Source organism: Salvelinus fontinalis, chromosome 7 (genome assembly GCF_029448725.1).
Source record: "Salvelinus fontinalis isolate EN_2023a chromosome 7, ASM2944872v1, whole genome shotgun sequence".
NCBI lineage: Eukaryota > Metazoa > Chordata > Actinopteri > Salmoniformes > Salmonidae > Salvelinus > Salvelinus fontinalis.
The window spans coordinates 48,202,458-48,324,353 of NC_074671.1; the positions used below are offsets into that span (position 1 = coordinate 48,202,458).

The window sequence follows — 121,896 nt, forward strand, 5'->3', positions numbered from 1 at the left end:
AGGGAGGTGGCGTTCCTGGGGCATCAGCTGGGTGGTGAGGGCATCAGCACGATGCCAGACAAAGTAGAGGCTGTGAGGGGGTGGCCAGTTCCAGGGGGGAAAAAAGAGGTTAAGAGCTTCCTGGGGCTGGCATCCTACTATCGTAGGTTTGTGAAGGGGTTTGCGGGGGTAGCGGCTCCTTTGAACCAGCTACTCAAGGAGGACACTGTTTTTCAGTGGACCGAAGAGCACCAGCGGGCGTTTGAGGCCCTCAAACGGGCCCTGATGGAGGCCCCTGTCCTGGCCTCACCAGACCCGAACCGTCTGTTCATCCTGGACACCGACGCAAGCAATGAGGGTTTGGGGGCTGTGCTGGCTCAGCGTGGTCCTGATGGGGAACACGTAGTAGCTTATTACAGCAGAACTTTTGATAAGGCTGAAAAACGCTACTGCGTTACAAGGAGAGAGCTTTTGGCTGTCGTGGCAGCAGTACGCCATTTCAAGTACTACCTGGGGGGCCTGCCGTTTGTGGTCCGGACGGATCACTCCGCCCTGCAGTGGCTTCTCTCCTTCAAGGAGCCAGAGGGTCAGATTGCCTGCTGGCTGGAGGAGCTACAACCCTACGACTTCCAGGTGGAGCACAGAGCCGGCCTTCGCCACAGCAATGCAGACGCCTTGTCCCGCCGCCCGTGTGCTGAGGATGGCTGTGGGTACTGCGCCAAACGGGTGGAGAGAGAGAGAGAACTGTGCAGGGAGGAGGGAGTCACCGCCACGGTGAGTCAGCTGAGTGTGACAGAGTGCCGGGAGCTTGAGGCTGTGGACGTTGGGGAGTGGAGGCGTCGCCAGGAGGAGGACGCAGAGCTGCGTCCTGTGCTGCGGTGGGTGGAAGAGAGAAGACGACCGCCGTGGGGGGACGTAGCACCTCTATCACCAGTCACCAAAGGACTGTGGGCTAAATTCACAGTCCTTAGAGTGGCCGAGGGAGTGCTCCAGAGGGGGTGGAAAAAGCCAGCGACTGGAGAAATTATGTGGCAGGTAGTGGTGCCCAAAAGGCTGCAGGGGAGCATGTTACAGCAGCTTCATGGGGGAGTAGGCGCAGGGCATTTTGGGGTCTCCAAAACGTTAAAGCGCATGCGTAAAGGCTTCTATTGGGCCAGGCACAGGAGGGATGTTGAGGACTTTTGTAGGCAGTGCGACTAGTGTGCTGCTAAAAAAGGACCTCCAGGTCAGTCACACGCCCTCCTACAACAATTCCCAGTAGGGGAGCCCATGGAGAGACTGGGGGTAGACATAGTAGGGCCGTTTCCAACCACAGACAGCGGTAACAGGTGGATTCTAACCGCTATGGACTACTTCACCAAGTGGTCGGAGGCTTACGCTCTCCCAGACCAGGAGGCGGGGACAGTAGCTGATGCGTTGGTGGGGGGAATAATCAGTCGGTTTGGGGTGCCACAGTCTATTCACAGCGACCAGGGGAGAAACTTCGAGTCACGGGTGTTCACAGAGTTGTGTAGACGGTTAGGCGCGGAGAAGACGCGCACTACTCCGCTTCACCCCCAGAGTGATGGGCTGGTGGAAAGATTCAACAGAACATTAGCACAGCAGCTGGCCATCGTTACCTCAAAACACCAGAGAGATTGGGACACCCACTTACCGTTTATTCTTATGGCGTGTAGGTCGGCTGTTCAAGAATCGACTGCGTGCTCCCCAGCACTACTAATGTTAGGTCGTGAGTTGCGCACCCCAGCCGAACTGACGTTTGGCCACCCTCCTGATAGTGACGACCGGGTTTTGCCTGGCCCGAACTATGTGTGTCGTCTGCAGAACCGGTTAGAAGCGGCTCACACCTTCGCAAGAGAGCAACTCGAGAATGCAGGGGTGCGCCAAAAGCGCCACTACGACTCGCGCGCTAGGGGGAGGCACTTTGGAGCGGGAGAATGTGTGTGGCTTCACAACCCCACGCGCAAGAAGGGGCGGTGCCCAAAGCTGGACAGTGCATGGGTGGGGCCGTGTCTGGTGATAGAGAGAGTGGGGGAGGTGACGTACCGGGTGGAGGTCCCTCCACGGAGCAGGAAGGTGGTGGTCCACCGGGATCGATTGGCACCCTACAGAGGGAGGAAAACGGTAGGGAATGGGAGTGAGGTCTCTGATGTGAGCCCACGGGAACAGTCTAACGAGGAGACTCTAGCGCAACCTGAGCCTGGGGAGGGGGCTGCTTCTTCGGAGGACGCTGGGAATGACATTGGGGCAGAGGAGTGTTCTGGGGGTTCACCGGTGAGAGTCACGGGGAGGCCCAAGAGACTGATGCGACCTCCGGGTCGTTTTAAGGATTTTGTTGTGTAACCCTAGGGGCAGTACTTCTTTTTTCTCCTACTGTTGATGAAGGCTTACTCCAAGTCTCACGGCACCCATGCGAGAAAGGCTGCGACTGTCGCGAGGAACCGAAGCTCACCGCTTGCACTAACGCCCTCTTTGCCCAACCACATCCCTCCTTACACGCAACACCTGGACCTATCTATGAACCTTTATTCCGAAGAGTTCCTTCCAAATGGAACGCAAACTGAGGGTTCTGCTTATGAAGGACAACAACATCAACGCTGTGGCTGACGGGGCCTTCACCCAGCTAGAGTTCCTTCAGAAGTTGGACCGGAGCTGTAACAGGTGGTGGAGAGTTTTTCCTGGCCACCGGGCTCTTGTTTCTGATTTGCTCTTTGAGGTCTTGGTCGGGTTATTGTAAAGCACTTTGTGGCAACTGTTCATGTCAAAGGGGCTTTATCAATTAAATGTGATGGTTGGATGGATAGATTCATTGATGTATTGATTGATTAAACAGGATGTCGTCCCTGAGCGAGAGCTTCTCCCTGGGCCTGAACGCTCTTGAGAGAGCTGCAGCTGAGCCACAACCACCTGCATACCCTGGACAGCAGGAGCTTCATGCACCTGGATGGCCTACAGAGGCTCAACCTTACTGGCAATGCTATCCATAACATCCAGGTAAGGTTGTTTTTACTTTTGTTGAACAACATCAAATAAGGTGATACAGGACTTATACAATTCTGTTCTGTTCTATTTTACTATATTATATTGTGTTTTATTCTGTTCTATTGTGTTTTATTTTGTTTTATTTTATTGTGTTCTATTCTATTCCATCCAGGTGAGGTCCTTTGGCTCCATGCCCACCTTGCGGCAGCTCTACCTGGAGGACAACCATCTCGTCTCCCTAAACAATGGGGTGTTCTCCATGTTGAAGTCCCTGGAGGTCCTCAACCTGCAGGGGAACCAGATCAACAAGACCCAAGAGGGTGTCTTCACCGCCATGATCTCCCTGGCTCTGCTCAACCTGGCCCACAACCAGATGAGCACCATCTACTTCAAGACCTTCCTAAGCATCCACGCGTATAGTACCCATATCCTGTTGGAAGGAAACCCCTGGAACTGCAATCGTGACCTACAGAAAGTGACCTACAACGAACCGCCCTTGCTGTCTCTGCCTGGCCGGTTCCCCTCTCTCCACTGGGATTCTCTGCCTCTAACCCTGTTACAGGGGCTGAGTCACTGGCTTACTGGTGCTCTTTCATGCCGTCCCTGGGAGGGGTGCGTCACTTGAGTGGGTTGAGTTACTGACGTGATCTTCCTGTCTGGGTTGGCGCCCCCCCTTGGTTTGTGCTGTGGTGGAGATCTTTGTTGGCTATACTCGGCCTTGTCTCAGGATTATAAGTTGGTGGTTGAAGATATCCCTCCAGTGGTGCGGGGGCTGTGCTTTGGCAAAGTGGGTGGGGTTATATCCTTCCTATTTGGCCCTGTCCGGGGGTATCTTCGGATGGGGCCACAGTGTCTCCTGACCGCTCCTGTCTCAACCTCCAGTATTTATGCTGCAGTAGTTTGTGTCGGGGGGCTAGGGTCAGTTGGTTATACCTGGAGTACTTCTCCTGTCTTATCCAGTGTCCTGTGTGAATTTAAGTATGCTTTCTCTAATTCTCTCGTTCTCTCTTTCAGTCTCTCTCTGAGAACCTGAGCCCTAGGACCATACGTCAGGACTACCGGGCATGACGACTCCCTGCTGCCCCCAGTCCGCCTGGCCTTGCTGCTATTCCAGTTTCAACGGTTCTGCCTGCGGTTACGGAACCCCTACCTGTCCCAGACCTGCTGTTTTCAACTCTTAATGATCGGCTATGAAAAGCCAACAGATTTATTCCTGATTATTATTTGACCATGCTTGTCATTTATGAACATTTTGAAAATCTTGGCTCTCTCTAATTTTCTTCTTCTCTCTTTCTTTCTCTCGGAGGACCTGAGCCCTGGGACCATACGTCGGGACTGCCGGGCGTGGTGGCTCCTTGCTGTCCCCAGTCCGCCTGGCCTTGCTGCTGTTCTGCCTGCGGTTATGGAACCGCCACCTGTCCCAGACCTGTTGTTTTTCAACTCTTAATGATCGGCTATGAAAAGCCAACTGAATATTATTCATGATTATTATTTGACCATGCTTGTCACTTATGAACATTTTTGAACATCTTGGCATAGTTCTGTTATAATCTCCACCCAGCACAGCCAGAAGAGGACTGGCCACCCCTCATAGCCTGGTTCCTCTCTAGGTTTCTTCCTAGGTTTTGGCCTTTCTAGGGAGTTTTTCCTAGCCACCGTGCTTCTACACCTGCATTCTAGCTGTTTGGGGTTTTAGGCTGGGTCTCTGTACAGCACTTCGAGACATTAGCTGATGTACGAAGGGCTATATAAAATAAACTTGATTGATTGATTGTTCTTGGACGATTACTATAATCTTAGCTGTAATGCTCCGACAGAACTAGCGAACTACAGGTTGATGGACGTGGATACGGAGCTGTGTATCCCCGAGATGGTTATTGTGCTGATTATCACGATCACCGTGGTGATAACAGTGTTGGGGGCCATGGTCATGGCGGAGAGGAAGAGAAAGAAGAAGAAGCGGGGGAGGCATTGGACGGAGCAGGGCAACTTGTCAGACTCATATCACTAGGGATTGACTTCTTCTCGGCAACACAATCCTTTTAATGCACTTGTACAGTAACATGAAGAAAATATCTCTCAGAGACAGTTAGAAACATTGTCATATTTTAAAGGACATTTAGTAGGTTATTGTACAATTTCACCAAATATTTATTGTACACAAATGTATTCATCAATTACTCAATATGTACACTTTCTGCATTTGTAATAATACCATAATTTGTAGTGTTTTATTAGATACTTTGATTTACAATATTGTAATGAAACAGGCAGGGAGAACCCTCGACCCCGAAATCCAGCGCGCTATTAACTGTGCCGCAAAAGCATGCTCAAGCGGCAGAGTCGATATCCGCGCTTATAAACCCAGGGTCGTTACAATATGAACAATATTACAGGTGTGAAAAGTATTAAATTAAACGAAATTGAAAGGTGCACAAGCTGCATTGTATTCTATCTATTTCCTTTATTATGTAGGAAATATACATTTTATAGATTTTAGAAACAATAACAATTGCACATATTGCCTTTACAGTTCGTTATAAACATGCTCTTATGCATTTACAGTAGTTGGTGTATGTTGAGGGGCAGCGGGACAATATTTGTGAGGTTGGGTTCACTTTAACAGATAGCACAGACGTCACACGAAACCCATCCTCTGGGCGTATCGAGTTCGGAGTTCCCATCTGAGCGAAATGGTCTAAACGAAGGTGTGGTTATAGGTCGGAGTATTTGCATGAGTCTTAATTACGGTGTATCATTCATCTGTATCATGCATGCATAGGAAAACGACGAAATAAACTGTATTGTAGGCAATGCAGGAAGCGTTCGATTTACGACTGGGAGACACAACTGCCACCGCCGAACCTGCGTAGTCATAGTTGAAAGAATAGGAATACGGACCGGTGACTTTGGCAGGTAAGCTTGATGAGAACACGGGTGTCCAAGCCCATGTTAAAGAGAAACTGCGCTAATTTGTAATTGTATTGCGAATCTACAATATGTTGATGTAAGTGCTCTGTTTAGCACTGCTTAAAGTAAACATTGTACTTTTTATGTCTTCAATTTGGTGTGAAGTGTTCATTATTTGACAGTGAAACATGCATTTCGTTCATACTACCGCATTGGACGGTGAAATGTATTTTTCTCACCGATTTCACCGGTTCTTCTGATATGACATACCCACTCACGAACAACATGAGTTTTTAGGTTGTAACAATGTTACTATATTTCTTACACCCCTTGTACAACTTGTGGGTAGCCTACTCTTTATTGTAGCCAATTCTAGCCATGCTAAACATATTTACTGTATAACATAGTGTTTCAATATGCTTTGTGTTGTAGTCACGACAGATATATAGTTAAGCAAACTTTAGTATGTTTGTTGTAAACCAGCACATGAAGTACACGAATTCGGTAAGTAAAAGGTGGTTTCCGTTTCCTGTGTAACATCAATATTGCTACACGTTCTCTTATTTTTTTTCTACAACAAAGGCAGACTCCACCTAAATTTGGTATGTCATTTTGAATGTGAACTGAATGTTTGTTTGTCTCTCACTGTCTATTCACACACACACACACACACACACACACACACACACACACACACACACACACACACACACACACACACACACACACACACACACACACACAGTACCAGTCAAAAGTTTGGATATACCTACTCATTCAAGGTTTTTCTTTATTATTACTGTGTTTTACATTGTAGAATAATAGTGAAGACATCAAAACTATGAAATAACACATGGAATCATGTCGTAACCAAAAAAGTGTTCAACAAATCAAAAAAGAAATTATATTGGACATTTTTCAAAGTAGCCACTCTTTCTCTTGATGACAGCATTGCACACGCTTGGCATTCTCTCAACCAGCTTCACCTGGAATGCTTTTTCAACAGTCTTGAAAGAGTTCCCACATATGCTGAGGACTTGTTGGCTGCTTTTCCTTCACTCCGCGATCCAACACATCCCAAGCCATCTCATTTGGCTTGAGGTTGGGTGATTGTGGAGGCCAGGTCATCTGATTAGGTCAGCACTCCATCACTCTGCCATCTTGGTCAAATAGCCCTTACACAGCCTGGAGGTGTGTTGGGTCATTGTCCTGTTGAAAAACAAATTATAGTCCCACTAAGCGCAAACCAGATGGGATGGCATATTGCTGCATAATGCTGTGGTAGCTATGCTGGTTAAGTGTGCCTTGAATTCTAAATAAATAACAACAGTGTCACCAGCAAAGCACCATCACACCACCTCCTTCATGCTTCAGGGTGGGTACCACACATGCGGAGATCATCCGTTCACCTACTCTGCGTCTCACTACTCTGCGTCTCACAAAGACACGCCGGTTGGAACCAAACATCTCAAATTTGGACTCACCAGACCAAAGGACAGATGTCCACCGGTCAAATGTCCATTGATCATCTTTCTTGGCCCAAGCAAGTCTCTTCTTTTTATTGGTGTTCTTTAATAGTGGTTTCTTTGCAGAAATTCGACCATGAAGGCCTGATTTCACGCAGTCTCCTCTGAACAGTTGATGTTGAGATGTCTGTTACTTGAACTCTGTGAAGCATTAATTTGGGCTACAATCTGAGGTGCAGTTAACTCTGCTGCAGAGGATAAGTTCATTAGAGGTAACTCTGGGTCTTCCTTTCCTATGGCGGTCCTCATGAGAGACAGCTTCATCATAGCGCTTGATGGTTTTTGTGACTGCACTTGAAGAAATGTTCAAAGTTCTTGAAAATATTGACTGACCTTCATGTCTTAAAGTAATGATGGACTGTCGTTTCTCTTTGCTTATTTTAGCTGTTCTTGCCATAATATGAACTTGGTCTTTTACCAAATAGGACTATCTTCTCTATACCACACCTACCTTGTCACAACACAACCGATTGGCTCAAACGCATTAAGAAGGAAAGAAATTCCACAAATTAACATTTAACAAGGCACAGCTGTAAATTGAAATGCATTCCAGGTGACTACCTCGTGAAGCTGGTTGAGAGAATGCCAAGAGTGTGCAAAGCTGTCATCAAGGCAAACGATGGCTACTTTGAAGAATCTCAAATATATAAAACATATTTTTTGGTTACTACATGATTCCATATGTGTTATTTCATAGTTTTGATGTCTTATTCTACAATGTAGAAAATAGTACAAAATAAAGAAAAACCGTGGAATGAGTAGGTGTGTCAACTTTTTTGACTGGTACTATATATTTTTTTTACTTTCTTTGATTTACATTCAGTCTTTCAGTTGTATACAGTAGGTCTTCGGATCACCCTACCTGTGAGCGACTCAACTCTCACGCTGTCATCTCATTGCAACTCTGTGAGATCCTTAGCAGGGGGGTTGTAGTACTTTGCCTGTCTCTGCTGACTTTCTTTCAACTTCTCTGCTGACCATTTATTTTGTCATTCCTGGTCTCAACAGATTTTCAATCATTAGCACTATTGTCTTTGTACGTCTTTCCATCAGTGCCATTGCAGGGCTGCTGTCTGTTGCTTGTGACGGGGTATTTCTGTGATCCAGCATGACTAGGTATGGGTCAGCACCTGCTCTCTTTGCTTTTGCTATCAATCTATCGGCTGTTTTCGCTGCCAATTCCACTTTCCCATTATTTTGCGAGTATACTGGAGACAATGTTTCGTGTTTAAAGTCCCAGGCCTTGCTGACATTTCGGAACTCGTCTGAAGAGTACTGGGGGCTGTTGTCTGATTATAGGATGTCAGGTATGCCGTAGCGTGCAAAGTGTCTTCAGTTTTCGACTGTGTGTTCCCCAAAATGGTCCTCTTCCCAGAAGTTAGAGAGTTTTCAATCCAACTGTGACCATGGAGTCTCTGTTGTTGAACTCGAACAGGTCCCTATTTTTCTCCCAGGGAAGCTTTGGTGCTTTGTGTTGTCTCAGCGTCTCTTTCTGCTACTTCACAACCCATGCAATGCAGCTGCTACATTGTTCCATGTATGTTCTCAGCTGTGCATTCATGCCCGGTCAGTAGACACTCGCGAGCTCTTCTCAGACATCCCTCAATTCCTATGTGTGAGGAATGGATTCTTTGAGGGCAGCAAGGACAACGACTCGCTCACCTCTGAAGATAACTCCACTTTGCACACTCGACTCATCTTTGTTGTGAAAATACATTGCTACTTTCAAGGGTACATGGTTTTTCACTCCTGCAGTGTCTGGAGTTTCAGTGGCTCTCTGGATGGCCTTTAGTCTCTCGCTTGACACAGGCAGGTAGTGTATCATGTTGATTGATTCCACAGGGCCTCTGTTCTCTTGTTCTGTGAGGCACACCCTGCTTAGGGTGTTGCCAGCACCACTTTTTCCAGGAACCTATCTGAGACAGACCACAGGGGTCTGTGCAATGGTGTCAGCTGATTTTTCTTGAAAGCCAGCTCGAGTCTTTCTGACCACTCCCACAGCTAGTCCTTGTGTGGTAGGTGTCACAGCGGCTTGCGGTGCTCCGTGGCGTGGCTGCAGAACTTGGCTAGGTCGTTTACCATGCCCAGGAGGCGCTGCACCCCCTGCACATCTGTAGGCCTAGGCATCTGTCTGACGGCTGTCGCTTTTCCCGGGTCCACTTTCAAACCCCTCTGATGTTAGCAGGGGACCAATGTATGGCACATCCTTCAGCCTGAGCTGCAGCTTCTCTGGATTCAGTTTGATATTGAGCTTCCTGCATCTGTCCAGGAGCATTCACAGGTTCTTGTCATCGTCCCGAATTGCTGCTTCATCGTTGTCTCCTTTCTCCCACAATCAGGATGCCATCTGCAGTGATTTATTTTTTGTGGGGGACTCCTCGGCAGACCTTCCATTCCCTGTTTCAACTTCCTCTGAAAGGTCTCTGGGGCTGAACTGATTCCGATTTGTCATGCGCAGCCACCTGTAGCGTCCCATGGCAGTAGAGAACGTGGTGAGATAGCTGGATTCCTCATCCAGTTCCACGTGTCAATTGTTTTTTTTGTCATCACAGAGAACACACGTGCTCTGTTCATGTCTGGCACCACGTCTTCAATAGTGGGTAATGGCTCCACTTGAGCGCCTTGAGAGGTTTTGGATCAATACATTGGTTTATGCAATGCGATCAGGCTGCCAATCCAATCTGTGCTCTTTTTTTTTTCTTTCCCCCAACTGCTTTTATCATCCTTTTCTCTAGACTACCAAGCTCCTCTCTGAGTGGTTTATATAGTGCTACTGGACAGGCTCCACTCGCTCGTCCATGCCCAGCTTCAGTTTGCCGGGTAAGCATCAATCTCCATGGAATACATCAGCGTACTCCTGTTTTATTTACTATTTAGTCCAGGACCTTGTTTTCTTGACGGCCAGGATGCTGTGATGCTCCACAGTAAGCAACTCCATTGCCTGGATAGCCTTGCTGCCTACAATGGGCCTGTGCACGTTCTTGTTGACTACGATGAACTCGCCTCTGTAGGTTTTCTTATTGCGTGGATTGATCACTTTTTTTAATGTGTGCACTTCCCCAGTGGTGTCAGACTACTCTTGTTATACATCACCAATACCTGACTGCAGGGCTCTAGGTGTCTGTCTTTTTGTGAGGTTTGCAGGGATAACATTACAACTAGCACCACAATCTAACTGAAATCTATCTAAAATCATTTTGTTGACCAGCATGGTTGCAAAGAGAGCTGCATTGCGGTCAGTTATTTATTTTCTTCCTGTACCACGTTGATGCTCTCTGACTTTGGCCTGTGTGATGCAGAGAATATCCTCACTTCTCTCAGATTCAGCTAACGCATTTCACATTGCCAGGACTGTTTCTCTTGCTGGTCCCTGCACTTTTTCAAACCGTCGTAGATAAGGGATTGTTTTTTTTTTCTCCACAGGATTTACATTTTTGTCCATATGCAGGGCATTTTTTTTTTCATTTTTTTTCCCTCGTGTGTCCGTCCACAGTATCTGCATTGTAACAGTGCTCTGTTCCTCTAGTCTCCTCTCGGTCTCTCTTCCTGTGTTACTACATGTACTGCACACAGGCAATCTTGCAGGCAATCTTGATTTACAATCTGTATGCACATAATCCAGTCCCTGATAAATCTGTGATTACTACAAAGTTGCAGGTGGCCACGAGTCCTCAATTCAGTAAGATATTTGTCTAAACTCTCATCTTGGCCCTGACTCCGCATGACAAAAATGTATATCTCTCAATTGTTACATTTTTCTTGGGATCACAAAATGCATCTAGTGCTGCAATTACTTCCTCAACAAAGAGATTGTCTCTTGTACTGCCCACACCAAGGGTCTCACAAATCTCTCTGCCTTTTTCCCCAATTAGATACTACAGTAGCTTCACTTTGTAGTCATCAGGTTTTTCTCCCATTGTAAGAGCTATGTACAAATTGAATTCCTCTTTCCATCTTTTCCAGGTAAGTGCTAAATTACAATCGTCAAAGTAAAAAAAAAAATCTGTGGATTTTCCATGGCGATTTATTTTTAGAATGGAATGTTAGCTACTCACATCTGCTCATGTCCAATAGCCAGTTAGCTTTTAGTATAGTCATTCTATAACCAGCTAGCATTGATGTTCGGCACGATGTCTAGCTTGTAAAAGCAGAACTTTTACAAACTGGCACCTGGGACGTATTCCTTTTTTCATTTTTTTTTCACTGCCACCATGTTTCAATATGCTTTGTGGTATAGTCACAACAAAGATAATTCGTAAAAATTCTAATAGCTTCACAGATCTTCATTGTAAAGGGTTTAAACACTGTTTCCCATGCTTGTTCAATGAACCATAAGCAATTAATGAACATGCACCTGTGGAATGGTCGTTAAGACCCTAACAGCTTACAGACAGTAGGCAATTAAGGTCACAGTTATGAAAACCTAGGACACTAAAGAGGCCTTTCTACTGACTCTGAAAAACACCAAAAGAAAGATGCCTAGGGTCCTTGCTCATCAGCGTGAACGTGCGTTAGGCATGCTGCAAGGTGGTGTGAGGACTGCAGATGTGGCCAGGGCAATAAATTGCCATGTCTGTACTGAGACGCCTAAGACAGCGCTACAGGGAGACAGGACGGACAGCTGATCGTCCTCGCAGTGGCAGACCACGTGTAACAACACCTGCACAGGATGGGTACATCCGAACATCACACCTGCGGGACAGGTACAGGATGGCAACAACAACTGTCCGAGTTACACCAGGAACGCACAATCCCTCCATCAGTGCTCAGACTGTCCCCAATAGGCTGAGAGAGGTAGGACTGAGGGCTTGTAGGCCTGTTGTAAGGCAGGTCCTCACCAGACATCACTAGCAACAACGTCACTTAAGGGCACAAACCCACCATTGCTGGACCAGACAGGACTGGCAAAAGTGCTCTTCACTGACGAGTCGCGGTTTTGTCTCACCGGGGTGATGGTCGGATTCGCGTTTATCGTCGAATGAATGAGTGTTACACCGAGGCCTGTACTCTGGAGCAGGATCGATTTGGAGGTGGAGGGTCCGTCTGGGGCGGTGTGTCACAGCATCATCGGACTGAGCTTGTTGTCATTGCCGGCAATCTTGACGCTATGCGTTACAGGGAAGACATCCTCCTCCCTCATGTGGTACCCTTCCTGCAGGCTCATCCTGACATGACCCTCCAGCATGACAATGCCACCAGCCATACTGCTTGTTCTGTGCAAGATTTCCTGCAAGACAGGAATGTCAGTGTTCTGCCATGGCCAGCAAAGAGCCCGGGTCTCAATCCCATTGAGCACGTTCTTGGACATGTTGGATCGGAGGGTGAGGGCTAGGGCCATTTCCCCCCAGAAATGTCTGGGAACTTGCAGGTGCCTTGGTGGAAGAGTGGGGTAACATCTCACAGCAAGAACGGGCAAATCTGGTGCAGTCCGTGAGGAGGAGATGCACTGCAGTACTTAATGCAGCTGGTGGCCACACCAGATACTACATTCCTTTTGATTTTGAACCCCCCCCCCCCCCCGTTGTTCAGGGACACATTATTCCATTTCTGTTAGTCACATGTCTGTGGAACTTGTTCAGTTTATGTCTCAGTTGTTGAATCTTGTTATGTTCATACAAATATTTACACATGTTAAGTTTGCTGAAAATAAACGCAGTTGACAGTGAGAGGACGTTTCTTTTTTTACTGACTTTAGTTAAGCAAACTTTTCTATGCATATTGGTAACCAGCACATCAAATACATGAAGTTGGTAAGTAACAAGTGGTTTCTGTTTCCTGTGTAACATCAATATGAGTAACATCAATAATGCTACACATGGTCTGTATGGTTATGATAATCAATGTAGCCTACTATTTAGGTTACAGTAAACATGAATCTAACTTCCTGTCTTCCAGAGATGGCCGCAGACGACAAAGTGGTCATCCTATCGGATGATGAAGAAGATCAAAAGAGGAAGTACGTCCTGGACGAACCCTTCAACACTCTTTTCCTGGAGCTTCAGACCGACCGAGAGCCAGGCTCCACTCCAGTGTCCGCTGCAGCATCAGACACACAGTCTGCTCCAGAGACACCCATGGCCTCACCACTGAAAGACCTAGGCTGCTTTGAGAGGATGTGCCTTAGAGTCAACTCCCAGCTCCTCATCTCCAAGATCTTCTACTTCTTCTTCTATGCAGCATACGGTTCCCTGCACCCACTCCTAGCCGTCTACTACAAACAGCTAGGGATGTCACCAAGTCGTAGTGGACTGTTGGTTGGGATCCGGTACTTTATAGAGTTTTGCAGTGCGCCATTCTGGGGAGTGGTGGCCGATCGTTTTAAGAAAGGGAAGCCATTGTTGCTGTTCTCTGTGCTTTGTTGGTTGGTATTCAACTGTGGCATCGGCTTTGTCAAACCAGCTGCCATGATCTGTAAGGAGAAGGTGGACATCCCCACTGTGGCCCCACCAATACTGCCCTTGACGACTATGACACCAATTAACAGCTCGCTACCCGACGCTTCCACCAATCACACGAGGAGAAGTCGTCGGGATTTGTTTCAAAGTTACTTTCCTAGCTTCCCTTTTGTTTTGGATGGCCTTGATTCTGGCTATAGCGTGCGCCGCAGGCATAGGAGAGGTGCTGATAGCAATACCACTCAATCCACTGGGGTGCCTTACGAGCAGAATAATGATACAACCACAGCTACGACAACAGCAACTCAAACGCCAACCGGTGGCCAACCTAGAGTGGTGCCTAATGAGCAAGCCAATACCACTCAGCTCTTACCGAATACCACAACTATGCCACTGACCACTAAAACCCCTACCCATACACCTACCCATGCCCCCACCACCACCAATTCCACATTGATGCCTCACAAGCAGGGCAATACCACTCAAGCTACTCCAAATACAACAACAACTATGGCAACCCCTACCACCACCCCTGCCCCCACCCAACCTAAAGAGTACATCATTGAGTACAACGAAGATCAGGTCGAGAGCATTTTTCTCCTGATCCTCTTGGTCATCATCGTGGGGGAGTTTTTCAGCGCGCCGGCGGTCACCATTGTGGACACAGTGACGTTACAGTACCTGGGGAAGCACCGGGACCGTTACGGCCTGCAGAGAATGTGGGGGTCCCTTGGCTGGGGTGTGACGATGCTGCTAGTGGGTATTTGGATAGACCACACCCACATTAAGCTGCTCATCGACGGCGTGGTCGGCTGTATCCTGCCCGAGTACAAGAACTACCAGGTAATGTATGACATTGAAAAGGTGACAAATAATAAGCAATGGGTCGCTAAGGGCAACATAGTTGATACCTAAATAAAAAAATGTAGTTACTTTGTTCATTTCTTCACTCGTTCCTTCCCCAGGTGGCCTTCATAGTGTTTGGAGTGATGATGGGTCTGGCCCTGGTGGTAGCAACACAATTCTACTTCGACAGGTAATAGGAGCAGACCCAATTTAAACTGTTTGAAACCCCACCTTTTTTTAGCTTTTCCTTAAATCAATGATTTTATTGTTATTTTATACTTTTTGTTTTAGGTTCTTTTATTAATCTATTTTATAGAATTGCTGTTTTGTTTTTAATATCTTCTATTTGATTTATTTTACTGTAAAGTGTGTGGTGATTTTAAATTGTCTTTAAATTAAGTTTGATTTGATTTGACAGTGGGGACTACAGACAGGAGATGCCCCAGGAAGTAGAGATACCACAGGTAAATCAACTGGAAAATTAAAACTCACACTAAGTGGAAATAGTCTTTCTAATTGCTTTAGCCGAAGTAAATACTGCTTTAAATAGAAAATTGTTAATTATTTTATTTGTTTTACAAAATTTCTTTCACACAGGTAGATGGGAACGTGGCATCTCCAGAGGAGAGCTCCACCTCGGACCAGACCCCCATCACCCCAGAGTCCACCACCACCGAACAGCCTTTCTATTACAGTGACCTCCTCAGGCTGCTGTGTAGTGTTCAGTACAGCACGGTGCTGTTCGTCGCCTGGTTCATGGGCTTCGGTTACGGCTTTGTGTTCACCTTCCTGTATTGGCATCTAGAGGACCTGAAGGGAACCACCACGCTGTTCGGTGTGTGTTCGGTTCTGAGTCATGTGTCGGAGCTGGCTGCTTACTTCACCAGTCATAAGTTTATCGAGCTGGTGGGACACATCAGGTAAGAATGGGGTTGTTGGTGTTCTTGTTTTTGGAAGGGTGGTGGAGGAAGGGATATCACATTATCCATCTCTTTTAACCAAATCTTTTACCAAAAACAGCAGCAGCAACAACAACAATAACAACCAAAGCACACAGTATTTTCTGAAACTGAGGATTTCCACGTTTGCTATCCCGTTTCACCTCAACTAGACATGCTGCATGTAAACAATCGTGTTCGTTTAGAGTGCCTCTTGCTTGAACGTCACACAGGCCTTGTGCGTATACTATAGTCAGACAGACAGACAAACCTAGCACAGAGCAGGGACATTTGACAGTGTGGTGTTATGTTTAAGGAGAGAGGCCCATCCATCTGGCAGCTCTGTGCGATCAATGTCATTTTGACGCACCATTTTAAAGCATTCTTCTCTAACATCATGGGTGGTTATAACCCTGCAAGTAATACAGTGCAAAGGTCTCAAGAAGAATTTTTGTGCTTTTTGCCTCACCAGTTCAATGGGCACTGTGCACAAAGAGTAATACTAACTATACCTAGTAAGGCATCTCTTTAAACCAGTGGTGGGCAACTCCAGTCCTCGAGGGACTGATTTGGTGTCACACTTTTTCTCCATCCCTAGTAAACACAGCTGATTAATCCAATTGCATTCTAAACTGAAGATCATGATTAGGTGATTATTGGAGTCAGGTGTGTTAGCTGGGGCAAAACTGTGACGCCAATCAGGCCCTCGAGGACTGGAATTGCCCACCCCTGCTTTAAACCTTGGATGAGTATTCTGCGATGGAATCCTAATTAACGCAACAAAAGACGCTCTAAGCCTGAAAAGCCTACACATTCCATACATCACCCTATTTGATCTGTTTTGCTTCTTCTTAATAACTTTTGCTCGGAGTACCTAACCTCTGAAAATCTCCTCACTAATTTCTTTCTTTCCTCCCTGTTTTCCTAACTTAGGGTCTTGTACATTGGCTTGGCATGTAACACAGCACGCTACCTGTACATTTCTTACTTGGAGAATGCATGGATAGTTCTGCCTATGGAGGTCTTACAAGGTAAGAGAGAGCAGGTCCGACGTTGACATCACTTCCTGTTGACATCTGACTGAGGAAAGGTTCAAATTTGAGTCCGTAGTTAAGGGCTGTATTATTGAGCCTCAGTAAAGTACATCTTAGGACAGGAATCTCTGTTATTTCAAGCAATGGCTGCTTTATAAAACACCTTTTCCTGTGTCGACTAAACACTAACACGATAAGATATAATTTAAAAGAATGTTAATATTGATTTTATATTGAAACGTTTTTACAGTATCACATCAAAATCAGTATCACATCAAACTGTCAAATTAAAAGTCAGTGTCAACAAAAGGAAATTCAATAAGGATATCCTGGTAATGTCATATGACACCACCATATGGCACCATGTTACCCCTGTTTGTCTATCTGTGGTTACAGATGAGAGATTATTTATGAGCAGGTTGGATGGGTCTTGTCACACTGGACAGGAGAATATATCGTTCCACTCCCTCTTTCAGACAGCTTGGGTACACAATAACAAATAGGACAGAGGTAGGCAACTAGATCCAGAGTGGGACGAATATTGTTGAAGAGAATGGTCAGGACCCAGAAAATAATTATAATCAATTGTACACTGCAAATTGAGCACAACTAAGCCCAAAAATAGATTGTATTTTGAGACACAATCATGTATTCGATTTGTTGGGATGTGGGAACACTTGGGAACAGACTTCCTAAATTAAACAAATTTTTTGTTGAATTCCTGGTGATTTTACACTTTTTGTTTACCATAAACTATGCATAGTACCAACTGTAAAGTTTGGTGGAGGAGGAATAATGGTCTGGAGTTGTTTTTCATGGTTCGAGATAGGCCCCATAGTTCCAGTGAAGGGAATTCTTAACGCTACAGCATACAATGACATTCTAAATGATTCTGTGCTTCCAACTTTGTGGCAACAGTTTGGGCACTGTTTCAGACAATGCCCCTCGCACAAAGCGATGTCCATACAGAAATGGTTTGACTGGCCTGCACAGAGCCCTGACCTCAACCCCATTGAACACCCCTGGGATGAATTGGAACGCCGACTGCAAGCCAGGCCTAATCATCCAACATTAGTGCCTGACCTCAGTAATGCTCTTGTTGCTGAATGGAAGCAAGTATCCGCAGCAATATTCCAACATCCTAGTGGAAAGCCTTCCCAGAAGAGTGGCAGCTGTTATAACAGCAAAGGGGAACCAACTCCATATTAATGCCCATGATTTTGGAATGAGATGTTTGACGAGCAGGTGTCCACATACTTTTGGTCAGGTAGTGTATATAATGATTTTTTTTATATATTTTTATCAAAAGCGTTGGGGGGGGGGGGGGGGGGAAATAGCCTGTTGCTGACCCCTGCTCTCGGACAGAGGCCCCGACTTATGAAGTGAATGTACTCATCCATGATTCTTGCAAGGAATTTAACTATGGCGTTTTGTTATGAATGGTGGCGGATAAAATGTCTTATAGGCCTACGCCTCATGACAATTTTTCTAGTAATAACTGATAATGCGCTCAATAAATACGTAAGAATAAGCTCGTTATTACTGGTCATAAGTGATAGGCACTGTTTGCTTTGGTGCTATAGCTTGTGTCTTAGAGAAGTGTTTTGCAACCCCAGCCCACAAAGCAAAGTACGATGACCGTCCCGTTACTTCAGCATAAGGGTGTGTGTGTATATACAGTCGGAAGTTTACATACACCTTAGCCAAATACATTTAAACTCAGTTTTTCGCAATTCCTGACATTCAATCCTCGTAAACATTACCTGTCTTAGGTCAGTTAGGATCACCACTTTATTTTAAGAATGTGAAATTTCAGAATAATAGTAAAGAATTATTTCTTTCAGCTTGTATTTCTTTCATCACATTCCCAGTGGGTCAGAAGTTTATATGCACTCAATTAGTATTTGGTAGCATTGCCTTTAAATTGTTTAACTTGGGTCAAATGTTTTGGGTAGCCTTCCACAAGCTTCCCACAATAAGTTGGTTGAATTTTGGCCCATTCCTCCTGATATAGCTGGTGTAACTGAGTCAGGTTTGTAGGCCTCCTTGCTCGCACACGCTTTTTCAGTTCTGCCCACAAATTTTCTATAGGGATTGAGGTCAGGGCTTTGTGATGGCCTCTCCAATACATTGACTTTGTTGTCCTTAAGCCATTGTGCCACAACTTTGGAAGTATGCTTGGGGTCATTGTCCATTTGGAAGACTCATTTCCTACCAAGCTTTAACTTCCTGACTGATGTCTTGAAATGTTACTTCAATATATCCACATAATTGTTCCTCATGAAGCCATCTATTTTGTGAAGTGCACCAGTCCCTCCTGCAGCAAAGCACCTCCACAACATGATGCTGCCACCCCCGTGCTTCACGGTTGGGATGGTGTTCTTCAGCTTGCAAGACTCCTCCCCCTTTTTCCTCCAAACATAATGATGGTCATTATGGCCAAACAGTTCTATTTATGTTTCATCAGACCAGAGGATATTTCTCCAAAAAGTGCGATCTTTGTCCCCAGTGCAGTTGCAAACCGTAGTCTGGCTTATATGTGACGGTTTTTGAGCAGTGACTTTTTCCTTGTGGAGCGGCCTTTCAGGTTATGTTGATATAGGACTCGTTTTACTTTGGATATAGACACTTTTGTACCTGTTTCCTCCAGCATCTTCACAAGGTCCTTTGCTGTTGTTCTGGGATTGATTTGCACTTTTCGCATCAAAGCACGTTCATCTCTAGGAAACGGAGCGCTTCTCCTTCCTGATCGGTTTTATGGCTGCGTGGTCCCATGGTGTTTATACTTGCGTACTATTGTTTGTACAGATGAATGTGGTAGCTTCAGGCATTTGGGAATTGCTCCCAAGGATGAACCAGACTTGTGAAGGTCTAAAAAAAAAAGTCTGAGGTCTTGGCTGATTTCTTTGGATTTCCCCATGATGTCAAGCAAAGAGGCACTGAGTTTGAAGGTAGGCCTTGAAATACATCCACAGGTACACCTCCAATTGACTCAAATTATGTCAATTAGCCTATCAGAAGCTTCTAAACCATGACATCATTTTCTGGAATTTTCCAAGCTGTTTAAAGGTACAGTCAACTTAGTGTATGTAAACTTCTGACCCACTGGAATTGTGATACAGTGAAATAATCTGTCTGTAAGCAATTGTTGGAAAAATTACTTGTGTCATGCACACAGTAGATGTCCCAACCGACTTGACACAACCTATAGTTTGTTAACAAGAAATTTGCGGAGTGGTTGAAAAACGAGTTTTATTGACTCCAACCTAAGTGTATGTAAACCTCCGATTTCAACTATCCCTCTGATGATTTGAATCTGTGGTCACGGAATGAGAAGTCAGTCTGCCTGACTGATGACGAATGGATGTGTAAGTGTCAACACTTCCTAATCCATAGGACTTAAATAAAGTAGAGGAGAGGTTTCCTGTTCGATTGTTTTTCCAATTTTTGCTAATACTACAAGACGGACTGCTTTTTTCTTCTGTATGATATTATTTCAATACTAATGTATAACATTTTATATTTAGCAGACACTCTTATCGAGAACGACTTACAGGAGCAATTAGGGTGGAGTGCCTTGCTCAAGGGCACATGAACAGATTTTTCACCTCGTCGGCTCGGGGATTCAAACCAGCGACCTTTCGGTTCCTGGCCCAACACTCTTAACCGCTTGGCTACCTGCCGCCCCTTCTTTAAAGAAGCATTTTTATCCTATAGGGCTGTGTAATGTTTAACACCTCCATCAATGTTTGTTGTCTGGCATCATTTACATTTTAGTCATTTAGCAGACGCTCTTATCCAGAGCGACTTAGTCGTGAGTGCATAGATTTTTGTACTGTTCCCCGTGGGAATCAAACCTACAACCCTGGCTTTGCAAGCGCCATGCTCTACCTTTGAGCCACACACAGTATTTCACTTTTCTAACCTTTTGTTTTGTCTGTCTTTCTGTCTGTCTCTTTGTACTGTAGGTGTGACCCATGCGTCGGTTTGGGCAGCCTGTATCTCCTACCTGAGTGCCGCGGTGCCCCCAGCTCTGAGGACCTCTGCCCAGGGTATCCTCCAGGGTCTACACCTGGGGCTGGGACGGGGCTGTGGGGCCATGGTGGGGGGCGTCTTCGTCAACTATTTTGGTACGGATGCGACAACAACGGGCCCTTTTGACAGTCCCATTTGAGTAGTGAAATTTAGCAACTCCTGCCATACAGCCATGTTTTTATTTTTTAACATGATTTTGAGAACCAATGAGTTATGGTTTATTACATATTTATAAACTACATATCCACTAATAATCAACTGTCTATAAACTATGTATAAACCATTCATAACCCTATTAAATGACACCTTAATATAAAGTGTTACCATTATGTTTTGTCTGTGTCTGTAAATTGCATCTTTCTTTTTCCAGGAGCTGCAGAGACGTTCAGGGGGATTGGAATGGCTTCCCTGGTTATACTCCTCATCTTCTCCTTCATTCAATGTCTGACCGGACAGAACGAGGAAAAGGGTGAGGGAGGGGAGAGCACCTCAGTTCATATTTTTTACAGACCCTGCATCAGTGCACTGTTAGAGGAATTTGTTCTGTATAGAATGGTTTAATGGATTGCTTCATATATTGCACTAAAAACAAAATATTTATACAACTGCTAACCACCCTTATTTTTAACAGTGTACCATACAATAATAAGCTAAATTTGTATTCCCCTCAATAGAGGACAGGATGCTAGCAGAGAACATTCCGGTTCCTTCCAGTCCAGTTCCCATCGCTACCATAGACTTGATGCAGAGCCAGGTCAGAACTCTCCAAATTGTTGTACTCGTCCTGCTTCTTTCAGCAAACCAATTTCCCATTGTGGGACAATGATGTGTACTACTACTAATTACTACTACAACTACCAGGTTGGTGTGATGGTGCCCCGTCCTGACCCTAGACCCCCGGCTAAGAAGACTAAGCACCAGGAGGAGCAGGAGGATGTTAACAAACCGGCCTGGGTGCTGAGTGGATCCCCCTGGGTCACCATAGCCTTCGCTGTCTGCCAGATCCGAGAGATGTACTGCATGGCCAAGAGTAGTCTACCCTCGGAGACACAGCCACTGCAGGTAGGATGATGAACGATAGTCCTTTTTTAAAAGATGTGTCAAATCTCAATGAGAACTCTTGTCCTCGGAGGTGCGACTCTAACGTTTTTAAGAATTTCAAGCCAATTCATGTTATTTTTTTATAACCTTTTTAAATATTTGATTTCAATGGGATTTATTTTTATATTGTATGATTAACAGTGACTGTGTGAACGATTTCTCCCCACGCCTTCATGTGAACTAAAGAAAGGTGAGACCGTGTGTGCACTGTAGAGGTGAATTCGTCACTGTCTTTGTGACGTGCTGTGGTGAATGTGGTCAAATGTCCTACGTGCCTGTGTTTGGTTTAGTGCATGGTTTGGTTATATCTTTAATGTATCCAAAACATTTTGTCACGATGGATCAGCCAATGATGTTATATTATCTTGTCTGTTGCCAGGAGCAAAATGATCAGACCTCTTCTGAATACCAGGCGGTGGAGACTGAACACAGCACAGAGCAACAGGAGTCGCCACACCACCATAACGGTTCCTTAAGCAGCGTATCGAGCAAGGCACACCCCGCAGAGCACCCCGAATCCCAGCACTCTCCCCTACCAGACCAGGGGAACTCTGTGGCGCACCCTGCTTTTTTACCTGGTAATTTTGAGGCTTCACATCAACTGTCTAGTACCAACCCTTTCCGGCAGTAGATTAAAGGCTTAAGTTGAGTTTAGAGACGGAGCAGGTACTTACATTGTCGCGGGTCTCCTTTGGTTCCTGCGACATGTACAGTAGGGAGGGGGTAAGGAGCATTGAGCACTACTCCACATCGAGGACTGTGCTGTAAAAAGTACCGAATGATTGCTTTCTGTGTGTGTGTCATCTGACATGGTGTAAATAGAATTTGATCTAGAAAGGGTCAAAAGGGATTGTTGCCTTCTAGAATGTAATGTATTTATTTCCTCTGTGTCTTCCTGCGCGAGCTTCTGACAATCATGTTATTATTTTGACTCTTGGGATGAAATGATATGTATATACAATAAAAAAAAATGTATTTGTAGATAAATCATTTACTTTCACTGCTTTTCTGGTGTCTCAGTTATATTACAGCTGTCTATTCCGGCATGTTTTTACAAGCCCAAGAGTAGACACTTGGTGGCAGTAGTGTACCGTGTTGAAGTACTAACCCTAAGCGTGCGTGTTGTGTGAAGGTTGAGGTCAGGGTGTGCTTGCTGCTGATGGGAGTGTGTGGGAGGACAGTAATGGTGTTCTCTTCAGAAACTACACCACAATGCCATCTGCAACATCCCTTGTCTCGGCAGGGAATATAAGCTAATATTGATGTTGAAGATGTGGGGGGGGGGGGGGGGGTGTACTCTAAATAGTGATTACACTACAACAGTCTCAAGAGACAACACTGACCGTGGCAGCTGTCTTATCCAATATTGTCAAGCATGTTGTCTACATCTAAGGAATTAATCATTTGTAAATTTTACCTTAAGATTTCTCCATCAGCTGCACTATGAATCAGTTAATTTGAAGGTACTCCATGAATCAGTTAATTTGAAAGTGCTCTATGAATCAGTTCATTTGAAAGTCTAATAAAAAATTATGATATTCCCATGTTCCTCAACGATCTTATTGAGGCAAACACCAGTATAATATTTGTTTACTCTTGACCACACGGACTCGCAAATACATTAGTTTCGCTGCAATGCGTTGTGGGTACGTATGGCTTTGCTGAAAGTGTTGAGTCATGGACTGTAGTGTGGACACTCCAACATGCTAGGACATGATAGGACCAAACAGCTGCCATGTTCAGTAGGGCATCATGGGACTGTTGCGGTACTGTGGCAGCATCTTTTATTTACACACTACACTGATCATGCTGCACTGATGAAATAGCTACACAATGGTCATGCTGATCATTGGAATGATAGGTGTGATCTGGTGTAGGCCTAAGTGATCTTTTAAAAACACTCCAGGATAGTACAACGTGTGCTGTAGCGGAGAGGCAGTGAATTGATTATTGGAATGTTCCGACTGTGTTGGTTTCTCTCTGGCTGTACCATCGATGTCCCCTCCCTCCGCTGAAGCTACACTGCCTTTCCAATCCAAACTGCCTCAACTCCTAGCTGTTCATCCCAAGCCAAATAGAGAGATTCAATATCCATCTGTACATTCAATTTTAAATGTGGTGTTTGTTTCTTTTGCTTTTTATGCGTTTTGAGATTAGTTTATTTAATGAAAAGCGCTGTGCAAGTAAAAATTGTATTTGTATTATGTGTTTTGTGTATGTTGTAGGCCTAGGACCTTTTGACAACATCTAGTAAATAAAAATGCCGGATTTGTTTTCCAACGCAACTGATGCATTTCTACACATTAGAGCTCATACAGTCACCAGGGTTAAGATGGTGGAAAACGTTTTTTAAACAGAGTGAAAGTGGTAGCCTAGGCCTACTAGCTGAATGTGTCAAATTAGAGCACGGATTGTCACTTTCCGTTGCAAACAGTTATGCTACGGTGTCTGTGTGCCGTACTAAGTATGACCAAGGATGTCCTGCAGTGTGAGGAAAAAGTGCCCTGTGTGACACAGTGCGAGGCTTTGTCTCTACCGTCATCAATACAACCATACATAACGCCCACAGGGCCAGCCTCTCCGTGAGCTGATCAGTACAGCCCACAGCCCACAGCAGCCCCAGCCTTAGCCTGCAGGAGACACAGCAGGGGAGCTCAGAGCCATGGTTACTCCCACCAATACCCTGTTGGGCAGCAAAGCCAGAGGATCCAAGGAGAAAGAGCAGTGTGGAAGAGTAGAATGACTTCACAGCCGTTTAGGCCTAAGTACTGTAGTGGTTCATTGAGGTCGAAGTAGTTGATCTTTGACTTAACATTTCAGCACTTACAGTGGGGCAAAAAAAGTATTTAGTCAGCCACCAATTGTGCAAGTTCTCCCACTTAAAAAGATGAGAGAGGCCTGTTTTTTCATCATAGGTACACTTCAACTATGACAGACAAAATGAGAAGAAAAAAAATCCAGAAAATCGCATTGTAGGATTTTTAATGAATTTATTTGCAAATTATGGTGGAAAATAAGTATTTGGTCAATAACAAAAGTTTATCTCAATACTTTGTTATATACCCTTTGTTGGCAATGACAGAGGTCAAACGTTTTCTGTAAGTCTTCACAAGGTTCACACACTGTTGCTGGTATTTTGGCCCATTCCTCCATGCAGATCTCCTCTAGAGCAGTGATGTTTTGGGGCTGTTGCTGGGCAACACGGACTTTCAATTCCCTCCAAAGATTTTCTATGGGGTTGAGATCTGGAGACTGGCTAGGCCACTCCAGGACCTTGAAATGCTTCTTACGAAGCCACTCCTTCGTTGCCCGGGCGGTGTGTTTGGTATCATTGTCATGCTGAAAGACCCAGGCACGTTTCATTTTCAATGCCCTTGCTGATGGAAGGAGGTTTTCACTCAAAATCTCACGATACATGGCCCAATTCATTCTTTCCATTACACAGATCAGTCGTCCTGGTTCCTTTGCAGAAAAACAGCCCCAAAGCATGATGTTTCCACCCCCATGCTTCACAGTAGGTATGGTGTTCTTTGGATGCAACTCAGCATTCTTTGTCCTCCAAACACGACGAGTTGAGTTTTTACCAAAAAAGTTCTATTTTGGTTTCATCTGACCATATGACATTCTCCCAATCTTCTTCTGGATCATCCAAATGCTCTCTAGCAAACTTCAGACGGGCCTGGACATGTACTGGCTTAAGCAGGGGGACACGTCTGGCACTGCAGGATTTGAGTCCCTGGCGGCGTAGTGTGTTACTGATGGTAGGCTTTGTTACTTTGGTCCCAGTTCTCTGCAGGTCATTCACTAGGTCCCCCTGTGTGGTTCTGGGATTTTTGCTCACCGTTCTTGTGATCATGTTGACCCCACGGGGTGAGATCTTGCGTGGAGCCCCAGATCGAGGGAGATTATCAGTGGTCTTGTATGTCTTCCATTTCCTAATAATTGCTCCCACAGTTGATTTCTTCAAACCAAGCTGCTTACCTATTGCAGATTCAGTCTTCCCAGCCTGGTGCAGGTCTACAATTTTGTTTCTGGTGTCCTTTGACAGCTCTTTGGTCTTGGCCATAGTGGAGTTTGGAGTGTGACTGTTTGAGGTTGTGGACAGGTGTCTTTTATACTGATAACAAGTTCAAACAGGTGCCATTAATACAGGTAACGACTGGAGGACAGAGGAGCCTCTTAAAGAAGAAGTTACAGGTCTGTGAGAGCCAGAAATCTTGCTTGTTTGTAGGTGACCAAATACTTATTTTCCACCATAATTTGCAAATAAATTCATAAAAAATCCTACAATGTGATTTTCTGGATTTTTTTTCTTCTCATTTTGTCTGTCATAGTTGAAGTGTACCTATGATGAAAATTACAGGCCTCTCTCATCTTTTTAAGTGGGAGAACTTGCACAATTGGTGGCTGACTAAATACTTTTTTGCCCCACTGTATATAATTAGTACGTGAGTTTCTTATTAAGTGCAGAGAAAGAGAGCGAGAAACAGACCCATCCTTTTGGTTAAGTACATGTGATAAGTACTGTAAAGTACATGTGAGGCAAACTAAGTTGCTGAGGTTTTGTGATTGAGTCAGGGACTTGTTTTGCGGGTGGGCGTGTGAGTAGGGGGGATCCTAATCCCTAGCGTCTGCTGTTGTTTTTCATGCCTGTTGGGTTGAGATCAAAAACTCAACGGCAGTAATCATGCAAAATTGTCTGGCTTTCGCTTCAAAGAGAACACCAACATTAGTTTTACTCACTTTCTTGTTTGTATAGTTTGTTTCATCACTTCTACTCGTTTTTATAAAAGGGAACTGGGTTATCTTTGATGGACTGAGGATACAACACAATGTCTCTGAAATAAATGAGACATTTAAACTGTCACTTAAGAGCACATGAGTCTAGACTTGGCATCTGCATGAGGCGATAGTTAGAAATATCCCTCTGCGTTAGCAGATTGAGCTCCAACACCATCGGAGCTGGTGTACAGTGGGGAAGATGTCTGAAGACCGGCAGAAGTGGAGAGCCTTTGTTGCTGCCCTATGAGCCAGCCCAGTCGTGATATGAGTGAGTGAGTGAGTACATTGGAAGATAATCTGACACACATTAGCTGGGCTAGGCAGTGGGCAGTAAGGGGGGTCTCTGGAACCTGCGTGATCGTAGGCCCACCCACATGGGTAAAACCCCCGGGGTTTAGAAATGTAATCTCGTTTCATTATGACTCTGAGAAGCCCACTACGGACCCTGAGTGTGGGTCGACCATTCCTAGCCTGCCTCTCTATTCGTCATTAGGTACTAGTTTGGCGTATCTGTTTCGTATAGACAGATTGCTATTTACTGGGAAAATTCCCTTAATTTTCAGCTGCTGCATTTATGAACATATAGATGCACATTCAACATGGTAACATTGATCTAAAAATGGCCTGAAGATTTTTGTAGTAATACTACCACATCATTTCTAAGATTGTAGTACTTATTATTATTTTTTTCAGACAATCCCCACCCACACAAAAACACCCACACACACACTTCCGCCCACACACACAGCACACTCTACCGCCCACATACACACTTCCACCCACACTTAGCTCGCAGACACATGTTGACAAAGACATAAGATGCTCATGGCATCGAACACAAAAACACACACAAAGAAAGGGGTTATACATTACATACAAATATTATTTTTCACTTAATAACAAAATATTGAAAGTAAGCTGTTCACTTTTCTAATGTAATAGTGTGCAATGCATAACACCTACATACGTGTTCATGTCTGTCGATATTGAATTGATCTTATTCGAATTGATGTGTTATTCATGTCCTGCATCTTAACCATTTTGAGACCAGGAAGCTTCCTCTAGTGTGTGTGGGGGTGTTATCACAGGGTAAGGCGAGGGGATGACAAGCGCACACGTGCGTGGGTGTCGGTGAAATGTGTTTGTAATTGATACAACAGTGAAAATGTACAGAACACTTTTAAAAAGAACACGTATATAAATCTGAAATACAGTACCGATAAAACAATTAGAGGCAAATGGAAAATATATATGTTATCTCATCTCTAAAAGTGGACATATTCAATGGAAAATATATATGTTATCTCATCTCTAAAAGTGGACATATTCAATGGAAAATATATAGCCTATATGTAGCCCTGTAATAGGGTGCATGGCAGAAATGCCGGGTGTATTCGGAGAGTGTGTGTGTGGCCCTGTGGCCTCTGATGTAAGACCCCCAATCGTGTGTGTGTGTGTGTGTGTGTGTGTGTGTGTGTGTGTGTGTGTGTGTGTGTGTGTGTGTGTGTGTGTGTGTGTGTGTGTGTGTGGGCTCTGACAGGCCAGGGCCGTCCACAGACAGGATTAAAGGAGTGGGTGTGCTGCTGGAAACTATCTGGGCTGAACTTACCTGTTCCCTGTTACCCTGGCCCTGCCTGGCTGTATGGAAAACACATCATTAAAACCACACAACAGCTGCTCCTATACTCTGTCTGTGTCCCGAATGGCTACCTATTCCCTATTCCCCATAGGGTTCTGGTCAAAAGTAGTGCGCTATATGGGGAATAGGGTGCCATTTGGGACGCATACCCTGACTCAATTACCTATCCTCATCATTAATCTTCTTCATAAAATATAACGTTGTAAACTACTGTAAATAGTAGCTAGTCGGATCTTTTCTCTGTTCTCTGGTCTCATAGCTTCACAAGGATGGGAAATACAGTATATACTCCTCTACTTCAATTATCCTGATAATTCATCTTCTTGGTAAAAAAAAACTTAGCAGCTAAGTTAGTAGCCTAGCTCTGTAAATAGATACCCATAATTATACATTTTCATGAAAAAAATTAGCAGCTGAAAAAAGTAGCTCTGCAAATATAGATAGTGTAGTTAGTAGGTGTATCATGCTTCTGAGTCTCTTTTCTCATGAGTACAAGAAATGTGCACTGAGAGTTTGTTCAGTAGCAGTGTGTGTAGATTCTAGATATTCTAGATCTATTTTTCAGGATAAAAACAAAGCCTAATCATCTCCCTAAGGCTGTACTGTGTGCTGTGGCTGCATGGCCTACTTGCCAGAAATAGCTCATTGATACAGAAGCAGATTGAGTTAATATAACAGTAAGCAGGAAGCTTTCTGTTGTGTCTCTAGAGAGAGCAATCCTTCCTCCTTTCTATAATTTGTGATAATAATGTGAAAATAAGAGTTCATATTCACATGACAGTGAAGGACACAGAATGAACATCTCATTCTATGAGTTGATTATGTGTATTGTAGACGGTCCACGCCCAAAGTGAAATGGGCAATGCACAAGTCTGAGAGTATATTTGGAAAGGGAGGAAAAGGGGCTGGTGCCAGCCAAAGATTTGTGTGGGTGTGTGTAAGTTCTTAGAGAAATGTTTGTGGTTCCCATGCACACATAGGACAAAGTCCCCCTTCTCTCTCTGCATATATTTCCACGTACTGCCTCAATACTGAGAGTAATCTGATGGGTAAAACACAAGGAGACACTAAAGTGTCATGGCAAGAAATTCAAAATAAATGTTTGCATAGAAACATCAATTTGCATATACTAATGTGTTTTATCCAAAGAGTGAAGGAGTAAAAAAAAATGTAAATCAAGAAATTAAATGATCAAAGAACCTAATTACATCATTGATGATATGAGCCAATCGTTATTAGTCCATCTGAAATGTCAACAGTTTCACTTCTGTACAGTCATTTAGCCTATAGGGCGTTTTAGGGTCTACTCTACTCTCAACTCACACGGTCCCAGTTGACCGGCGCTGCCTGCCTCTGCCACTGCTGAGATGTGGTGCTTGGTATTCCATGCAGAAGCCTCCCACGCCCCTGTCCGCCCACTCCAGGATTTGCGTCACGCAGGCGCGTGGGAGTGAGCACTGTAGCAACCGCGGAATATCCCAATTTCAATAGCCGAGGAGGAGGGGGTAGGGTAGCAAACAGGCAGCTCACACTCATCTAGTCTAGAGACGTTCAACACAATCTTATTTCTATTCAAGGAGGCGAATGAGGGAAGGTTAACGTTGTCAAAGAACGCGAGGACTTTTTAGGCCAGAGAGCGCGCTTATTAGGAAATTAGAGAGCGTCTTTTGGATCTACCGATTTTTGTACAGTTTCTTCAGTTACAGTTTATGGCAGTTCAGGCTATACTGTAGCTGATACATTGAAACAACTAGATAAAGGAAACGAACGGGGCCCAACGTTCACCAGGTATGTAGCAATTAGAATACATAGTTGGAAGATGTTATTGGACTATGACAATAATGTTACAAGTTGTAGCCTTGATACAATGTTGCAGCATTGTTCTATTATTGCCGACAATGGTATTTTTACTCATCTTCCTGATGTGGATTTACTTGCAAGACCGGTTTTGAGTGACATTTAGTCTGGTGCTGTGTTACTGCATTTTGCATTGACCTTTTCACGTTGTGTGTTTTTGAAACGAATTTATTTTATTTTCTATTGAGCTAGATTGATTTGTGCAAGTATTCCATGATCGTATTGTCTTGATTCGCCTGTGTGACTGTGGTGTCTTGTGTGCCTCTTGATTTGCTCTGTTCTGTGGAAGGTTGAGTTTTATCAGGTTGCTTTGCGTTTTGCCCAGAGGTTCTGACGGCAAGTAGTTGAAGGACTGCAAGTGCAGACCTGTCATGAACTGAGGAATAGTGGATTAGAAGGTGGTGTTTGTGCAGTTGTTTGCGAACACTCTCTGAATTCACATCGAATATAAACAATCAAAATATTTTATTCACCTAACTAAAGGTCATTCAGCAATATCTAATTATTTGTGACATAGTCCTCTAACTTGCAAGAAATGGGTAGCTAACAATCCCTTGGCTAAAGCGAGTGGGGCCTATGTGTGTGAGAGAGATAGAGGCCACCTACGCATGCTGCAAAGGAGGATTGTGGCATGTGGTCCCATCAGCAACTAACAGGACTCTAACTGCTAACCGCCCCTCTTCCTTCTGCAGCCCTAGTACTGCAGAACTTACAAAGGAAACTCAGTCAGAGTGGAGGGAGTGCCTCTTCCTCTCTCAGTCAGTCAGCCAGCCAGTCAGTCACACACAAACACAAACACAAAGACACACACACCCCACTCCCCAAAACACACGCATGCACCATCACTCTCTCGTCAGGCAGAACCTCTTGCCCATCCCGTCTCGTGTTCCCTCTCCCAGGCATGGCGGCGGCGTTGCCCAGAACCCTGGGGGAGCTGCAGCTCTACCGAATCCTCCAGAGGGCCAACCTGCTGTACTACTACGAGGCCTTCATCCAGCAGGGAGGAGATGACGTGCAGCAGCTCTGTGAGGCCGGGGAGGAGGAGTTCCTAGAGATTATGGCTCTGGTGGGCATGGCCAGCAAGCCCCTGCACGTCCGGAGGCTCCAGAAATCCCTGCGAGACTGGGTCACCAATCCAACGTTATTTAATCAGCCCCTGACATCTGTACCGGTGTGTAGTATACCAGTCTATAAGTTACCCGAGGGGTCACCCACGCCAGTCAGCGCGGAGCGAGGGAGTAGCAACAACGCCCGTGGCGAGACCCATGTCAAGGTGCCGAAAATCATGGCTGCGACATGTCTGGATCCAGGAAAGCTGGAAGTGGCCAGGGACAGAGTGTCAGGGGGGTCTCCACTGCAGAGCGGCAGCGAGGGCCGCTTCTGGTCGGGTCACAGCAACGACAGCGAACAGAGCCTCTCTCCGTCCGACCGGGGGTCTCCGTCATCCCCTCGAGAGGGTCTGGAGGCACTTGACGCTGCAGCTTTGCAGTCTGTCCTGGAGTGTGTGGACCGGATGACCCCGGCCCTGGCCAAGAGCGACCCCGCGGAGGTCAAAGACCAGCTGAAGACCAATAAGAAACTTGCCAAGATGATTAGCCACATCTTTGATATGAGTGATGATGATCCAAGGAGAGAGGAGGAGATCAGGAAGTATAGCGCCATCTACGGACGCTTCGACTCGAAGAGGAGGGACGGCAAACAACTGACGCTACACGAGGTAGGGATAAGAGATGGGATCCTTTTGCAGTACTAGGCTAGTCTGCTCAGTGGCAGGGCAATACAATATAAAGTGACAAACCTCAGTTCCACAAAAAAGGGTAGAAAACTACAAACGGTAAATCACCTGAAGAAAATGTGTGCACTTGCTTCAGTCGTCTAAAAGTAGGTCGGTAGTAGTAGAAGTTACAACTGAAGAGTTCACTGACAGAATTGTGTATCTACAGTTATAGTTGACAACGTGACTTATCATCTATGTTCTGTCTTTCAGCTGACAGTGAACGAAGCAGCAGCCCAGCTGTGTATGAGAGACATGGTACTACTGACCCGTAGAGACGAGCTGTTTGGTCTAGCCAGGCAGATCTCCAGAGAGGTCACCTACAAATACACCTACAGGACCAGCAAGTAAGAGCCACTCTCCTCCACTGCACCTCACGCAACCTTGCTTGTTAGAGTTAACAATGCTAAGTGAAGTTGGGAAGCATGGGTGACTTATTTACTTGATAAATACATTTTCTCCTCATGGTTATTACTATGTAACTAATTACTGTAATGTGTTAAATTAAATTTTTTAATTTTAATGTTTAATTTTTATTTGTAATTTTTCATGTAAAATTTTAATTTTAATGATGTAAAAGATCGTATGTTATGATTAATGTCATGTTCAGACTAAGCTTTCCATATCTTTCAATGTTTCTCTGCATACAAACTGAATTTATTTTCTTCTCCACACTAGGTCTCGCTGCGGCGACAGAGATGAGCCGTCTCCTAAAAGGATAAAAACAGAGGAGAACCTCTTTGACATCCAGGAGGCTCTGCAGGCCATCCACATGAGACAGGGCATACTGAGGGAACAGCTAGCCTGCGCCAAGTCCAAAGGAGAGGAGATAGTTGGGAGAAACCTTCAGGTAACATGCCTGAAAAGTGGATTATAAAATGTGAACATGGGCCTCCCGATTGGTGCAGCCGTCTAAGGCGCTGCATCACAGTGCTAGAGGCGTCATTACAGACCTGGGTTCGATCCCGGGCTAGATCACAACAAGCCATGATCGGGAGTCCCATAGGGCGGCGCACAATTGGCCCAGTGTCATCCGGGTTAGGGGAGGGCTTTACTTGGCTCATCACGCTCTAGCGACTCCTTGCGGTGGGCCGGGTGCCTGCAGGCTGATCTCGGTCGTCAGGTGAACAGTGTTTCCTCCGACACATTGGTGCGGCTGGCTTTCATTGGGGAGAAAAAGGGGTTATATGTTTTTTAAAATAAAGTAAACATTACAGGAGACACGTTTATTTTACACTGTCATTTCTGAAGGCATGTTTTTGACAAGAGTAGGAGCAGTTGCTAACGAACTGTAAATGTATTGTGTTTTAACAGGTGCAGTTGGACCGTCTGTTAGCCAGACAGATGGAGATTCTTCATGATGCGGCGGTACAGGAGAGGTTACACGCTCTGGACTGGAGGATACCTGCAGGGGCTTTGAAGTACCACAGTGAGGCTCCAGGCACCAACGGCACGTCGGTAGACAAAAGCACAGAGCATCAAGGTAATGGTACTGTCTGTCTTCTGCATGTCTCTATCCTCATGCTCCAAATTCACAGCTCTGAATCACCATTTCCAGCCTTCAAATCTTATTTTATAAGTCAAGGGATCATTTTGTGTCTGTTTTTTTCACACGTGTCAAAGTCAGGAGGAATCATAACTGTGTTAAGCCGTTAGCCAACCCTCAGGGACTCATCCCATCTTCATCCTTTTCTCTCTCGCACGGCCCATACTCCTGACAGCTCATTATATTCATGTTACCCATAATTATCCTCTCTCTGCACCTGTCATTAACTCTCCCACGACTGTTTACTTCCCCCGCCATGTTGCTGCCCAGGGGCGTCTCTCTCTCTTTCTCTCTCGGTCTCGCTCTCTCGCTCTTCCTCTCTCTCGCTCTTCCTCTCTCTCTTTGTCTCTCTCCCTCCCTCTCTGTCTCTCTCTCTTTCATCCTGTCTCTCCTTCATAAGCTATTAAAAGCACCTTATTCAAGTTGAATGAGAAGAAGAGTATAAAATATTTTTGGGCACCGAGTGGCTTATAAACACAGCAAAGATTTTGAGAGACAGAATGTTAATGTAATTGTTTATATCGTCTAAGCAGCTGTAACAGCAGTGCCATTGGAATTGATTGTGTACTATGGAAGCGTGTATCTCAATGGTTTATCCATGCCCTAATGTTTGTCTGTGTGTTTATGTGTATTTTCAGACGAGCGACCAATGAACTTGCGGGTGGCAAGTAAGAGTGTGGCGGAGGGGGAGCTTCCCCTGGGGAAGCAGCTAGCCAATGAGCTCAAACGTTACCATAACAACCATAACACAGATGAGGCCAAAGCACCAGCAACAGGTACAGCCCCTCTCAGGCAAATTTATGTTCACTCTTGAGTCACGTATGTATTAACTTACATACACGGTACAAACAGTATTAGTAATGGTCTGTTGCATGTACACACCTGCCTACATTCAAGCTACAGTATGAATGAAAAGGTATATGAGCAGAAAACACATTGCATGTTTTATTCTGATGATATTTCCTTTGTGTTTTACATTAGAAAATGGATCCTCGCATCAAGCGGCCAACCGCACTGACAGGAAGACCATTAAATCAGAACCAGAGGATTCCACATAGTGCCTCCCATCCTTCGTCTGTTTCCCCATCCGGTTTTAGTCATCAGTTACACTTTTTACAGTAAGCGTCTATCTCAGTCGAATCAATGGATACTAAAGCAAGCACAGCCACAGTAGAGCCTTAACAAACCAACGTTGCCTCAAAAAAAGCATTTATTTTCTTTCATTTTGTCTAAGGTTTTTGCCAAAGCGTCAAGACTAGAGCATAGATTCAGTTACGGGGAAAACTGAACAGGGATGTCCTTTCACAGGATAACTTTCATGCTGTATAGGTCTTTATGTATTTATTGATGTACATGATGTTATTTAAGAATGGTGGGTAGGGAAAGTAGCCTTGTACCACCATCCTGACCTCCTGAGCTTACATTCTGTTTCGCCACATGAATTTGAATGAAGTTAAGTGAAACTAGAGTGCAGCGGGTCAGAATGGTGGATCAGGCTATATGAAAAAGAACAATGGGGGAGAAAATTGTATTCTTTTTACCACCAAAGCTATTTTTGGCTTGTCGTGTTCGATCGGTGGGTGACTGATGTACTGTAAAGAGGATTCTGTTTTAATCAGAGGTGAAAAGAGAGAGCTATCTGTAGAGGAGAAATTATAGTTTTGCTTCCTGCTAATGTATGTAATGTATGTATTTATGAGTGGTACTGTAAATTAATCAGAGGCTGCGGAATTTTTTTGTGTATAGAACTCCAGTTAGAGTTCAGATCAGTGTTAAGGGATAGGTTGGTCCGGGGACGGACTGGGACCAAAAATCAGCCCTGGCATTTTTTTTACTTTGAGGCCCCCACACCGGCCCATTTCTATCAAGGCCCCCATACCGGCCCATTTCTTTCTCCCTTGAGGCCCCCATTATTAGCCAGATCATGATAATTGTGCACAAAAAAAAACTGTTTAGAAGGCCCACTAGCCCATCTGGCATTTGCCCGAAATGACAGATGGCCAGTCTGCCCCTGGATTGGCCTAGACATGGAATGGGGCCTACAGTATGTCAATCAAATCGAGTTTCCTTGATAACTCTATCAAACACATGATCTTGTACTGTAAGAATGCACATTTGAACCTCAACACAACATTAATTGAGTTACCCATTTTATTGAGTAGGGCCCCTGGTCTGTTATTAGGGCTGGGAATTGCCAGGGACCTCATACGATATCACGATACTTAGGTGCCGATTCGATATGTATTGTGATTTGATACTGCAATTTTATTGCGATTCAATGTTCCAAACATATTGCTCGCCATGTCTGCTGCATGGGGGTCGAGAGAGTCGTGAAAAAAAGGTGCTTTGATCAGTCATGTGAATAAAAATCCCAAAAGGATGATGGCTCACCATTTTAAAAGAAGATGGATAACAAGCTATAGAAGGAAAAACACTGGAGTTTTTGCGCATGTACAGCTAACAAGCATAAAAATGATATTGCGTTATTGTCCAAAATAATATTGCGATATGTAACTGTATCGATTTCTTCCCCATCACTATCTGTTATATTGTTGCACTCCAGAAAGTTGTGTTTTAATACATATGTCAGTGTAGGACCGACAGGGCCAATTCGGGCCTGTAGTATTACAATAATATTTGCCTAATCCCAAAAGCAGGGTTTTGTCAGTGTAGTGTTGGTGTCAATCTCTATACAGTGTTTATGTGTGTAGAGCAAAAACCGGATAACTGTTGTTAGAGAGAACAAGTGAACGTGTCTGGTATCATAAGATGTTAATGTTACTTAGCCTAGTAGTCTTAGATCCTACCAGTGTTTCACCTGTGACCACCAATGTATAAATCAAGATGTTCGTATGTTAGAATTAGCTCTCAGATGGTTGTTTAATGTTGTGTTTCCAATCTGTAAATCTGTCTTGCTCTAGAGTCCGCGGGTCTTTTTCGGGGTCACCGCAGTCACAACCGTTTTGTAATAATAGTCTCTCTAGCTCAATAAGACTGCAACAAATGCAATACTTTTGTAAGTGCTGTTTAAGTACTAAGTACATACTTTCTGGGCCCACTGTCTGTTCTGTTCTGTGCTAGGTGACTTCTCCTGTCTTCTGTACTGGTTTGGTTTAATCAGTGTCATGTAATGTTCACAGATCAACGCATGTCCCGCAGTGTGATAGATGGTCGAGATGTTAATGGTACATTGATTCATGTTCTTATCCCTGTTGTCGTAAGGCATCGAGTTAGTCTAGGCTTGCCTACACAGTAGATATGCACCTGTTTTTTAAACACTAATATATTTTATTTGTTATACAGCACATAAACATGATTAAACTTTATTTTTTATGGCGGTTGTTATTCTCATTCATGATATAATATATGTCTGATACAGAAAGAAGGGAAATTATATTTTCTATGTTATCAGATTTTTACAAATATTTTATATTCATCTATTATTATGTCCTGCGATAAAATAACAATTACATTTTTTTTGTTATTATGTATTTTTTTTACAGCTAGACAGCTAAAATGTTCCATGGCAGAGAGCCTACACTGGTATTTCTAAGGTATGAGTGCTGACAGACAGACTGAATGTGGTCCAACCACAACACTTTCTCTTCTTTAAAAGAGAATGGAATGATGAACCGCTGTCTGGGGTAAAGCATTTGCATCAGCGTCATATTTAAACATTCTGAAACTGCCCGATGACTCACTCTGCTCACACTGACGCAGGTCATTTTCATACTTCACATCTCTCTCTCTCTCTCTCTCCATCTCTCTCACACACACACACTCCCTCGCTCTCTCTCCTCCCTCTCCGCTTCTCTCATCTCTTTCTCACACACACACACAGATTCTCTCCTGAGATCAGGTCAACTCATCACTGAACACCCACACATGTAGCTTCCTCCCATCCTCTCAGTCTCAGCCCTATGTGATGGCCTCCCTGCCAATGCAAGTCACTGATGTGTTGCCATGGCAATAGTGATTGTAGGCGGCGGCACTACAGGCAGTGGGAGGGAGCTCAGCCCTGCTGCTAAACTGTGTGGGTGTGATCTGGTGAACGCGCCATCACCCCTGTTTAACAAAGCATGAAACTAACTATGCTTGAACAGAGGTGGGTATCAAGTGAATTATCCCCTCATCTTCTCCAATAGTGCAACTAATAAAGGATTGATTAGTTAATTCTTTGTTTGTTTTTATTTGAACCGTTTTCATCAGAGTGTAAAGTCCAGGAGGTTGCTTTGTTTAAAGGGATAGTTCACCCAAATTACAGAATGACACATTTGTTTCCTTACCCTGTAATCAGTCAATGGACAAGGTGTGCTTTGGTTTTGTTTCAGCAGTGTTTCCCAAACTAGGGGTTGTGGTTCATAGAACCGGAGTTACGCTAGAAGGGATTGTAATAAACAGAGAGGTTTCTGTTTTCTTCATACAAATGTGTCTCTATCTTTTGAACCGTTTATGCTACAAAATACAATTCTGTTTCCCTCTACAATGCCCACAAACCATGCAGGACTCATTAGAACAGAGTGGACAAGACCAGGCACTAAATCAGACTGGGGGGGGGGGGGATTATCTGACGACCTGATGATCTTCTGAACTTCCCAATACCGTTCTGATGCATTTCAGTCACTTCAAGCCATACTTCCTTCAGATTGAAATACTGTCAAAAGTACTGTCAGAATGATTTGTCAGGTGGAAAACTGTCAAAAGTACTGCCAGACTGACTAATAGACTGTCATAGCACAAATGAAAAAAGTAAATATTGGCTGTTGATTACATCACTTTTTTCACATGGTGGAGCTGCAATTTTTATAAATATCAATATTGAGTCGCGGTCCAAATTTTTGGAAACCCCTGGCTTACAGGGTAAGGAAACCAATATGTAATTTTGTAATTTGGGTAAACTATCCCATGGCCTATTGGATTTTTTATTTTCTACATGTATTCAATTGTCAGTGCTGACCTGTGCTCGTCCTACTCAGGACCACCATCACAGTTTTTTGTGTATTTTTGTTGATTTTTATGTTTCTATGAGAGCTTTGAGTTTGTATATAGGCTGGAATTTATGCCATTTCACTCATTGGCAGCAATATACATGTTGACCAGAAGGTGTCAGAATAAAATCAAAAATGCTTTCATGAGCGAGATGGAAATTACAGTAAATAGAAAATAATTTCAAAGGATGGGTTTTAAACTTTTAGAAGGGTACATTATTCCTCTCTGAGCAATAGGCGGGAGTAGTGCTTTGGGATGGTAGGCCTACAGCTGTCTGCACTATCAACGACGGGAAAAGTTTGAGAAAGATTGGCCCATTTTATGCTCAGATTCAGTTAACTTCAGTGAAAAGCAGCTTGACTTTCTCTACGAACAAATGGAACAATGAACTGGGCCTGCGTTGTTTATTCTGGTCATTGTACAAATGTGTTATACGGTGAACACGATACAAATAATTCCGACTGAATTGTTCTTAACTGCAGTATAGTATTACTATTCATGTAAGCATTGTTATTAGGGATATTAGTATTGACCGTGACCTTCACCCTCCTGTGATGTCATCGCCCAGGGCAGTAAAACGGGACACTTTCTCATGTTAAGTTGGCTATATCGCTCTCTGTATTCTACCGTTTGTACATGGCTGCTGTACACCTTTATTTTGTAGTTGCAGGTAAATGCAATTAAAATTGAAACGTGTGTGGACATTCCTTGTCAAGTTACCACAAAATGCCACTTTAGTTTAATGTCACATGGGCAGACAGACATTACGGCAGAGAACTGACTACAGTTGACAGTAAAACAAGTTAAGTTGGTAATGCAGAATTTTCTTTTATTATTATGCATGTGGATCACACTTTGGCATGGCATCTAAGTAATCTATTTCATTGTAAATAATATGCTAATAGCATTTATTTAGACGGCTACCCATTTGAGTGGTGTTATTTATTTGAGTGTGTATGGCTATTTATCACTGCACACGTCAATAAAACATCACAGGAATTTCTTGGGGGAAATGCAATTACCGGTAGCCTACAATTCAATAATAAAAAAATGCTGGTGTGTGTAGGCTACACGCCAACTGCCTACAAATAACCTAACGTAGCCAATCATGAAATAAACTCCTGAACCCTTAAAATCCCCCACATTCTGGTCTTGACGAACAATCTCGTCAAGATGTTGGAGGAGTTGTCGGGGAGTTTCTCTTCTGCACTGTTCTACCAATCCAGTAAATGTGGAGGAGGAGTTAAGATACAGTGTTCCTTTATTAATATTCCGGATGGAAACAACTTCAGAGCGCAACCTAGCAAATAGTTCGGCACTGTAGTCGCGTCATAATACCCATAAAATCTAGCGGTAAAACCCGGTAATGGTCTCAATCGTTTTTTCCCCATTCATTTTTGGGTCTGGGATTTTAGAATTACTTCACATAAGGTCTGTGTTTCGTGTAGGTTTACACAGGCGTGACGTTTTGATGTCCATGTAATTCTCTCTCTCGGTGAGTTTTGTCAATATGGTCACCTCAATTTACTATAAAAAATTAAAAATGCTAATTACCAACAGAGAAGACATCAGCAAGACTACAAATTCCTGCAGGAATCTTCTGCACACCATCTCTAGCTATGAATGTATGTCCCCTTTCTCTCTCTTTGCTAGCCACTGACTACAGTTTAGTTAGCAGAGCAGTATATCAAAACAATAATTTTGTTTTACTTAGCCAAGATAATTGTTTGTACAGTATGTCGACTTTGGTGTCTATTTCAGAGAGCATCAAAATGTGGAGAAGATCACTAGAAGTCTGGCCATGTGGAGAAGTGCAGCCATAGTGAGGGGCAATTTACCAATTTGGTCAGGGCCAGCATGAGGGATAAACGTTTATCCTGAGTCGGTGAGTGTAGCTATTAAGTTAAGTTTGAGCATCTTAGCAATACAATGTGTCTTATACAGCTGTCAACATTCTATAAGGAAAAAGCCACTTAATCAATTATATAATCATTAACCAGATTATCCTGAATACCAGACTTCGATGATAACTCCGTTGCAGAATGTTGTCATTGATGAGAATGAATCTAAAAATCTATTGACATTCAGAATTGACTTTGTCTAGACGTCCAGCCTGTATTTTAGTTTCATGACCAGAGACACATCTTTTAAAGGCAAAGTATTTAATTGGGAGTGGTACATGCATTCAGTATTTTTATAGGATTGTTTCCACTATTTAATTGATATGTCAAGTGATACAGTCCCAAGGTAACAATTAAAAGATTATGGAAAAACTGCACTTAAAGGTAAGATCTGTTCTGAGCGTGATACCGGATATACGTGATCCGATGCGTCATCAGAGAACGCAACAGAACATTGTACTGTCTACACTCGGTTTGTTGTTTATATTAAAACATTTTCATTAAATCGATTTTAATCCAAACGAAAGTGTTGTTGCTAAGGATTCCACGACGCAGTTAGCCTTTACGGCTGGGACTGCATGTTTGTGTTCCTTTTTTTGCGTGGATTCCGCGAGTGCTAGCTGGCTGTACTACAGACACCTGTCGTCGTCGTGGGAAAGACTTATTAGCTTTTCGTAAAACAACTGGTTGCAGTAAAGAGACAACCTGGATACTAAGGAGATCTTGTGGGAAATTGACGAGTACCAACAGCTTTATGCTATGGAGGAACAACATACTCCATCATGGGAAGATCCGACCAACTCACAAAGTAACTTTAACCTGACAAAAAAAAGAAAAACGGATTAATCTATAGACACGGATGATTTACTTACCATTGAGGTAGAGGTTAGTGCTCTGGCTGGAATCCATGCAACACTGGAAACGTTGTGTGAGGAGGTAGCAGGGCTGAGAGGGAGTTTGGAGTTAAGCCAGAGTGAAATTCTCACTCTCCAAAGAGAAAACAAAACACTCACAGCCAAGGTAAAAATCCACGATTCCAACATGGATTATCTACTCAGGGAAAACAGGGTGATGGAGTCGCTACTAGACATACAAAGTCGTAGCATGTGTGAAAATAAAAACAAATCTGGGATTCCTGAGGACGCATCCAATAAATCAGAGGGCGCGATCAGAGAATTCATGCAATCCGCCTTGAAACTTCCAATAGAGACTGTAAACAAGGTGGCTTTCCACTGAGTACACAGACTTGGAGCGATAAGACCAAGGGTCCCCGACCCGATCATCGCAAAATTTGAACACTACCAACAAAAGGGGCTGATCAAAAGCAGGGGAAGGGAGCTTAAAGGGACCAAATTTGGTCTCGATGACCAATTTCCAAGGGAGATAAACGAACGTCGTAAGAGACTGTATCCGGTACAAAGAAAACAAAGGGAGAATGGTAAGCGTGCCTTTATCATTGTGGACAAACTCTTTATAGATGGACAGCTATTCCGAGACAGCTCCATAACACCGTGGCTGTACTAAATTCTACAGGGACTTCAGGTTACGAAAAAAAAGAAGCTATGGGAACTGTTTAAAATATCTGAACATTATGAGGTGGATATGAACACACACGTACTCAACTACATGCTCTCTTACACATACGGACTTATGCATACACACCTGATCTCTCTCTCTCTTTCTCTCTGTTCTCTTCTCTCCCTCTCTATTGTCGAGAACTGTTTTATAATGTGTTTATTGTTTGTCTATCTTTATGTATTTGTCTACAAGTGTATGTTTACAACAAGCAAGGGGAAGATATCGGAATAGGGGCATTGGGGAATAATAACATATTGTACGGAATACATTTGTACTGTAGTGAAGCCGTCTCTAGAGTAATGCAAGGTCTTTTTCATGATCATGTGAACCGTCAATTGCTATGGAAATGCTATGATGTATTTTTCAATTATGTTAAAGGTAATTATGATGCAACTATGATGGTGATACGATATGGATTACAATTATCATAAATTTCCATGAATATTAAGGCTATACACACTACATGTTACACACATAGACACTCAACCATGCAAATTGGCAGAGTTATTATTTATTTTGACATCACACATTATAGTCTTACTCTTATACAGACATCATACACACTCTCACTATATCACATCCAATCTCATACACATCAACCTGCTCAGATTTGCTACATACATAATATCTTGTCTCAATTTTCTAACAAAAAGGGTATTAGGTGAACAATTGGTAAGTAAAGAAATAAAAACAACAGTAAAAAGACGGTGAAAAGAACAGTAGCGAGGCTATAACAGTAGCGAGACTACATACAGACACCGGTTAGTCGGGCTGATTGAGGTAGTATGTACATGAATGTATAGTTAGTGACTATGCAAATATGATAAACAGAGTAGCAGCAGCGTAAAAAAGGGGTTGCGGGGGGGGCACACAATGCAGATAGTCCAGGTAGCCATTTGATTACCTGTTCAGGAGTCTTATTTCTTGGGGGTAAAAACTGTTGAGAAGCCTTTTTGTCCTAGACTTGGCACTCCGGTACCGCTTGCCATGCCGTAGTAGAGAGAACAGTCTATGACTGGGGTGGCTGGTGTCTTTGACAACTTTTAGGGTCTTCCTCTGACACCGCCTGATGTAGAGGTCCTGGATGGCAGGCAGCTTAGCCCCAGTGATGTACTAGGCCGTACACACTACCCTCTGTAGTGCCTTGCGGTTGGAGGCTGAGCAATTGTCGTACCAGGCAGTGATGCAACCAGTCAGGATCCTCTCGATGTTGCAGCTGTAGAACCTTTTGAGGATCTCAGGACCCATGCCAAAGCTTTTTAGTTTCCTGAGGGGGAATAGGTTTTGTCGTGCCCGCTTCACGACTGTCCTGGTGTGTTTGGACCATTCTAGTTTGTTGGTGATGTGGACACCAAGGAACTTGAAGCTCTCTTGAACCTGCTCCACTACAGCCCCGTCAATGAGAACGGGCGCGTGCTCGGTCCTCCTTTTCCTGAAGTCCACAATCATCATCATCTCCTTAGTCTTGGTTACGTTGAGGTATAGGTTGTTATTCTGGCACCACCCGGCCAGGTCTCTGACGTCCCTATAGGCTGTCTCGTCATTGTCTGTGATCAGGCCTGCCACTGTTGTGTCGTCTGCAAACTTAATGATAGTGTTGGAGTCGTGCCTGGCCATGCAGTCATGGGTGAACAGGGAGTACACAAGGGGACTGAGCACGCACCCCCGGGGGGTTCCAGTGTTGAGGATCATCATGGCAGATGTGTTGCTACCTATCCTCACCACCTGGGGGCGGCCCGTCAGGAAGTTCAGGATCCAGTTGCAGAGGGAGGTGTTTAGTCCCAGGGTCTTTAGCTTATTGATGAGCTTTGAGGGTACTATGGTGTTGAACTCAGAGCTGTAGTCAATGAATAGTATTCTCACATAGGTGTTCCTTTTGTCCAAGTGGGAAAGGGCAGTGTGGAGTGCAATAGAGATTGCATCACCTGTGGATCTGTTTGGGCGGTATGCAAATTGGAGTGGGTGTAGGGTTTCTGGGATAATGGTGTTGGATGTGAGCCATTACCAGCCTTTCAAAGCACTTCTTGGCTACGGACGTGAGTGCTAGGGGTTGTAGTCATTTAGGCAGGTTGCCTTGGTGTTCTTGAGCACAGAGACAATGGTGGTCTGCTTGAAACAAGTTGGTATTACAGACTCAATCAGGGACATGTTGAAAAAGTCAGTGAAGACACCTGCCAGTTGGTCAGCACATGCCCGGAGCACACGTCCTGGTAATCCGTCTGGCCCCGCAACCTTGTTAATGTTGATCTGTTGAAAGATCTTACTCACGTCGGCTACGGAGAGAGTGATCACACAGTCATCCAGAACAGCTGATGCTCTCATGCATGCCTCATTGTTGCTTGCCTCGACGTGAGCATAGAAGTGATTTAGCTCGTCTGGTAGGCTCCTGTCACTGGGCAGCTCGCGGCTGTGCTTCCCTTTTATAGTCTGTAATAGTTTACAAGCCCTGCCACATAAGACGAGCGTCGGAGCCGGTGTAGTAGGATTCAATCTTAGCCCTGTATTAACGCTTTGCCTGTTTGTTGGTTCATCGCAGGGTATAGCAGGATTTCCTATAAGCTTCCGGGTTTGAGTCCCGCACTTTGAAAGCGGCAGCTCTACCCTTTAGCTCAGTGCAAATGCTGCCTTTAATCCATGGCTTCTGGTTGGGTGGGGACGACGTCCTTGATGCACTTATTGATAAAGCCAGTGTGGTGTGGTGTACTCCTCAATGCTATCGGAAGAATCCCGGAACATGTTCCAGTCTGTGAAAGCAAAACAGTCGTGTAGTTTAGCATCTGCTTCATCTGACCACTTTTTTATAGACCGAGTCACTGGTGCTTCCTCCTTTAATTTTTGCTTTTTGCTTGTAATCAGGAGGATAGAGTTGTGGTCGGATTTACCAAATGGGGGGCGAGGGAGAGATTTGTACATGAGAACGATCTAATGTAATCTATTGCAAAAATAAAGAAAGCTGGATGGAATATGGAGAAAAAAAATCATAATTCTTCCTGAATCTCCAATACAGGAACGCTAACAAAAATCATTTGCAGAAACTCATTACTGAAGACGGGAGTCTTTTTTTTAAAGAGGAAGCTAATTATTTTAGGCAGATGTTCTCTTTTCAGTCTCATCCTTTCCCGCTGAATGAAGATTATGGTAAGGAATTCTTTCCAAATAATACAAAAAATGGAAAATTAACAAATCTACAGAAAGATCAGTGCGAAGGCCGAATAACTTTTTGAGGCTATTAAATCCTTTCAGTCTGGGAAAAACCCCAGGGCTTTATGGCATACCGGTAAGGGTATATCAAGCATTTTTTGATATACTAAAAGCTCCATTGTTAAATTTGTTTTAACTACTCCTATAGAAATGGTAGTCTGTCAGGTACTCAGCAGGAAGGTCTGATTTCTCTATTATTAAAACAAGACCCAGATGGCAAATATAAAGACCCAGGCTATCTAAAAAAAAAATTACAAAAATTGAATTGTACGTTAAACGGTGAGATGATGGGGGAAAAAATGTACACCTGAGCTTGGCATAACAAAAATGTGAGAATACATTTGATTTAATGCATCGTTCTTCTATAATGATTGGTGCATGAAGAGATAATACAATTCCAAAAGGGTGTTTAGCATCCTCAGTGCACTTATTGGAGAGTGTTCTCCACTGCTGGCCTGCCCTACAGGCACCATCGCATGAGCCTGAAGCCACAGACTGGCCAAAGTTGTTTCTAAAAAGGAATTCTGAAAATGAATTCAAAGGCATTAAGTCATTTTTCGTTGAATTTGTATATAACTCTAAGTCCGTCAGTCTATATACGCAATTTATAGACTATAATGATTTAATACAACCAGCCTATTGTCTCGCAATGTATTTATTTGTAGGCTATAGCCTTGAAATAATAGAAATAATATAGCCTCAATAATACATTTTTGTTCCTTTCTGGCTCCTGACCTAGTTAGTGTTTTATATGCTATTTAATATGACATGTAGCCTATTTGAAATTATGCTCGCTTGTTACATTCACCCTTTCATGGTATTTCAAATACTTTCATTCAAGCCCATATGGTTTGATTTCAATACTTAAAAAACAATTGGTAGGTCCAGGTAGTCACAAAATAGATCGGGGTTGGTTAAATTGTGTTTTTAATGAATGGAGCAAATTTGGAGCAGCAGTTTATAGCGGAGCGAACCGCTCTCTTTGCGATGAGCGCGATTTCCAACCATTCAACTCGCTCAGAAACTTTGGTTGGAGACCATTTAAGACTTGCTCACCTTTTCTTGTATAATTATCAGTAGTAATAATCTTGTTATGGTTAGGGCTGACGGCTCGTAAATGACTATTTTATATCTTTACAGGTTTATATCAGTATGTCCTCTTAGTATGAATAGATGTTTTTTATATAACCTTGGAGATTGAAAGTAGTGTTCAGTTTAAGCTCTTTGTGTAGTGGAATTGGAATTATTTAGTGGACTGCAGTGAACTGTAGGAATGCGTAGTCTGAACAACTCAAGGCCTCTCTCCACTGCTAAGAAGTCCTGTAATATCCACGGAGGAGCACGACTGCTAGGTTCTAGATTTCTGGTACAAAATCCAGGCAGGCGGCAACAAAGCTCAAACTAGATTTGTTACTCCCAACTGGGTGCTTCAGCCAAGAACATGCATTCAATGCAGTGCCCATTGTATACCCTTAGTTCTCACCCCTTTCCTTCCACAAAGATGTGTTTCAGTACTTCTCCATCATCCAGTATTTCTCTGCTCCTCCTTGCATATCACAGGACTTGTTATCAGTCAAGCCAGGGCTTGAGTTATTGGGAGTTCCCATTCCTGCAGTCCACAAACATTTCACTTCTCATACAAAGAGCTTAAACCTAACACTACTTTAAATCCCAAAGGATATATAAAAAAACATATATTCATACTAAGATAATATAGTGATATAAACCAGGAAAGATATAACATAGATAGTCATATAAAACAGTACATTTCAATCAGCCCTTACCCATAATTATTACTACGGCTAATTATGCAAGAAAATGTGTGCCGGTCTTCATGGTCTCCAACAGCATAAACATTTTGTTACACTTTGCACTGTTTGCAGTAAGCTTACTGTGGAAATGCATATTGGTTTATCTTGTCATGAAGCCTACTGTATTGGACTCCTTCCTGCCTTACCTCCAGATTGGTACAGACGTGCCATGACTCTCCAGGAAGATCTCTGTAAGATGTACTACGAAGTCCTCAAGGTCAACAATCCTTCTCGTACCCCAAGCTAAGGTAACCTGTAGTTGACAACTGGGGTTGGGGACAATTCCATTTCAATTCAGCCATACAGGAAGTAAGTGCAGTTTGGTCTAGTGGTAATGCTCTAGGTACATAAACTACTCCCTACCGGAGACCAGGGATCAAACCCCAACTCCAACCCTTATGCCTCCCATCTCTCTATATCCGTCTGTAATTCTACCTGTCCAAATAAAGTAAACAATGCGTGAATCCTTCCTGCATTGACTGCACTGAAATGGAATTGCCTGCAACCCTGTTGATGACCAATACCCTGTGTAACATTTAGCCTATTTCCAATAGGACGCAGTGTGACAGTGTATTATATCTGTCTCTGAAGGCAATCACTATGACCATCACCAACTTCTTCACGGAAACTCAGAAGCACTTTGGCCAGAGGATCAGCGAGCCCTTAAGGACCTACTGGTCACATGGCAGGTCCCTGTGCTTCTCATCGTACTTTCCATCCTGGTGCGCACACACACATTTGAAACGCTGTCACAAGGGCTGGGGTAAATTTAAATTAAAACAATTCAGAAAGAGAATTGGTGTTGAAAAATCTTTAAGAAAATACATGGCCCTGTTCAATGCTTGAATTAGAATTTCAATGTACTTTTGTGTTGAAATGGAATTGTACCCATACCTGACTATCACACAGCAGTCATAGTAACTGTTTCCAGTTTTAGCCAGTTTCCTGCATATCACTGAAGCTGTATATTCCTCAGGTGTTTATGTACTGTAGCTGGCACGGCATTAGGGGCTGCTGCGCATCGGCAGGCCCATCTGAGAGGTATAAACCACAACCCACTGGCAGGGGGGGAAGGCCCTCAATGCTCCCCTCCCAGATACGTGGAGACACTGAGGAACGACGACTGGCCGTTTAGCAACGTCCAGGAAGAGATACAACAAGAACCAGTTGTAGCTGGCGCCACAACTGAAGGCAAGAAGCTAAACCCTCACAAGCTAAAGTCAAACCCAATGAGTCGGACGTGATGTCTGAATCTAAGGTGGCTACTGACGGGGAGTCTAACCAGCTGGCCGAGAGTCAACTACACAAGGGAATAATGTGAGTGGTTTGTGTTGATCTCGGCTGAGTTACGGATGCAAAGGTGTTCCCCTATGAACCTGGGGGCTTATCAAAAGTAGCCGGTCATTCTAGGTTTTTAGCCGTTACACTGGAAGTGTATACCAGAGGTAAGGCCAGCAGAGAGCAATCCACTCCAGCAAGTGGTCTCGGCCGCGAGCTGTACAACAAATCCTTAAAACTAGAACCAAACATAATTTCTGTAGCAGTGGAGGAAAAGGTTGCGTGGGGTTTTGGGTCCCCCCCCCCCCCCCCCCCTAATGAGAAATTGTATGTAGAAGGACTGAAGTTCAGCTGGTGACTTTTTAAAAGGACATTCTACTCCAAAATATATTAAAATAATCTAAAATGTAATTTCAACATCCAGAAATGAGCCCAATTCCATATTGGTCAAATTATTTTGGACCAAGCATATATCCTATGCATGGTCCATCTTATCAGGTATGCTATAAGCATTATCACCTGTAGCCCAGCTGATGCAGCATAGTGGCTATAAATAAATAGGCAACCCAATGCATCAGCCGATCTGCATCTACCATGGGCATAATCATTAGCTAGATCCGAAATGTGATCTTTTAACTAGTTAACATTAATCAATACATGCTATGTCCTAGAAAAAAATTGCATAAACACAGTGAATATAATGTAGGCCTACCTGTTAGGATAACTTGAGGTAAAACGCCACACGGGGTAACACACCCCCTCCTGTTCTTCTCACAGAAACCACTTCATGTCACCATGCTCCTCGGAGCCAAATGCTGATGACGGGTAGCACTTTGCTGGGCAGGTGGCATTGAAACCCCCTTGCTAGGCGAAAAGAGTTCCAATGATGGGCCTTAAGGTTATTATAGCTGGTAGTGGATGGTTGTCAAACTGAAAAACGGTCATTCGGACCAGCCTTCCTGATTTCAACTGATTTCAACTACATTATGGATATTGGAAAATGACCTATGTTTATGAAAATACAGTCATTGTTTTTAAATGCCAACTACAGCACCTTACATGCATTAAAGGGGTGATTCAGATTCTACATCAATTGGTTAATTGCTGATCCTGTGTTTTTTTTTTTTTTTTTTTTTACGGCACTGTCCTCTTGTGCATTTGTTTGCCTGCCTGGTCATGGTCAATGTGCATGTACCCTCAACACATGATTATGTATCTTGTGCGCAGTGATCCGGTCCGGAGTGACAATGTTTTGAGATAATGTGAATGATCTGTGTGGTATTACAATATACATATCCATACTAATTTACACTGAGTGTACAAAATATTATGAACACCTGCTCTTTCCATGACAGACTGACCAGGTGAATCCAGGTGAAAGCTATGACCCTTTATTGATGTCACTTGTTAAATCCACTTCAATCAGTGTAGACGAAGGGGAGGAGACAGGTTAAAAGGGTTGCGCAACTCAATATTAGGAAGGTTTTCTTAATGTTTTGAATGCAGTGCATTCGAAAAGTATTCAGACCCCTTCCCTTTTTCCACATTTTGTTACGTTACAGCTTTATTCTAAAATTGATTAAATTATTTCCCCCCCTCATTGATCTACACACAATACCCCAAAATGACAAAGTGAAAACAGGTTTTTAGAAATGTGTCCTAATTTTATGTTTCCTTATTTGCATAAGTATTCAGACCCTTTGCTATGAGACTCGAAATTGAGCTCAGGTGTTGGGTTTAGATTGAGGAAAATAGTCTATTTTAGAATAAGGCTGCAACGTAAATAATATTGGAAAAAGTCAAGGGGTCTGAATACTTTTCGAATGCACTGTAGCTGTGGCTTCTCATAAAATGGAATGATTTGTTTTTAAATATTGCTCTTTGCTTACTGTTTGCAGATGCTGGAGAAGTCATCAGAAGAGATTTCATCCATCTCAGGGCAGCATGGTGAAACTGATGGTGTCTGTACAAGAGACTGAACCAACGTCGCAAGCACTATAGATGATGTTCTTGTCATTGACAGCAGTGCGAAATCTCAAATCTGTGAGTTGGATGCCTTAAGCCATTTTTGAAGATGCAATTTATCAAGAGAATAAAGAATACTTCTATTTTTTGAAAATGTTTATCAGTTTACAATGTAGGCCGTAGTGATTTTTATCTGTAAAAAAAAAAAAAAGAAGCAGTTTGTTTACCTGTCTCACATTTTTTTGGGCGGGGGAGACCAGCTTTAATATTGCGTGTAGATGGTAGCTTCCATCAATGTAATCGTCTACATTATTTCCAATCCCCCGTGTATGTGTGTATGTGTATATATATATATATATATATACACTGCTCAAAAAAATAAAGGGAACACTTAAACAACACAATGTAACTCCAAGTCAATCACACTTCTGTGAAATCAAACTGTCCACTTAGGAAGCAACACTGATTGACAATAAATTTCACATGCTGTTGTGCAAATGGAATAGACAAAAGGTGGAAATTATAGGCAATTAGCAAGACACCCCCAATAAAGGACTGATTCTGCAGGTGGTGACCACAGACCACTTCTCAGTTCCTATGCTTCCTGGCTGATGTTTTGGTCACTTTTGAATGCTGGCGGTGCTCTCACTCTAGTGGTAGCATGAGACGGAGTCTACAACCCACACAAGTGGCTCAGGTAATGCAGCTCATCCAGGATGGCACATCAATGCGAGCTGTGGCAAGAAGGTTTGCTGTGTCTGTCAGCGTAGTGTCCAGAGCATGGAGGCGCTACCAGGAGACAGGCCAGTACATCAGGATATGTGGAGGAGGCCGTAGGAGGGCAACAACCCAGCAGCAGGACCGCTACCTCCGCCTTTGAGCAGGAGGAGCAATGCCAGAGCCCTGCAAAATGACCTCCAGCAGGCCACAAATGTGCATGTGCCTGCCCCATCGGTCAGAAACAGACTCCATGAGGGTGGTATGAGGGCCCGACGTCCACAGGTGGGGGTTGTGCTTACAGCCTAACACCGTGCAGGACGTTTGGCATTTGCCAAAGAACACCAAGATTGGCAAATTCGCCACTGGCGCCCTGTGCTCTTCACAGATGAAAGCAGGTTCACACTGAGCACATGAGCACATGTGACAGACGTGACATAGTCTGGAGACGCCGTGGAGAACGTTCTGCTGCCTGCAACATCCTTCAGCATGACCGGTTTGGCGGTGGGTCAGTCATGGTGTGGGGTGGCATTTCTTTGTGGGGCCGCACAGCCCTCCATGTGCTCGCCAGAGGTAGCCTGACTGCCATTAGGTACCGAGATGAGATCCTCAGAGCCCTTGTGAGACCATATGCTGACACATGCACATTTGTGGCCTGCTGGAGATCATTTTGCAGGCCTCAGGCAGTGCTCCACCTTGCACAAAGGCGGAGGTAGCGGTCCTGCTGCTGGGTTGTTGCCCTCCTACGGCCTCCTCCACGTCTCCTGATGTACTGGCCTGTCTCCTGGTAGCGCCTCCATGCTCTGGACACTACGCTGACAGACACAGCAAACCTTCTTGCCACAGCTCGCATTGATGTGCCATCCTGGATGAGCTGCACTACCTGAGCCACTTGTGTGGGTTGTAGACTCCGGCTCATGCTACCACTAGAGTGAGAGCACCGCCAGCATTCAAAAGTGACCAAAACATCAGCCAGGAAGCATAGGAACTGAGAAGTGGTCTGTGGTCACCACCTGTAGAATCAGTCCTTTATTGGGGGTGTCTTGCTAATTTCCTATAATTTCCACCTTTTGTCTATTCCATTTGCACAACAGCATGTGAAATTTATTGTCAATCAGTGTTGCTTCCTAAGTGGACAGTTTGATTTTACAGAAGTGTGATTGACTTGGAGTTACATTGTGTTGTTTAAGTGTTCCCTTTATTTTTTTGAGCAGTGTATATATATATATATATATATACACACACACACACACACACCAGTACCAATCAAAAGTCTGGACACCTACTCATTCCATTTATTTTTTTATTTTTTTGTAGCATAATAGTGAAGACAAACTATGAAATACCTCATATGGAATCATGTAGTAACCAAAAAAAGTGTTAAACAAATCAAAATACACTTGAGATTCTTTAATGTAGCCAGGTTTTTCCTTGATGACAGATTTGCACAAATTCCTAACTTTTTTTATTTTTTTCAATCAGTGTATTTGAGTTTAACCACTATTTATTGTATTATTTGTTCGGTCTTTTCTGGTGGATTAAACTGAAATTACAACCCAACTTTCTATGGCTTGTTTTAAAAATAGCAATATTTTGGAGATTTTATTTTAAATGAATCGAAAGTGCGAGAATGGCCTTTTTCCCTTTATTCAGATTACATTCTTGAACATGGGGTGAGACATTTTTACTAATCTGCTAGAAAACCCATTCAGATTTAAGTATAACTGACACATTTAGTGAGGTCTGTTTTATCATTTCTGCCCTCCGAATTATATTCATTATTTAAATAGGCCCGTTTAATTTTGTCTGGCTGTTCTACATTTTGTTTTTAATTATATGAGCAAAAAACTGGTTGTTAGGTGTAGGCAAGACCATAAGCAAATACGTAAACTGGGATATAACTAGAGTTAATCAGGGTGATTTATTTTTTTTGCCACAAATGGACAGCTATTTTTGTTTTCATGGTAGCAAGACAATTTTATTGGTAAACTACATGGTAATGTTTAAGTTGTATTTTTGCTGATAGTGGACAACCTTGTTTTTCTCTTGACAGCTGAAACTTTTCTGAGAAGTAGACATTATTTACTATCTTACATCTAGGTTTACTATACATAACTTTATCCCATTTTATAAGTGTTTCTCCAAAATTGTAATATTCCTGGCATTTATATATAAATTCCAGTTGTACTTTATCAAAAGCCTTTTCAAAGTCAGTTATGAAAACCAGACCTGGTGTCCCAGATTTTTCATAATGTTCTATTGTTTCCAGTGCTTGTCTTATTATCTCCAATGTATCTTCCATGTAAAATAAACCTGGCTGATTGGGACGAGTAATATCTGACAATACTTTTTTAAATTCTATGCGCTATGCATTGGGAGTTTCTCCCATTCGTCTCTGCAGATCTTCTCAAGCTCTGTCAGGTTGGATGGGGAGCGTTGCTGCACAGCTATTTTCAGGTCTCTTCAGAGATGTTAGAATAAGGCTGTAACAAAATGTTGAAAAAGTCAAAGGGTCTGAATACTTTCCGAAATCGCTAAGTCCCATGACATTATTTTGTAGTAAGAAGAATATTATTTAACTTAGCTGAATAAAATAGAAAGGATATTTTTCCCATTCTGGAGAGTGTGCATATGAAGTGACAATGTTGAGTGTAAAAGTGATCACTTGAAACAGTGTCCTATATCCTAGATTTCTAGTTATTTGGCAACTTTAGTCATCAATAATACATACATTAATGTCGTATAAATCAAAACATATGGGCTGCATGATGAATCTTGGTGTTCTCTGGCAAATGCCAAACGTCCTGCACGGTGTTGGGCTGTAAGCACAACCCCCACCTGTGGACGTCGGGCCCTCATACCACCCTCATGGAGTCTGTTTCTGACCGTTTGAGCAGACACATGCACATTTGTGGCCTGCTGGAGGTCATTTTGCAGGGCTCTGGCAGTGCACCTCCTTGCACATAGGCGGAGGTAGCGGTCCTGCTGCTGGGTTGTTGCCCTCCTACGGCCTCCTCCACGTCTCCTGATGTACTGGCCTGTCTCCTGGTAGCGCCTCCATGCTCTGGACACTACGCTGACAGACACAGCAAACCTTTTTGCCACAGCTCGCAGTGATGTGCCATCCTGGATGAACTGCACTACCTGAGCCACTTGTGTGGGTTGTAGACTCCGTCTCATGCTACCACTAGAGTGAAAGTACCGCCAGCATTCAAAAGTAACCAAAACATCAGCCAGGAAGCATAGGAACTGAGAAGTGGTGTGTGGTCACCACCTGCAGAACCATTCCTTTTTTGGGGGTGTCTTACTAATTGCCTATAATTTCCACCTTTTGTCTATTCCATTTGCACAACAGCATGTGAAATTTATTGTCAATCAGTGTTGCTTCCTAAGTGGACAGTTTGATTTCCCAGAAGTGTGATTGACTTGGAGTTACATTGTGTTGTTTAAGTGTTCCCTTTATTTTTTTGAGCAGTGTACTATAATTATATTTTTTTAACACATAAATGGTAAATGGTAAATGCAATGTTCATATTTACGGGTTCACTGTATCACCACGCAGGGTAAAGCAGAGAACTGACTGAAATAGTACAGACATCTTCTTTTATACTGTGACAGAGGTAGTTCGAACTTTAGAGTTGGCCTGTCACAGTAGAGGCTTAGCGTGGTTTAAACTTGCTAGCCTATCGGTGGTGCCCAGGCTGGTCCCAGCCCCACAGCACTCAGGATTCAGATTTCCGGAATGGTGTTTGTGAAGATTGAGCTGAGTTGTCGATTTCTACACATTCCTCAGTTCCTGTTTTCTTGTTATTCAGCATTTTTCCTACACATTCCTCAGTTCCTGTTTTCTTGTTATTCAGCATTTTTCCATCTTGTCTCAACCTTGTGGTTTGCACAGTCGACACCCTAGATTAACAACAGCTTTTCTGCTGTCACGCTATGTTTTGTGATTAACATGTCCTATTTCTATAAGGCATATATTTATGTTAAAAAGAGAACAAAACCATCCTTCACACATGGCAGGAGATGTTTTGAAACAATTACTGTTTTGCATACAAGCCAGTGAATTCTATGCGTTACAGCCGGATGAGTCAACAGACGTGGCGGGCCTTGCACAGTTCCTGGTATATGTCCGTTACGTTTATGGGGGGTCAATTAAGGAAGACATCCTCTTCTGCAAACCACTGGAAACCAGGACAACATGAGAGGATACTTTTAAAGTACTGGACAGCTTTGTGACATCAAATGTACTTTGGTGGTCTTAAAGTACTGGACAGGGAGACATAGTGGAGTGGTAATGCACGTGCAAGCAGTTGCTCCTGATGCCACTTGGGTACACTGCAGCATCCACCGAGAGGCTCTTGCTGCCAAGGGAATGCCTGACAGCTTGAAAGACGTTTTGGACACCACAGTAAAAATGGTTAACTTTGTTAAAGCAAGGACCCTGAACTTTTGTGTATTTTCTGCATTATGCAATGATATGGGCAGCGGCCATGTAACACTTTTACAACATACAGAAGTGCGCTGGTTATCAAGAGGCAAAGTATGACACGTTTTTTTGAATTGAGAGACGAGTTTAAAGTTTTCTTTACTGACCAATTTTCACTTGTCTGACCGCTTGCATGATGACGAGTTTCTCACACGACTGGCCTATCTGGGTGATGTTTTTTCTCACTTTATTGATCTGAGTCTAGGATTACAGGGTCTCTCTGCAACTATATTCCATGTGCTGGACAAAATTGAGGCTATGATTAAGAAGTTGGAGCCCTTTTCAGTCTGCATTAACAAGGACAACACACAGGTCTTTCCATCATTATATGATTTTTTGTGTGCAAATGAACTCAAGCTTACGGACAATTTCAAATGTGATATAGCGAAGCACCTGAGTGAGCTGGGTGCGCAATTACGCAGGTACTTTCCCGAAACGGACGATACAAACAACTGGATTCATTATTCCTTTCATGCCCTGCCTCCAGTCCATTTACCGATATCTGAACAAGAGAGCCTCATCGAAATTGCAACAAGCGGTTCTGTGAAAATTGAATTTAATCAGAAGCCACTGACAGATTTCTAGATAGGGCTGCGCTCAGAGTTTCTTGCCTAGGAAAATTGAGCTGTTAAGACGCTGATGCCCTTTGCAACCACGTACCTATGTGAGAGTGGATTCTCGGCCCTCACCAGCATGAAAACTAAATACAGGCACAGACTGTGTGGAAAATGATTTAAAACTGAGACTCTCTCCAATACAACCCAACATTGCAGAGTTATGTGCATCCTTTCAAGCACACACTTCTCATTAACCTGTGGTGAGTTATTCACAATTTTTGATGAACAAATAAGGTTTTATATGTAAGATGGCTAAATAAAGAGCAACATTATTGATTATTGTTATTTTATTATTTGTGCCGTGGTCCTATAAGACCTCTTTGTCACGTCCCACGAGCCAGGTTGTGACAAAAACTCACACTCATTCTTAAGTTTAATAAATGTATCGTATAGTGTTTTTCCAGGCTTACAATGATTGGTAAAAACAACATTTGAGAGTGCGCTGACCCTGGTGCTAGAGAGGGTACGCAGCTGGAGGTTTAATGTTTGAAGGGGTACGGGATAATAAAACGTTTGGGAACCACTGCTCTAAGACATGAAGGTCAGTCAATCTGGAACATTTCAAGAACTTTGAAAGTTTCTTCAAGTGCATTTGCAAGAAACACAAGCAATGGGCATTGGACTGCTGGAAATCTGTCCTTTGGTCTGATGAGTCCAAATTTGAGATTTTGTGAGACGCAGAGTAGGTGAACGGATGATCTCTTCATTTTTGGTTCCCAATGTGAAACATGGAGGAAGAGGTGTGATGGTGTGGTGTTGCTTTGTTGGTGACACTGTCGGTGATTTATTTAGAATTCAAGACACACTTTACCAGCATGGCTACCACAGCGTTCTGCAGTGATGTGCCATCCCATGTGGTTTGCGCTTAGTGGGATCATTTTTCTTTCAACAGGACAATGACCAAAAACACACCTCCAGGCTGTGTAAGGGCTATTTGACCAAGAAGGAGAGTGATGGAGTCCTGCATCAGATGACCTGGCCTTCACAATCACCCAATCTCAACCCAATTGAGATGGTTTAGGGTGAGTTGTACCACAGAGGGAATGAAAAGCAGCCAACAAGTTCTCAGCATATGTGGGAACTCCTTCAAGACTGTTGAAAAATCATTCCAGGTGACTACCTAATGAAGCTGGTTGAGAGAATGGCAAAGGATGGTTACTTTGAACAGTCAAAAATATAAAATATATTTTGATTTGTTTAACACTTTTTTGCTTACTACATGATTCCATATGTGTTATTTTATAGTTTTGATGTCTTCACTATTATTCTACAATGTAGAAAACAGTAAAAAATGACTTTGGACTGGTACTGTATATACAGTGGGGAGAACAAGTATTTGATACACTGACGATTTTGCAGGTTTTCCTACTTACAAAGCATGTAGAGGTCAGTAATTTGTATCATAGGTACACTTCAACTGTGAGAGAGGGAATCTAATACAAAAATCCATAAAATCACATTGTATGATTAAGTAATTAATTTGGATTTTATTGCATGACATAAGTATTTGATACATCAGAAAAGCAGAACTTAATATTTGGTACAGAAACCTTTGTTTGCAATTACAGAGATCATACGTTTCCTGTAGTTCTTGACCAGGTTTGCACACGCTGCAGCAGGGATTTTGGCCCACTCCTCCATGCGGACCTTCTCCAGATCCTTTAGGTTTCGGGGCTGTCGCTGGGCAATACGGACTTTCATCTCCCTCCAAAGATTTTCTATTGGGTTCAGGTCTGGAGACTGGCTAGGCCACTCCATGACCTTGAGATGCTTCTTACGGAGCCACTAGTCAGTTGCCCTGGCTGTGTATTTTGGGTCGTTGTCATGCTGGAAGACCCAGCCACGACCCATCTTCAATGCTCTTACTGAGGGAAGGAGGTTGTTGGCCAAGATCTCGCGATACATGGCCCCATCCATCCTCCCCTCAATACGGTGCAGTCGTCCTATCCCCTTTGCAGAAAAGCATCCCCAAACAATGATGTTTCCACCTCCATGCTTCACGTTGGGATGGTGTTCTTGGGGTTGCACTCATCCTTCTTCTTCCTCCAAACACGGCGAGTGGAGTTTAGACCAAAAAGCTCTATTTTTGTCTCATCAGACCACATGACCTTCTCCCATTCCTCCTTTGGATCATCCAAATGGTCATTGGCAAACTTCAGACGGGCCTGGACATGCGCTGGCTTGAGCAGGGGGACCTTGCGTGCGCTGCAGGAATTTAATCCATGACGGCGTAGTGTGTTACTAATGGTTTTATTTGAGACTGTGGTCCCAGCTCTCTTCAGGTGATTGACCAGGTCCTGCCGTGTAGTTCTGGGCTGATCCCTCACCTTCCTCATGATCATTGATGCCCCACGAGGTGAGATCTTGCATGGAGCCCCAGACCGAGGGTGATTGACCGTCATCTCTAACTTCTTCCATTTTCTAATAATTGCGCCAACAGTTGTTGCCTTCTCACCAAGCTGCTTGCCTGTTGTCCTGTAGCCCATCCTAGCCTTGTGCAGGTCTACAATTTTATCCCTGATGTCCTTACACAGCTCTCTGGTCTTGGCCATTGTGGAGAGGTTGGAGTCTGTTTGATTGAGTGTGTGGACAGGTGTCTTTTATACAGGTAACGAGTTCAAACAGGTGCAGTTAATACAGGTAATGAGTGGAGAACAGGAGTGCTTCTTAAAGAAAAACTAACAGGTCTGTGAGAGCCGGAATTCTTACTGGTTGGTAGGTGATCAAATACTTATGTCATGCAATAAATGCAAATTAATTACTTAAAAATCATACGATGTGATTTTCTGGATTTGTTTTAGATTCTGTCTCTCACAGTTGAAGTGTACCTATGAGACAAATTACAGACCTCTACATGCTTTGTAAGTAGGAAAACCTGCAAAATCGGCAGTGTATCAAATACTTGTTCTCCCCACTGTATGTGTGTGTACAGCTAAAGTCAGAAGTTAACATACACCTTTGCCAAATACATTTAAATTCAGTTTTTCACAATTCCTGACATTTAATCCAAGTAAAAATTCCCTGTCTTAGGTCAGTTAGGATCACCGCTTTATTTTAAGAATGTGAAATGTCAGAATAATTGGAGAGAGAATGGTTAATTTCAGAATTTCTTTCTTTCATCACATTCCCAGTGGGTCAGAAGTTTACATACACTCAATTTGTATTTGGTAGCATTGCCTTTAAATTGTTTGACTTGGGTCAAACATTTTGGGTAGCCTTCCACAAACTTCACACAATAAGTTGGGTGAATTTTGGCCCATTTGTAACGGCTGTCGTCTTCCTCGGACGAGGAGAGGAGAGAAGGATCGGTGGACCAATACGCAGCGAGGTAAGTAGACATAAATGAATTTATTTGAAATACAAAGACGAATACGAAAACACTTGGAAAATTACAAAATAAGAAAACGACGTAGACAAAACCTGAACATGAACTTACATAACTACACGTAGAACTCACGGACAGGAACAGACTACATCAAACGAATGAACAGCCAAAACAGTCCCGTGTGGTGCACATACACAGACACGAAAAAACACAGGAGACAATCACCCACAAACAAACAGTGAGAACAACCTACCTTAATATGACTCTCAATCAGAGGAAAAGCCAAACACCTGCCTCTAATTGAGAGCCATACCAGGCAACCCTTTAACCCAACATAGAAACACAACACATAGAAATGCCCACCCAGCTCACGTCCTGACCAACAAAACAAAGGATTAACACAATAACTAGGGTCAGAACGTGACACCATTCCTCCTGACAGAGCTGGTGTAACTGAGTCAGGTTTGTAGGCCTTGCTTGCACACGCTTTTCAGTTCTGACCACACATTTTCTATAGGATTGAGGTCAGAGCTTTGTGATGGCCACTCCAATACCTTGACTTTGTAGGCCTTAAGCCATTTTGCCACAACTTTGGAAGTATGCTTGGGCTCATTGTCCATTTGGAAGACCCATTTGCGACCAAGCTTTAACTTCCTGACTGATGTCTTGAGATGTTGCTTCAATATATCCACATAATTTTCCTCCCTCATGATGCCATCTATTTTGTGAAGTGCACCAGTCCCTCCTGCAGCAAAGCACCCCCACAACATGATGCTTCCACCCCCGTGCTTCACGGTTGGGATGGTGTTCTTCAGCTTGCAAGCCTCACCCTTTTTCCTCCAAACATAACGATGGTCATTATGGCCAAACAGTTCTATTTTTGTTTCATCAAATCAGAGGACCTTTCTACAAAAAGTACGATCTTTGTCCCCATGTGCAGTTGCAAACCGTAGTCTGGCGGTTTGGAGCAGTGGCTTCTTCCTTGCTAAGCAGCCTTTCAGGTTATGTCGATATAGGACTCGTTTTACTGTGGATATAGATACTTTTGTACCTGTTTCCTCCAGTATCTTCACAAGGTCCTTTGCTGTTGTTCTGGGATTGATTGTGTAACAGTATAACTTTAAACCGTCCCCTCGCCCCGACACGGGCGCGAACCAGGGACCCTCTGCACACATCAACAACGGTCGCCCACGAAGCATCGTTACCCATCGCTCCACAAAAGCCACGGCCCTTGCAGAGCAAGGGGCAACCCTACTTAATGTCTCAGAGCAAGTGACGTAACTGATTGAAATGCTACTAGCGCGTACCCGCTAACTAGCTAGCCATTTCACATCCGTTACAATTGCACTTTTCGCACCAAAGTATGTTCATCTCTAGGAGACAGAACGCGTCTCCTTCCTGAGCGGTATGACGGCTGCGTGATCCCATGGTGTTTATACTTGCGTACTATTGTTTGTACAGATGAACGTGGTACCTTCAGGCGTTTGGAAATTGCTCCCAAGGATGAACCAGACTTGTGGAGGTCTACAATTTTATTTGGAGTTCTTGGGTGATTTATTTAGATTTTCCCATGATGTCAAGCAAAGAGGCACTGAGTTTGAAGGTAGGCCTTGAAATACATTCACAAGTACACCTCCAATCGACTCAAATTATGTCAATTAGCTATTAGGAGCTTCTAAAGCCATGGCATAATTTTCTGGAATTTCCCATAATGACCATCGTTAAAGGCACAGTCAACTTAGTGTATGTAAACTTCTGACCCACTGGAATTGTGATACAGTGAAATAATCTGTCTGTAAACAATTGTTGGAAAAATTACTTGTGTTCTACACAAAGTAGATGTCCTAACCAACTTGCCAAAACTATAGTTGGTTAACAAGAAAATTGTGGAGTGGTTGAAAAACGAGTTTTAATGACTCCAACCTAAGTGTATGTAAACTTCCGACTTCAACTGTAGGTTATGACTAGATGATGGTTAGTTTATTTAAGTGTTTTGAAACGTTGCATGTTCCCTTGAACATCCTGCTTCAGAGAATCTTCATAGTGATTTCCTATTTCCTATTTTTTATGTGGACTTGACAGAGACAATGGAACATTTTCAATGTCTTGACAATTGAATGTTCAATATTTTGCCTTTGGAAATTGAATTAAACATCTCTAATCATTGTAATGTCATATTTCAAAATGTTTTTAATGTAAAATAAATAATCGAAAATCGTGAATTGTTTTATCGAACCAAAACCAAAGCGACATCAAAAAGCACTAATTGCTCAGCACTAGATGTCTGTCACATCAGAGAGGAAGAGAGAGCCCAGCTCGCCGGAAAATCTGTCTCCCTCCGTTTTTCCTTAGAAAGGATAGGCGGGAGCTAGACACCCCGCCATGCCGATTTCTGGACAAGGACTCCCATTGTCAGGGCAGCGGAGAGACATGTATCTTCTCAGTATATTCATAATCTTCGGTCACATTCACCCGGTACATTTGAAGCCATGATATACGGGAAATTAGCATGAATGACAGCCAACAAGACCAGCCAATCTGAGGATGATTTACGTGCTAACAGGAGCCAATAGAAGTAAATTTGGGCGTGAATGAGATGTTTTTGTCCACTAGAAAACATTTCAGAATCGTGACTCCCTGACTGGGCCATTCTTCACGACTAAGACCCAACACATTTGGGAGATATTGCTTCATATTTATTAATATTTATTTAGCTGAGTTATAAACCGTTCCACTATTTAGCTTGATAGGGTTGAAATGCTACATTTTCGGTCTTCGGTAGTGCTCAAGGAGTTGTTTCAATCCAACCTGAAGCGCCCTTTGACAGGTATAGCCAGAAAGACATCACCATCAGTCGCGTATTGCTTTAGCACCGCCCGTGCAGATGTCAGATCTGTGCCCAGAGTAAAGTGTCTCCAGCATGCGGTTGGATGGAGAGCTACGCCATACACTACCAACGGCCACGGAACTCGGAAGCTCTCCACCAAGAGCGATGACGGTTCGGCGTCCCCGCCAACGGACACCAAAAATGACACCGCCACCAGCAATGAAACCGCCACCAAGGAGGCAGCTGCCGAAAAGTGAGTACCGTTAGCTAGCCGGTACAGCTGATAAAGCTATGAAATTATACTTACCGGTGGGGAGGTTCTTTACGTTCTATGCAGAATAATCACATGGACTGAGTCTAGCAAGCTAGATTGGTTTCTAATGAGCTGCAATAAATTATGCAGTCCTTATTTGTCTAGAGATGTTGTTAACCTGACCTGTGTGTACTGACAGTTTCAGAACTGACGTGTCAAAGAGACCCATATTACATCAGTCCTGCACACCTGTGCTGGCCTCATACAGGGTCTTTTGCTTTTGGTGCTGATACAGCTAGGAGAATACATGCATAGATAGGCCTCGCACCTCATAAAATTCATCACGCAGAAGGGTATGCACTCGATTCATTTAGAAGGTTACGCATTAATTTGGGATGTTATGAAACGATATTGTCTATGAAACAGCACCGTTATACTGTTATTATAACAGTAATAGCCTATAATAACATGACTTTAGAACGGTTCATCTCTGGCAGGAATAATTGTAAAGCCAGGTACGCTCCTTCAGGCCTTCGCCTATATGCGAAAGGGGTTTTCATTTTTTCATCAGTGGAGGTCGGTCATCAAGCTGTTTGCTGCAACTCGGGAGAAAGCTCTCTCCGTCTGTTCTCTCTGTTGTGAGTGTCATTCTAGATGAATACAGAACAGCCTCTGTCATTCTATAGTTTCTTGCAGGCTATCTAGCATGGTAATAATGGCATGATAATAACAATTGTTGGATGTTTCAACAACTTGTATGTTCTGGACACATCGCTACATTGGAAATCTCCATTTGAGTTGGCATCTCATGAGTATATTATCAGATAGTGAGTATTTGTTCTTGTTCGTGTTAGGCCAGCTGATAAGGCAGGCTATTTATTTACTGCCCTCCTCTGCCAAAGGCAATTGTCCAATATTAGTGCTGTCCATGGTGGCAGGGACCACTTTGCTATTTAGAAAGACCTGTGTTAAGGGTAGGCTATTGAATGACCATTATGAGCCAATAATTTGATCAAATCTCCTCTCAGCCAATCTCGCAGAGTCAATCACTTTAGAATCCTGGAAGTCTATTACCACGGAGACAGTCTCACATCTTCCACTGCAGACTGGGCAGAATGGTGCTTGCTGCATCAGAATGGGTAGAATGGCATTTTGGATCATCTAGGGGGGCTACCATTTTGGAATTATAATGGATGTGGCTTTACATAGGCTACAGTGTATTATCCTGATGACCGTCTCGTTGACAATGGATCAGTTTCCTAGCATTTAGGCCTAGCTTTAATATGCTTGGTGGGATCTTCGGAATGGAGGGATCTCACACCCAACTTAGATGTGAAATCATTAGGCCATACCAACTAGTCTGATTGGGGTAATGTCCGTTTATTGCATAATTTCTCATTGCAAAAACATGACTCACCTAACAATTCCCTGCTGCCAAAGCATTCCCATCCCCTTGTGCATCTGTCACACTTGGCCATTGCTACTATCGCCCAAGTTGGTGGCTTTAATTTGAGCATCATGACATTGTCACCAATAACTCTTTGACCCTGGGAGAGCTGGTACAGCGAGCAGTAATACTGTAGCCCCAGAGAGGAACACGATAAGAGAGTTCTCGCACAAGACCCAGTTTCTAATCATACATCGCATTTGATGGCTCAATTTGATTCAATCTCCCACAGAGGGTTACAGGGATCCTATCCTAATCCTACTCAGTCCACTGTGTGCTGTGAATGGAGTCCCTCTCATGAGAAAAACAAAATAGTCACATGATAATGGGGACAGGAACTCCTGAGTTTACTCATGCATTTTACTGCAGATAGGCGTGGAGTCGGCCTGGGCTATTAATGGTGCAAGGAATAGGCTCGCTCTGTCACATCCAGTCAGTTTGCTTTTTCACAGAAAACAAATGCATCTACTGGTAATGATATGCCTCATTGCCCACAGCTTAGCAGGCACCCTTCTTGTTTCATCCATAGTCAATATGCTTTCGCTGGTGTCAAACCAGCTTTAGTACATTATTGCCAACAACAACATCCCCCGGTCAGCTTAGGTTCGGTCACAGAAACACAAACGTTAGGCCTAGTCTGTCCAAATGGGTCCTCTGCCGGAAGGTAGCCAAGGTAGGGCTATAGCTTTGTGCCTAGAGCAGAATAATCAATACACAGTCTGGTCAATTTCAAGGTTTTTCCCTGGTTTGCATTGTGTTAGCGTGTTGTGCAGCATGCAGCATATTGTTAGTGAATAGAGATTGAGTCCTTCGGACTCTGCCCTGACTCAGATTGAGTTTTGTGGTTCCCTCCTGTCAACAGACGATGATCAATGCACTTCGGACCAATTTACCAGTGGCATCTTGGAGGTAGTGAAACCGGGCTGATGATAAATTGGGTCGAATAAAAATGGTAGCCACAATGACTCCATCAAGGTGGTTAATGTTTGTGTCAGGCGCAAACATATTCACCAGAGCTCTGCCTTGAAGATGCAAGCATTTAGGCCTATGGCCATGTTATTACTGTCACCTCAAGAATTACAGGCTAGCCCACACATGAATGAAATAATTATATGTTGCAAATATTGTTAATTTAATTGGGTCACAGTCGAAGTAGTCACGCTGCCTTGTTTTTGCTTATTGAACTCCAGTGTATAAATAGCACAGTAGATGTAACGCATGATGAGGATCCGTGACACCAAGTCATAAGCCTCTGGTCTCCAGAAACTACGGCCAGGGATACCAAGCTCTCTTTGCAGGAGAGCCCCAAAAGTGGGGCAGGCAGCGTGCTGTTGGAGGCCGAGGGCTAGGCTATATGGCGGGCTCCGTGCAGGGCTTCAGATGAGGCACACTCTCTACCACGCTGCACACAGTTGACCTCGCGAAGCTGCATGGAGATACGGGGTCGAGGCAGTGGAAGGGGGAAGAGAGGGGAGGGAGGGAGGAAGGCCAGCTAAGGCTGGGTGAGAATGAATTGACGGAGCATCATCAGCACCAGTCCAGATGTGTCACACCTCCTAATAGCCTGTCTGTTTGGACTTCCTACTGTCCTGGGGTGAGGGCAAGGGCTTGGAGACATGAAGCAGAGAGGGTGATGTCCATATGGGCAGTTTGGAACACAGCACACGTCCTCAGTCTAATGTTTTGTTTTATACTGTGCTTTGCTGGAAGGGTATAATGATTTCTTTTTTTCAGGTTCTGCCATGCCATGGTTTTCACTTTTGTTTGACAGTGTTGGATGCATCCTAAGTATTGAACGCTTATGTTAATCCATGAATCTTTGTGTCTTGGTCAGTAGGTCTATCTGCTTGATGATGATGACGACGCACAACGTCACTGAGTTTGTTCTAATGCCACTCACTTACTCTGCGTATTTTCTCTCCCTTTTCGTTTGATCCGCTTGCTTTGCCTCGGTGTGTAAGTATACGTCTCAATTTATGCATTCATTCTCGTGTAGATGTACTGTGGTGTTTCCAGGCTAAGCCTTGCGGCTGCTGAGTGCTCACTCTTCAATTCTCTACCTCGAAGTGTCCTCAGCCTCTACAAGCGACCGCGCTTGACTTCCCCAGCCGTCCCACGGACCTGTTGGTTCCAGCGTTCCTCTCCGGCAGGCATCCAGAAATGACTCCAGGAATATGACCAAGGACCACAATCAAATGGGCCTTATCAAAACAGTTGTCATGGAAATGATACAGGATCATAATCATTTAAGAGTAGGACTCAAAACAGACAAATACGGCTTAAACAACCTCCAAACTGGAAGAGATCCTTTTAAACAACAACAAACTGAAAGATACAGTGCAGTGTCCGGAGTCTGAGTCATTCCTGGGTAGCTGATGAGGGGATTTGACCCTCTACCTCTACCAAAGTCCTTTTATCATTTTTAATACGTTGTGACGTCTTCTTAATCGCTAGGGCAGGCTACGGAGCTGGGTTACTATAGCTCTATTGCCTGTCTGTCCCATGATGCATTGCGGGACTGACTGAGCCTGAGCTCCCACCCACCTCCCTCAGAGATCCTATTTGGTGTATGGTGGATCATGATGAAGTACATACACCTCGTTTAGGCCTAACTACAGTATTCCACCTATCTATCTACCTCCAACATGCTGTACTAACTCTCCTCTCCCAGAGTGAGTGGAACGGATTTGGAGCTGCTATGCATAATACCAGTCAGTAAATAGGCTAATGACTCACGTCAAGCCCCCGAGCATTAGCTAAAACTTGACACCTATAATTTGTAACTGATATGCGTGTATTTAAATTGACATAAAACCAACAAAGTCTACCTTATTTATGATTGAAGATCCATGCAAACAAGATATTGTCTATCATAAAATCTCTAAACTCTCCTTGAACTATCAGACTGGTATTTTGAAAGCAGTGTTCAAACCCTTTCCTTAAAGCTGGGGCTGTAACGTAAAATACTCACCACCTCTCCTCTACAGTATTATAGCTAGTTCATCCCGGCCCCCTGCTGCTGTTCCCCATTGCCTTTAGAGAACCCTGGCCGTTCCTCACTCTGTGTGTGTGTGTGTGTGTGTCTCTGTGTGTGTGTGTGTCTCTGTGTGTGTGTTTGTGTGTGTGTGTGTGTGTGTGTGTCTCAGGAGAAGGCAGGCAGGCATCCTGCCCAGTCTGGAGGATCTGCTCTTCTACACCATCGCCGGGGGCGCTGAAAAAATCCCGGCTCACAAATTCACCACAGTGAGTGTCAGGCCAGAGCCAAGCAGGCAGCCACATGGTTGGGCCAGTTGGATGGTAGTATAGCAATGGTGCCTGCTGTGTCATGGTTACTGCCACAGCCTTATACTGTATATCTGAATATAAGGCTTGTTACTACTCTGGCTGTACCAGGAAGCAATAGCTCACTCATGTATGGCCCCTTGCTTGGGGTGACATTTATAGAATTAGATTCTTGTTAGATTAGAATTCATTCTATTTCTATGGTGAAATGTTGATCTCCCACTATCTGTCACGGAAGAGCAGTTTATTCAATAGGCCTTATTAGTCTTGACATTTACATTGGATCCTTCAAGAAATATAGCGTAATATGCCATTAAATTGTCAAGTTATAACCTTGTTTATAAGCATGACAAACATAATAAATGTGTGGTAAACATGTAATTAACATGATAATCGTCAGCCCCCTGACACGAGCCGTGCTTTCTGCAGGCGCTGAAAGCCACAGGGCTCCGGACCGGAGACCCCCGGCTGAAGGAGTGTATGGAGAACCTGAAAGTCATCATGAAGACCACGTCAGACGGAAACCTGGACCGACACCTCTTCAAGAAGTAAGACAGTCTAGAACTGGGGTGTAGAACAGACACTAGAAGTAATGTTTATCTAGACTTCTTCAAGAAGTTAGACACTCTAGAGCTGGGTTCTATAACAACTTAGTTCCAGAACACTCCAGACACTAGACCTAGAATAGAAGGCTTTAGTGGTCTTTTGATATGTCAAGCACTGGTCATCATTTAGTCATTTGTGTGCCTCCTTTATTTGAGCACAGTTCAGGCCATAACTTATTCAGGTTCCTTAGAAGTATTTGCTCAATGCATTTCAAGTCATGAATGATTCATAATAGTTCAGGCTTTATAAGGAAGCATGTCATAGCCTAGTCCTTTCAGATTGTCAAGGTCATATCAATCCCATTCATTTTAAAATATCCTTGTTACAAAAATAATGAATGGCAATTTGTCAAGAGACTCATCTCTACGATCACTAGAACTGTCCTTTCCAGATCAGCTGATATTTGCTTTAAAAAGATTGTTCCTGTTTACAACCCTCGGACATACCACGTGACATAGCACACATAGCCCAGTGACCGCTTGAGAAACCACTCTGTAGGCAAGCCACCCTGCAGGATACAGATCACAAGACAACACACTAGGAGCTACACACACATGGAGGAGCTGCAGTAGCTTTGACTGGAAGCCATCTGGGAAGCAGCTATTTATAGGCAAGAGAAGCCTATACAGTAAACACACCAGTGGGCGCACACAGTAGCAGGGATAGGACAGGGTAAATAGATATCTGATTTTATACAGTAGCAGGTGATAGGACAGGGTAAATAGATATCTGATTTCATACAGTAGCAGGGATAGGACAGGGTAAATAGATATCTGATTTCATACAGTAGCAGGTGATAGGACAGGGTAAATAGATATCTGATTTCATACAGTAGCAGGTGATAGGACAGGGTAAATATATATCTGATTTCATACAGTAGCAGGTGATAGGACAGGGTAAATAGATATCTGATTTCATACAGTAGCAGGTGATAGGACAGGGTAAATAGATATCTGATTTCATACAGTAGCAGGTGATAGGACAGGGTAAATAGATATCTGATTTCATACAGTAGCAGGAATAGGACAGGGTAAATAGATATCTGATTTCATACAGTAGCAGGGATAGGACAGGGTAAATAGATATCTGATTTCATACAGTAGCATGTGATAGGACAGGGTAAATAGATATCTGATTTTATACAGTAGCAGGGATAGGACAGGGTAAATAGATATCTGATTTCATACAGTAGCAGGGATAGGACAGGGTAAATAGATATCTGATTTCATACAGTAGCAGGTGATAGGACAGGGTAAATAGATATCTGATTTCATACAGTAGCAGGGATAGGACAGGGTAAATAGATATCTGATTTTATACAGTAGCAGGGATAGGACAGGGTAAATAGATATCTGATTTTATACAGTAGCAGGGATAGGACAGGGTAAATAGATATCTGATTTTATATAGTAGCAGGGATAGAACAGGGTAAATAGATATCTGATTTTATACAGTAGCAGGGATAGAGCAGGGTAAATAGATATCTGATTTCATACAGTAGCAGGGATAGGACAGGGTAAATAGATATCTGATTTTATATAGTAGCAGGGATAGGACAGGGTAAATAGATATCTGATTTCATATAACATCTTATACAAATCTATGAGCTAATTCCTCACAGTTATCTATTCCCTGTATCATATGTACAATAACAATGTAGTAATATATTCCATTTAGCAGACGCTTTGATCCAAAGCGACTTGCATTCATAGAGTTTCTTATTGGTGGCCCCAGCGGGTATTGAACCCGTGACCCTGGCGTTGCGAGTGCCATGCTCTTCCAACTGAAGCACACAGGACTCCGTGTGTTACACTAGTCATAAGGAGACTCTGGTACCTAACATAAACACCACTGTCTCCTTTTCTCTCCCAGGTGTGTCCAGAGCAACATCGTGCTGCTCACCCAGGCCTTCAGGAAGAAGTTTGTTATCCCCGACTTTGTGTCCTTCGCCTCCGAAATCGACGCGCTCTATGAGAATGCCAAAAACCTGGGAGGGGGACAGGTGGGTGAGGGAGGGAGATGCCCCGGGGACAGTGAGACTGCATGGTGATGGTGGTGATGATGGGAATGGAAATGGTAAGTGTTATGTAAGTGATATGTTGCCTTCTGTTTTGTTGCGTAGGTGGCTGACTACATTCCCCAGCTGGCAAGGTTCAGCCCGGACCTCTGGGCCGTGTCCATATGCACTGTGGATGGACAAAGGTACAGGAGCTATAATCATGTTTAACATGCAGTAAACATGTAGTAGCCTACATTTGATTGTTTCTACAGTTAAGATGGAACACTTTCCATTTGGGCGTACAGTATAGTGTTCCTGTCAAACTGCTTACAGCTGCATGTTGACAATGTATACACTGTAAAGTAGCTAATTAGTTACCCTACATAATGAGACATTCATTCGTATTGTTTACATTTTCCTTTGCTTATTGCCTTTATCTCCTGGTCCTCTCCCCCACTCATCCCCTCTCTCTCTCCATCCCTTCCTCTCTCTCTCTCTCTCTCTCTCTCCATCCCCTTCTCTCTCTCTCCCTTCTTTAGGCACACAGCGGGTGACACCAAAGTCCCGTTCTGCCTGCAGTCGTGTGTAAAGCCTCTGAAGTACGCCATCGCCGTGAACGACCACGGGACAGAGTATGTGCACCGTTTCATCGGCAAAGAGCCCAGCGGTCTGCGCTTCAACAAACTTTTCCTCAACGAGGAAGGTGAGGGTCACACGTATAAAGATATATAATACTAGAGTGGCTGGTGTCGTAAAACCTACAGAGCTCCAGAATGAGATTCTGTAATTCTATGGTCGCAGGCGGAACTGACAACAGAGGTGTTAGTTACAATGCAGTGCTGCTAAGGTGGTCCTATTTTACTTCAAACCTAGCATACCCTGTGAAAAGATTTTGTCCTGTCATAGAATCATTTATATCTTGTATACATACATTGGACAAGGCAGTTGTCCGGGTTGATTGAGAGAAAGTAGTCCCTCTGGGTGGGTTGTCATGTGATTCAATGCAAGGTGATCCAGCCTGTGGTGCAGTCTGTTGCCATGGTACTGTTATGTAATCTTAATGAGAGGTGTTGGTGCAGCCCGGATAGAATCGGTACAGAATCAGTACAATGTCCACACGCTCTACTCAATCTGCAATAGTCTACATAGACCTGGAGAATGACACCAACCTCATGTATCATATCTTTGATAAGATCCTAGTTTTAAAGCTGGAATCCGTACTCGGTGAAACGGCCACGTCCGCTTGCGATATAACAACGACAGAGAAGTCACTTCAAACAACGAACACAGTTTTCATTCCCTCTGTCATCGTATGCGGTGGGATGTTTTTTTTACCACTCCGTTTCATCAACGAAACAAAAGCAATAGCAACTGTGCGGACATGAACAGCGTCAAGGTTTCGCTTCCTGTGGATTCCGGCTTCAAGTATGAAGCACATGCAGAAGCTATATGGAGAGCAGCAGTTGTCAAGCTCTCTCAAATCAAGCCTTATCTGTTTCAAATCAAATCGAGGCAGTGTAACTCATTGCTCTGATTGCTGTGTTGGTTTGGTAAAGGATGCTGTCTGAGCTCTGTAGATTGTGACTCGGGTTTAGTACAGGCTTTCAGTAAATCCCAGGTCGGTTTTGGTTTTGATGCACTTTCTCCCATTGGTCATGTTATCTAATCCGTTTATGCAAACTGCTACCAGTGGTAGGAATGTTGTTTCGTCCTGTTTTTTGTGTGTGATTGCATAAGAAGATTAAAGGGTTTAGGGGAAGGGGAAGTGGAAGTGGCATAACACGAGACCTACACTACAGCTAGTACTGAGCTGTGAGTTCATGGCTATGTACCTCAATATCACTAGTATGGTCTCTAGACTACAAAGGCAGCTGTGGCCCCATCCGCATTCATTCATTATCCATCTGATTGTTATTCTGCTAATTTCCTCACGTCAAGTTCAAAGTTACATCAAAGTTACGTGATCTTTGGGCATATTTGCCTCTAAACATTGAATGTGTTGAGTAGCGTGTGGTGATTGTGAAGACAATGTAACCTCGCTGTGTATGAACGTGTACTCTGTCCACTGCATTTGTAAACATGTTGTAATGTAATATACACTGATTTCCACAGATAAACCACATAACCCTATGGTTAACGCCGGCGCTATTGTGTGCACGTCCCTCCTAAAGGTAAATAACATTTGAAATTCAGATAATAATGTATGTTTCTTTTGGAGGGGGAAACATTTGTTTAAAAAAAGAAACGTCGACCCATGCCTTTGTTCAGTACGGTGGGTAGTCGTACCAACACTAGGCTACATAATACATTAAGTCAATTCTGTACGTACCTTGTTACCTCTGGAGTGACAAAGTTGCATTGAATTACATTTTAAATACAGTAAATAACAGGGGGAACTTCATTGCTTTTGCCAGATTACCAGCTTCCACTGTACTGTATATGGAGAGGCGAAGACTATATATCATCCCGCTGAAAGGGGATTTGTTTGGTGAAAGCATCAGTGAGCTGCCTGCCTCTCAGTTATGCACATAGCCCATACAGTACACACAAGGCTGACTTTGTGTGAGACAGCACTAGCGTGTCAGGCAACAGGCCTCAGATTGGTCTAACCAGCCCAGCCATATAGATAAAGTCGTACATTTTAATCATGGGTAAAACTGCTTTGGTATATGAATGAAAGATCAATATGTGGGTGTGTTCTGTGCGTCCATCGCCTGCTTAAATCGTATGTCTTTGACCAGGCAGAGGCAAAGCTAACCTGGCTGGCTATTGGCTGAGAGGAGTAGAACATCTTTGCTATTAGTCAGGAAGTGATGTTAGAAATAGCTTACTGTACGGGAGCAGTGCACCCTCTGCTGCTGAAACTGTGATCAATTCTCTGTGTGTTCATTATGAGATATTGTAGGGTAAAACGCGTTCACCTCCAACGCATTGTAGGTGCCTCGCTGACGACTAGAACCAAGAGGTGACACATACATGTACGTCGTGCGCATGAGTCTTCTGTAGTGTTGTTACTACATAACCCAGCAGCAGGCCATTTATCATATCAACGTGAGGAGCTACGTTGGTTTCATACTAAACTTTCAACAGTCACATGCCGCTAAACTAAGCTTCGGGTACAAACTCTGTCCAAATGACTTCTCTTTCACCTTCATTGTATTCAGAGAAATAATACTTATTTCTCTGCAGAAACGAGGTTTCATCTCCAATAGTTAGTGGCTGCAACCTACCACAGATGCCCTTTTCTCTTACTGCATGTAGCCGAAGCCCATATCTATGGCTCCAGGGGCTAATTCTACAGCACAACTGTCTGTCTTAGATGAAGACAGTTGTAGGCACTAGCTTAACACCTTCAAAACAAGACTAGCACTCTGCTCCATATTTCAACGTAACATGGCACACGGACCCAGATAGATGAGGCCTGGCTACTCCTCAATCTCAACCGCAACCAAGCCGAGTGACTGAATGAAGCCTCAGGTTTTCCTGTCTGGTTTGGTTTGGGGTTGAACTCTGATGGAAAGGTGTCGTGTGATTATCCTGTCTAAGAGTTTATAGGAGTAACACCTATAAGGAATAACAACTCTATAGTAATTAGTGTTAACGATTTATTTGATTGATACTTGTATCAGACTGTACACTAAGTACTCAATATGGTATATAGTACAGTACACAAAATATTACACCTAGTGGTATACAGATGTAGGATCTTAATTTGAGCCAGTTTGCTACAGCAGGAAAATAATCCTGCAGCGACAGGAAATGTGAATTATTATGTGAATTATAATTAATGGACATTTTTTGTAGGGGTTGATACATTTTTTGTTCTGACAAATCAAGTCTTGACATTTTAAAGTGGAGATGAACCCGAAAGTGAACCCCTAGACACCTTTTTAAACGTTTAATACACTACAAGTTTGCATTTTTCCTGCTGTGAGTGATAAAAGTAAGATCCTACATCTGTAGCCTATTAGTAATTTGGTTATTTGGATGGCAGTCATTTGACTTGACAGGGTAATGATGTGGTATCTTTCTACTTAAATCTTCATTTTAACCTTAAACCAATCACTGTATAGGTTGCTAATGGTGAGCTCAATAATCAATCCACTGATTGGATGCCCCCACATTCTATTCTAATGTATTCAGTAATATAGACCAGATCTGTCTCTCAAAATGTGGTTCCCGTATGGTAAATCGGGGACTAAACTATGGGAACGTTGTAATGTATTTTTGAAGCCTCGTTTGTGGTTTATTTGTTGTTGCATATTTTACAGCATTAAGATCTGTGGGAAATTATGACCACTGCCACAGGTCAATGACTTGGTAATTTTTTAACTTAAATTATTTTCCCCGTTGAACAACATCTGGATTTGATATAATAAGCTACAGTTGTAGTAGTTGCTATTTGTCACCTGCATTTTACAAACGGTTTACAAACTGCTTATAACCTGGATAATAAACAGAAAGGTAAAAAAAACTTTTTTTTTTAAAAAGGTTTTTGAAAATCACAATAGTACACACATGCCATTTTGTTTTTAGATTATTGATTATTTGTGTCTTATTGTTTGAATGTATTTAACTGGTATATTTGCGCTATTTGTATTATTAGAGTTAAATATAAAGTTTCCTTTCTGTAGTACCTCCTCTCCTCAGCTTACACTACATATCCCAGAAGTCAGTGTGTTCCACAATATTAAGGGAGGACATCACTAATTAATATGCACATATAGATCCATAAACTTCTACATTACACAGGATCAGCCACACACGAGCAAACATCACATCACTAACTTTCAACAGACACTCAGACACCCCTACAGTACATGGGCTACTTGCACTACTGCAGTTTAACTTCACGTCTACTTGTCTATGCAGAATTGCAGATATAAGGAATTGCATGTACCTGTGGTGTGGTTTATCCCCATAACAGTCTGGTTGAATGGCCTACACATTGTTTTTGCCGATTGTCTTTTGGTAGATTATTTTCTCATTTGAAAACCCTTGGCTCTTGAATTAGTGATTCATTTCATTTCATCTCCTTCACCTCCATCTAGCTACTTGCCCAGTAATCCTAAGTATTTTTAATATTAGGACTAAACTTATTTCCTTTAGGGTACATACTGTTTTTTTAATAATATTTATTGCTAAATTTTGTAATCATATTTGTAATTTGATCTGGGAATAATTTGAATTTGTCATAAAGGTATTCCCGCTAGCTAGGCAATATACAATATACTGTAAATATAATTTGATATACAGTATGTAGTCATTCATACTTATGTGATCTTCTGTTTCTCTTTTAGCAAGGGGCAAGCAACGCTGAGAAATTTGATTACGTAAGTAACGCTACCCAGTTCTTTTATGTTTAGCCCGACGCTGCGCTGACTGTTTGCGATGATCGTCTTTGTTATGATGGGTACACTTTGTGACCTTTTGGACTTTGCATTGCAGGTCATGAACTTCATGAACAAGCTGGCAGGAAACGAGTATGTGGGTTTCAGCAATGCCACGTGAGTTCTCAAGACGAAGAACTGGGGTTGTGGTTTGGTTCAAGCACCTTGGCTCACCACCATTGGCCAGGTGCCATGCCTTAGTTATGCATCAGTGTCGTTTTCATCACTAGCATTTTTAGTACGATAATCAGTTTCGGTCAGTACTTTATTCTGCTTTAGAATAACACCACAAAAACAACAGCCATAGAGATACATCTTGATCTGGACAACATCAAAAAACATAGGGGAAGTAGGGGTGCTGAATTCATACAATTCACAAAAGTAGTGTACTGGGCCTTTACTAGTCCTGTGTTAGCAGACTGATATAGCCAGCGCTTTTCTTTTTTTTTTTTTTGCACCGCCGCCCCCCACCCCCAAACAACACAAATAGCTTTACTGGTTTGGGAAGTAGAATTGGAACCAAATTGGAATTGAACTTAGTTGAAACAGAACTCCGAATGTTCCCGTTAACTAACAACACAACTCTCTCTGCGCCCAGATTCCAGTCAGAGAGGGAGTCTGGAGATCGGAACTTTGCTATCGGCTACTACCTGAAGGAGAAGAAGGTTGGCGACAGCTGAAACAATCGCACACGTTTTACATCAATCAAATGTACCTTTCCTAGATCACTGAAGACATTTTTACTAGACATTGTCTAACTGTCAAATCAAATCACTGTTGTTTCTTTCTAGTGCTTTCCAGAGGGGACGGACATGACCTCCATTTTAGACCTCTACTTCCAGGTGAGTATTTGTATTTGGCAGCAGCTACTCTTCCTGAGGTCCAAACACGTTAATGCACTTACATCACACACAAAACAAAAGGTAAAACAGTAATCATATAACATTATTACACCACTACATATGTACAATACAAAATGTCCAATACCACCATGCAACAGTATTATAATGTGCGTGTGCGCCAGCGTTTGTGCATATGCGGGTCTGTACCTGTGTGTGTGTCTCTTCACAGTCCCCGCTGTTCCATAATGTGTATTTTTACCTGGTTTTAAATCTGATTCTACTGCTTGCATCAGTTAGCTGATGTGGAATAGAGTTCCATGTAGTCGTGGCTCTATGTAGTACTGTGCGCCTCCCATAGTCTGTTCTGGACTTGGGGATTGTGAAGAGACCTCTGGTGGCATGTCTTGTGGGGTATGCATGGGTGTCAGAGCTGTGCGCTAGTAGTTTAAACAGACACCTCGGTGCATTCAGCTTGTCAACACTTCTTACAAAAACAAGTAGTGATGAAGTTGATAATGTTATTAAGAAGGCAGAGTAGCGCTTTATTATGGACAGACTTCTCCCCATCTTAGCTCCTGTTGTATCAACATGTTTTGACCATGACGGTTTACAATCCAGGGTAACTCCAAGCAGTATAGTCACCTCAACTTTCTCAGTTTCCACATTATTCGTTACAAGATTTAGGGTTTAGTGAATGATTTGTCCCAAATACAATGCTTATAGTTTTTGAAATGTTTAGGTCTAACTTATTCCTTGCCACCCATTCTGAAACTAACTGCAGCTCCTCTTTAAGTGTTGCAGTGATTTCACTCGCTTTAGTAGCTGACGTGTATAGTGTTGAGTCATCTGAATACATAGACACACTGGTTGTGATGACAGTGTATGTATATATGGTGAATTGGTGTGGGAATCGAGTGAGCATTTTTTTTTCTGAACCCGGTTCAAGTTTTGAAGCTATATCTTTTCAATGGGCTTTGTGGAGAAACATCCTGTTTGTGCTTTTCTCTCTCTGTCAGCTGTTATTCCCGATGGTATATGAACAGTTTTCTATTCTACTCTAGCTGTGCTCCATCGAGGTGACCTGTGAAAGCGCCAGCGTCATGGCGGCCACCCTGGCCAACGGCGGCTTCTGTCCAATCACAGGCGAGCGCGTGCTGGGCCCGGAGGCGGTACGGAACACCCTGAGCCTCATGCACTCATGCGGCATGTACGACTTCTCGGGACAGTTCGCTTTCCACGTGAGTCTCCCAAGTTCCTTCCTTCAATACTTGTATTTGTTGATTTGACAGGGACCATGTACAACAGACTTTGCACCAGATTTGAGTTACAATTTTAATTTCCAGTCCCCTTATTTTCCTAGCCCCCCCCCCCCCCCCCCCCCCCCCCCAGTTAAGCATTGTTTCCTACTGTCTGTTTGGCCTGCTGCTCTTTGCCGTTGTTCCCACTGTGTCTCCAATCTGCCACCGTTTAAGCATTACACATTACACTGCAGTAGGTCTTCCTACTCCATGATGTTTTGTCCATCCACTTACTGTTCATTTATTGCTGTAATGTTTTGACACTGTTGTCTGCACTCCCTGTTAACCGCTTCCTCTATGCTGTCTGGCAGGTTGGACTTCCGGCTAAGTCAGGTGTGGCAGGGGGCATCTTGCTGGTGGTGCCCAACGTCATGGGTATCATGTGCTGGTCCCCGCCACTGGACAAGCTGGGGAACAGTGTACGAGGAATCCAGTTCTGCACGGTACGAGAAACGGACCGTTTTCACTCTGTCGTCTCTCTGTCAGTGATCTGATTCATGTATTGATCGATTGATGATTAGAAAACCAGCGGAAAGCCTGACAGGGATTGCTCTGTTCCAGGATCTGGTGTCCCTTTGCAACTTCCACAACTACGACAACCTGAAGCACTTTGTCAAGAAGCTGGATCCTCGCAGGGAGGGCGGAGACCAGAGGGTGAGTCGAGTTTTACTGGGAGCCTCTCGCTCCTTCTCCTCTCTTTTTCTACTTCCCCACGTTCACCAAGGTGCCTCCATGTACATGTAGTCGACGTATGCCCTTGAAAAGGCTGTCGTTGGACTGAGTGTTTTTTTCTTAAAGCAACAGTGCCATCCGCTGGAAGATGCTGATAGTGCTAAAGGAAAGTGGTTGACGTGCAAACTGACGCCAAGTGCCTCTGTTGTCTTTCAGGTGAAGTCGGTCATCAATCTTCTCTTCGCTGCGTACACTGGCGATGTGTCTGCACTGAGGAGGTACACAACACTGCATTATCTCCATGTTGGCCAATAAGGCTTTGAAAATAAGCTATGAAAGGAAATATGTCATGTTTTGACATCTTTGGAGAGTAAATTCCAAATCTGTCCCTGTGTTAGACAGAGACCTTGTACGTTTTCCCTGTGTGTCTACATGTGGGACTAGAGGTGGTGTGTGCTATTTTGGCTGCTGTACTGTACTCATCACTGTCCTTCTGTGGAATGTGTCCAGGTTTGCTCTGTCTTCCATGGACATGGAGCAGAGGGACTATGACTCCAGGACAGCCCTCCATGTGGCTGCAGCAGAGGGACATGTGGAGGTGGTCAAGTTCCTGTTGGAGGCATGCAGGGTCAACCCTGTTCCCAAAGACAGGTGAGTTTAGATTCAATGGCCCCAAAGACCACCCAGTGTCTGTCAATGGAGCTAAGATCCTATGTCTCCAGTGGACGAGAAGACATCTTTTCAACCAGTGTCTTGTCTGTAACCAGTTTTCCATCCCACTTTTTTGTGAGAGTACATGTCGGATCAGAAATGTCACGACAGGCCGAATGAAAACAGCAAATTTGTCAGTAAGCTTTCCAAATGTCAACAAACCAAATACAAGATGGGAAACTTGGAGTCACACAAGGATATGTTGTGTGGTCCTCCCGTTACGACTTGGGAAAGCATGCAGTTTATTAGGCTACAGGTGCATGTTGATGAGCTTGACCTACATGTATATATTACCTCAATTACCTCAACTAACCGGTGCCCCCGCGCATTGACTCTGTACCGGTACCCCTGTATATAGACTTGCTTTTGTTATTTTACTGCTGTGCTTTAATTATTGTTACTTTTTGTTGTTGTTTTTTTGTTGTAGTTTTCTTAAAACTGCATTGTTGGTTAAGGGCTTGTAAGTAAGCGTTTCACTGTAAAGTCTACACCTGTAGTATTCAGCGCATGTGACAAATAACATTTGATTTGATTTGATACTCCTTTCCAATAAATATCCAGGGTCTTATTCTGGTGACATGATGATCGGTGCTTGGCTGCCGTTTGACAAAAAAATGATATTGCTTTTTTTTATGTCCATAATAATCTCATCATGTAGGCTATGCCAACACTGTATCTGCAACCAGAGCGGGCACATTGGCTATATAACGCAACATATTTACTAACAAAACCATCAGTAGAGTTGAAAATGCGATGGAAACCAGTTGAACTTGTATTTTTTTATTCAGTACTGGGAACTAAACAGCAAAAGTTATTTTTATGTCCACTACGTCATCATGCACAGCCTTTTATCTGCAACAAGTACATTTCATGGAAACACATCTCAGGTGGCAAAATGCACACATTTTATTTATGCAGATTTGAGAATATTTGTATGAAAATCTGTTGCCAATTGGATGGAAACTTAGCTAATATAAAACGTGTCCATTTAAAAGCAGTGTTTACAATGTCTCTTGTCTGTTCCATCAAGGTGGGGTAACACACCTATGGAAGAGGCAGTTCACTTTGGACACCACGACGTTGTGACCATGCTCCAGGACTACAACAACAAGTACAGTCCACCGGGGGGCGCCACTGAGGACAAAGAGAAGGAGACAGCGGAGAAGAACATTGACGGCCTACTATGAACCAACTAAGACTCTTATCTTTCCATAGAAATAAAATAACTAGAACGGACGTTCCCATTGAAATGATATATACACGTGATCTGAGAGGCTTGTTTCTTTCCAGTCGTTCTATTTCTATGGCCCCATTAACTATCTGGAAGACTTACTGTAAGTGTGTGGTCTATTTGTCACGTCAGTGGTAGGTCACGCATACTGTTGATAATACTGTATTGTTGATTTTGTATAAAAGTATTGTATTTCTGTCATTTGAAAGACGACAATGTGTTTAAAAAAATATATATATTGACCTTTGACTTTTTCCCAGATGTTTTTTGGGTTGCTGTTTCCTTTCGCTTGGCTTTTTTATGTCGTACTGCGCAACTCTCTCTCAGTGTGTGTCGTCACTATGTGGAATGTATTTTCTACATTTAAGTGCACAAAACATTTCTCTTTATGTACAACCGTGTGTAAAAGATAACGTGTACATTTATGTAATGTGTGTATATCCCTGAAATTAATATAATATCAGAGGTAGATGGATTTAGTGTAAATACTATTTTATCTGTAGTGAAATCAAGTGACTCTCACTGGCACAGCTTTTGAAGGAAATGGGTAAAGTCCATAAACTGTGCATTAGGCTTAAGTTTGTCTCTATTGATGAGGCAGAATGCATGACATAAACTATTCCACATGTTCACAGATCTAGGTAGCCTGGTTGCAAATCTGTTTGTGCTGTATATGACACTGGCTATACAGTTGGCTAAACAGGCCAGACAGATCTGGGAACAGGTTGTCTATGATTTAAGACCTCTGGTCTTTTGATTTAGGCCCAAGAGCTTCATATGAATTGAAAGTATGGCATTATGTGGAATGAGTTCAGTTTTGTTGGTTTGCTATTCGATAGCTAGACATTTTTGCATCTTTTTCTCCAAAATAACAAAAAAAAAATTTTTTATTGATTGTTCTATAATCTTATTTTAATTTAGAGTAGAAAGGGGGGTATTTATTTAGGTGTCAGCCAAAGCTTTTCTGTACGTTTGCTCCACCTGATAATAAAGTTGAGTCGGTGACTTAAAAAAGAGGATATGACACGCGAGCCGCCTCAGGAGCAATACAATACAATACAATACAATACAATTCAATTCAACCAGCAGCCATGTGCTCTTTACAGACAGGTTTCCCACCTATGCGAAGTCAAATTTTAGGGCAAAACATAAAACCCTTCGAAACATTGATTTATCACTTCATGGATACAGCAGTGTCAATGGTGTTACTATTATGATTTGTCACACAAGTTGACTCATTTGTCAGATGTATTTTTTTACATAGATTTCATCATCAGTTATAGACAGTGCGTTACACTTTAATGAATGTTTTTAGTTTAGAACAACTCCACAAAGGTGGACTTTAAATCTCGCCATACTCACCCAAATGCCTCTTTTGGGTAGAGATACAATAGTTATCCTCATGGGCCTATATGAAAGCAGAACACTAAGACAATCCTACACACAACTAATGGAGCACTTTTAATGCAGAGATAGGCATATTGATTGTTTAACTGTTTAGAGTGTAAAAGTGTAAAAAAAAACATAAGGGTATACTTGAAAAGTCAGGTTAGTTTGGTGAGAACTAGTCTGTATTTGTGTCATTGACTATGGGAGGGACAGCGACTCTAAATCTGGTAATGACAGAGGACATTGCCATCAAAATCTCAAGCCCTACACTATTGTGCTAAAAGTACTAAGGCAAGTTGTGAGTTGATGAATGTATATATTTTTATTGAATAACTCATCTCAAGTGTTCCGTGTTGCTTTCATTGGATTTGACTTGACTTGGTCTTCCCCGTTGCACAAGAAGCCTCGTACGTATGAGTGTTTAATGTTCCCCTGTGTAGGTGCAAGTCATCTTCAACATTAGCTAATTATTTTGAATATACCACAGGTGTATACTGATGTCATCAGTTTGTTTGTTTTCATTAATGTATGTCTGCTTCAGCTGTGTGTTGCAGGCAATGGAGAAATATTCATTTCAATGTTCAAACAATAAATAATGATATAACTCCCTTTACTCCCACTCTATATTCTTGAATATAGGCATGTGAAGACTTGGCTATCTTCATTAATTAATTCCATGAATGTTACAAATTAACACCAAAGTATGAATTGTTTCCAGCACAGTGAGTACTACACGATTATTCCTCCTGTAATTTTATTTGCAGTGGCAGTTTATAATTTCATATATTTAAAATTGTACACAGCATCTCCTCTCACTATCTTGGTTCTTGCATGTGGCTGTGACCTCCTCAGACCAATTGGCAGTACACCCAGAACATTGATCTGGGTTTCAAGGTCCCAGCTTTGAGGGAAGAACCCTCGTCAGTCACTTGCAGGAACCAGTGTTAATAATCAATCATGTAAATCATGCTTATAGGACTTGTTTGTGTAGCAGTATACAATGACTGAACGGGAACACCCTTTTCAGAGAGTTTTCACCAAGCTTGGAATGAGTTTGTGAACCTCAAAGAGAATACAGTCGACGGTTTGTGTTCAAAAGGGATTGATGACCTATTTTATGTGTCACGTGGTTATGCCCATTTATGTACATCCGGCCCTGATGTTCTCACGCTATCGAGTGAGTGCTTATGTAACCTGATAGTGCATCTGTTTAGGGTAAAGCATGTGTTTGCACTGAAGCTGTCCTGGTGATTGATGTGTAGTGACCTTGTTGAACTGTGGAATGTGTTTGAACATTTGAAAGAGTAGGGCAATGTTGTAGTGAGCTTATGTCTCTGCTGTTTAGTGATCTTGAATATGAAACAGTCATTTCCGGGGGGGTAGGTATTGATAAGTATAAGTAAAGAGCTGTGAACACTACGAGCGACAAGAAACCTCGAGAGATAAACCACAGAAGACTCTAAAGAAGAAAGAAATAAAACATGACCAATTATCGATGTATTGTGTTTTTAGGCTGGGCCGAATTCAATTGTTTAAATGCCACCAAAAAAGTTAGTTCGTATGTATTTTCAAAAGCCTGCACAGAGGTCAACTATTTTGTGCCTGTATTTGGCTTTAGGTGGAGAGAATACTTTAAAGTCCTTGAAATGATCAAACATGTGGAAACTCTTTTCCAGCATCGTGAACATTTGCGTCGATGGGCGCTTCTGTCTTCAAGAACATGGGCCTAAAGGCAAGAAGGTTGATCTATCGTGGAAAAGAAAACATTCGAAACAAGGAAGGCGCTGGAGATCAAGGGGGGAAGAGACAGTGTCTGAACCGGTCTCATCTTGACGATGGGGATTTAGAGATGGATGGTGGTGGTGGTTTACAATAGATCATTCCCAATGCCCCTTTTCTCTAAGAAAATAATTACTTATAAAACATGTATATGTAGGATTGTTCAATAACAATGTGTAATATGTATGCATTTCAGTACTAAAGATTTAAGAAATGTAATTTACATTGAATGAAATATCAGGCTCTCTTCTCTCTCTCTCAGGCTATGAAAAAGATATGACATTGACTCCTTAGTGTTGAACTTTACCCCCTCTATAGCCACCCTGGTTATTATATGACCCTGATGGTCATCTACGAAGGTTGGAACATCTTGAACAACAATAAGGGGCACGTGTACTCTTAAATGTCCACTCAGCACAGCCCTCGGAGCATGGTTCCTCCCTAGTTTTAATCCTAGGTTTATGACTTCTAGGGAGTGTTTCCTAGATGCTGTGCTTCGGCATATGCATTGATGGGTCTTAGAATGTATTCGTCGCATGGGACAAATACAGTTTGATTTGATTTGAAACACACCACCAGGCTGTGTAAGGGCTATTTGACCAAGAAGGAGAGTGATGGTGTGCTGCATCAGATGAGCTGGCCTCCACAATCACCTGACCTCAACCCAATTGAGATGGTTTGTGATGAGGTGGACTGCAGTGCAATGGAAAACCAGCCAACAAGTGCTCAGCATATGTGGGAACTCCTTCAAGACTGTTGGAAAAGTATTCCTCATGAAGCTAGTTGAGAGAATTCCAAAGAGTGAGCAAAGCTGTCATCAAGGCAAAGGGGGGTTACTTTGAAGAATCTCAAATCTAAAATATATTTAGAAAATATAAAATATATTTTTTGGTTAACACGATTCCATATTTGTGATGTCTTCACTATTGTACTACAATGTAGAAAATAGTCAAAATAAAGAAAAACCCTTGAATGAGTAGGCGTGTCCAAACTTTTGACTAGTGCTGTATACAATTCATTTAAATGATCATTGCATTTTTTTATTCACAGTACAATGTCATGGTCAAATGTCACTGTTTAACCTCATCGTAACCAATTATGACCCCTCTTACCCTTCTCTTGAACTTCAGCTTGAAACACATCTCTACAATCAGCACCTTGTAGAGATGTTTCATGTTCTAAAGTGGGAGAAGGAAAAACATTCACTTACTGACTATACTTGAAACACAGACCTGTAAATAGATTATCTATTACAGATTGAGAATAAAACACCTCACCTCTGTTTAAGAGTGTCACGCCCTGACCTTAGTTCCTTTGTTATGTCTCTATTTTGGTTTGGTCAGGGCGTGAGTTGGGGTGGGCATTCTATGTTTTTGTTCTATGTTTTATATTTCTATGTGTTTGGCCGAGTGTGGTTCTCAATCAGAGGCAGCTGTCTTTCGTTGTCTCTGATTGAGAACCATACTTAGGTGGCCTCATCCCACCTGTGTTTTGTGGGTAGTTGTTTCCTGTTGTGTGTCTGCACCAGCCAGAACAGTTTCGGTCGTTATTCTTTGTTATTTCAGTGTTCATTTAATAAATATGGACACGTACCACGCTGCACCTTGGTCCTCTCCTTCCAACAGCCTTTACAGAACGACCCACCCCCAACGGACCAAGCAGCGTGGAAAAAAGGAGGAATGGACATTCTGGATGGGAAGGGATCCTACACATGGGAGGAGATCCTGGCTGGAAGGGATCACTTCCCATGGGAACAGGTGGCGGCAGCCAGGAGAGCGGAGGCAGCAGGAGAAGGGAACCAGCGGTACGAGGGAACACGGCTGGCAAGGAAGCCCGAGAGGCAGCCCCCCAACATTTTGGGGGGGAGATTGGTGGGCTCAGGTAGGAGACCTGAGCCAACTCCCCGTGCTTACCGGGTGGGGCGTCGTACTGGTCAGGCACCGTGTTATGCGGTGGAGCGCACGGTGTCTCCAGTACGTGTCCTTAGCCCGGTGCGCTATATCCCAGCTCCTCGCATCGGCCGGGCTAGAGTGGGCATCGAGCCAGGAGGGATTGTGCCAGTCCTGCTTTACAGACCTCCAGGACGTCTCTACGGCCCAGGATATCCTGCGCCGGCTCTGCGCACTGTGTCTCCAGTGCGTCTGCACTGTACGTGCCGGGCCAAAGTCACCATCCAGCCAGGACGGGTTGTGCGCCTCCACGGCCCAGTGCATCCGGTACCTCGGCCAAGCCCTAACCCTCCTGCATGTCTCCCCAGCATGGTGAGTCCTGTGCCTTCTCCCAGAGCCAGGCCTCCTGTGTGTCTATCCACTCCAGTGATGATCCATGGCACGAAGCCTCCAGCGATGATCCATGGCACGAAGCCTCCAGCGATGATCCATGGCACGAAGCCTCCAGCGATGATCCATGGCACGAAGCCTCCAGCGATGATCCATGGCACGAAGCCTCCAGCGATGATCCATGGCACGAAGCCTCCAGCGATGATCCATGGCACGAAGCCTCCAGCGTCGATCCATGGCACGAAGGCTCCCACGTCGCCCTCCTGTCCGGAGCAGCCAGAGTCAGAACCAATGCTAGTCTGTGTGTTTCTGTCACGTTCGTCGTAATGAGCGGACCAAGGCACAGCGTGAGTTGAGTTCCACATACTTTATTATCCAGTGAAACAACCAAAAAAACAATAAACATAATACGAACGTGAAAGCCATAGTGCACAAAACACTAACATAAACAATATCCCACAAACGCAGGTGGGAAAAATGGCTACCTAAATATGATCCCCAATTAGAGGTAATGATTACCAGCTGCCTCTAATTCGGAACCATACAAACCACCAACATAGAAATACAAACTAGAAACCCCCCTAGTCACGCTCTGACCTATACACCATAGAGAATCCAGAGGCTCTCTATGGTTAGGGCATGACAGTACCCCCCCCCCCCCCCCCAAAGGTGCGGACTCCGACCGCAAAAACCTGAACCTAGATGGGGAGGGTTAGGGTGGGCAACTAGCGTCGGTGGCGGCTCCTCTGAGGGACGTAGCCCCCGCTCAGACCGCGGATCTAGCCTTGAAGCCGGAGCTGAACCGGACTGAGCACCGGAAGGCTCCGGCCATGGAGCCTATTTGCACATAAAGACGATTTCTCACATAATTAATTTGACTCACAAAAAAAAATCCCACCATGTCGAACGAACAAATTGTCTGGTCGGCATTTATACAATTTTACCAGCATTTCATGTTTCCATAGCGCGGCCGTGACTTGTTTCATACGTCAGGTAATTAATATGCATTAAGTTAAAACTGAATTTCCTTCTCCTTTGTGAGATGTTGCTATAAAGGCTGTAACACCACTGTTATAAAAAATTGATTGCCTTACCTTTGATGAGGGAAAATAAATCACAGAGAAGACTTCTCTGTTAAAATGTACAGCCAGTAGGCTACAAAAATCACAAAGGCAACAGTCTGGAAGGCAGTGAAACCTGCATCCGGAAATAAGTATCTGTGTTTAAGATTCCATCTGGGAATTTCATCAGCATTTTCTCAGGTTTTATGCAGCATTCACGTGCTAGTCGAAACTAGGAAATGTCTGACTTGCTAACTGATTGAACACGACACGTGTATAACTACAACTTCCGAGTTTCCAGGTTCCGGCTAGTACATGAACGCTGCATCATGCCACGGTAAACACCCACACTAACCACTTTTCCATCCGCAGTTTTTATGTGAGTGCAGTCATGCGTATAAAAAATGATAACAACAGCTGTGATGGAAACAGGAATTTTCGGGACAATTTTATAAATCCGGACAGATAATTTGTTCATCGCATGGTGGGATCTTTTTGTGTCAGTCAAATTAATGATGCGACAAATGTCGGTGGAAACACCTTTCTGCGCAAATATTGATATAATAACCATCATATTAAAGTAAACTTGGAGTCACGCGATGATATGGTGTGTGATGGTCCTTCTACTTCTATGAGTTTTAATGACTCCAACCTAAGTGTATGTTAACTTCCGACTTCAACTGTATGTATACTGTAGCTAAGAAAGTAATACTAAGTGTATGTTGTGTAGTAAAATGTTAGTAGCCCATGTGCTTCACCCTAATAATGTGGTGTATTTTCACCTCTTAATTTCACCTAATGTTCTGACTTGGTGGTACACATGTAGCCTATAACCTGTATTTGAGAAATGTAATCATCCAATATTGTAAGAGCTTTCATTATTTATTCTACGATTCTGACTTGGTGTACAGGGAGAACACTGTCAGAACGGCTCATGTTCTGAATTCTGTCGCCGTACATTTTAAAAGTGCTAAACAAATAGTTATATTGACTATGTCCATCCTAGCTCGCTCATTAATGTCTTAATCGAAATTACAGATTGCCTCTAATCCGCTTGTCATCCCCTTATGTCATAGTTTGTACATCTCAATCGTCATTAGAAACCACATTTGTTTAAGCAAGTCAGCCATATCAGCTATGCTTTTTTTAAAGGCAGTAAATGAGGCTGAATGAACTGTTCTGCTGCCAGACAAGGCTCCGCTGATAGCCAGGTGTAGCAGTGATAAGATGTTGGGACTGCTGTTAGGACAGATTTATGTAGGCCCTAACAGTTTGTGGGGACCGTTTGTCACCGTTATAGTGCAATTAATGTATTGTTTAGTATCGTGTAGTGGCTTTGCTGGCATGCATCCCACATTTTTTTTTTTTTTTTTGTCCCACCAAGATTTACATGCTAAAATCGCCACAGAACATTTGCTATTTAATGCAACAGTTTTTGTGATAAAATTACAGTAGAGTTGAAAATGAGATGAAAACACAATCGACTTTAGATTTTTATTCTGCACATAAAAAAACGTACGTGAAAAAGTAGACGTACATTTTGTGTGCACTATGTCATCGGGCACTGATTTGTATCCACAACAACTCATTTTGGTGGAAACACACATAGGCGGAAATCCCAGGGGGGACGGGGGGGACACGACCCCCCCATCCTGGGGAAAATATGATTTGTCCCCCCCAATATATCACTGTAAACATAACTATGTAATTTCAAAAATATTAATAATACGCAATGAAAGCACTTGTACTGATTATAGACACTTAATAGCGCGTTTTTAAATTTCACAAGATTGCGACCCCCCCGCCCTTTGCCTCACAATGGTTTGATCCACTGCCAGTTCTTTAGCTGGCAAGGTAATAGAGGGCTCGTATCTACTGTCCGAAAGGCACTCAATGTACGTAACTGACGTGAGGTAATTCAGTCAATCGCGCTTTAGCAATGTATATATTTTTTTCATGTTGCAGGGTTCACACACTAGCTGAATTTGCAGAGCTAGCGCGCAAACTAAAGCAAACATTAACTATCAAGCTAGCTAGTACCTATTCCATTTATGTGGCGTCGTCAAAGATGGAATATTTGCTATCGTCAGTTTATTCCAAGATTAGCATGCAGCTGTAGTGCTTCAAAGTCCCTGTGATAAGGTTAGCGATAAACTGAAGTCCAAACTGAACAAAACTACACTCTCTTATACCATTGTCTTAAATATATTTAATGGTCTCGTTGCAAAAGCTAAATTGTCGCTAGTGAATTTTTTATTTTTTTCACCTTTAACCAGGTAGCAAAGATTATAGCAAACACCCCAGAAACGGAATTGGTGCTCGCTAGCTTTGCAAATTCAGCTATTGTTGGAAGCCTGCCAATATGAAACAAACTATGTTAAAATTTCAAAACGTTGCAGCATGTGTTGTGTAAATGTGTGTGTGCAGCTAGACCGGTCAGCCAGCCAGCCAGCCAGGTAGAAAAATGTCAGAAAAAAGTCAAAAGACGGACATCAGAGTATTTTTCAGTACACCAAAACGCAAAGTAAGAACTCTAGTAGCCTAATATCTCAAAGACCAGTTGATAAAATGTTCATAAGAAAGAAGTGAAATGCTAATGGAAATATTTCACAATGATGTCATTAGGCAGAGCAGGCAACAGATGGCACACAGACAGCAGAGCTGGGGACAGATATGCAGGGACAGACTGGCAGAGACAGGGAGTCTCAGGTAAGTTTGTTGAGTCTTTGTTTGGCAACATTATGAAAGGTTCTCAATTTTTTTGATTTGTAAAATAGGGACATAATTGGAAAATGCCATGAATACCCCCACTCTCAATTTAAACTGGTGACTGAACCAAGACTTGTTTAAGGCAATGGTATTGCTGTTGTGATTAATTGTGTAGTTTTGGGTACCGGTAGTTAGGAGTATAGCAAACACCTTATTTCTTTTCTAGGAGACAGACTGTGAGTCAGTGAGGGTGGTGAAAGGGAAAGAGCCAAGGAGAGAGACTTGAGGACAGTGTCACAGCCACGGCAGGACCAGGTGTCACCCTTGTTGCCAGCAGCACCAGTATAGGGGACAGTGGCACAGCATCGTCCAGTTACCTCAGTGATGACACAAAACCATATCAGCCACACCCACAATTTATAGAACCGCAAACTCTTGCAAACGTTTCAAGAGAGAGGAACACTGCACTGATAAGGAACATTGCTATAACTATTATTAGTAGTAGTATTATAATGATTTAAACAAGTTGGGACAACCCTTCAGTTAACTACTGTACCTAACAATTATCCAGTAGTAGTGATTATGGTCCCTCAATATACATTTAACATATTACAACATAGTCTATGTGTTACAGCACTACTTTTGGTGTCCCCCTCAGGAATTGCTCCTGAGAAAATTTCATGTAATTGTCCCCTCCAAGGTTGATATCAGATTTTCGCCCCTGGAAACACACCACAGGTAAATTCATATTTTCTTTAAGTGGATTCTAGAATATTCGCATGAAATCTGTTGCCAATAGGATGGAAACATTGGCCAATTACTGGAGCATGTACTATAGCATTTTAAAATAGTCTTATCTCTTTAAAACTGAATCAAAACATTCATCTCTAATGCAGCCAATCAGAATCATAAAAGGGGAGATTATAAAAAAGAGTCATTAAAATACTTGTCACTGTGCTATATAGACCTGGAATACGCTATTCTGTACAAAGTGGGATTAAAAAGACAAGTGACAGGAAGCAATTTATTCTGTACCTTACACTCATAGGTTCATTTGGCACCACCATGGGGATGAATGGTGGGGACCAAGCCAACGTAAGAACACTGGATGGAGAAGTACAGCAATGCTCAACCTGCGAGATCAGAGAACAGAGCAGACTAATGAAACTCCACAACATCAGATTCTCAGCATTCTGAGGCTCGAGCAGGCTCCAAACATCAGCGGAGAAATGATCAGGCAGCTCTTACCGAAAGCGCCCATCCTGACACAATATATAGACCAGTATGAGCATCGTGTGGAGGATGGGGAGCGTGCCACCACTGAAACGATCATAACCATGGCAAAACGTAAGTAATTAAGTATTTGCTCATACAAAAGTGAGTAGTTTATGCCTGCCATGCGCCATGGAACCAGAAAAGTGTGTGTTTAAATTCACCAGTGTGCGGTGCGTAATTGGGTTCCAAATGGACAAAACTGGGACTTATTCTAACTCTTCTCTTTTTCCTGGACCAATGTCACAACAAGACGGAATAGCATCTTGTTGTTTCTTCAATCTCAGACCGAAGATTCGACCTAACAACATTTTACATGCACAACTTTGGGTGCACCTGCTGCCGGCTGACACCGTCACAACTGTCTTCTCGCAAATCTCCCGCATAAAGGCAACCACTGAGGGAAACTTGCGCATACGGATCATCTCCCTGACGATTGATTTGGCTTCTGGTGCAAGCTCTTGGCAAAGTGTAGACATCAATCAGTTACTCAAAACCTGGCGTCATCAGCCAGAAACTCATTATGGTCTCGAGATCAAAGCTTATGATTCGAAAAGGCAGGACTTGGCTGTCACAGTGGCAGAGTTGGGAGAAGAGGGACTGGTAAGTACAGGCCTACGGTGTATGAATGTAATTATATCTTAATGATTTGGAATGTGGTTTTGCCTTTAGGCCTCATAATCATGTTGGTTACAAGGTTTAATAAAATATATTAATAACCATGTATAAACATAAATCCATCCACAGAGGAGATTTCATTCCATCAGAGTTATGCCACCAGATGTTTGCAGTGCTGTTTTGTTTTGGATTTCATTCTTATTGTCATTCCATTCACAGCAACCCTTCATGGAGGTGAAGATATTGGAGAACCTAAAGCGTTCCCAGAGGGACTCAGCCCTGGACTGTGATGAGGAGTCCTCAGAGACGCTGTGTTGCCGCTACCCCCTCACCGTCGACTTTGAGGCCTTTGGCTGGGACTGGATCATTGCCCCCAAACGCTACAAGGCCAACTACTGTTCTGGAGAGTGTGAGTACATGCACCTCCAGAAGTACCCCCACACTCACCTGGTGAGCAAGGCTAATGCCCAGGGTACCACAGGGCCCTGTTGTACTCCAACTAAGATGTCCCCCATCAACATGCTCTACTTCAACCACATGGAGCAGATCATTTATGGGAAGATACCATCTATGGTGGTGGACCACTGTGGCTGCTCCTGAGAGGGAGGATGAGAGGACAGGACAAAACGCACACGCACATTGTGTTGTGTAATGAGTTAATAAGTTATCCCAAAGTGAACCCTCTTATAAGAATCCATTATATTTTTGCATAAAAGGCTACAAGAGACATGTGGAGTTTGAAAAACATGAGCCCTTTGCTCTGAGTGAGGACATGAACTGCTCATACTCTCCCCCCTGAGGTTAGTTCCGCAATGTGGCTGGAACTGCTAGATATATTTAAGGACACATAACACAATTGTCATGGGCGTGCAAAATCTGCACTGAAACAGATGTCCCCGATATTGTGGATCACAGGATTTTGGAACAGCTTGGTGGTCCTCAGAACACAGTGTCACATACAGAGCTATTCTATTAGCCTACATGAATTGAAACCAAAAATGGTATGTTCCTTATGTAGCTAAATGTTTCAGGCCTATAATCATATTATATTGTGATCAGTTTAGCCTACAGATTATGCTAGACATAATATGTTTGGCATTAGAGCTTTCCTAGTACCATATCAACTCAAATGAATTTATATTTGGCACATGGTCGAATATTATTGCACTGTTGGAGCTAGGAAAACAAGCATTTCACCAGACCTGCAATAACATCTGCTAAATATGTGTATGTGACCAATAATTAAGGTTGCACATTTTGGGGATTATTCAGAGGTGGAAACTTTCTGTGGGAATTAACGGGAATATATGGGAATTAACAGAAATATATGGGAATTAACAGAAATATATTCTAATTAATATGAATACCATTTAAAGGGAGATTTTTTGCATTGGATATATTTACCATATCATATGGAGAAAGAAACATAAAGATTTTACCTTATCATGAGTAAGGTTTATTGCAAATGATGAAATCCTTCCAATTGAATTCTTTTTAACTATTTAGTTACAAATGTAACTTTAATTAAATTAGTTGACTCTTCACGTGGGATGATTTCACTGAACAACAAAAGAAAGGGAATATTGAATGATCTCCAATGATCCATCACATCTCCCAAAAACGTTAGTCTAGAAACTAAAGCTTTGGTTGTCTTCCTCTCAGGCTTCCATGTCTTCTCCCTGGACCTCCTCAATGTCCACCTCTTGAGCATCAGACTCTGAGGACTCATCTTCACTGTCACTTTCCAACCTTGTTGAGCATTGCTCGTTGCCTCAAATTTGCCTGGATGGCCACCAATTTTTCAACCCTTGTATTGGTCAGCCTGTTGCGTGCTTTGCTATGTGTGTGTTCCCAAACAAGGACCAATTGCGCTCTGAGGCGGCTGATGTAGGTGGGATTTGGAGGATGATGGATGCAACAGGGGAAAGAGCCTCACAAGGTCCCTTCCACCAGGTGGCTAATGAGATATCTTGGCACGACTGGCATATTGCATCTCCATCCCAAAGCCCTTGCTTGGAAGTGTACTTCGCTAGACTACCAAGAACTTTGCCCTCATCCAGGCCAAGGTGGCGAGACACAGTAGTGATACCATAGGCCTTGTTGATCTCTGCACCAGACAGGATGCTCTTGCCAGCATACTTGGGGTCCAATATGTACGCTGCGGCGTGTATGGTTTTCAGGTAGAAGTCTGCACGCTTTTTGATGGATTTCAGAACTGCAGTTTCCTCCGCTTGGAGCAACAGTGAAGTGGGCAGGGCAGTACAAATGTATTTTCTTACATCTGCAAGCAGAGTCTGAACATCAGACAGGATAGCATTGTCTCCCTCAATCCGTGCAATGGCTACTGCTATAGGTTTCAGGCTGCTTACCACTCTCTCCCAAAGTACATCACCCAGGAGGATCCTCTTGATGGGGCTGTCCATATCGGCAGACTGATATGGCCATTTCTTAGAGAGAGTTCTCCCCCTCCAGGAGACTCATAAACATGATGACAACACCACCCCAACGGGTGTTGCTGGCAGCTTCAATGTGGTGCTCTTATTCTTCTCATTTTGCTTGCTGAGATAGATTGCTGCTATAACTTGATGACCCTTCACATACCTAACCATTTCCTTGGCTCTCTTGTAGAGTATATCCATTGTTTTCAGTGCCATGATGTCCTTGACGAGCAGATTCAATGCATGAGCAGCACAGCCAATGGGTGTGGTGTGAGGGTAGGACTGCTCCACTTTAGACCAAGCAGCCTTCATGTTTGCAGCATTGTCTGTCATCAGTGCAAATACCTTCTGTGGTCCAAGGTCATTGATGAATGCCTTCAGCTCATCTGCAATGTACCTACCGGTGTGTCTGTTGTCCCTTGTGTCTGTGCTCTTGTAGAATACTGGTTGAGGGGTGGACATGATGTAGTTAATTATTCCTTTCCCACGAACATTCGACCACCAATCAGAGATGAATGCAATACAGTCTGCTTTCTCTAGGATTTGCTTGACCTTCACTTGAACTGTTGAACTCCGCATCTAGCAAATTAATAGATAAAGCATGTCTGGTTGGAGGGGTGTATGCTGGGCAAAGAACATTCAGAAATCTCTTCCAATACACATTGCCTGTGAGCATCAGAAGTGAACCAGTTGCATACACAGCTCGAGCAAGAAATTCATCAGCATTTTTCTGACTACGTTCCTCCATTGAGTCAAAGAAACTTCTGATTCCAGGAGGACCATGAGCTGTTGCTATCGATAAGGTGTCTGGTTCATCATTTTCACCTCGAATAGAAGTAGAGGGACTTTTGTCAGAGGTTGCTTGCTGTGAGTGCTGAGGGAACTTTATGCACTTGGCCAGATGATTCTGCATCTTTGTTGCAGTATTTGCAAATGTGCACAGCTTTTCCTTCTACGTTAGCTGCAGTGAAATGTCTCCACACATCAGATAGTGCCAGTGGCATATTCTTGTAAAGATTAGACAAAAATGTGTAAAGAAAATAAAAATAAATTTCCATGTACAGATAAATAGTTAAGCAGTTAGATTAAACAACTCCTTTGTAAGATAAATGTTTTAAAATTAAACATGTATGGAAACAGGTGAATTAACACTCCTCAGTTAGTAGGCTCAAGCAAGCTAAAACCCACATGGTAGCAAAAACTAACTATCAGAAACTGTTAACAGGTTAGAAATGATTTTATCACACTTTGCTGTAGGTTACTATATACTAGTTAACAAAAAATAATGTATTTCATGTCAAATATATTCAACCCACCCAGTATTGTAATCAAAACTTACCAGAAAGCATGTAGTCCTTGGCTCAGACAGTGTAGTAGTGTGGGCTCAATAGCATCTCATTAGTGTGCAAGATCTTGAGAATCAGCGTACATGTGATAGAAGAGTGCACTGTGCATTCAGAGGGTTGCAATTCCATTGAATTGGTGATAGCTTAACCAAAATATGTCACAAGACCTAGAATTTCCTTATGTGTATCCCACAAAAAAAGGTTCACATTGATAAGCTAACTTTTTTGATGAATTTAAGCAAAATTCCCCAAATTCTAGGGTTTAACTTTCCAGAAATGTTCTGACCCTTTGACTCCAACCCTACCAATAATTGTATTTTATTTTATTTACTACTGGTGTAAACATTAACGTGAAATGCTTGCTTACGAGCCCTTCCCAACGATGCATGAGTTTCCAAATAATAATACAAATTAAATAGTAACACAAGAAATAAAATACACAAGAATGGAGGTACAGTTGAAGTCGGAAGTTTACATACACCTTAGCCAAATACATTTAAACTCAGTTTTCACAATTCCTGACATTTAATCAGAGTAAAAATGCCCTGTCAGGTCAGTTAGGATCACCACTTTATTGTAAGAATGTGAAATGTCAGAATAATAGTAGAGAGAATGGTTTATTTCAGCTTTTATTTCTTTCATCACATTCCCAGTGGGTTAAAAGTTTACATACACTCAATTAGTATTTGGTAGCATTGCCTTTAAATTGTTTAACTTGGGTGAAACATTTTGTGTAGCCTTCCACAAGCTTCCCACAATAAGTTGGGTGAATTTTGGCCCATTCCTCCTGACAGAGCTGGTGTAACTGAATCAGGTTTGTAGGCCTCCTTGCTCGCACACGCTTTTTCAGTTATACCCACAAATTTTCTATAGGATTGAGGTCAGGGCTTTGTGATGGCCACTCTAATACCTTGACTTTGTTGTCCTTAAGCCATTTTGCCACAACTTTGGAAGTATGCTTGGGGTCGTCCATTTGGAAGACCCATTTGTGACCAAGCTTTAACTTCCTGACTGATATCTTGAGATGTTGCTTCAATATATCCACATAATTTTCCTTCCTCATGAAGCCATCTATTTTGTGAACCAGAGGACATTTCTCCAAAAAGTAAGATTTTAGTCCCAATGTGCAGTTGCAAACCGTAGTCTGGCTTTTTTATGGCGGTTTTGGAGCAGTGGCTGATTTCTTGCTGAGCGGCCTTTAAGGTTTTGTCGATATAGGACTCGTTTTACTGTGGATATAGATACTTTTGTACCTGTTTCCTCCAGCATCTTCACAAGGTCCTTTGCTGTTGTTCTGGGATTGATTTGCACTTTTCGCACCAAAGTATGTTCGTCTCTAGGAGACAGAACGCGTCTCCTTCCTGAGCGGTATGACAGCTGCGTGGTCCCATGGTGTTTATACTTGTGTACTATTGTATGTACAGATGAACGTGGTACCTTCAGGCGTTTGGAAATTGCTCCCAAGGATGAACCAGACTTGTGGAGGTCTAAAAATAAATTCTGAGGTCTTGGCTGATTTCTTTTAGTTTTCCCATGATGTCAAGCAAAGAGACACTGAGTTTGAAGGTAGGCCTTGAAATACATCCACATGTACACCTCCAATTCACTCAAATTATGTAAATTACCCTATCAGAAGCCTCTAAAGCCATGACATAATTTTCTGGAATTTTCCAAGCTGTTTAAAGGCACAGTCAACTTAGTGTATGTAAACTTCTGACTCACTGGACTTGTGATACAGTGAATTATAAGTGAAATAATCTGTCTAAACAATTGTTGGAAAAATTACTCGTGTCATGCACAAAGTAGATGTCCTAACCGACTTGCCAAAACTGTAATTTGTTAACAAGAAATTTGTGGAGTGGTTGAAAAACAAGTTTTAATGACTCCAACCTAAGTGGATGTAAACTTCCGACTTCAACTGTATATACAGGGAGTACCAGTACCAGATTAATGTGCAGAGGTACAAAGTATTTCAGGTAGATATGTACATGAAGGCAGGGTAAAGTGACTAGGCATCAGGATAGATAATAATGTTTGTGTGTTTGTGTTGTTTGGGTATGTGTGTGTGTGCATATGTAGTGGATGTTTATGTGTATGGGTTTTGTGTGGGAGTGTCAATGTATTGTGTGTGAGTGAGTATATGGTGTGTATATATAGTCAAGTGAGTGTGCATAGGGTCAATGCAAGCTAGGGTCAGTGCAGATAGTTTGGGTACCATTAATTGACAATTTAAATCAAATCAAATTGTATTTGTCACATGCGCTGAATACAACTGGTGTAGACCTTACAATGATATGCTTACCTACAAGCCCTTAACCAAAAAATAATAAATAAAAGTAACAAATAATTAAACAGCAGCAGTACAATAACAGTAGCTAGGCTTTATATAGGGGTACCGGTACAGAGTCAATGTGCGGGAGCACCGGTTAGTTGAGGTAATTGAGTTAATATTTACATGTAGATAGAGTTATTAAAGTGACTTATGCATAGATAATAACAGAGAGTAGCATCAGCGTAAAAAAGGGGGGGGGGGGGGGGGTCAATGCAAATAGTGTGGGTAGCCATTTGATTAGATGTTCAGTAGTCTTATGGCTCGGGGGTTAGAAGCTGTTTAGAAACCTCTTGGAAGTAGACTTGGCGCTCCGGTACCACTTGCCGTGTGGTAGCAGAGAGAACAGTCTATGACTAGGGTGGCTGGAGTCTTTGACATTTTGTAGGGCCTTCCTCTGACACCATCTGGTATCAAGGTCCTGGATGGCAGGAAGCTTGGCCCCAGTGATGTACTGGGCAGTACGCACTACCCTCTGTAGTGCCTTGTGGTTGGAGGCTGAGCAGTTGCCATACCAGGCAGTGATGCAACCCGTCAGGATGCTGTAGAACCTTTTGAGGATCTGAGGACCCATGCCAAATCTTTTCAGTCTCCTGAGGGGGCATAGGTTTTGTTGTGGCCTCTTCGCGGCTGTCTTGGTGTGCTTGGACCATGTTAGTTTGTTGGTGATGTGGACGCCAAGGAACTTGAAGCTCTCAACCTGCTCCACTACAGCCCCGTCGATGAGAATGGGGGCGTGCTCGGTCCTCCTTTTCCTGTAGTCCACAATCATCTCCTTAGTCTTGATCACGTTGAGGGACGGGTTGTTGTCCTGGCAACACACGGCCAGGTCTCTGACCTCCTCCCCGTATGCTGTCTCATCCCCTTATGCTGTCTCGTCGTTGTTGATGATCAGGCCTACCACTGTTGTGTCATCTGCAAACTTAATGATGGTGTTGGAGTTGTGCCTGGCCATGCAGTCATGAGTGAACAGGGAGTACAGGAGGGGACTGAGCACACACCCCTGAGGGGCCCCTGTGTTGAGGATCAGCATGGCGGCCATGGAAAGAAAGATCTCACAGTCATCTGGAAAAACAGGGTCTTTCACACAAGGCACAGTCTTATATTCCTCGAAAACAGGCATTTAGCTCGTTTGGGAGTTCTGCATTGCTGGGCAACTCAGCTGGGTTTCCCTTTGTAATCCATTATTGTCTGCAAGGTCTACCACATGCGACGAGCGTCGTAGCCAGTGTAATAGGATTCCACCTCCCTCCTTGTCCTTTTACATGTTTGACGTCTTGTCGGAGGTCGTAGCATGCTTTCTTGTATGTGTCCATGTATGTGTCCCATTCCTTGTAGGTGGTAGCTCTAGCATTTAGCCCAGCGCGGATATTGCCTGTAATCCATGGTTTTTGGTTTGGATAAGCTATGTTAGTATAGTCACTGTGGGGATAACATTGTCGATGCGCTTATTGCTATATCAATATTCGGAGGATTTTGTTATCATTATTAGAACGACAGATTTGTACCTTGTCAGCTCGGGGATTCAACCTTTCGGTTACTGGCCCAACGCTCTAAAGCCCCTGGACCCAAGCCCGTAGGGGGCCCGAAAGGCAAAACAGGACAAAAGAAAACATAGGAGCCCGCTCTCAATGTTCAAAATACACCAGAGAGCATAATTTCCCCACAGAGGATCACTCGTTTCTAAAGAATAACTGTGGATTATTTGATCAAAAGCACATACATGTAACTGCCAGAATAAAGGAAACATAAAGGATCTTAATAGGATGTTGGGCCACCACAAGCTACCAGAACAGCTTCAATGCGCCTTGGCATATATTCTACAAGTGGACCTAAACCATGCCAGGAAGATGCACCCCACACCAAAACAAATCGTTTCTATGCCTCATTTACTCAAGTGTTTCCTTTATTTTGGTAGTTACCGGTATTCCATTGCCGGTGTTGCATTGCCATATAACCTATAGAAGGGTTTTGGAACCTCTTACCATGGCAATTTGACTGTTAAACTCGTGGGTACGCTGGTAATGGCTGCCAGTCCTGACTTGAATGGGAACTGTCATCTATGGATTATATTTATATGGTTTGTTGCCGGCTGTCAGTTTGCATTTTACAAATTTCTAAATACATTTGCGGGAAAAACTTTTTTTTCATCTCATAAATCAAAACAGCAGCACTGTATAGGCCTACTTATAGTATCTTCATCAATGGGTGAGTCAGTGTGCCACTTGAAAGTTTATTTAGTACCCTACTGTAACCTATAATACATATACTGAACAAAAATATGAATGCAACGTGTAAAGTGTTGGTCACATTTTTCATGAGCTGCAATAAAAGATTCCAAAAATTGTCCATACATTTTCCAAAAAGCTTATTTCTTTCAAAAACTGAGGAGTATTTCTGTCTTTAGTAAAGCCCTTTTGTGTGGAAAAATTCATTCGGATTGGCTGGACCTGGCTCCCCAGTATGTGGACCTGGCTCCCAAGTGTGTGGGCCTATGCCCACCCATGGCTGCGCCCCTGCCCAGTCATGAGAAAATTAATAGATAATAATTATTTATTTATTTAAATTGACAGATTTTTTACATTGACAGATGAAGTGAAACTCAGTAAAATCTTTGAAAATGTTGGGTTTATATTTTTGTTCAGTATATATATTTCCTCCAAATATTGTACAATATGTGTTCTCGCTTCATTGGGCTGGGCTATTCTTTGAATTCAGACCAAATCGTTTGTATTTATCTCAGTTGGTCATAGTCAAAGTAGACAATCAGTATATATCTATATATATAAACTATGACTAATAAATCGGGTCCTGCCCTTTTCCCCAGTTTCAGCAAAGAGGCTATAGCTACTTTCAGTTTCCCTGAAAACACGTGGTAAACCCTTGGCTGTTCTGCTGTGTGTTCTCCTTTCTGCTTTCTGAGCCAGCAGATAATAAAGCATTTGCTTTAGATGGTTTGCTCATGTTTTGGGGAAATTTGCGATGTGGTCAACAAATACAAACACATAATATATCTTTGATTACCGTTAATGAAAACTGAATTTTACCATTGTCTTCTAATATCCAGGAAAATACTTCAAATGGACGGCGAAGGATATCAAGGGAGGTTGTTTATCTATCAGAACAGCCCTGTACGGTTTTGACTGCCAGCAAACTCTGCGTCTTGATTGGCTATCGAAAAAGAGTCTGAGTAACCCTGATCATATGCGAAACTCCTATTGGAGAAGACATTCTTCTGTATGTGGGCGTCATCAGGCTGTTATGCTACAGATAGAACCATAAGATTCGTTTTAAAATATATATTTGGTTACGCTGTTTGATGTTGTTAGTGATCTGACTCTACTTTTGCAGCGGATCTGCAACAGGAAACCATAATTTCTTCAAGTATTTCGTTCGTGATTTGTTGTCCATAGTCAAAGTAAAAGGTAAGGCGATCTATAATTTATAAGTGTTGATGACAGCTTCTATATCAGCTCACTAGAAAGGAGAAGGAAATCAACTACTTCAAAGCACTTGCAGTCTGTGTTTGGAAACGAGGAAGGACCTTTTTGTGTTGAGAACGGGGAAATTAGATTGTGGTCTGAAGCTGAAAAACGTGAAGTTGCTCGATCCCCGTCGAGGGAGGAGCTGATGTTTTGTATATGACGGTAAAACATGCTTATGGTGACAATACAATGTGTTGGCACCTTACATTTTCGCATAAAAATACTATATTTCAACAGTCTGCGCAGGCAAATTTGCTGAACTGCTAAACTTGGAACCAATCACAACTCCCGTACATACCCCTCGCGATGAAGGCAGCCAATGGCCTGCTTCTATCTTCGATGTAAACACAGCCTCTTGTGCCAACCGCAAGCTGCTGCCTGGAACATATATATATATATATATATATAAAAAATATATATTTATTTGACCTTTATTTAACCAGGTAGGCAAGTTGAGAACAAGTTCTCATTTACAATTGCGACCTGGCCAAGATAAAGCAAAGCAGTTCGACACATACAACAACACAGAGTTACACATGGAGTAAAACAAATATACAGTCAATAATACAGTAGAAAAATAAGTCTATATACAATTTGAGCAAATGAGGTGAGAAAAGGGAGGTAAAGGCAAAAAAAAGGCCATGGTGGCGAAGTAAATGTAAATATAGCAAGTAAAACACTGGAATGGTAGATTTGCAGTGGAAGAATGTGCAAAGTAGAGATAGAAATAATGGGGTACAAAGGGGCAGAATGAATAAATACAGTAGGGGGAGAGGTAGTTGTTTGGGCTAAATTATAGATGGGCTATGTACAGGTGCAGTAATATGTGAGCTGCTCTGACAGCTGGTGCTTAAACCTAGTGAGGGAGATAAGTGTTTCCAGTTTCAGAGATTTTTGTGGTTCATTCCAGTCATTGGCAGCAGAGAACTGGAAGGAGAGGCGGCCAAAGGAAGAATTGGTTTTGGGGGTGACCAGAGAGATATACCTGCTGGAGCGCGTGCTACAGGTGGGTGCTGCTATAGTGACCAGCGAACTGAGATAAGGGAGGACTTTACCTAGCAGGGTCTTGTAGATGACCTGGAGCCAGTGGGTTTGGCGACGAGTATGAAGCGAGGGCCAGCCAACGAGAGTATACAGGTCGCAGTGGTGGGTAGTATATGGGACTTTGGTGACAAAACGGATGGCACTGTGATCGACTGCATCCAATTTATTGAGTAGGGTATTGGAGGCTATTTTGTAAATGACATCACCGAAGTTGAGGATCGGTAGGATGGTCAGTTTTACAAGGGTATGTTTGGCAGCATGAGTGAAAGACGCTTTGTTGCGAAATAGGAAGCCAATTCTAGATTTAACTTTGGATTGGAGATGTTTGATGTGAGTCTGAGAGGAGAGTTTACAGTCTAACCAGACACCTAGGTATTTGTAGTTGTCCACATATTCTAAGTCAGAACCATCCAGAGTAGTGATGCTGGACGGGCGGGCGGGCAGGTGCAGGCAGCGATCGGTTGAAGAGCATGCATTTAGTTTTACTTGTATTTAAGAGCAGTTGGAGAGTTGTATGGCATTGAAGCTCATCTGGAGGGTTGTTAACACAGTGTCCAAAGAAGTGCCAGAAGTATACAGAATGGTGTCGTCTGCGTAGAGGTGGATCAGAGACTCACCAGCAGCAAGAGCGACATCATTGATGTATACAGAGAAGAGAGTCGGTCCAAGAATTGAACCCTGTGGCACCCCCATAGAAACTGCCTGAGGCCCGGACAACAGGCCCTCCCGATTTGACACACTGAACTCTGTCAGAGAAGTAGTTGGTGAACCAGGCGAGGCAATCATTTGAGAAACCAAGGCTATCAAGTCTGCTATATAGATATAGCTATCTCCCAAAGACTGAAACAGGATAAATACACAACATCACCAAAAGTATGTGGATACCACTTCAAATTAGTGGTTTTGGATATTTTAGCCAAACCCGTTGGTGTATAAAATCGAGCACATAGACAAACATCGTCAGTAGAATGGCCTAACTAAAGTGAAGAGATCAGTGACTTTAAACGTGGAACCGTCATAGGATCCCACCGTTCGCAATGATGTGTAGTAACAGGTGAGTGGTTGCCCGACACAAGGTTGCTGGAGTGGAACGAAAGATGGCGGAAGCGGATGATGAAGTGGATTCTGAATACAATGGCGGTAGAATCAAGGAGATTTGGAGTATTGTCCAAAACAATGGAAAACGGAGCAAAGTAGTGTAACCACAGTGACGAAAATAGTACCCGCAAAACACCAGTCTCAACGTCAACAGTGAAGAGGCGACTCTGGGATGCTGGCCTTCTAGGCTAGTTCCTCTGTCCAGTGTCTGTGTTCTTTTGCCCATCTTAAATCTTTTATTTTTATTGGCCAGTCTGAGATATGGCTTTTTCTTAGTAACTCTGCCTAGAAGGCCAGCATCCCGGAGTCGCCTCTCCACTGTTGACATTGAGACAGGTGTTTTGCGGGCACTATTTAATTAAGCTGCCAATTGAGAACTTAAGAGGCATCTGTTTCTCAAACTAGACACTAATGTACTTGTCCTCTTGCTCAGTTGTGCACCGGGGCCTCCCACTCTTTCTATTCTGGTTAGAGACAGTTTGCTCTGTTCTGTGAAGGGAGTAATAAACATCGTTGTACGAGATCTTCAGTTTTTTTGGTAATTTCTTACGTTGTATAGCCTTTATTTCTCAGAATAAGAATAGAATGACGAGTTTCAGAATAAAGTCCTTTGTTTTTGACCATGTTGAGCCTGTAATCGAACCCACAAATGCTGATGCTCCAGACACTCAACTAGTCTAAAGAAGGCCAGTTTTATTGCGTCTTTAATCAGCACAACAGTTTTCAGCCGTGCTAACATAATTGCAAAAGGGTTTTCTAATGATCAATTAACCTTTTAAAATTATAGACTTTGATTAGCTAACAGAAAGTACCATTGGAACACAGGAGTGATGGTTGCTGATAATGGGCCTCTGTACACCTATGTAGATATTACATTAAAAATCTGCCGTTTCCAGCTACAATAGTCATTTATAACATTAACGATGTCTACACTGTATTTCTAATCAATTTTATGTTATTTTAATGGACAAAAAATGTGCTTTCCTTCAAAAACAAGGACATTTCTAAGTGACCCCTAACTGTTGAACGGTAGTGTGTGTGTGTATATATATTTATGAACTAAGCAAAAAAAGAAACGTCCTCTCACTGTCAACTGTGTTTCTTTTCAGCAAACTTAACATGTGTAAATAGTTGTATGAACATAACAAGATTCACCAACTGAGACATAAACTGAACAAGTTCCATAGACATGTGACTAACAAAAATTGAATAATGTGTCCCTGAACAAAGGCGGGGTCAAAATCAAAAGTAACAGTCAGTATCTGGTGTGGCCACCAGCTGCATTAAGTACTGCAGTGCATCTCCTCCTCATGGACTGCACCATATTTGCCAGTTCTTGCTGTGAGATGTTACCCCACTCTTCCACCAAGGCACCTGCAAGTTCCCGGACATTTCTGGGGGGAATGGCCCTAGCCCTCACTCTCCAATCCAACAGTCCCAGACATGCTCAATGGGATTGAGATCCGGGCTATTCGCTGGCCATGGCAGAACATTGACATTCCTGTCTTGCAGGAAATCACGCACAGAACGAGCAGTGTGGCTGGTGGCATTGTCATGCTGGAGGGTCATGTCTGGATGAGCCTGCGGGAAGGGTACCACATGAGGGAGGAGGATGTCTTCCCTGTAACGCACAGCGTTGAGATTGCCTACAATGACAACAAGCTCAGTCAACAAGCTGATGCTGTGACACACCGCCCCAGACCATGACGGACCCTCCACTTCCAAATCGATCCCGCTCCGGAGTACAGGCCTCGGTGTAACGCTCATTCCTTCGACGATAAACGTGAATCCGACCATCACCCCTGGTGAGACAAAACCGCGACCCGTCAATGAAGAGCACTTTTTGCCAGTCCTGTCTGGGTCAGCGACAGTGGGTTTGTGCCCATAGGCGACGTTGTTGCCGGTGATGTCTGGTGAGGACCTGCCTTACAACAGGCCTACGAGCCCTCAGTCCAGCCTCTCTCAGCCTATTGCGGACAGTCTGAGTACTGATGGAATTATTGTGCGTTCCTGGTGTAACTCGGGCAGTTGTTGTTGCCATCCTGTACCTGTCCCGCAGTTGTGATGTTCGGATGTACTGATCCTGTGCAGGTGTTGTTACATGTGGTCTGGCACAGCTGTCCGTCCTGTTTCCTTGTAGCGCCGTCTTAGGCGTCTCACAGCATGGACATTGCAATTTATTGCCCTGGCCACATCTGCAGTCCTCATGCCTCCTTGCAGCATGCCTAAGGCACATTCACGCAGATGAGCAGGGACCTTGGACATGTTTATTTTGGTGTTTTTCAGAGTCAGTGGAAAGGCCTCTTTAGTGTCCTAAGTTTTCATAACTGTGTCGTGTCGGTGATCAGGCCTACCACCGTTGTGTCGTTGGCAAACTTAATGATGGTGTTGGAGTCGTGCTTGACTATGCAGTCATGAGTGAACAAGGAGTACAGGAGGGGACTATGCACGCACCCCTGAGGTGCCCCTGTGTTGAGGATCTGTGTGGTAGATTTTATTTATTTTTATTTTTTATTTAACCTTTATTTAACCAGGTAGGCAAATTGAGAACACGTTCTCATTTACAATTGCGACCTGGATGTGTTGTTACCTACCCTTACCACCTGGGGGCGGCCTATCAGGATGTCCAGGATCCAGTTGCAGAGGGAGGTGTTTAGTCCCAGGGTCCTTAGCTTAGTGATGAGCTTTGAGGGCACTGTTGAATGCTGAGCTGCATAATGTTGGATGCATTGGAATATAATATTTAGGTTGTTTAAATTATTAACTTCCCCACTAACCTTCTAAAAGTTGACGGTGCCAAAATCTAGTGTGAGACATGTTTCCGGTAATGTTCGTTTCATGCATATACATTTTAACAAAGCACATCATCAGAAATAGTTTTTCACCATTTATTGACTATGGAGACAAGTAGCGAAGGTGGCTTAGGCAGTATTTGAAGTATCTAAATATAGTGTAACCGATCAATCAATGTCGTCTATATTAAGTACCGTGGAGGGAACAATCTTACAATGTTGCTGTCCATACATGAGAGCTTTACCATCTATGCCAAAAGCCCGAGCCTCTGCTAGAGAGTAGAACTGTCGTCAACGCATGATTCGGTATTTCCCCCTTCTCTCTAGGAGCATTTGTGTGCCCAGGCCCCATAGGCGTATCACAGATCCCACCCTGGTCACTAATGTAGCTAACCGATGTAGAGAGAGACAAGTACCTTAGCAGAATGCAATCTAAAGCTTGTGTGGTCTAGAGACGACAGCTCGACCATCTATGGCAAAAGCCTGGGCTGCTGACGACAACAATATAATTCTCCCCGCTGCATGTTACAATAGTAAAAGTATCTGTTTTGTCATGTGTTAAACTGATTCTACATTGAATTTAGTCTTCGAAATGTTCAAGTAACCATGTGTATCTGTAGTGGGTGTTCTTCAACTCTAAAATGCCCTAGACTGTCCAAGACAAAATCCACAAAGAAAAGACAACAGGCAAATGTATATGTGGTCCCAATGTCTAAATAGTGACAGCAGGGCTGGTTCAAACTGCAGTAGCAGGGTTCTCCTCACAGGTCCATGAATCAGCCCATGATTAGCACTTGTTGATCTCTGGGAGCAGGACACATGAGAGCTGAATTGATAAAGTCACAGCAAAGGAATGTAATTTGTGAGCTAGAAAATGAACATTCTGACAGTCTGAGGCAGGGTGCTCTGCAATCATCCTAGTCCAGCTATTGACAGGGATAATGTGGCGTTTCGTATGTGGATCCTTCCTTGATGACCGTATTAGATGTACACTACTTGTCCAATAGATTTTTGTGGTCTTAAATTATTACTTTGAATTATTACTCCCGGAATGACATGCTAGCTAGTGATAAACCTACATGATCTGTTACTGCTAGCTAGCAACATATCTTGTTATTAGCAAGCTAGCTACATTACTAAGGTTGCTGTGTTCTTGGTTGGGAGTCGTTTTACAGCTTGCGTTGGCGCTATCATGTTTCTATAACTAAATAGTTCAAAAATAAATAGACTTGATACCTGATAGCAGTTTGTCGGACGAAGATTGCTCTTGAGATGTCACCAGCTGTCACCAGCTGTCTACTACCTTAGATACGGACACCGTGACTGGCAGACGTGATCAGCAGAGAGAGTACCATGAATAGTACACACGTTTTGAACATAAAAGTATGTATTTAAATGTTTGTGTTCAGAAGAAATAAATACACACTATGTATAAACCAGCTCCTCCCTCGACAGAGATCGATCATCTCGAAAACTTAAGCAGATCCTGTCGCTTGCTACGGGCCATCACCTAAAGGGGTCCGGAAGGACCTTTACCTAGAACAGCAAGCTGATACAGGCCATATTGTAACCAAATACACGTCTCAAATCTAACGGTTATTGCTACCAGGTGCATTGATCCATGTTATAGTAGTTCCTGTCTCAATCTTAAACAATATGAATATCTTCATTTATTTCATTGCCTCATTTCATAACTCAAGGTTACTCCTCCTTGATCAGATGGCCCAGTGGTGCCAGCTGCAACTACTGGAGTCTAAATACCTGGAGCAGGTCGACCAGCTCTACGATGACTCCTTCCCCATGGACATCAGACAGTACCTCAGCAAGTGGATTGAGAGCATCGACTGGTAAGCAGTGATGGGAGGAGAGAGTCTGCTGTATTTAATAGATAAATAAAGATTCTATTCTACTATATTCGGATCTATGCCATTCTATTTTAGTGATGCTGAGAAGCTGCTGTATAATGGATAAATAAAGCTCTAATCTCTCTACTGTTATCTATTCATATCCTTCATCCGATCTCTTCCCCTGTGATTGAAACACTGTAGGGAAAATGTGGCTGTTCAGGACTCCTTAGCAACAGTACGTTTCCATGACCTCCTAGCCCAGCTGGATGATCAACACAGCCGCTTCGCCCTGGAAAACAACTTCCTGCTACAACACAACATCCGCAAGATCAAGCGAAACCTCCAGGTGTAGTATGAGCTCAGTCGCGTCTGTGCCAGTGGCCTTTACAAGCAATAGAGTTTGGATGTTACAGTAATGATCTATAATAACTATTTTTTTGTTTTATTCTGGTTATGACCCCAGTGTCTGAATGGTTTTGGGGATTTATAGTAATAAAGTACACTCTTTCACAGGACCACTTTCAGGAGGACCCCGTTCACATGGCCATGATCATCTCCAGAAACCTGAAGGAGGAGCAGAAGATTCTGGCTGCTGCCAAAAGCATAGAGGTGCCTTACACAGACTTTTATTGACATGCATTGTATTTTTACAAAATCACCACACGTCTTTCTCTATCCATGCTGTCAGATATTGTAGGTGATACATAACTGTATATCGGAGTGTTTTACATGCTTTAACTGTGGCGTTAAATGAACAGTATTTTCTTCTCAGACCGACAGAGAAAACACACAGACTAGCATGGTTCTGGAGAAACAAAAACTGGACAAGAAAGTCAAAGACATGAAAAACAGGGTTCAGGTGAGGGATCATTTCCATCATATACTATTTGTTGATTTCCGTCAGTGATTTGCAGTACATGTTCATGCATGTCAGGTTTTGCCATCTATCTGATCCAACGTGTTTATCTCACTTGCTAGGAAGTGGATCAGAATGTAAAGTCTCTGGAATACCTTCAAGACGAGCATGACTTTAAGGAAAACAATCTTAAGAACAGAGGTGAGGCGTTTTATTCTCTATCTGTAGTAGATCATCTATTTACAGGAATCTGTGTTTCAAGTATAGTCAGTAAGATAAAGTTTTTCCCTTCTCCCACTTTAGAACATGAAATGAACGGGCTGACACCGAAACAGCTGGAACACGAGAAGCTGCTGATTGCAGAGATGTGTTTCAAGCTGAAGTTCCAGAGAGTGGTAAGAGGGGTCAGGATGAGGTTAAACGGTGACGTTTTATCATCACATTCTACTGTGAATATTAACCGATTTGTTTACGCCTCAATTACCACTAAAACGACATGTATTTTAGTCATTCAGAACATGTGAGTTGCGACTAAGGGGGCTTTCACACCAAATTGGTTTGGTGCGTTTTTTCCAAACTCTGGTGCGTTTACCCCCTTAGTTTGGTTCTTTGGACTGGTGTGAACATTATATCCGCACTTGGGAGGGCACTAAACAATGCACAGTGGTTCACTCAAAAAGGGTGGTCTCGGTCCAATTCAATTCGCACACTGGTGCGGTTCGCTGCAGGTGAGAATGCAGTCAGCCAAAACACAGGAAAAGAGGTTGTCATTATTTTTGGTTGTTTGACAGCATTTTAATTCATGCACGCAGCATCATCACTTGAGATCTCTGAAACATTTTGAGAATAGCAGCGCGTCCAATGCAGGTTAGGGGAGCCGGGGGTCTATACCGGGGGATATAGCTGAATATAGCCTATTTACGTTGCAGTTAGAGCAGCTACTGCGCTCCGTTTCCTCCCGCATGTTGTTGGAAGACCAAAGCGAAGGTAATAGGAAGATCGGGACACACAAGTGATGCTTTATAATAATCATAAATGGATTTAACGTAAGCATTTAAACAAATGACTTTTATGGACACATGGTTTTGTTGAGGAATTCTTTTCATTTGGAAATGTCAAACCAATCGGATCAAATAGGGGGAAAAGACAATGTAACAAATAGATTAGAACTATATCTCAAAACTATATGTGAAAACGCCCTTAGAGTGTATTATCCAGCAATAACCAGCCTGCTCACATTGAAGAGTAGATAATAACTGTTCTTTGTGTGCATGGACTATTTAATTTCCTCCACAGGAAGTGGTTGGCCAGTTGGCAGAGGTGCTCAACATGGCCGAGGCGGTCCAGTTAGACTTGATCTCAGAGGAGATGGCGGAGTGGAAGAAGAGGCAGCAGATCTCCTGTATCGGAGGACCACCCAACGCATGTCTGGACCAACTGCAGAACTGGTGAGGAGGCTAGTTCATTCTTTTGGGCATCTCTTGTCTGAGAGATGCCCAGAATTTAGGAACCCAACAAATAAAGTATTCTTCTTTTTCTGCTTCATCTTCTTCTTCCCCTGTAGGTTCACAGCGGTGGCGGAAAGCCTGCAGCAGGTGAGGCAGCAGCTGAAGAAGCTCCAGGAACTAGAGCAGAAGTACACATACGACAACGACCCAATCAAACAGCAGAAAGGCTTCCTGGAGGGGCGGGCCCTGTCACTGTTCCGGAACCTCCTAGAACAGTGAGTGACACCACATTTGTATTCCAATGTTAAAGGCCCATTCTGTGTTTTTCGCTGGTGTTTTTGATTATTTTATAGTTTTTTTTGTTTTGTTTTTCTCCCCAATTTTGTGGTATTCAATTGGTAGTTTACAGTCTTGTCCCGTCGTTGCAACTCCCGTACGGACTCGGGAGAGGCGAAGGTCAAGAGCCATGCGTCCTCTGAAACACGACCTTGCCAAGGCGCACTGCTTCTTGACACACTGCTCGCTTAACCCAGAAGCCAGCCGCACCAATGTGTCGGAGGAATCGCCGTACAACTGCTTCCGGCCGCAACAAGGAATCGCTAAACAGTGATGGGACAAGGACATCCCGGCAGGCCAAACCCTCCCCTAACCCGGAGGACACTGGGCCAATTGTGCGCTGCCGCATGGGTCTCAGCCGGCTGTGACACAGCCCGGGATCGAACCCGGGTCTATAGTGGCGCCTCTAGCACTGCGATGCAGTGCCTTAGACCGCTGAAAGTATTCAGACCCCTTGACTTTTTCCACATTTATGGAAAACACCAGTCTCAACGTCAACAGTGAAGAGGCAACTCCGGATGCTGGCCTTCTAGGCAGAGTTCCTCTGTCCAATGTCTGTGTTCTTTTGAACATCTTAAAGTTTTATTTTTATTGGCCAGTCTGAGATATGTCTTTTTCTTTGCAAATCTGCCTAGAAGGCCAGCGTCCCGGAGTCGCCACTTCACTGTTGACGTTGAGACTGGTGTTTTACGGGTACTATTTAATGAAGTTGCCAGTTGAGGACTTGTGAGGTGTCTTTTTCTCAAGCTAGACACTCTAATGTACTTGTCCTCTTGCTCAGTTGTGCACCGGGGGCCTCCCACTTCTCTTTCTACTCTGGTTAGAGCCAGTTTGCCCTGTTCTGTGAAGGGAGTGGTACACAACGTTGTACGAGATCTTCAGTTTCTTGGCAATTTCTCACATTGACTAGCCTTCATTTCTCAGAACAAGAATAGACTGACGAGTTTCAGAAGAAAGTTATTTGGTTCTGGCTTAAAATGGACAGAACCAAAGAACTTTCTTCTGAAACTCTAATGGGCCTCTGTACGCATATGTAGATATTCCATAAAAAAATCTGCCGTTTCCAGCTACAATAGACATTTATAACATTAACAATGTCTGCACTTTATTTCTGATCAATTTGATGTTATTTTAATGGACAAAAAAATTGCTTTTCTTTCAAAAACAAGGACATTTCTAAGTGACCGCAAACTTTTGAACGGTAGTGTATATATACTGTATATTCTACCCATTTGTTCTTGAAGAATATCTAAATGCCTCTATACAGTATATCCCCTCTAAATTCCTTGTGTCTGTGGTGTTTCTCAGTGCCTTGGTGGTGGAGAGACAGCCCTGTATGCCCACACATCCACAGAGACCTCTGGTGCTGAAGACACAGGTGCAGTTCACTGTCAAGCTCAGGTAAGCACAACACAACAGCACCCCCTGTCTGTAGTTCCTCCCGTCAGTAGTTCCTATGAATCCGTCCAGACCTGGTTGAGTTTTGATTTGTATTTTCTCTTTAGATTTCTTGTGAAGCTCCAGGAATTCAACTATCAACTCAAAGTGAAAGCTTTGTTTGACAAGTAAGTGGATGAGTGTGGTAGAATATATGTGTTTGTGCATTGTTATGCCCTGTTCTTGAATTTGTGATGTGAATACATAACTAAAGAAGGAATGCACATTGCATTTTCTCTCCAGGGACGTTACAGAAAAGAAAGGGTTTCGTAAGTTCAATATATTGGGTACCAACACCAAAGTTATGAATATGGAGGAGTCGAATGGAAGCTTGGCTGCAGAGTTTCGCCATTTGGTAAGCTGGCACAATTTACAAATAGCATACAGGGCATTACATCTGAATAAGTTGTCCCGATTGTCCGTTTGGACCTGGACTGTCATCACTCCTTACAGTTTATTCTCTGGTCTCAACACAGCAACTGAAAGAGCAGAAAGTAGCCGGCAACAGAACAAATGAGGTGAGAGACTACCTGGGTTATATGACTGTCCCATAATGACAAGGTAATCAGTTACAGTCAATTCATTCCGATAGATATGAGAAGTATTAAGTACAGCGTGTTACTGAGTCCTAGGGTGCGTCACAATAATATCTCTTTTCTCCTGAGAGTGCACTCGTTCACTACTTCCCACATATCTAAAAGCATTGAATTGGTATGGTTCGGAGGGAGTTTCCATCATATTTCTTATACCAGTCATTTCCTTTCGAATCGGGGAAGTGAACAAGTGCAGACTTTTGGAGGAAGGCAAGACAATTGGTACATAGCCCTAATGTGTTACTGTCTGACTATGTTATTCCAGGGGCCTCTCATTGTGACAGAGGAGCTGCACTGCATCTGCTTTGAATCTGAACTCAACCAGTCAGGTCTGGAGCTCAAGCTAGAGGTAAGTGGTCTGAAATATAGTTTAGAAAGGAAACACCAAGTAGTTTTATTATTTTTTTACAATTTATTTAAGAATTAATAATGCAAGTCGTGGCGATATAGGCTCTGCTCCTTCAGGGTAGCTCACTGGCCATGCAAAGCGTCAATATATAAAATGACCTACAAGCAGGAAAACAGAACCTAACAGGTGGAGGCTGGGGTGGTGGTGGGATTAAAAAAGCAAACGGATACTATCAGTAGCAGCAAGCGGCAGCAGGATGTGTTAGCAGAATCAGTCATCTTAAATAGAACGCCAAATAAGGTAAAGGGGATTGTTACTAGCATCTAATTGGTGCCATCTCAGCTGATGCTGAAGCGGGCACTCGGGTTCCTTTTCTGAACTGGCTTCACTTAATTTCAGAAAACAAACACCACATAGAAATATGTTTAACCATTTACCGAAGACTGGCCAGAAAAAAAGACATTGCTTAAAGAAAAAAATAAGCAAACGCATTTGGTGTTCGCCAAAAGGCATGTGGGAGACTCCCCAAACGTATGGAAGAAGGTACTATGAGACTAAATGAGACTGAGACTGATGAGACTAAAATTGAGCTTTTTGGCCATCAAGGAAAACGCTATGTCTGGCGCAAACCCAACACCTCTCATTACCCTGAGAACACCATCCCCACAGTGAAGCATGGTGGTGGCAGCATCATGCTGTGGGGATGTTTTTCATCGGCAGGGACTGGGAAACTGGTCAGAATTGAAGGAATAATGGATGGTGCTAAATACAAGGAAATTCTTGAGGGAAACTTGTTTCAGTCTTCCAGAGATTTGAGACTGGGATGGAGGTTCACCTTCCAGCACGACAATGACCCTAAGCATACTGCTAAAGCAAAACTTGAGTGGTTTAAGGGGAAACATTTAAATGTCTTGGAATGGCCTGGTCAAAGCCCAGACCTCAATCCAATTGAGAATCTGTGGTATGACTTAAAGATTGGTGTACACCAGCGGAACCCATCCAACTTGAAGGAGCTGGAGCAGTTTTGCCTTGAAGAATGGGAAATCCCAGTGGCTAGATGTGCCAAGCGTATAGAGACATACCCCAAGAGACTTGCAGCTATAATTGTTGCAAAAGGTGGCTCTACAAAGTATTGACTTTGGGGGGGTGAATTGTTATGCACGCTCAAGTTTTTTGTTTTTTTTGGTCTTATTTCTTGTTTGTTTCACAATAAAAAATATTTTGCATCTTCCAAGTGGTATGCATGTTGTGTAAATCAAATGATACAACTCCCCCAAAAATCAATTTTAATTCCAGGGTGTAAGGCAACAAAATAGGAAAAATGCTGGGGGGGGAATAATTTCGCAAGCCACTGTAGTTCTCATATGACACTGGGTACCCTAGCTTGAGGCAAGATGAGCTGTTATCTTAGTATATTCGTTGTCTTGGCTGTGTGCTTAGGGTCGTTGTCCTGTTGGAATTTTAACCTTTGCCCCAGTCTGAGAACCTGCTCCAGAGCACTCAGGACTTCATCAAGGATCTCTCTGTACTTTGCTCTGTTCATCTTTGCCTCGATCCTGACTAGTCTCCCAGTCCCTGCCGCTGAAAAACATCCCCGCAGCATGATGCTGCCACCACCATGCTTTAACGTAGGGATGGTGCCAGTTTTCTTCCAGACGTGACGCTTGGCATTCAGGCCAAAGAGTTCAATCTTAGTTTCATCAGACCAGAGAATCTTGTTTGCCTTTTGGAAAACTCCAAGCGGGCTGTCATGTGCCTTTTACCGAGGAGTGGCTTCCGTCTGGCCACTCTACCATAAAGACCTGATTGGTGGAGTGCTGCAGAGATGGTGCAGTGCTGCAGAGATGATTGTTCTTCTGGAAGTTTCCCCTAGCTCTACACAGGAACTCTAGAGCTCTGTCAGAGTGACCATCATATTCTTGGTCACCTCCCTGACCAAAGCCTTTCTCCCCTGATTGCTCAGTTTGGCCGGGCAAACAGCTCTAGGAAGAGTCTTGGTGGTTCCAAACTTCTTCCATTTAAGAATGATGGAGGCCACTGTGTTCTGGGGACCTTCAATGCTGCAGAAATGTTTTGGTACCCTTCCCCAGATCTGTTCCTTGAGACAATTCCTTTACGGACAATTCCTTCGACCTCTTGGCTTGATTTTTGCTCTGACAAGCACTGTCAACTGTGGGACCTTATATTTACAGGTGTGTGCCTTTTCCAAATGATGTCCAATCAATTGAATTTACCACAGGTAGACTCCAATCAAGTTGGTGAAACATCTCAAGGATGATCAATGGAGACAGGATGCACCTGAACTCAATTTTGAATCTTATAGCAAAGTGTCTGAATACTTCTGTAAATAAGGGATTTCTGTTTTTATGTTTAATAGATTTGCAGGGGGAGAAAAAAAACGGTTATTTTTTGTCATTATGAGGTATTGGCTGTAGTTTGATGAGAGGAAAAAAGTATTTAATCAATTTTAGAATAAGACTGTAACGTAACAATGTGAAAAAAGTCAAGGGGTCTGAATACTTTCCGAAGGCACAGTATATGTGATATACTTTATATCAAGTAGCCAGTAAATACGGCAACGTGTAGGCTATTGACCACGACTGACGCCATCATAGCAAACTTAATGAGGCATGGTACTGGCAGGTAAACTCATCGCAGTTATTGAGCTCTCAATAGGCCAGCGATGGTCATTATACCATTACATGACTGTCTACTAGGCCGATGTGTGAATTCTAACTACGCGTAGCATGAGCTAATGCAGCCATACGTCTATTTCTCATATGAAGCGCCGCCGGGTACCCTCGATGAAGCAAGATGAGCTGTCATCTTGGTACATGGGAAATATTCAACTCATCTAACGAGACAGAATTGGGCAGCCCATAGCTCGGAGCGCTGACAAAGGAACCAGAGCCATGATTAGCTCCAGTATCTTGTCATTCGTTGCCAGCATCAATGTTGAACAGAGGTTTGCCAGGTCCCGCCCGTGCTCAGTATCCAGGTAGCATAACATGAAAGAATTAGCATGGAACATCAGTTGTCATCAGCAGAACTAACAGTGCGTTGGCCTCTTTCATCTAGAGTTGTATGAGAGTACGCTTAAAATGTGAGTGTCCATAATGCAAACAGTACTTAAGAGATCATGCAAGATTAAAGCGAAGGAGCACTTAGTGTATTTCAGACTGAAGAACCCATAAAGCCATCATACGGACCCCGCCTCTAGAAAAGTGCAATGCAACTACAACACCTTCGCCTTAACTTGGACTCAAACTTGTGCTACTGAGAGAGGAGAGAGAGGCTTTTCCGTAGTCCATGAGAGGAGCGGAAAGGTTGATCCTGATTAGGCTACGCACGTAGCATAAAACAACATGCAGGTGCATGCACGAGTGTGCAGAGGGAGAGTGACATGATCATCTAAAACCATAGGTCGACAATATAGTCTACCTGAGCTGAGCTGTCTAGCCGGTAAGCCCTGAGAGAAGATAGATGATGACCTGATAACAAGAAGAAATAGACCAAATAGATACTGAAATATGCCTGCATATTAGTTAGCTCAGAACAGAAGCGGCAAGTATAGCTGTAATTGCACACTATTTCAGACCTGCACTTTAAATTGAGTGTTTTTAGCTAAATGTATAAGGGAAGGTTCCAGAATGATACACCTTCAGTCAGAATATGTACGAAATTGTAAGTGTGACTGCCGGTGCAAGTCACACTAGCTAATGTGACTGGAATACACCGTAAATGTATAGCTGGTACTATAGTGTTTTGCAGCGGTCTGGTGTCCCGTGCGACACATAATACGCTACTATCTAGATTGATTGCTGCACTAAACAAATTAGCGGCCGCAAATACTATCAAATCGCCAACCTGCTCGTGTCATCAAGAAAACATTGGTACTCGCTGTATATCGACGCATAAAGGCTAGTGTAGGCTACTTCCTCCTGTATAGGCGAGTCGATTTCTCTGTGATGGGGTGTGTTACCCGAGCGCACGGACTCTGCCCGATACTGGCATTGGAAACAAACAAACCAAGTATACAATTCTCCCGAGACAAATCTACTCGCTAGCTAGTTGTAGCCGCTATTGACAACAGCAGAGCTGCGACGTGGATTGATCCTCGCAGTCAATGACATCCCCTCAGCAACCAGACATGCCACATGAGCATGTGGAATGAGGTTCAACCACAGCTAGCAAGCATTCGCAAAGAAAATACAGATCAGAAAAACGCAGCATAGTGAGAAACGGCTAGTTACAGCAGCAGCGTCAATGCAGCAAAAGAAGCAAACGCATACTAGCAATTACAGCTGAGGCGGGGACTCAGGTTCCCTATCTGAACTGGCTATTTATTATCTATTTATATTAGGTCTACACTCCCATTTTCATAAGGTCCAACAGCACTCTGACCTTATTTCATTTGACTTTGACTTTCTCTGGCCTCTGGTCCTTCTTAGACCATCTCCCTGCCCATCGTGGTCATCTCCAACGTCAGCCAGTTGCCCAGTGGCTGGGCCTCCATCCTGTGGTACAACATGCTGACCAGCGAGCACAAGGTAGTACAGTGCATTCATTCGATTGAACCTTTTCATACATGTCATTTGCGTTGAGATCAAATCGCATTGCAAGAGAGACCTTTTCAGAAGGCCCGCGCGTCAGCCAGTCTAAATCAGATAAGACATGGACAGGACACAAACGCACCGCTCTCCTTTTCTGTCTCGCTCGTTTCCCTGGTCTGTCCTAGAACCTGAAGTTCTTCCTGAGCCCTCCTGCAGCGTCCTGGGGACAGCTGTCTGAGGTGCTGAGCTGGCAGTTCTCCTCTGTCACCAAGAGGGGACTCAATGAAGAGCAGCTAGGCATGCTGGCCGACAAACTCCTGGGTGAGTCACGATGGGGGATTGGCTTTTGTTATATTACCATACTTCTAATAACGTTGTTGGTTGATTTACAAACTCCCGATACTTCATGATGAGGTTAATCTAGATACATTTTCTAACAGGCCAGAAAGCACAGAGGAATCCTGAGGGCCTTATCCCCTGGACCAAGTTCTGTAAGGTAGGGCATGACTACAATATACAGAATAAAACATCTTTACAGTTGTAATATAGAAGGACCTAGTAATCCATCTAGACATCTGAAGACACATTGTCTACTGTAGAGTCTCAGTGAGAAGAGCTTTCCCTTCTGGCTGTGGATCGAAGCTATCCTGGACCTCATCAAGAGACATCTGCTGTCCCTGTGGAACGATGGGTGAGTTAGTTCTTTATCAGTCGGTTGAACATTATCTTTATCTCAGAGTTAGCAGAAGGGTGTCTATAGCTTGCCACAACAGACTTCATACTGTTAATTACAATTTCTGCAATTAGCTGAGGAACGCTCAATTCGGTTCTCTTATATCGAGGCAGAGTTGTTTTGATAACTGGTTCTGAAATCAGAACAGCGATTACTTACCTTGAATTGGACTAATAATTTTTCATTCATGAGTTGGACGAGAAGGATTTACTCCAAACACCCGAACAGGCCCTCATCCCCGTAATTTGCAGGAGAAAGAGACAGAGATTTCGCGGAAGGAGATCGGGTGCCTTGTGAGGATCAGGCAACGAGTGGCTAATCTGCCCTTGCCATCCGTACTATTAGCCAACGTACAATCTTTGGAAAATAAATGGGACAAAATAAAAGCACGTATATTCTACCAATGGGACGTTATAAACTGTAATATCTTATGTTTCACCGTGTTGTGGTTGAATGACGACATTAATAACATACAGCTCGCGGGTTATACATTCTATCGGCAGGATAGAACAGCAGCATCTGGTAAGACAAGGGGTGGTGGTCTATGTATATTTGTAAACAACAGCTGGTGCACGGTATCTAAAGAAGTCTCAAGGTTTTCCTCGCCTGAGGTAGAGTATCTCATGATAAGCTGTAGACCACATTATCTACCTAGAGTTTATTTGTATTTTTCGTAGCTGTCTACATACCACCACAGACCGACGCAATGAGCTGTGTTCCGCCATAAGCAAACAGGAAAATGCTCATCCAGAGGCGGTGCTCCTAGTAGCCGGGGACTTTAATGCAGGGAAACTTAAATCAGTTTTACCTCATTTCTTTCACCATGTTAAATGTGCAACCAGAGGGGAAAAGAACTTTAGACCACCTTTACTTCACACACAGATGTGTACAAAGCTCTCCCTCGCCCTCCATTTGGCAAATGTGACGATAATTATATCCTGATTCCTGCTTAAAAGCAAAAATGAAAGCAGGAAGCACCAGTGACTCGGTCAATTAGAAAAGTGGTCAGATGAAGCAGATGCTAAAATACAGGACTGTTTTGTTAACACAGACTGGAATATGTTCCGGGATTCTTCCGATGGCATTGAGGAGTACACCACATCAGTCACTGGCTTCATCAATAAGTGCATTGATGACGTAGTCCCCACATTAACTGTATGTACATACCCCAACCAGAAGCCATGGATTACAGGCAACATCCGTACTAAGCTGAAGGGTAGAGCTGCCACTTTCAAGGAGCGGGACTCTAACCCGGAAGCTTATAAGATATCCCGCTATGCCCTCCAACGAACCATCAAACAGGCGAAGTGTCAATACAGAACTAAGATCCAATCGTACTACACCGGCTCCGATGCTCGTCGGATGTGGCAGGGCTTGCAAATTATTACAGACTACAAAGGGAAGCACAGCCGAGAGCTGCCCAGTGACACGAGCCTACCAGACTAGCTAAATAACTTATATGCTTGCTTCGAGGCAAGTAACACTGATAGACTGATGAGTAAAAAAACTATTGAATCCCTTTTAGAATGAAGTTTTAACGTAACAAAGTGTGGAAAAGTCAAGGGGTCTGAACACTTTCCAAATGCACTGTACATTTACAGAATTGTTGAACAATGTGAATTTCCCCTGTCAAATAAACATAGAGGTTAAGAAATGTTGTTTATTTTCTTTTTCTCACCCACACAGTTGCATCCTGGGCTTTGTGAGTAAGGAGAGGGAGAAGGCCCTGCTGACTGGGAAGTGTCCAGGCACGTTCTTGCTACGCTTCAGTGAGAGTAGCAGAGACGGAGCCATCACATTCACTTGGGTGGAACACGACCAATACGGTGAGTCTGTGAAAACACACACCACACACACAGCGCCCCTTTAGCCAATTACAATTAAAAGGTTGATATATTTCGATGTGTGTGTTTCGCAGATAAGCCTGTATTCCATGCAGTGGAGCCCTACACCAAGAAGGAGCTGTCTGCTGTCTCTCTGCCTGACATCATCCGCACCTACAAGGTGATGGCAGCTGAGAACATCCCAGAGAACCCACTCCGCTTCCTCTACCCAGACATCCCCAAAGACAAGTCCTTCGGAAAGTACTACGCTAGGGCCTCAGAGGGTAAGCAGCCAGTGACCTCTTTGTTTTTCAATCCTGTGAATATTATAATAAATAATATATGCCATTTAGCAGACACTTTTTATCCAAAGCGACTTAGTCATACATTTTACGTATGGGTGGTCCCAGAATAAAGAAGCATTACTGAAATCTACTTCCATTGTCCCACAAAGAGTGGCTGAAAATTCTTCTCTCTTCAGTTTGCTCCTCAATCATTCACCTTGGTAGCAATAGTGTTATTTTTGATGTACACAAAGCCCCTGTAAGGACCCGGATGTCTGTTTGGTAGACCATCGGGGTCGTGTTTTATGACCAACCTCTCGATCAATCAATTTTCTCTGTATAGCATTGAATGACCATAAGAGTTGGCTATAGATCACAGACAGATCTGGGACAAGTGGTCTTATATCGCTGGTCCGCCGTTTTTCATCTTTCAGCATCGGAGCCTATGGATGTGGAGAGTTCCAGCAGCACAGGATACATGAAGACAGAACTCATATCGGTGTCAGAAGTGTAGGTCTAGAGTATCCTTCATAATACTCCATATTCATTTTTGTGAAAGGTGAAGATGCTATAAAATACTTTAGTTGTAGTTGCAATAGTCTGGTTTGAGTATGATTTTTATAATCCGATTTAACTGTTATTTTCACAATGGGTTTTAGTCACCCATCTAGACTGCAAGACAACATGATGCCCATGTCGCCAGACGTGTTCGGTGAGCTGAAGAGGAGCGTTGCACCAGTGTTCCAGTGTTGGACTGGTCCAAAGGAAATTGATGCTGTGGTGAGTTAAACTTCCCCTCTGGTGTTTATTCAATTCAATTCAATTGCAGTCTGATGCCAAACACTAAGAATTGAATAAAGCATTCATTTTCGTATATGTCCCTTGCATTTCTCGTCCATTGTTGTTCTTTATCATACTACTCGCTTCAGGCGTCTGATCTCGGAGAGTTTTTAGCTGAAGACTTTCAGGTATTTTGAACGGTACCGTTTTCTCCGAATAAGCATGTCTTCGCTAGTAATAATAGGCTGTGGGCGATGTTTCAATAGTGCCAAATAATCACTAGTACCTACTGTAGTAACCTGTAGTACACTAGTTTTGTGTTTTCAGCATGAGGCTCACGTATGCATGATTGTCTGTAGTCTGCTCCATTTCCTAACCAGTACGCAACGTCCTCTAAAAATGCTTCAATCTCTTGATTGGAATGCATGTGCGTGTTGCATATTCGATGCCATCATGATGCCATTTGTTTTGTCCCTCTGACCAATGGTAGTTTTGCATCCCTAAAGACACTTTGCTCATGTTGACATTTTATCCATCCCTCTGTAGATGTTTCAGAACACACCTGACTTGGACTGCAACTGAGCCAACAGACATGTGGAACCTGATCTTTTGGTTTTCTAGTTTTATACTGAAGCCCATTTCCGTCCTTTCCTCTCCTTGAACTTCAGTAGTCACGTTCCAGAACAAATAACTTTTTTTTTTGGTACCGAGTCAGTTTAGAAATATACATTACACTTATATATTATTATATGCATTACACAATTAATAATTTGGTGGTAATGTGCATGAACATAAAAGACTTAGCTAACTACTGTAACATTTGTATAATGAATGAATAGGGACTCCTATGTCTTTCCATGCCAATATTCAACCATATACAGTCCCGTGTGGTTAACTTGCGACGCCAGGGTTGTGGGATCGATTCTCAAGGGGGACCAGTTAAAAGTGTGGAAATGTATGGACTCACTACTATAAGTCACTCTGGATAAGAGTGTCTACTAAATGACCCCAAAAAAATGAATAAAGGGAGATACCATCCATCTTTAAAATGATATCTTTATTGTTTGATCATTGAAATAAATACAGTCAAAAAGATTGGACATACCTACTCATTCCAGGGTTTTTCTTTATTTTTTACTATTTTCTACATTGTAGAATAATAGTGAAGACAAACTATGAAATAACACACATGGAATTATGAGGTAACCAAAAAAGTGTTTAACAAATCAAAATATATTTTACATTTGAGATTCTTCAAAGTAAACACCCTTTGCCTTGAGGACAGCTTTGCACATTCTTGGCATTCTCTCAACAAGCTTCATGAGGTAGTCACCTGGAATGCATTTCAATTAACAGGTGTACCTTGTTAAAAGTTCCTTTGTGGAATTACTTTCCTTAATGCTTTTGAGCCAATCAGTTGTGTTGTGAAAAGGTAGGGGTGGTAT

The 121,896-nt window shown here is 43.1% G+C and overlaps 4 protein-coding genes and 1 pseudogene across 12 annotated transcripts; all 5 read left to right on the forward strand.

Annotated features, from left to right (window-relative positions):
- Positions 1–2,328: 2,328 nt before the first annotated feature.
- LOC129860074 (insulin-like growth factor-binding protein complex acid labile subunit) lies at positions 2,329–6,024 on the forward strand (annotated as a pseudogene).
- Positions 5,786–22,736, forward strand: LOC129859560 (major facilitator superfamily domain-containing protein 6-A-like). 3 transcript variants are annotated; one of them, XM_055929457.1, is made up of 12 exons: positions 5,786–5,877; positions 13,293–14,635; positions 14,758–14,828; positions 15,057–15,102; positions 15,236–15,558; positions 16,510–16,607; positions 20,579–20,740; positions 21,016–21,114; positions 21,320–21,399; positions 21,507–21,707; positions 21,888–21,936; positions 22,126–22,214. In XM_055929457.1, the coding sequence occupies exons 2-11, from the start codon at positions 13,295–13,297 to the stop codon at positions 21,888–21,890; spliced, it is 2,424 nt and encodes an 807-aa protein (XP_055785432.1). In that variant the 5' UTR covers positions 5,786–5,877; positions 13,293–13,294; the 3' UTR covers positions 21,891–21,936; positions 22,126–22,214. The 3 variants fall into 3 exon arrangements, with proteins under 3 accessions (XP_055785432.1, XP_055785431.1, XP_055785433.1); XM_055929456.1 differs by lacking the exon at positions 21,888–21,936 and having other exon boundaries at positions 22,126–22,736; XM_055929458.1 differs by lacking the exons at positions 16,510–16,607; positions 21,888–21,936; positions 22,126–22,214 and having other exon boundaries at positions 21,507–21,627.
- A 6,847-nt stretch (positions 22,737–29,583) lies between these two features.
- LOC129859562 (NGFI-A-binding protein 1-like) lies at positions 29,584–36,677 on the forward strand. The gene is made up of 7 exons (XM_055929460.1): positions 29,584–29,955; positions 30,924–31,741; positions 32,012–32,145; positions 32,477–32,648; positions 33,113–33,281; positions 33,983–34,120; positions 34,326–36,677. Exons 2-7 carry the CDS (start codon positions 30,926–30,928, stop codon positions 34,400–34,402), a joined length of 1,506 nt encoding a protein of 501 aa, XP_055785435.1. The 5' UTR covers positions 29,584–29,955; positions 30,924–30,925; the 3' UTR covers positions 34,403–36,677.
- A 24,857-nt stretch (positions 36,678–61,534) lies between these two features.
- LOC129859564 (glutaminase kidney isoform, mitochondrial-like) lies at positions 61,535–81,775 on the forward strand. 3 transcript variants are annotated; one of them, XM_055929466.1, is made up of 17 exons: positions 61,535–62,295; positions 66,889–66,985; positions 67,454–67,572; positions 69,503–69,632; positions 69,753–69,832; positions 70,169–70,332; positions 71,742–71,800; positions 74,930–74,962; positions 75,078–75,136; positions 75,618–75,684; positions 75,811–75,861; positions 76,923–77,099; positions 77,471–77,602; positions 77,721–77,813; positions 78,048–78,109; positions 78,342–78,482; positions 79,573–81,775. In XM_055929466.1, the coding sequence occupies exons 1-17, from the start codon at positions 61,973–61,975 to the stop codon at positions 79,727–79,729; spliced, it is 1,944 nt and encodes a 647-aa protein (XP_055785441.1). In that variant the 5' UTR covers positions 61,535–61,972; the 3' UTR covers positions 79,730–81,775. The 3 variants fall into 3 exon arrangements, with proteins under 3 accessions (XP_055785441.1, XP_055785443.1, XP_055785442.1); XM_055929468.1 differs by lacking the exons at positions 61,535–62,295; positions 66,889–66,985; positions 67,454–67,572 and adding an exon at positions 67,638–67,641; XM_055929467.1 differs by lacking the exons at positions 61,535–62,295; positions 66,889–66,985; positions 67,454–67,572; ... (1 more) ...; positions 69,753–69,832; positions 71,742–71,800 and having other exon boundaries at positions 70,175–70,332.
- An 8,481-nt stretch (positions 81,776–90,256) lies between these two features.
- LOC129859563 (signal transducer and activator of transcription 1-alpha/beta-like) lies at positions 90,257–121,563 on the forward strand. 5 transcript variants are annotated; one of them, XM_055929462.1, is made up of 25 exons: positions 90,257–90,337; positions 91,100–91,289; positions 107,132–107,259; positions 107,461–107,605; positions 107,773–107,868; positions 108,032–108,118; positions 108,238–108,316; positions 108,419–108,510; positions 109,412–109,563; positions 109,680–109,838; positions 111,208–111,300; positions 111,405–111,464; positions 111,580–111,691; positions 111,813–111,854; positions 112,195–112,278; positions 116,730–116,828; positions 117,017–117,152; positions 117,272–117,327; positions 117,431–117,522; positions 119,251–119,390; positions 119,483–119,671; positions 120,106–120,181; positions 120,331–120,451; positions 120,601–120,639; positions 120,998–121,563. In XM_055929462.1, the coding sequence occupies exons 2-25, from the start codon at positions 91,170–91,172 to the stop codon at positions 121,031–121,033; spliced, it is 2,433 nt and encodes an 810-aa protein (XP_055785437.1). In that variant the 5' UTR covers positions 90,257–90,337; positions 91,100–91,169; the 3' UTR covers positions 121,034–121,563. The 5 variants fall into 5 exon arrangements, with proteins under 5 accessions (XP_055785437.1, XP_055785436.1, XP_055785438.1 ...); XM_055929461.1 differs by lacking the exon at positions 90,257–90,337 and adding an exon at positions 90,773–90,865; XM_055929463.1 differs by lacking the exons at positions 90,257–90,337; positions 120,601–120,639 and adding an exon at positions 90,773–90,865.
- The last annotated feature ends 333 nt before the right edge of the window (positions 121,564–121,896 follow it).

Excerpts from the sequence above, each read along its gene's own strand:
- LOC129859560 (XM_055929456.1), top strand. The coding sequence starts at position 13,295 with ATGGCCGCAGACGACAAAGTGGTCATCCTATCGGATGATGAAGAAGAT. Across the intron at positions 20,741-21,015 it reads CGTCTTCGTCAACTATTTTG|GAGCTGCAGAGACGTTCAGG; the intron begins GTACGGATGCGA and ends TTCTTTTTCCAG. Across the intron at positions 21,115-21,319 it reads CGGACAGAACGAGGAAAAGG|AGGACAGGATGCTAGCAGAG; the intron begins GTGAGGGAGGGG and ends TCCCCTCAATAG.
- LOC129859562 (XM_055929460.1), top strand. The coding sequence starts at position 30,926 with ATGGCGGCGGCGTTGCCCAGAACCCTGGGGGAGCTGCAGCTCTACCGA. Across the intron at positions 32,146-32,476 it reads TACACCTACAGGACCAGCAA|GTCTCGCTGCGGCGACAGAG; the intron begins GTAAGAGCCACT and ends TCTCCACACTAG. Across the intron at positions 32,649-33,112 it reads TAGTTGGGAGAAACCTTCAG|GTGCAGTTGGACCGTCTGTT; the intron begins GTAACATGCCTG and ends GTGTTTTAACAG.
- LOC129859564 (XM_055929466.1), top strand. The coding sequence starts at position 61,973 with ATGCTACATTTTCGGTCTTCGGTAGTGCTCAAGGAGTTGTTTCAATCC. Across the intron at positions 75,685-75,810 it reads ACTACCTGAAGGAGAAGAAG|TGCTTTCCAGAGGGGACGGA; the intron begins GTTGGCGACAGC and ends GTTTCTTTCTAG. Across the intron at positions 75,862-76,922 it reads TTTTAGACCTCTACTTCCAG|CTGTGCTCCATCGAGGTGAC; the intron begins GTGAGTATTTGT and ends ATTCTACTCTAG.
- LOC129859563 (XM_055929462.1), top strand. The coding sequence starts at position 91,170 with ATGAGGAGTCCTCAGAGACGCTGTGTTGCCGCTACCCCCTCACCGTCG. Across the intron at positions 111,692-111,812 it reads CTGCAGAGTTTCGCCATTTG|CAACTGAAAGAGCAGAAAGT; the intron begins GTAAGCTGGCAC and ends GTCTCAACACAG. Across the intron at positions 120,182-120,330 it reads CTCATATCGGTGTCAGAAGT|TCACCCATCTAGACTGCAAG; the intron begins GTAGGTCTAGAG and ends AATGGGTTTTAG.